Raw genomic sequence first — 140372 nt, 5'->3', positions numbered from 1 at the left:
GGGCTCAGTCCCAGGACCCTGAGATCATGACCTGAGCCAAAATCAAGAGGTAGGCACTAAACCAACTGAACCATCCATGCACTCCATATATATCTCTATTTTTAAAATTTACATATTTATTTGTCTCCCTCTCCCAAAAATGTTAGAATAGTGGCTGACAATTAAGATGTCAAATAAGTATTTGTTAAGTGATAAATGAATGATTTTTAATTGTTTAGATGAGCTTTATCTAAAGAGCTTTCAGAAATCTTAGGGTTTCATAAGTTTTCTCCCATCAACATAGATTTATTTTTCTTCCTCCCAAACTAATATATGCTTAATAGAGATAATGGTGCAGTGCATTATAAACCCTTTTAATATCAGTATATGGTGTTTTGGAGAAACTCTAAAAAGACAAGGTGTTGGGATCCCTGGGTGGCGCAGCGGTTTAGCGCCTGCCTTTGGCCCAGGGCGCGATCCTGGAGACCCGGGATCGAGTCCCACATCGGGCTCCTGGTGCATGGAGCCTGCATGGAGCCTGCTTCTCCTTCTGCCTATGTCTCTGCCTCTCTCTGTGTGTGACTATCATAAATAAATAAAAATTAAAAAAAATAAAATAAAAAAATAAAAAGACAAGGTGTTTTGCAAATATTATATAACAATTAACCAATAGTGAGGCGCCTGAGTGGTGCAGTCGATGAAATGTTTGACCACCTTTTTTTTTTTTTAGATTTATTTCTTTATTTATGATAGACACACAGAGAGAGAGAAAGGTAGAGACACAGGAGGAGGGAGAAGCAGGCTCCATGCCAGGAGCCTGACATGGGACTCGATCCCAGGACTCTAGATCGCGTCCTGGGCCAAAGGCAGGCGCTAAACCACTGAGCCACCCAGAGATCCCTAAATGTTTGTTGATTTCAGCTCAGGTTGTGACCTCAGGGTCGTAGGATTGAATCCCCATGTCAGGCTCTGTGCTCAGCATCAAGTCTGCTTGTTGTTCTCCCGCTGCTCCTCCACCTGTTCACTCTTTCTCTCTCTCAAATAAATAAAATCTTTAAAAAAACAAATAAACCCTAAAAATTACTGATTGCTCTTCCTGGTCCCTATTCCTAATAGGGAAACTCCAAATCCTGTCTGATATACTCCCTTACTATATTAGGAATGTGTCCACTTCTTTCTATGATCAGACCTAAAGATTAGTTCTGACTTTTATCATTGACTGGATTATTTTAAAGGTATTTTTGGTTTCTATTCTTTGTTTTGAGAGAGAACAGGCAGGTGCACACAGAGGGGCGGAGGGAGGAGAGAGAAAATTTTTTTTTTTATTTTAAATTCAATTTAATTAGCATATATTCTGTGATTAGTTTCAGAGGTAGGATTTAGTGATTCATCAGTTGCATACAATACCCAGTGCTTATTAGTTCAGGTGCCCTCCTTTATGGACATCACTCAGTTACCCCATCTTCCCACCCACCTCCCCTCCAGCAGCCCTCAGTTTATTCCCTATAGTTAAAAGAGTCGAGAGAGAATCTTAAGTAAGCAGTTTCCACACTCAGTGCAGAGCCCAAAATGGGGCTGATTTCCTGACCCTGAGATCATGACCTGAGCCAAAATCAAGAGTCAGATGCTTAACTGACTGAGGCACCTAGGTGCCCGAATTATTGAAAACAGCCCCTGTCTGCTCATTCAACCTCCAGTCTTATCTTTCTCATCTCCTAAGTTTGTATTGAGTTCCCTTGGTGTTCTCCTCGTGCCCTATGGATTCCTCTAACATTGTACTACTCACCCTATGTTTAATCATATGTTTCTCCATACTCTCCTCTGAAAGATAAATTATTCTAAGAGTAGGGACCACCTTCGGGTACTGCTGGCTCAGTCAGTTGAGTGTCCAAATCTTGACTTTGGCTCGAGTCTTGGTCTCAGGGTCATGAGATTGAACCCTACATTGGGCTCCATGCTCAGTGGGAAGTCTACTTGGGATTCTCTCTCCTTCTGCCTCTTCCCTGACTTGTGCTTGCTCTCTCAAATAAATCAATCTTTAAAAAAAAAAAAAAAAAAAAGCAATAAGGACCACCTTATTGTCATCTTTATATCCCGTACACCCAGCACAGTGTATGATTGTAATAAACATTCGGCAGTTGTTCATTTAATGAGTGAATTAATTATTTAATTAATATTAAAAGTGCAGGGAATCCCTGGGTGGCTCAGCGGTTTAGCGCCTGCCTTCCGCCCGGGACATGATCCTAGAGTCCCGGGATCGAGTCCCAGGTCAGGCTCTCTGCGTGAAGCCTGCTTCTCCCTCTGCCTGTGTCTCTGCCTCTCTCTCTGTGTGTCTTTCATGAATGAATAAATACATATATATATATATATGTTTGTGTGCGTGCAGTTAAAAAAAACACCCAAGGTGTATTGGGGGGCATAAAGATAAAGCAGTTTGGAAGGGTTTTGTGAAGAGATGTGTTTTAATTTGAATGTTTAATGATGTTTGAATAGAATTTTTAGTGGGAGAAGAGATACCATTTCAGATACAGAGGAACCTAAAAGCTCAGGGCTTCTTTTGAGAACTATTTGGAATATAAGGTTCTGTTGGGTAGGGTGGTGGTTGGAAAAGTAAGTTGAACCAGATTGTTGAAAGTCTTGAATATCATGCTAAGGCTTTCAATCTCTGAATGTTATGAAACTCTGTAAAGTTATTGAATAAAGAAGATGCTCAAAATTTGATTTTGGAAATCATCAACAAAATGGCTTAGATTGAGGAAATGAGAGATGTTAACTAGTAGTCCAGTGTAGTAATTAGGCAGAAGATAATGAGATTTTTTACTAGGACAGTGGGAAAGAAAGAGATTTCAGGCATTGGATGGTAGAATTTGAGCTGTGACAAAAAGAAGTTGTAGATTATTTCAAGACTTTTCTTTTTAAAAATTTTTTTTATTTAAATTCAGTTTGCCAACATATAACACCCAGGGCTCATCCTATCAAGTTATTTCAATTTATTTATTTATTTGTTTGTTTATTTATTTAGATTTTATTTATTTATTCATGAAAGACAGAGGAGAGAGAGAGGCAGAGACACAGGCAGAGGGAGAAGCAGGCTCCATGCAGGGAGCCTGATGTGGGACTCGATCCCGGGACCCCAGGATCACACCTGGGCCAAAGGCAGGCGCTAAACTGCTGAGCCACCCAGGGATTTCCCGTATTTCAATATTTTTTTTGAATTTTTTTTTAATTTTTATTTATTTATGATAGTCACACAGAGAGAGAGGCAGAGACATAGGCAGAGGGAGAAGCAGGCTCCATGCACCAGGAGCCCGACGTGGGATTCGATCCCGGGTCTCCAGGATCACGCCCTGGGCCAAAGGCAGGCGCTAAAACTGCTGCGCCACCCAGGGATCCCTATTTCAATATTTTTAATAAGAGGTGTGGGGTTTTAGGGAATATGTGGGACTCTGAGAGACTGGTTAGATGAAGGGATCATGAATAGGGAACCAAGAAAAGGAAACATTTGTAGATTAGATAATAATGAATAGGTGCAGCCCGGGTGGCTCAGTGGTTTAGCGTCGCCTTCAGCCCAGGGTGTGATCCTGGAGACCCAGGATCGAGTCCCACATTGGGCTCCCTGCATGGAGCCTGCTTCTCTCTCTGCCTCTCTCTCTCTCTCTCTCTCTCTCTGTCTCATGAATAAATAAATAGAATCTTAAAAAAAAAAAAAAAGATTACAATGAATACTGTCTTAGTCTGTTGTGAGTTTAGTAGAATCTTCATATAAAGGATATAATATATAGGCAATTGGAAATAGGATCTGAGGCTCAGGAAAGGGTTTAGGGGCAGTGATCATGATTTGTGAATCACTTACCTAATGGTGAGCATTGAAGCCATGGCAGTAGATTTGGAAATTAGATGGGATGTTCCTTTATGGGAACAACCTGATGCAACAAGTGGTAAAGTCAAGAGTTAGCTGCTTCTCACTTTTGCCTTAGATAACTATTCATGCCATTTAGAGTCATCTTTTGTGTCTCTTATACTATAAGTTGCTGATCCCCAAAACAGGACAAGACACGATATTTGGATGAGTTCAGAGTGAAGAACTTGCAGAATTTATTTTCAAAGCTTTTACAGAATCATATGATGGTGTATTATACTCCAGTAAATTTTACATCTTTAAAAGAACTCCTGGCGGGAGGCACCTGGGTGGCTCAGTGGTTGAGCATCTGCCTTCGTCCCAGGTCGTGATCTGGGGTCCTGGGATCAAGTCTCGCATTGGGCTCCTCACAGGGAGCCTGCTTCTCCCTCTGCCTGTGTCTCTGCCTCTGTGTCTCTCATAAATAGATAAATAAAATCTTTAAAAATAAATAATAAAATTTTAATTGTCTTTATGTAAAACTAGTTATATGATGAGAAGGCTGCTTGCAATGGAATTATCACATATAAAATTTGAGATATCCAGGCATTATTGTAGATCACCTGAATCTGAATCTTTGAGAGTGAAGCCAGCCTCTTCTTTAATGCCCTAAAGTTTGAAGGTCACTGATATACATGATGAAATTGCCACTTTATTAAAGTTTAAAAACCAGGATCCTTTTGAGGTTGCCATTTTGATGTCAGAGAATAAAAGAGGCATTACTTTCCAACTTGTAATCTTTTTTTTTTTTTTTTAATTTTATTTATTTATGATAGTCACACACACACACAGAGAGAGAGAGAGGGGCAGAGACACAGGCAGAGAGAGAAGCAGGCCCCATGCAGGGAGCCCGACGTGGGATTCGATCCCGGGTCTCCAGGATTGCGCCCTGGGCCAAAGGCAGGCGCTAAACCGCTGCGCCACCCAGGGATCCCCAACTTGTAATCTTAAAAAATTGCCAACTTAAGTTTACCTTTCTTTCAGCTGAGTGTGAGAGGAAAAAATAAGAAAGAGAAACTTGAAGATTTCTTTAAGAACATGGTTAAATCAGCAGATGGAGTAATTGTTTCAGGAGTAAAGGTAAGATTTTATTTGATTAACAGAGGTATTGGTTTGAGAATCGATAGATTGAGATTTCAGATGTGCAGATGACTTTATTAGAGTAAAAGAGAAGTTTGGACAGTAGAATGGTTAGGCTTGTGAATCTGGGACCCCTCCCCTGGATTCCACTCTTTAGAGAACCTCCTTCTCCCAGAGGTGAGAGGTCTGTAGGTCCAAGGGGATTTGCCCACCTGAAGCACATACCCCTTCCCTCCAAACTAGACATGCTTTAGGAATCTGGAACCCCATATTTTCTTGCCCAAATCTGAAGCCTACTTCTGAGTCTTTCTCTTCTGTGGGTCTGTTCCCTGAGTTCATCCTCTAGTATGTGCACTCATAGGTGGTCAGGGTGACCATGGATAGCTAAGGAGAGGGAGGGCAAAGGGGAGAAGATCAGTGTGCAAGATAGAATATCTGTTTACATACACATGAGGTTTCTCTGGGTTCCTTATAGAGCTTGCAGGATAGAGCACAAAGAGGGGCTATCTCCAGTTGTACACTTGCCCTTGGCCTTACAAATGTTAGGTGCAGACTTAGTTTCAGATCTGGAGTTAGAAGGGTTTAGTTTGAGGTTTTAGTCTTGTTGTGGGGCACCTGGCTGGCTCAGTTGGTAGAACATGCGACTTGATATCAGTGTCATGAATTCAAGCTCCATATTGGACATAGACCTTACAAATAAATAAAAAGGCATATTTAAAATTAAAAAATAATTAAATAACACCTAAGTTGTTCTTAATGATGTTCTAAAAAATGGTACAAGAACTGATTTATCTGAAGACTCTTACATTGAAAGAGAAAAATGTTTATATTACATTATCAAACATACTAAGAAAGAGATAAATAATGCTGTTTTGTCATCATTGCCTGTTTCTATAGATACATCAACAGTAAAACTTAGGTGGGAAGTAGTATTTATTTGATTTATACTTTGTTTTTTCAGAGACAGGTCAGTTGGTGTGTTGACAATGCATGTGCCATGGCTACTTGCTTTTTTTTTTTTTTTTTCATGGCTACTTTCTAATAAGGACTCCACTTCCGTTTTGGTGCTTCTTATGCATTAATATTGAACATTTTTCTTAGCATTAACTGTAAACTACTGTATGGATTATGATTTTGGTAAAGTAGTAACATTTTTGAACATTTACAATGTGGTGTTCGTTAATCCACATTTTATTTACTCTTCAGTTCTACCAATTGGAGAGTTTTGTCCCCATTTTAACAGTTAAGAAAATAAGTATACATTAATTAAAGATTTTAAAGGACATTTTGCCAGTACTGACTTTTCTTTCTTGTGTTCTGTTGATGTGGATCTTGAATTACATTGTTTCAGCTGGTGCTTTTTCAAAAAATGATTGCCCTTTTAGAGAGGAGGAAAGTATTTTTCATAATTTTTATTTTTAATGTATACCTTTGTTTCAAAAAAGGTTAAAGACAGTGGTTAATATAATAATTGCTCCCAGAAAGCTAGTTTTGCCATGTTTCCCCAAAGCAGTCGGAGAGGGCTGTAATGACAAAGGCCTGGCAACCTTCAGGAATGGCTCACAGAATACCCAGTAGACCAAGAGAAATGGATTTGGACTTGTCTATCGAATTTTTTTCTTCTCAAAAGCAATTGATTAATTACTCCTCTGACAGTAATGTATTTGTTGAAGAGGCAGGACTATAGACACAGAGCACAAATAGAACACGTTTCAGACTACTACAACATGTGAACACAAACTATATGGGGAGCTCTAAGCTTTCAACTGCAGAACCATTGCAGATTTTCCCTGGATAAATAGAATGCATGTCTGTATAAAGTCTGAACTTGTTGGTAAAATCATTAGAACATCTGATTATTAGAGGATAGCTATGCTGTTTTACTGATCTTTTATTTTTTATTATAATGGTAAATTGATTTATGTATTATACTAAAGCAAATAAGTGAAAAACTATATTTTCTTTTGATCCTATAGGATGTAGATGATTTCTTTGAGCATGAACGAACATTCCTTTTAGAATATCATAACCGAGTTAAGGATGCATCTGCTAAATCTGATAGGATGACAAGATCCCACAAAAGTAAGGTTTTTCTTTGTGGTTAAAGCTTACATTTTTTTAATGGAATAATTATAAAGTTATTATGTTATAGTTTATAAAAATCTTGATGTAGAACAGTGGTTTTCAAACTGTGGTCTGTGAAGTCTTGACCCTCAGGTTCTTTTTATTTTTAGCAATTCTGAGAGGTCAAAACTATTTTCATAATAACCCATGATGCTTTTTGTATTTTTCACCATGTTGAGATTTACACTGATAATGCAGAAGCCATGGTGGATAAAATTACTGGTACCTTAGCACAAAATCAAGGGCAGTGGCACCAAATTGTGTTAATAGTCACTGTATTCTTTCCCGCAGTGTGTTTGCAGTTAGGAAAAATTTGCTCAATTAAGAGTATCATTGATAGGGATGCCTGGGTGGCTCAGTGGTTGAGCATCTGCCTTTGGCTCAGGGCATGATCCCGGAGTCCTAGGATCAAGCCCCACTTTGGGCCCCCTGCATGGAGCCTGCTTCTCCCTCTGCCTGTGTCTCTGCCTCTCTCTGTGTGTCGCTCCTGAATGAATAAATAAAATATATTTTTAAAAAAGAATGTCATGGGGGGGATCCCTGGGTGGCTCAGCGGTTTAGCGCCTGCCTTTGGCCCGGGGCGCGATCCTAGAGTCCTGGGATCGAGTCCTGCGTTGGGCTCCCGGCATGGAGCCTGCTTCTCCCTCCTCCTGTGTCTCTGCCTCTCTCTCTCTCTCTCTCTCTCTCTCATAAATAAATAAATAAATCTTTAAAAAAAAAAAAAAGAATGTCATGGGGATCCCTGGGTGGCTCAGCGGTTTAGCACCTACCTGCCTTTGGCCGAGGGCACGATCCTGGAGTCCTGGGATCGAGTCCCACGTCAGACTCCAGCATGGAGCCTGCTTCTCCCTCCTCCTGTGTCTCTGCTTCTCTCTCTCTCTCTCTCTCTCATAAATAAATAAATAAATAAATAAATAAATAAATAAATCTTTTTTAAAAATAAATAAAATAAAAATTAAAAAGAATGTCAGTGATAAAGCAGTAAAAATTATTAATTGTAATAAATTACTTCCCTTGAGTTCACTTTTTTGTATACTGAATGATAAAATAGGAGGTATACAAAAAGCACTTTGCATACTAAAGTATGATTGTTCTCTTTAGAAAAGCATTTTAGTGATTAAGGTGCAGCTGAATTAGCTGCCCTTTTTTTTTTTTTTTTGAGAGAACTTGAGAGAACAACTGACAAACTATGATTCAGATTTGACTATTTGGTAGACATTTTCTTTAAAAATGAAGTGAACCTGTCAGTTTTTAAGGAAAACAGCTGACAGTATTTGTTGGCAATGAGAAAAGTCCAGCTTTCCAGCAGTAATTAGAATTTTGGAAAACTTTTATCTATCCTCATGAACTTGCTTCCCAACAATTAAAGACTTGTCTGAAGAGATTGATGATAATATATGAATGTGGTATTTTGATATTATTTATGTATAATGAAGTGTGTCAACATTTGGAAGATTTGCAAAATCATGTATGTAAAAGATTGATTCAAAGTTTAAAATAGACTAATGGTTTTTTTTAGCAGCCTTATTGAGGTATAAATTGATATTGGTAAGCTGCAGTGTTCAAAGTATACAATTTGATAAGTTTTGGCATATGTGTAAAATCACTATGATCAAGGTAGTGAACATATCCATCACCACCAAAAGTTTCCATATATCCCTTTGCATTCCCTCCATTTTGCCTGTATCCAGGCAACCACTGATGGGCTTTCTATTTCTATAGATTAGTTTGCATTTTCTAGAATTTTATAAAAATGGAATCATATTATACGTACTCTTTATTATTTGGCTTTGAAATTCAACAAAATTAGAGCGCTTAGGTGGCTCCATGGGTTTAAATGTCTGCCTTCAGCTCAGATCATGATCCCAGTGTCCTAGGATCAAGCCCAACATCTGGCTCCCTGCTTAGTAGGGACTCTACTTCCTCTCCCATTCCCCTTGCTTGTGCTCTCGCGCGTTCACTCTCTTTCCCTCTGTCAAACAAATAAATAAAATCTTTAAAAAAAAAGTTCAACAAAGTTATTTTGAGATTCATTCATGTTGTGTGTATCAAAAGGTCATTCATTTTTATTGCTGAGTATTATTCTATTGTATGGATATACCACATTGTTTATCCATTCAGCTGTTGGTGGACATTTGGATCATTGTTAGCTTTAGACTGTTACAAATAAAGCTGACATGAACCGTTTATATGTAAGTCTTTGTATGGACTTGTGCTTTCATTTCTTTGGGTAATACCTAAAAGTAGAGTGGCTGGGTCAAGTGATAAGTGTATAATTAACTTTTGAAAAAATTGCCAAACTTTTTTCCCAGAATGAAATGATTGTACCATTGTATATTCCTACCAGCCATGCATGAGAGTTTCAGTTGCTCCACATCTTCCAGGAAGGATACTCACTGTTTTTCATTTTAGCCATTCTAGGTCAGTAATGGTGTATCATTGTGGTTTTAATTTGCATTTTCCTAGTGACTATCGATGTTGAACATCTTTTCTTATATAAGTCCTCTAGCTTTATTCTTCTTTAGCAAAGTTGTTTTGGCCTCTCTAGGCTCTTTACATTTTCACATTTACATTAAAATGTGAATTTTAGAATCAACGTGTCACTTTCTACAAAAATGATGTCTGGGAATTTTTTTTTTTTAAGATGTCATTTATTTATTCATGAGACACAGAGAGAGGCAGAGACATAGGCAGAGGGAGAAGCAGGCTCCTGCAGGGAGGCTAATGTGTGACTGGATCCCAGGACCCTGGGATCACAACCTGAGCCAAAGGCAGATGTTCAACCACTGAGCCACCCAGGTGCCCAGTGTCTGGGATTTTGATCTGGATTGTGTAGAATCAGTAGTTCGATTTGGGGAGGATTGACATCTTAACAATATTGAGTCTTCTGATACATTAATATAGTTTATTTTTCCACTTAGGTCTTCCTTAAATTCTCTCAGCGATGTTTTATAGCTTTCATTGTACAGATCTTATACACTTTTAGTTAGATTGGGCCCTAGTTATTTTTTGATGCTGTTGTAGATGATATAATTTTTACATTTCGATTTCCAGTTGTTCTTTTCTAATATGTAGAAATGAAATGTATTTTCTATATTGATCTTAAATCTTGCAGTCTTACTAAATTAACTCACTAATTGGTTCCAGTAGATTCCTATTTTGTAGATTCCTTAGGATTTTCTGCATAGATGATTATCTGCTAATAAAAACAATTATAGGGACTCCTGGTTGGTTCAGCAGTTAAGCGCCTGCCTTTGGTTCAGGGCGTGATCCTGGGGTCTTTGGATTGAGTCCCACATCGGGCTTCCTGCATGGAGCCTGCTTCTCCCTCTGCCTGTGTCTCTGCCTCTCTCTCTCTGTCTCTCATGAATAAATAAATAAAATCTTTTTTAAAAATCATACTTCTTTCCCATTTAAATTCCACTTATTTCTTTTCTTTGCCCCATTGTACTAAAGCTGTACCTGTAGCTCCAGTACAGTGTGGACGGAAGTGGTAAGAGCAAGCATCTTTGCCTTGTTTCTTATCTTATAAGGATGGTATTCATTCTTAAACCATTAATTGCAGTGTTTGGTATAGGTTTTTCCTGGATGCTTTTTATCAAATTGAGAAAATTCTCTTAGAAATTACTAGTTTTTTTTTTTTTTTTTTTTTTTTTTATTTATGATAGTCACACATTGAGAGAGAGAGAGAGAGGCGGAGACATAGGCAGAGAGAGAAGCAGGCTCCATGCACCGGGAGCCCGACGTGGGATTCGATCCCGGGTCTCCAGGATCGCGCCCTGGGCCAAAGGCAGGCTCTAAACCGCTGCACCACCCAGGGATCCCAGAAATTACTAGTTTTCTGAGAGGGTTTTTGTTTTGTTTTGCTTTGTTTTGTTTTAAGTTAGGAATAAATGTTGGATTTTTATCATACGCTCTTTTTGCAACTACAGTGTTGAGATAATCATACCATTTTTCCTTTTTAGTCTACAGTATGGTTAATTGTTTTTTTTTTTTTTTTTTAATTTTTTTATTTATTTATGATGGTCACACAGAGAGAGAGAGAGAGGCAGAGACACAGGCAGAGGGAGAAGCAGGCTCCATGCACTGGGAGCCTGATATGGGATTCGATCCCGGGTCTCCAGGATCGCTCCCTGGGCCAAAGGCAGGCGCCAAACCGCTGCGCCACCCAGGGATCCCCAGTATGGTTAATTGTATTGATTGATTTTCAAATGTTAAACCAACCTTATGTTCTTAGGATAAATATTACTTATACCAAAGGAGTTTAAATGTAGTAAAGTTCAGGGGCACCTGGGTGGCTTAAGTGGCCAACTCTTGATTTCAGCTCAGGTCATAATCTCAGGGTCCTGGGATGGAGCCTTATTGGGCTCTCCCTCTGACCTCCTCTCCGCCCTCACCCCCCCCCCCCCCGCCATGTCCTCTGTCAGATAAATAAATGAAATCTTTTAAAAAATAAATAGGGATAGGGGATACCTGGGTGGCTCAGCGGTTTGGCGCCTACCTTTGGCCCAGGGCGTGATCCTGGAGTCCGGGGATCCAGTTCCACATCAGGCTCCTTGCATGGAGCCTGCTTCTCCCTCTGCCTGTGTCCCTGTGTGTGTGTGTCTCTCTCTCTCTCTATGTGTGTGTCTCATGAATAAATGAATAAAATCTTTTAAATAGATACATACATACATACATACATACCCCTGGGTGGCTCAGTCATTTAAGCATCTGCCATCAGCTCTGGTCATGATCCCAGTGTCCTGGGATAGAGCCCTGCATCAATCTCCCTGCTCAGCAGGGAACCTGCTTCTCCCTCTCCTGCCCCTTCCCCCTGCTTGTGCACTCTCTCACACTTTCTCCAATAAATAAAACTTTTAAAAAATAAAAATTAAAAATAAATAAAAATAATAAATGTAATAGAGTTCAAAAGTTCATTGATAATGGTTTTAGATTACCCAATGCAACTATTAAACTATTACTCGTAGGGACACCTGGGTGGCTCAGCGGTTGAGTGTCTGCCTTCAGCTCAGGGCATGATCCCAGTCTGAGGATCAAGTCCCACATTGGGCCCCTTGCATGGAGCCTGCTTCTCCCTCTCCCTAAGAGATTTTATTTATTTATTCATGAGAGACACAGAGAGAGAGAGAGGCAAAAACATAGGCAGAGGAAGAAGCAGGCTCCCTTCAAGGAGCCCGATGTGGGACTCGATCTTGGATCCCGGGATCACACGCTGAGCCGAAGATAGACGCTCAACTGCTGAGCCACCCAGGCGTCCCTATATAAGTTTCAGAACCTCTGATGCAGAGACAATTCAGTTGGTACCTAGAAGTAAGAACCTCCATTTTGGAGTATTGTTACATGCTATCACAGAAAAGAGGAAATAAAGCCTCTGGCTTGGTAACTTTTGTTCTTGTGTCATTTTTTGGGAGGATTAAGATTTATTAGTATTTTAAAGATTTATCTATCTTAGAAGGGGAGGGGCAAGGGGAAGGGAAAAAGATAGTCCTTTTTTTTTTTTTTTTTTTTTTTTTTTTTTTTTTTTTTTTTTAGGGATTTTATTTATTTATTCGTGAAAGACACAGAGAGAGAGGCAGAGACACAGACAGGGAGAAGCAGGCTCCATGCTGGGAGCCCATTGTGGAACTTGATCCCGGGACCCAGAGATCATGCCCCTAGCCAAAGACAGATGCTCAACCGCTGAGCCACCCAGGCATCTCTAGGAAAGAGAGAATCTTAAGCAAGTTCCTTGCCCAGTGCAGAGCCAGTCACAGGGCTTGATCTCACAACCCGGGATCAAGACGCAAGCCAAAATCAAGAGTCAGACACTTAACCAATTGAGCCACCCAGAGTTTTTTTTATATCTTTGCACTTTGCAGATTTCTTTTAATAAATTAGTTATGTATACTTGCATGTTCAGTTATCAAGAACTATAAAGGTGTGGGAAGCTTGAATTCCTTCCTAGATTCATTACTGATTTGCTCTTAGAGCCTTGGACAAGTCATATAATTGGTCTTATGTTGGTTTCCTTGTTTAAGGGGGAGCGCCTGGGTGGCTCACTGCATTAAACCTTCAGCTCAGGTCATGATCCCAGGGTCCTGGGATCAAGCCCTATAGCAGACTCCCTGTTCAGTGGGGAGTCTGCATCTCTCTCTCCCCCTCTACCCCACCTCCCACTCATGCTCTCTCGCTCTCTCTCTCTCTCTTTCTCAAATAAATAAATAAATAAATAATTTAAATAATAATAAAAAAAATAAAATGACATTAAGGATAAAATATCTCATACTTTTACTCCTCTCTTAAGAGCTACTTTGTCCCAGCCCATCATCTCCATGTCCCTCCATCAAGACCTGCACTTTCTCCCCTACACACCCAGTCACACTGAGTACCCTGCAGGGTTCCAGCTGTATCCTCTTTACCTTCCTGGAGAACTCCACACTGTAGCAGCTGGACCAGGCCCAAGCCCACAGGCCTCCTCTGTACCCTCTCAAGAAAGAAAAACTTTCTAAATATGAAATGGTATATACAATGTAAGTTGTAATAATTAGGAATATTCTCAAGTTTAGATTTGATTATTTAAAATTTCTTTAAAGTTATTTAGCTCATAAACTTTGGCATATCTCAAATTTCAAGATGAAGAAAATACAGTCTTTGCCCTTAAGGAGTTAATAATTTTGCATTGAGGTCAGAATGGCTAAAATTAACAAGACAGGAAACAACAGATGTTGGTGAGGATGCTGAGAAAGGGGAACCGTCTTACACTGTTGGTGGGAATGCTAACTGGTGCAGTCAGTAACACACTATGTGGAGGGTCCTCAAAAAATTGAAAATAGAGGTACCAAATGACCCAGCAGTTGCGCTACTAAGTATTTACCCAAAGAATACAAATGTAGTGATCCGGAGGGGCACATGCACCCCAATGTTTATAGCAGCAGTGCCCACAATAGCCAAACTATGGAATGAGCCCAGATGTCCATTGACAGATAAATGGATTAAGAAGGTGTGGTAATTGGGTGCCTAGGTGGCTCAGCGGTTGAGCTTCTGCCTTCAGCTCAGGTTGTAATCCTGGAGTTTCTGGATTGAGTCCCACATCGGGCTCCCCATGGGGAGCCTGCTTCTCCCTCTGCCTGTGTCTCTGCCTCTCTCTCTGTGTCTCTGAATAAATAAGATCTTAAAAAAAGAAAAAAAAAAGTGTGGTAACATATACAATGGAACTGAGCCTTCAAAAAATGAAATCTTGCCATTTGCAATGATGTGGATATAACTAGAGCGTATTCTAAGCAAAATAAGTCAGTCAGAGAAAGGCAATTATATGATCTCACGTGTGGAATTTAAGAAAACAAAAAAAAATAAAAGAAAACAGGATCATGGGGAGAAGGGGAAAAGTAAGACTAAATCAGAGAGGGAGACAAACCATAAGAGACTCTTCAATCATAGGAAACAAGCTGAGGGTTGCTAGAGGGGAGAGGGGTGGAGGATGGGGTTAATTGTGTGATGGACATTAAGGAGGGCATATAATGTAATGAGCACTGGCTATTAAATAAAACTGATGAAGCACTGAACTCTACTCTGAAACTAATAATATACTATTTGTTAAGTAATTGAATTTGAATTAAATAATAATTTTGCAGGTGAAAGGGGCACCTGGGTAGCTCAGTCAGTTAAGCATCTGCTTTCAGCTCAGGTCATAATCCCGGGATCCTGGGATCAAGCCTTGTGTCAGGCTCCCTGCTTGGTGAAGAGTCTGCTCCCTCTGCACCTTCCCCTGCTCATTCTCTTTCGCTCAAATAAATAAAATCTTAAAAATAACCAGTTTTTTAACTGCTCACCAGTTTTGCAGGTGAAATAAACATGATAAGCAAAAAACTACAGTATATAGTAATCAGTCCTGTAATAGAGGTGTGTATTCATGTCATGGAAACATAGAGAACTGTAAAGGTGGAGAATCATCTGTTAAGAAACTGAAGAAAATATTAGTAATTCTTCTTTATTTATTTGGCCAAATGGAACAATGCTTTTAAGAAAGACTATTATGAACCTATTTAGAAAATTATAATTACTACATACAAGTACATTACACACAATTTTACAAAGTTATAAAGTAATTTATTTCTTTATGATGCATGAACTTGCTATCTGAACTATGAAAAATTAAGCCTTCAGCATCACTGTGATGTATAAAATCAGGGCAGTTTGCTTATTTTCTGTAATCACGTGCTGTAACAGCTAAAGAGGGTATATAGTACTAGGGCCAGAGCCAGATAGCATTAGGATCCAGGAATTTCTTGCTTTATTATTTTTTTTTAATTTCTTGCTTTAAAAAATAATTTCAGGGTCAGTTTAAGTATAAAATATGAATGTATTTGATGTGAAACACAAATCATTTTTGATTGCTGCCTCAACCAACCTTTGTGAGATTTTTTTTTTTTTTTTTTAGCAAATATTGTTAGGCTATTTATTAGGTAGTCTGGTTATTAGCATACTTTTTTTGTATAATTTTTATTGGAGTTCAATTTGCCAACATATAGCATAACACCCAGTGCTCATCCCATCAAGTGCCCCCCTGTGCCCGTCACCCAGTCAACCCAACCCTCTGCCCACCTCCCTTTCCACCACCCCTTGTTCCTTTCCCAGAGTTAGGAGTCTCTCATGTTCTTTCACCCTCACTGATATTTCCCACTCATTTTCTCTCGTTTCCCCTTTATTCCCTTTCACTATTTTTTATATTCCCCAAATGAATGAGACCATATAATGTTTGTCTTCCTCCGATTGACTTACTTCACTCAGCATAATACCCTCCAGTTGCATCCACATTGAAGCAAATGGTGGGTATTTGTCGTTTCTAATGGCTGAGTAATATTCCATTGTATACGTACACCACATCTTCTTTATCCATTCATCTTTCAATGGACACTGAGGCTCCTTCCATAGTATGGCTATTGTAGACATTGCTGCTGTAAACATTGGGGTGCAGATGTCCTGCCCTTTCACTGCCTCTGTATCTTTGGGATAAATCCCCAGCAGTGCAATTGCTGGTTGTAGGTCAGTTCTATTTTTAACTCTTTGAGGAACCTCCACACAGTTTTCCAGGGTGGCTGTACCAGTTCACATTCCCACCAACAGTGCAAGAAGATTCCCCTTTCTCCACATCCTCTCCAACATTTGTTGTTTACTGTCTTATTAATTTTCACCCTTTGTGAGATTTTTAAGTATTGTTTTTTTTTTTAACTTAAACTTTTAGGATTATAGTGACAGTCTTGCATATACAGTTTACCAATCAGATCTGAAGTTTGTATTCAGTTTCTTTATTGGGGCACTGGCTGGCTTACTTGGGTAGAGCATGAAACTCTTGATCTCAGGGTTGTGAGTTTGAGCCCTGTTTTGGGTATGGCGCCTACTTTAAATTTTTTTTTCTTTGAAAAATATCAAGATAGATCTGTTTTTGAATAATTAAAAAAAGTAAATAGAGTCACCAAATTTCAGCTTTATTTGTTGAATATAACTTTGTATAGCATAAGATTACTGTTTTGTTAGAGAATAAACACATTAAAATCCTGTATAGATACTACTGGCATAAATGGAAATTTCCATACAAAGTAGGCATGTCTCAGATTTCATTAATAATAGCAAACATTGGGACGCCTGGGTGGCTCAGCAGTTGAGCTTCTGCCTTTGGATCAGGGCGTGATCCCAGAGTCCCGGGATCGAGTCCCACATTGGGCTTCCTGCATGGAGCCTGCTTCTTCCTCTGCCTATGTCTACCTCTCTTTCTCTCTCTGTCTCTCATGAATAAATAAATGAATAAAATCTTAAAAAAAAAAAAAAAGCAAACATTTGTATAACACTATACTTGCTATGTGCCAGGTATATAGTAACATTTATTAACTCATTTAGTCCAAGTAATTACATGGACCTGGTACCATTATCCCCATTTCCAGATGAGGAAAGTGAGGCATATGCAGGTTAAGTGAAAAGCTCAAGGTTGCGTAGATTGGGATTGAACTGCGGTAAATTGGAATTGAACCCTAAACAGTTTTGTTCCAGGTCCATGCTCTTAACCATTGAACTATCCTATCCTTTTTCTGAAAAGAGTGCTGTTTTCTCAACAAGTTGTCCTCTGGGGTGAGCTCTAGGAAAAGTATTGTGCTGAAGTTGAATACTTTGTTTCCTAGTACCCAAGGATAATGGTGCTGCCACCATTCATCTAGCTTTTCAAGCTCCATAATTTTCCTTCCTACCTCAGGTTTCCTGTTTGTAAATCCTACCTATTATATTTGTTGTGTCTCTCTGCTGTCACTGTTTTTGCTATCTTGATCCTGACCATCAGTGTCTGACACAACACATTCCCAGTTGCCTTCTGTGTCCCTCCATTTCTAGACTTTATTCCAGACGGCAGAATTTTTTATCTAAAATCCTTAACAAGTTGATTTTACCACTACCGTTTTTAAATGTTTAATGACACCCATTCCTATAAGATCAAATCCAAACTTTATCATGTCTTACAAAAACCCGTTTTCCTCCCCCTAAGACCATTCGTTTATTTTTCCATCTTCTTTATTTTTTTTTTAAGATTTTATTTATTCATTCATGAGAGGCAGAGATACAGGCACAGGGAGAAGCAGGCTCCATGCAGGGAGCCCGACGTGGGACTTGATACCAGGACCCCAGAAACATGCCCTGAGCCAAAGGCAGACGCTCAACCGCCGAGCCACCCAGGCATCCCTATTTTTCCATCTTCAACTCTATCCTTTCCCCTTTGTACCCTCTAGTGCCTTCTTCTTAGAAGGCTGTCTAAATATACTGTGCTCTTTTATATCTCATTGGCCTTTGTCCATGCTCTCCCCCTCCCTTTTGCCTGCAAAGATTTGCTTCTCCTATAAGTTCTGACTCACTCAATTATGTCTATAAATCTTTCCCTAACTTACTCAGGTGGAATCTGTTTCCCCTGCTCCCAAAGTAGTTTGTTCCTACTTCCAATATAATATTCATCTGGGGCACCTGGGTGGCTTAGTCTGCCTTCAGCTCAGGTCATGATCCCAGGGTCCTGGAATCAAGCACCACATCGGGCTCCCTGCTCAGTAAGGAACCTGCTTCTCCCTCTCCCTCTACCTCCTTCTCCCCTTGCTTGTACTCACTCTCTCTGTCAAATGAATAAATAAAAATCTTTAATAAAAATAAATAATACTCGGGATCCCTGGGTGGCGCAGCGGTTTGGTGCCTGCCTTTGGCCCAGGGCGCGATCCTGGAGACCCGGGATCGAGTCCCACATCGGGCTCCTGGTGCATGGAGCCTGCTTCTCCCTCTGCCTGTGTCTCTGCCTCTCTCTCTCTCTCTCTCTCTCTCTCTCTCTCTCTGTGACTATCATTCATAAATAAATAAATAAATAAATAAATAAATAAATAAATCTCATCAAATTTTATTATAGCTATTGTCATTTCCTTCACCAGACTTGAGGTATCTCATACTACATACACATTTTTTGGCAGGTAGGTGCTCAGTAAGTATTTTTGAATCATCGAATAAATCAGTCTAAAAATTTTTTTCCATAGGTGCTGCAGATGATTACAATAGAATTGGTTCTTCATTATATGCTTTAGGAACTCAGGATTCTACAGATATATGCAAGTAAGGATTTTGATTTAAAAATTAAGTAAAAATTTTGTTGGCAGCCTGGGCACACAACATTTGACCCAAGAGGCATTTAGAATATCTTCTTCAAAATACATCAGTAATAAGGAGCTTCTTATAAACTTGGATCAGTGTCATTTTTTTTCTCTACCATTTCTTTTATTTTAAATCTGAAAAGTAAAAATTGACTGTAATATATGTAATTTTAACATTTACAAAGTTTTATTTGATGAAAATTTGCTGATACATGTGTATAAGGAATAGGAAGAGAATTCATATCAAAATGTTCTTAGGTTTTGAAGTTTATTATAAATAAATGTTTTAGAATTGGAATATACAGGATATATATGTATGTATTTTTTTGGAGGCCAAATTGACTTTTAAAGTAAAATATGCTGTCAGTTTATACTTTTTAAAGAGGCTGGTTATTCTAGTTTATAAGTTTAATGAAAAAATAAATAAATAAGTTTAATGAATCTTAGGGCAGTCCTAGAGTAACCTGATGGGAAGGTATTACACATGTTAGTATAGAAACACTCTTTGGATATTTGCTTACACAGCTGTCCTTTATTTATTTTATACTAGTTTTTCACATTAATCTAACCAGTTAATTTTAGTTCCTATAATATTGTTTAAACCCAACTCTTCACTGAAAAATAATCCAAACCGTTTTTTTTTTTTCAATTTTAAGTAGCAAAACTATTCTCATAGTTTATGCCTTTTTCTAAACCACATCCTTGAACTTTTTTCTGGTATATCCTGTCTTAGCAGATATGTAAGATCCAAGTTTTTCAGCAAAACAAGATTCTATATGTAGCTTACATTGATTAACATGCTACCTTCCCAAAGAGTTAGTTCTTAAGTCTTTGATAAGAGGAAAAAGTTAACCTTGCCATGAGTTATTGGACATAAACCTGTCAGAGCAAGTTCTTTTTAGTAAAACAAAGTTAATAAAATAGTATTTTAACTTTCAGTAGTACTTGCCCTAATCCAGTCACCAGTAAATTATGTATTAATTTACAGAATACCCTCTTAATAGTTCTACATTGGGACATTTTTTAGTTGGTGTCAGCCTTTGAGAGATAGGCTATTTAGTTAAAAGTGAACATCAGCCTCTTTGGATCTGATTGTTCTCTACTTCTGTAGTAATTTTGAAGATACAGGCTTTAGTATTATGTGGCATACTTCTGAAGAATATAAGAAACATTTTTAAAAATTTTAATGCATGGCTTAGGGGTACCTGGCTGGCTCAGTCCGGGGATCCTGTGACTCTTGATCTCGAGGTTGTGAGTTTGAGCCCCATGCTGGGTGTAGAGATTACTTTAAAAATGTATATTAAATAAATAAATAAATGGTTTAGACTGTTGCCTGAAATGAGAAGATTTTCCCATAGGTGGAAGTACAGAGATGGTGAACTAAAATGAAGTCTGCAGTAAACAAGATCATCAAATAATACTATAATGAAATAAGAAAGTTCATTATTAATACGGTTTTAGAGGCATATTGCTCTGAACATTTGAAATGAAAAATCATTTCAAAGGTGACTTCTGATGAAATATTTTTCCCTTCCAGGTTTTTTCTCAAAGTTTCAGAACTGTTTGATAAAACAAGAGTAAGTACTATCAGTTAACCTTTGAGAGTCTAAATCTTTGCATACAGTCATGTGTGTAACCTGTTGTGGTTGCGTTTAACTTTATTGAGAAAGATGAGCGATATACCTCAGAAGGATGAAGAGACAGATTTAGATTTGAAAATTTGACTTTTTTTTTTTTCAGGAAATTTCTTTTTTTGTTATGGCCTTTGGTATTTGTATAAAAATTCATATCCTGGATCAGAGAACATGTTCATTTTATAACTGTGTTTAGTTTTAAGAAGAATGATCTTTTCCTGGGGCTTTGTAAGCTAGAAGAAAGTCTTAGATTCATTTTAATTTTACCCAGATGATACTGCTTTTGATTCCCCATGACACTGGTTTAAAAATGAGTTGTATTGGATGCCTGGATGGCTCAGTCGGTTGAGTGTCTGCCTTCAGCTTAGGTCATGATCCCAGAGTTCCAGTATCAAGTTCTGCATCAGGCTCCCTACTCGGTGGGAGTCTACTTCTTCCTCTGCCCCTCACCCCACTCGTTCTCTCTCTCTCTCTCTCTCTCTCTCTCTCATAAATAAATAAATAAATCTTTTTTGAAAATTGAGTTGTATTGGGGCACCTGGGTGGCTCAGTCAGTTAAGCATCTGCCTTCAACTCAGGTCACAATCCTAGAGTCTCAGGATCCAGCTCCTTGTAGCTTTGGACTCAGCAGGAAGCCTGCTTCCTCTTCTGCCTCTCATGCTCTCGCTCTCTCTCTCAAATAAATAAAATCTTTTTTTTTTTTTAAGATTTTATTTATTCATGACAGAGAGAGAGGGAGGCAGAGACACAGGCAGAGGGAGAAACAGGCTCCATGCAGGGAGCCTGACGTGGGACTCGATCCCAGATCTCCAGGATCACGCCCTGGGCTGAAGGTGGCGCTAAACCACTGAGCCACCCGGGCTGCCCTAAATAAAATCTTTTAAGAAATAAGAATGAGTTGTACCAATACAAGACAAATACACAACTGCAGAAAAGTTTAATTCATAGTAATAATAATTTAATGTTGACATATTTTTTCAGGGATCAGTCTTAGACACAGTAATATTTAAACACTTTTGATAAAGTTGATGGAATAATGAAAATGTTTAAGCATACTAAACTAAGGTGGAGGTGGCCAGTCCATTGTATAAATCAGATTTCAGCATGACTTTGTCAGTTGAGTAATGTGTGGTGAAGACAAGGAAAGGAAAGATCTTTTCTCACAAAGGAAAGAGTCGTTAAATACATAAATGTTGTTATACTGGGGTCCATTATTCTGCTTTTGGTATTTGTACCAGTGAGCATTTTCTGGGAAGATATAGTTGTTTTTCTATGCGTTTACATCAAAAGAACAGGGATTTATCACAAAATAGCTTTGTGTGTCAGTAGATGTGCAAGCAGATACCAAATGGAATTAGATGTGCAAGAGACTTCTTGAGAATAACAAAGAGGAAGGAGCAGGATAGATAGGAAGAGCCTTCAGACCATAGTGCAGGTCTATATTGTGAAAGGAAAGAGCAGAGGAAGAGGGGACTGGGTAGGAAGAGTTTCAAACTGTAGCGTAGTCCCAAGAAAGTTTTGTCCAAGTCAGCCAGAGTTGATCATTACAAGGAGTACTGCATCAGTCAAGAATGGGCTGGCATTACTGCCCCTGTGCTCTGTCATGGTTGCAGCTGAGGTGGGTAGGGGAGGATGCATCATAACCTTGGAATGAATATTGTTCTGAATCTAGAGAGATTGCGGTTGGGACTCTGAACCATCTATGCTCCTTGCAGCAAGCAGTTTCTCTTGAAGGATATCTAGGTGGCACATTGCCATACCCACCACAATCTTCATTTCTTTTTTAGTGTTTTTGTGGTGGTCTTATTTGCTGTGTAACAAACCATCCTAAAATCAGTAGCTTAAAACATTTTATTATGCTAATGAGTTCTTTGGGTCAAGAATTCAGAAAAGACAGAACAAAGATGGCTTGCCTCTGCTGCATGATATTTGGGGCCTCAACAGGGAACATATGAAGGCCAGGGCCTGGGATCCTCTGAAGACTCTTTTACTCCGATGTTGAAGGTGATACTGGCCATCAGCTGAGACTTCAGCCAGGGCTCTTAGCTATAACATTTGCATGTTGCCTTTCCACACTGCTGCTTAGGTTTCCCCACGATATGGTGGGTAGGTTCCAAAAGCAAGCATCCCAAAAGATGGGAAGCAGAAATTGCTAGTTTCATTAAGGCCTAGAAACTGGGACAGCATCACTTCTTTATTGGTCAATCTTAGGGCCCAGATTCAGGGAGATATACCCCATATCTTAATGGAAGGAGAGGAACCATATTTAAAGCACACAACATCCATCTAACATGTTACCTAGATTTATCTAAGTCAGTTTTTTTTTTTAATTTTTATTTATTTATTTCTTTATTTATGATAGTCACAGAGAGAGAGAGAGAGAGGCAGAGACATAGGCAGAGGGAGAAGCAGGCTCCATGCACCGGAAGCCCGACGTGGGATTCGATCCTGGGTCTCCAGGATCGCGCCCTGGGCCAAAGGCAGGCACTAAACCGCTGCGCCACCCAGGGATCCCCTAAGTCAGTTTTGAATATACTTTGTGTCTGTGCATTTATCTGTTAGATTAAGAAGTTTAATAAGTTTATTTCTCTATTATAAAGGAATGTTTCATAAAAAATAAAAATAAAGGAATTTAAACTTAAGCTTCAAGGTTTTTTCTTTTTATTGAAGTATGTTATACACATCAGAAGTATACAACTCGGGACGCCTCAGTGGCTCAGCAGTTGAGATCTGCCTTGGGTTCAGGGCGTGATCCTAGGTTTGGGGATTGAGTACCGCATCGGGCTCCCTGTGAGGAGCCTGCTTCTCCCTCTGTCTATGTCTCTGCCTCTCTCTGTGTGTTTCTCATGAAAAATAAAATCTTAAAAAAAAAAAAAAAGTAGTACTAGTACACAACTCAGTGAAATTTTACAAATTCAGCACACCCATATCATGAATACTCAGATGAAAAAATAGAATATTTACCAGCAACTCAGATGCCTTGCCCCTCTTGAGCTGCTTTCTGAGTCAGCACCTCCTGCAAGGGTAACCACTATCTTATATAAGTATTTTATCTGGTATACATTCTTTTATGTCTGGTTTCATTTACTCAGCATTACCTATATAAGATTCGTCAATGTTGTTGCATGTGTATATAGTTCCTTCATTCTTCCTATGTAGCTTTCCTTTGCAAAAAGATATGTAAATTTATTCTTCTGTTTTACTGTTGGTAGGCATTTTGGATAGTTTCTAGTTTGTGGCTGTTTACAAATAGTACTTCTGGGACGCCTGGGTGGCTCAGCAGTTGAGCCTCTGCCTTTGGCTCAGGGCGTGATCCCTGGGATCTAGGATCAAGTTCCCAATCGGGCTCCACGTGGGGAGCCTGCTTCTCCCTCTCCCTGTGTCTCTGCCTCTGTGTGTGTGTGTGTGTGTGTGTATGTGTGTCTCATGAAAAATAAATAAATCTTTTTTTTTTTTTTAATTTTTATTTATTTATGATAGTCACACAGAGAGAGAGAGGCAGAGACACAGGCAGAGGGAGAAGCAGGCTCCATGCACTGGGAGCCTGATGTGGGATTCAATCCCGGGTCTCCAGGATCACGCCCTGGGCCAAAGGCAGGCGCTAAACCGCTGCACCACCCAGGGATCCCTAAATAAATCTTTTTAAAAAAATAGTACCTCTAAGACCGTTCTTGCATATCTTCAGCTGAAAATAAATATGTATTTCTGTTGGGTGTGTATAATCAGGAGGAGAACTAGGAGCCATAGAGTCTCTATGTGAAAAGCCTTCATAGATAGTGCCAAACCGTTTCCCTGTTTCCCAAAGTGATTCTACTAATTTACATTCCCACCAGAAGAAATGTGAGCATTGGGTTGTTGAACAGGCTTGTAATATTTGTTATCTTTTTTGTTTTTTTTTTTTTAAGTGTTTTTTTAAGATTTTATTTATTCATAGAGACAGAGAGGCAGAGACACAGGCAGTGGGAGAAGCAGGCATCATACAGAGAGCCTGACATGGGACTCGATCCAGGGTCTCCAGGATCACGCCCTGGGCTGCAGGCAGCGCTAAACCGCTGCGCCACCTGGGCTGCACTATCTTTTTTGTTTTAGTTATTCTGCAGGATGCGTAGGGTTTTTAAATTATAACTTTATTGCAACAGTAATTTCAGACTTACAGAAAAGTTGCAAGAATAGTACAAAGACGGGAGCCTGGGTGGCTCAGGTGGTAAAGCATCTGCCTTCAGCTCCTATTATATCTCAGGGTCCTGGAATCAAGCCCCATGTCAGGCTCCCTGCTGCATGGGGAATCTGCTTCTCCCCTCTGCCTGTATTTGCGTGCTCTCTCTCTCTCACACACACACAAATGAATAAAATCTTTAAAATAAAAAATTACAAAGAATTCCTGTATTTGTGTCACCCAGATTTCCTGAATGTTAACATTTTCTACATTGCTTAAAGTCCTTTTTCCCAAAGGGGCAACTGGGTAGCTCAGCCATTTAACATCTGATTCCCGATTTCAGCTCAGGGCATGATCTCAGGGTCCTGAGATGGAGCCCGAGTCTGGGGCCGCACTCAATATGGAGTCTGCCTAAGATTTTCTCTCTCTCTGCCTCTCCCCCTGCTCAAGCTCTCTCTCTCTAAAATAAGTAAATAAAATATCTCTTTTAAAAAGTACTTTTCCCCAAAAGGCCCATATTCATTTCTTCTGCCCTTTGTGCATATCTCCTTTTTAAAAATATAAGAATTTTTAAAAAGAAAAGAATTAATTTTAATATACTCAATGCGATTATCTATGATTCCCTTTAATATCATCAAATATTCAGTATGTAGACGATCCCAGTTGCCTAGGATGGCTTTTTACAGTGGAATTCGTTTGAGTTAGGATTCAAACAAGGTCCCTATATTGTATTTGATTGACACAGTACTTTTTTTTTTTTTTTTTTTTTTTTTTTTGGTCTGTCTCTCCACACTAAATTGACTAGTTTCATCATTTCAGTCTGACTCAAACTAACCACATTTTTTTTATCACTCCTTGATGGCTTCTGGCACATTTTGTTAATGTTTTGACTATGTTTCTGGTTGTTTTCAGTAGGAAGGTTGCTTTGAATGACCTAGTCTTCCATTGTCAGCCTTTATCACTTTATTTTTTTTAGGGCAGGGGGAGTGGTAAAGGGAGGGGTAGAGAGAATCTTAGGCGGGCTACACACGCAGCATGGAGCCCAACTCGGGCTTGATCTCACAACCCTGAGATCATGACCTGAGCTGAAATCAAGAGTTGGACGTTTAACCTACTGAGCCACCCAGGCGTCCCAGCCTTCATCACTTTAAAATCATGTGTCCACATCATTGAAATGGTGTAAAAAGAGAGAAATATAAGTCATACCGAAAGATATTAAAAGTCATAGCCAAGAACTTGAGTCAAATATAGAGTCCTTCCGTAATTTCAGTCATCTTATCTGATCTCATTCTTTTTTCTGATCATTTTTTGTCAGAGTCACAAAGAAAAGGAATAGGCTAGCGGAAAGGGGAAGGCAGGGAACCTTAGGTGGAATAAGAATGGATACTGTGGTTATTTATTACTTTAAATTTTTTATAGTAGTTAAAACATTGGCTGTAGAACATGTGCTAATTAAATGCCTAACTTTTCCCCCTTTGTCAGAAAATAGAAGCACGAGTGTCTGCCGATGAGGACCTCAAGCTTTCCGACCTTTTAAAATATTACTTAAGAGAATCTCAAGCTGCTAAGGTAATTTGATTCTTCATTATTTTTACAAAAATCCATCTCATTAGAGGTTGTTAGACTTAAGATTGTTAATGATTATCTTTTAAATTTGATTTTCAAGTGTGAATTTTTGTTCTCCTTTTATAAATTATTGGTCACTGAACCCCACCTAAGAGTCTCCTCTATAAACTTATCACATAGTATAATCTAGAACTTTTTCTTTTTTGTTAACTTGGTCTATTCATTCAGTTAAAATGCCGACAAAACAAAAAGTAAACCCCCATATAACAGTCTATATAGCTGAAGGATTCCAAAGTCCTCTATTGAAGGTGAGAGAGCTATAAAACCAGGATATGTTTTATTTTAAGGCAAGTCACATTTCCCTTTGGAAGTCTGTGTGCAAGATTAAAACTCTTACTAATCAAAACAATGTTACACAGAAGCATCTTTAAAGCACTGAAAATGTAGTGGCCCAGATATTCTAAGTTCAGGGCACCTGGGTGGCTCAGTCCATTAAGCGTCTGCCTTTGGCTCAGTTCATGATCCCAGGGTCCTTGGACCAAACCGCATGTCAGGCTCCCTCCCTGCTCAGTGGGAAGCCTGCTTCTCCCTCTCCCTCTGCCTCTCCCCCAGCTTGTGCTCTCTCACAAATAAATAAATAAAATCTTTAGGGGAAAAAAAAAGATATTCTAAACTCATTGTTAATTTATGAATCGATATATTGTACAGAAAATTCCCATGTGATCAGTGGTGCTTTATACCGGTTTTTCATTCCTTATCAAATTATAAATAACCCTTGGGGACTTGGCTGGCTTAGTTGGTAGAGCATGCAACTCTTGAGAGATCTCAGGATCCCTCAGTTCAAGCCCCACATTGAACACAGAGCTTACTTTATTTTTTTTTAATTTATTTATTTATTCATGAGAGAAAGAGACCCAGGCAGAGGGAGAAGCCGACTCCCTGCAGGGAGCCTACTACAGGATTCCATCCCAGGGCCCCGGGATCACACCCTGAGCCAAAGGCAGATGCTAAACCAGTGAGCCACCAGGTGCCTCCACAGAGCTTATTAAAAAAAAAAAAAAAAAAAAAATTATTATAGGGGTGCCTGGCTGGCTCAGTCAGAAGAGCATATGATTCTTGATCTCAGGGTCAGGAGTTCAATCCCTATGTTGAGTGTAGAGATTACTTAAATAACCATAAAGTATAAATAACCCTTTTGTTTATTAAGATTGTGTCTATTCATGAGAAACACAGAGAGAGGCAGACACACAGGCAGAGGGAGAAGCAGGCTCCCCGTGGGTAGCCCAATGCCAGACTCGATCCCCAGACTCGTTCCTGGGACTCGAGGCTCACGCCCTGAGCTGAAGGCAGACACTCAACCACTGAGCCACCCAGGTGTCCCTGAATAACTCTTTTAACTTTGAGGACTTAGGTACTTGCAAAAATACTGTCCGTATCAGATTATAAACCATTCACGTGGGTGGGCAGGGATAAAATGAATTACTTACTTTGAGGACTTTAAATTCATTATTTTATTATAGTACGTAGTTGCTAAGGCATACTTTTTAGAACATGGCTTTAAAAATAAATGCAGGGCAGCCCTGGTGGCTCAGCGGTTTAGCGCCTTCAGCCCAGGGCACAATCCCGGAGATCCGGGATCGAGTCCCAGCATGGAGCTTACTTCTCTCTCTGCCTGTGTCTCTGCCTCTGTGTGTGTGTGTGTGTGTGTCTCATGAATAAATAAATAAAATCTTTTAAATAAAGATTAATTAATTAACTAGATGTAAATGCAGGGACGCCAGGGTGGCTCAGCAGTTAAGCATCTGCCTCCCTCTCTCTCGGTTTCTCTCACGAATTAATAAATAAAATCATTAAAAATAAAAATAAAAGTAAATCCAAATTTTTTAGTGACCACAAGAAATAATTGAAATTTAATTGCAATAATTAAAACTACAGGGTCGCCTAGGTGGCTGAGCAGTTGAGCATCTGCCTTCAGCTCAGGGTGTGATCCCGGGCGGGGGATCGAGTCCCGCATCAGGTCGCTGCGAGGAGACTGCTTCTCCCTGTCTATGTCTCTGCCCCTCTCTGTGTGTCTCATGAATAAACAAATAAAATCTTAAAAAAAAATTAAAACTACGTACAGCAGAGAGAGTATAGGAATCGATGGTAGTGTGATAGCATTGTATGGTGTCAGATGGTAGCTGTACTTGTGAGCATAGCGTAACATACAGAGTTGTCAGAGCACTGTTGCACACCTGAAACTAATGTAATACTGTGTGTCAGCTCTACTTGAACATGAGTGAGTGAATAAAATCTCAAGCATATTCCATGCTGAGCAGAGACTCTAAAGACCCATTTTTTTTTTAATTTATGATAGTCACACACACACACACACACACAGACAGAGAGAGAGAGAGAGGCAGAGACATAGGCAGAGGGAGAAGCAGGCTCCATGCACCAGGAGCCCGATGTGGGACTCGATCCCTGGTCTCCAGGATCGTGCCCTGGGCCAAAGGCAGGCGCTAAACCGCTGCGCCACCCAGGGATCCCAAGACCTATATTTAAAAGGCACCTCAGGGGGGCACCTGCGTGGCTCAGTCAGCTGACTGTCTGCCTTCAGCTCAGGTCACGGTTGATAGAGCATGCAACTCTTGATCTCAGGGTCCATGAGTTCAAGCCCCACGCCGCGCTCCCTGCTCGGTGGGGAGTCTGCTTCTCCCTCTCTTTAGGGGCACCTGGGTGACTCGGTTGGTTGGGTGTCTGCCTTTGGCTTGGGATGTGGTGCTGCAGTCCTGGGATCGAGCCCTGCATTGGGCTCTCTGCTCACTGGGGAGCCTGCTCTTCCCTCCCACTTGTGCTTTCTCTCACTCTGTCAAATGAATAAATAAAATCTTTAAAAACTAATAAAAATAAAAATGGGTCTTTAGGGGCGCCTGGGTAGTGCAGTAAGTTAAGCATGTAACTCTTGGTTGCAGCTTAGGTCATGATCTCGGGATAATGAAATCGAGCCCTGCATCGGGCTCCAAGCTCAACGTGGAGTCCGCTTGAGATCCTCTCTCCCTCTCCCTCTGCCATCGCCCCTCATGCACTCTTATTTCTCTCAAAAAAATAAATCTTAAACAAACAAACAAGGGTCTTTAGTGGGGAAAAGAAAGATAAGGGCACCTGGCTGGTTCAGTCAGTGGAGCATGTAACTCTTGATCTCAGAGTTGAGAGTTTGAGAATCTTGAAAAATAAATAGAAATTAAAAATGGCTCGGCTCAGGGGTGCCCGGGTGGCTTAGTTGGTTAAGCATCTGCCTTTGGCTCAGGTCATGGTCCCGGGGTCCTGGGATTGAGCCCCACATCAGGCTCCCTGCTCAGCAAGGACTCTGCTTCACCCTGTCCCTCTCCCTCTCCCCCTCTCCCCTGCTCATGCTCTGTCGCTTGCTCTCTGTCTCTCAAGTCAATAAGTAAAATCTTTAAAAATAAGAATAAAATAAAATAAATAAAATAATGTGTCCCTGGCCCATTTTTAAATTGGGTTGTTTGTTTTCCTACTGTTGAATTTAAGATGGTTTTTTTTTGTTTTGTTTTTGTTTTTGTTTTCTATATTTGGGATAGGGGTCCTTTCTCAGATACATCTCTTGTAAATACTTTCTCTTGGTCTGTCTGTGACTTGTCTTCTCATTCTCTTGATAGTGTCTTTGGTAGAGGAGACGTTTTTTATTTTAACGAAGCTTACTTTATAATTATTTCTTTCATACATCATGCCTTTAGTATTATATCTAAAAAGCCTTCACCAAACCCAACATGTTCTCCTATGTCACCTTTTAGGGTTTTTATAGGTTTACATTTAGAGCTATAATCCGTTTTGAGTTAATTTTGTAAAGGGCGTAAGGTCTGTGTGTAAATTCATTTCTCCGTGTGCAGATGTCCAGCTTGCCCAGCACCATTTGTTGAAGACTGTATTATCTGCATGGTATTGCTCTTGTTCCTTTGCCAAAGAATAAATAGGTAACTGTATCTGGTTCTGGGCTCTCCGTCCTGTCAGTTGACTTACGTGTCTGTTCTGTCACCAGTCCCACACTGCCTAGACGGTAGCTGTATAGTCAGGCTTCAAGTACATAGGTCGGTCCTCTGACTTTGTTGTTCTCCTTCAATATGTTGATGATTATTGTTTGCCTTTTGCCCCCCTACACTTGAGAATCTGTTCGCCAAGATCCTCAAAATAATTTGCTGGGATATTGATTGGGATTAGTTAAACCTATAGATCAAGTTGGAAAGAACTGATGTTGACAGTGTTGAGTCTGCATATTCATGATCATGGAATAGCTCTCTGCTTACTTATTAGCTCTTCCTTGATTTCTTTTATCAGGGTTTTGTCGTTTTGGCAGCAGGCAGCAGAAGATGCAACTCCTTCTGTCCATGGGTCCTGCCCCTACCCTTGAGTTTTGTAGTTTTCCTCAAGTTGACTTTCTATTTATTTTGTTAGATTAATTCCTAGGAGTTTCATTTCTGGGGTGCTAATGTAAACATGTTTTTAATTTCAAATTCCACTTGTTCGTTGGTGGTATATAAGAAAACCATGGATTTTTGTGTATTAATGTTGTATTCTACAACCTTATCATACTCCTTCCTTAGTTCAGGGTTTTTTGTTGCCTCTTACAAAATTCTACATAAACAAGTCATGTTATCTGTGAATAAATACAGTTTTATTTCTTCCTTCCCGATCTACATACTTCCTATTTCCTTATCACATTAGCTAGGGCTTCCAGTATGATGTTGTGAAGGAGTGATGAGGGGGAACATGCATTATTACTGATATTAGTGGGCAAGCCTCCAGTTTCTCACCATTCAGTGTGATGGTAGCTATAGGGTTTTTTTGGTAGATGTTCCTTATCCAGTCGAGGAAGCACTTTATATTCCTAGTGTGCTGAAACAGTTGCTTTTCTTTAAAGGACAGAAACTTTTTTTTTTTTTTTAGGACAGCTGTCAATTGTTTTTTTTATTAAGATTTTTAAAATTTATTTATTTATTTATTTGAGAGAGCTCAGGCACGAGTTCGAGCTGGGGAAGGAACAGAGGAAGGGGGGGAAAAGCAGACCCCCTGCTGAGCAGGGGACACCCCCCCCATGTGGGGCTTAATCGCAGGACCCCAGGTTCATGACCTAAGCCGAAGGCAGACCAACTGAGCCACCAAGGCTCCCTAGTCCATTGATTCTTAACAAAAGTGCTAAGACAATTTAGTGGGGAAAGCATAGACTTTTCAACAAATGGTAGTACTGTGTCAGCTGCATAGTCACATGAAAATAAAGTTAGGCCCCTTCCTCATACTGTGTATAAAAATTTGCTCAAGATTAATCAAAGACCTAACTGTAACGGCTAAAACTTTAACATTTTTAGAAGAAAACATAAATGTAAATCTTTGTGACCTTTGATTAGATGTCGGTTTCTAAAAAAAAAAAAAAAAACAGATGTTGGTTTCTCAGATACACCCGGAACACAGTAACCAAAGAAAAAAAATAATAAATTGGACAAACCTTATTAAAATTAAAAACATCTGTGTGTCACAGTACACTAGGAAGAGAAGTGGAGAGACAACCCGTAGACTGGGAGAAAATATTTACAAGTCATACGAGTCCCTAATAAGCAGCTGAGATCCAGAGAATGTAGAGAACTAGTCTTCTCGATAAAAAGACAAATAGCCCAGTTAACAAATAGGCAAAGGACTTGAATCAACCTCTCTCCAAAGAAAATATACAAATGACTAATGAATACATAAAAAGATGCTTCTTCGTCAGGGAAATGCAAGTCAAAACCACGGCAAGGGTTGCTGGGTCAATGGGTAGAGCATGCGACTCTTGGTCTTGGAATTGTCAGTTCTAGAGATTGCTTAACAAACATAATCTTTAAAAACAAAACCAAACCACAGCAAGATACCACTTCACACCCACTAGGTGGCTTTAATCGAAAAGACAGATAAGGGTTGCCGAGGATGTGGAGAAATTAGAACCCTCATACAGCGTCAGCGGAAATAGAAAATGGGGAGTGCCTGGTTGGCTCAGTGGGTTAAGCGTCTGCCTTAGGCTCAAGGCACATCTCAGGATCCTGGGATCGAGGCCTGTGTTGGGCTCTCTGCTCGGTGGATAGTCTGCTTCTCCCTCTCCCTCTGCCCCCTCCACCCCCGCTCATGCTCACTGGCTCTCTCTCTCCCCGCCCCCCTCAAATGAATAAATAAAATGTTATAAAAAAGCAAGCAAGCAAGCAAGCAAGCAAGTGTGCACCATAAAATGGTACAGCTGCTTTAGAAAACAGTCTGGCAGTTTCTCAAGAGGTTCAACATAGAGTTACCAAATGACCCAGCAATTCCACTGCTAAGTAATGAGATATGAAAGAGAAAGGAAAACATGTTCACACAAAAACTTGCACAAATATTCATAACAGCATTATTCATAATAGGCAAAACTTGGTAACAAACCAAATGTCTATCAACTCATAAGTGGATAAATCAATGTGGTATTTCCATATAATGAAATATTATTTAGCAATAAAAAGGGAGGAAGTACTGGTTCACACAATAACGTGAATGAATTTGAAACTTTATGCTAAGTAAAGAAAGCCAGGCAGACAAGGCCCCATATTATAGGATTCCCCCCCTTTTTTTTTAATGAAATGTCCACAATAGGCAAATCTAAGAAAGCAGATTAGTGGTTGTGGGGGGCGGTGGGGTGGGGGGGGACGGTGGTATGAGAGGAAAATGAAGAATGACTACTGATGGATTGCTTTCCCTTTGGGTTACAGAATCGTTCTAAAACTGATTGCAGTGTTGGTTGTACAATTCTGCGAGCATACTAAAAACTGTTGAGGGGTGCCTGGGTGGCTCATTCGGTTAAGCGTTTGCCTTGGGCTCGGGTCATGATCCCAGAGACCCGGGATCAAGCCCCACTTGTTGCTCCCTGCTCATAGAGTCTGTTTCTCCTCCCTCTGCGCTCCCGGCCCCACCCGCGCTCATGCGGGATTCTCTTCTGCAAATAAATAAAATGTTTAAATTTCAAAAACAACGTAGACGCCTGGGTGGCTGAGCGGTTAAGCGTCTGCCCTCGGCCCAGGGCGTGATCCTGGAGTCCCGGGATCGAGTCCCGCATCGGGCTCCCCGCATGGAGCCCGCTTGTCCCTCTGCCTGTGTGTCTCTCATGAATAAATAAATAAAATATTTTTTAAAAGATTTTCAGGGATCCCTGGGTGGCGCAGTGGTTTGGCGCCTGCCTTTGGCCCAGGGCGCGATCCTGGAGACCCGGGATCGAATCCCACGTCGGGCTCCCGGTGCATGGAGCCTGCTTCTCCCTCTGCCTGTGTCTCTGCCTCTCTCTCTCTCTCTCTTACTCTCTCTCTCTCTTTCTCTCTCTCTCTCTCTGACTATCATAAATAAATAAATTTAAAAAAAAAAGATTTTCAAATTTTATTTATTCATCGGAGACGGGGCAGGGCGCGGGGTGGGGGGTGGCTGCGGGCAAAGACCTAGGCAGAGGGAGAAGCAGGCTCCATGCAGGGAGCCCGATGCGGGACTCGATCCCGGGACCCCAGGATCACCACCTGAGCCTAAGGAAGACGCTCCACCACTGAGCCACCCAGGTGCCTCATAGCTGAATTTCTCTTGGTAAAGCTGTTATAAAAACTATCTAGAAGAGTAACTGGCATGTGTGGTATCCATAGTTGAAGTATTCCCTCTGCTGATGATGGGGTGGCGGGGTAACTATTAGAAACATGCAGCGTGTATTACTGGGAAGCATTCTGTTTTATAGGATCTCCTCTATCGAAGATCCAGGTCACTAGTGGATTATGAAAATGCGAATAAAGCACTGGATAAAGCAAGAGCAAAAAATAAAGATGTCCTGCAGGCTGAAACATCCCAACAGTTATGTTGTCAGAAATTTGAAAAAATATCTGAATCTGCAAAACAAGGTACTGTTAGCTTACCGTTTGATCCTGAAGTATATTTCAAGCTATTCTATAAAATTAATCTCATTTCTTTTGTTCACAGAACTTATAGATTTTAAGACAAGAAGAGTTGCTGCGTTCAGAAAAAACTTAGTGGAACTGGCAGAGTTAGAACTGAAGCATGCAAAGGTTAGTGTCACATTGAAGCTTAATAATTTAAATGACTTCTAATTTAGGAATGAGTCAGTTACAGGGTGCCTGGCCAGCTCATTGGGCTCCTGAGTTGGAGCCCCATCTTGGCGTAAAGGTTACTTTAAGAAGAAAGGAAGAAAGAGAGAGAGAGAGGAAGGAAGGAAGGAAGGAAGGAAGGAAGGAAGGAAGGAAGGAAGGAAGGAATGAATTGTGGAATTGATAATAATTCTTTAATGACCTTTTCCTTCTTCCTACAGGCATACACAAAGTATTTCTGAATTAGAATTCATAATAATTGGAATTATACTTTTTGAAGATTATTTTACTACTTCACAATAATTCTGATTTAGAAAATAAACATCCTTCTTCTGGGGTTTTTCTGTAGCGTTTGTTTCCTTCACATCAAGCCCTTTCTTGTAGTTACTATAAAGATACAGCTTCGGGGACACGTGGGTGGTTCAGTTGGGTGAGCGTCCAACTCTTGCTTTGGGGTCAGGTGGTGATCTTGGAGTTGTGGGCTCCAGGCTCAGCATGGAGTCCACTTGAGATCCTTTCTCCCTCTCCTCCTACCCCTCCCACTCGTTCTTTCTCTCTCTCTCTCTCAAATAACCACTTTTTTAAAAAAAGGATAAAGTTTGGCCCAAACCTTATAGTGATTTTAAAACTAGAGAATCTTAGAATTGAGAGGGATGTGGGCGCCGGAAGGGCTCAGTGTTCGAGCGTCTGCCTTTGGCTCAGGTCACGTCATCCCGGGGTCCTTGGATCGAGTCCTCTATCGGGCTCCCCACGGGGAGCCTGCTTCTCCCTCTGCCTGTGTCCCTGCCTACTCTCTGTGTCTCTCGTGAATAAATAAATAAAATTTTTAAAAGAGCCAGAGAGAGAGAGAATTGAGAGGGATTTTACAGAGCACCTAATTCAAACAATATCTACAGTTTCTCCAAACGGTCAGCTCTGCGAGACTCTAGTACCTAGGATGGAAACCAGTATCGTGTTTTGATTAGCTAAAAAACTAAATCACTTTTTTTTTTTAAAGATTTGATGTATTTATTCATGAGAGACATAGAGAGGCAGAGACATAGGCAGAGGGAGAAGCAGGCTCCTGGTCTGGGACGCTAGCCCAGGACCCCGGGACCACGACCTGAGCCAAAGGCAGGTGCTCAACCACTGTCCACCCAGGGGCCCCAGTCAATAAATCTTAAAAAAAGAAAAGAAAAGAAAAGAAAAGAAAAGAAAAGAAAAGAAAAGAAGAGAAAAGAGAAAGGAGAAAAGAAAAGAAAAGAAAAGAAAAGAAAAGAAAAGAAAAGAAAAGAAAAAAAAATGTTCAGTAGTTTAACTGGGACACAAAGAGCACCTCCTCTCTCTCAGTAGATCATGCCAGGTAATCCAAAACAGTCATATTGGTGTACAGGGACATTTACTGAAGCAGCTGGTTATGTGGAAAATATTGTACGTGAAACAGGTTAAATAGTTTTAGGTCTTTAAACAGTTAGTTCCGTATAAGAAGCAGTTGTTTTCCAAATCCGGTTATCTTCGTGTAGCGTGCTGTGACTTTTCGGTCCGGTTCTTCTGGGCTTCGTAACTTACTCCCCTTTCCTGTTTAGGGTAACCTACAGTTGCTGCAGAACTGCTTGGCAGTGTTAAATGGAGACACATAAGCCGCACTCCACCTTCGGCTAAAAAGGGCTGCCTTCCTTCAGATTTTATTTTTGTTTTCTGAATGATATTAAAGCATTTACTGCTCACCGGGAAGAAAAGAAACAGCTGACAAAGCGCATCTACTCTCCTTTTTTCTGAGAAACAACGGAGCGGAGCCGTCCGTGGGTTCTGCCGATCTGTGGGGGGACACTGCCCTCCTGTACCCGAATGCTCCCTGGGACAGCCGTGGGTCACCTCGCGCTCCTCCTCTTCCAAAGCCCAAAGTTCAGTCTTTTCCTTAAGTAGCCTCCGTAGCTGTGTTTATTTTATGCGTAGTATTCCTTCTGGCTGCCAGCCGCATTTACGTTTAAGTACTTTCTGAAGTTTAACCCTTTTAAAAATACATTGTTCAAACAAGGTAAAGATCGCCGGCCGTCACCTTCTTCTGAATTTTGTTTTCAAAAGACATTGTGTACCTACCACCTTAGTTCATTCATGTATCCTGGTAAAGCGTCGTAATCAGACTTATTTTTAATTAATGAACATTTCTTAGAAGTTTTGGGACAGACTTTATGTAATCTTTATAAGTATGATTTCTGATGAAAAGCAAATGCATTAGTATGTTTGCCTTAAACTTGTAGACTAAACCAACTATTATCAAATAAAAAGTGATAACAGTGATAGTTTTTTTTAACTCTGTGGTCATTGTATCACTCTAAAATTTGGAGTAGCTATAACCCGTCTACTCCTTTGTTATGCTTTACAGTACAGGTCCTACGTTTTCTTTTTCTTTTTCTTTTTCTTAAAATGGCATATTGAACCAAGTTCACCAGTCCCTCTACAAAAGGATGAGCTGCTTTCCTGTGTGCGCTTTTTTGCATTTCATAGAAGATGGGATTGGGCAGAGGCAGGTTAGAAACAGCCACGTCTAAACTACGGGAGCAGACAAAATAAACGGTCTGTTACGGTTTCCTGGATTCCGTCTCCATCTAGCTCAGCTGAGGAACCATGCGACGTGCCATTGAGCCACTTGATAGTCATACTGGTGTGTAAATCGGTACGTAGAGAGGAAGAGTGCTCTAGGGAACAGCACTTGTCGGTGGGGGAACGGTTGGAATAAAAAGGATACTACTTGTCAGTAATTACGAATATTATTGGCCTTTTGGATGTAAATTAACATCCTGTCCTCTCTCCTTTAAAATTAGGTTGTATGGTTTGATTGTTTTTTTCTTTTTCTTTTTAACTGTCTAACTTTTCCTCCAGTTGGAAGCCACAGGTATCGTGGGTGGGTTCCTCGTTTACATTTTCCCAGACCCTGTTTGTAGGTCTTAAGGGTAGTCCCCAGGATTCCAGCCTCGCATGTTCTCTTGCCTCACTGGTGTGCCATTTAATGTTTCTTTCACTGAGGTGGTTCCCTGATGCCGCTTGAGCCTGATTTTTCTGTTGCCTGAGAAATCTCTGTGTTTTGTCCTCCCCCACGTCTCCTTCACTGGTGAAAACATGCCCATGCGATGCTCTCCGGTGGGTGAACATGGGACAGAGCCCCAGCTTCCCGACTCGGGTGCGGCCCTTTCACCGGCGGCCCTTGTGGCCTGAGGCGGGTGGGCTTGACCTGTGTCTGCCTCATTTTCTCTACTACAAAGGACAGACTGACCTACCTCACAGGGGTGTTGTGAGGATGAATAAACATTGGTACAGTGCTTTGGAAATGTGAAGATGCTGTGTAAATGCTAAGAAATAGCAGGTACAGGGCAGAAAGCTACGTACGACGTTCCACGTAGCCCTCAGCTACTCTGTACCAAGGAGGTCTTTTTGGAGGAAACGGGTAGGAGAGTGTTAACATACATCCTTTGGTCCCTGGGTTACATTTTTACCGTGTTTGTTGGGGTGGGTTAGACTGGAAGCAGTACGTACGTATTAGAGCATGGGGCGCGGGGGGGGGGGGCTGCTTGATGAATATAAATGAGTTGACCACTGTCCCAGGGCCTTCTCACAAAACACAAATAAGAACAAAGGTTACTCCCTCAAGGGCCTGCTTTAGGAAAGATTCTACTTGGTACGTCGGGAACGACCGAAGCATTCCATACTTCATTGCTAGTTGCTGATTTCAGAAAACCAAGGTTTCACGGCTCTCGTGCTGTGGCCTTCATTACACGTTTGTTGGCCCCCGTGCCCCTGGGGGACACGAAGGAGAAACAGGAGGATGCGGTGGCCACCCTGCACGGGTGGTACAGTTTCCGGCGGGTGACGGCGGACCCTCTGAGAGGAAAAGAGCGACCTAGGCACTGTCCGGGATGGGAACGGTGGGATGGGAAGCAGGGGAATGCGGTTCGCAGGTGAGAGCGGGAAACGAAAAATAAAGAAATTGCGGAGGGGAGGGGGGGGAGTTTCGAAGCCCGGCCGAGATGCCGGAACAAACAGGAGACCTCGAGCGTTAAAACGTGGGCAGGAAGAAGCCGGTACCGAGCTCACGTTTTCCCGACCGGGCGCACGGCTGAAAATCTCGAGTCGAGAACACGGCGCCGCTGCCGGGCACCAGGTAACAACGCGGAGCGACAAGAAAGCGAAGCCACAGCAACGAGAAAGGCGCTAATAGCACAACCAAAGCTGCCATTCAAACCCAGATGCCAGGGGAAAGCGCGAACGCAGTCCCCCACTACCACAAATTATGCAGTCGAGTTTCCCACATTTGGGGAAATCGCAGGGGTCAGCACATCCGGAGTGCAATGGATAAGCCTCGCCCTAGGAAAACCACCTTCGTGATCATGGTATCTCCCCTGCCAGGTAAGTATGAGTTGCTCCCCGCCCCGACGCACACACCCTCGCGCTCGCCCCACTCCTTACACACGGTCACTTCACGCCCGCCGCCTCCGCACCACGCCTCCCCGCGCCACCCCCGCAGACACCTGTGCCCACCCCACGCACCGCCTCCGGCGCCTTCGTCTCGCCCCACGCGGGCCCCGCGGGCCCCGGCGCTGCCGGACCAGCGGCCTCTGCGCGCCTGCTTATCTGCATACGCCACGCCCCTGTCCCGCCGTTCTCCGGCTTGTGTTTGGCGCCCTGCAGATAAAACTAGACGACCAGGCGAGATCTGCTTTTTCTTTTTTAAGCGAAAATAAGCGTTAGTATATAGTTCCGGTTTTTGATTTTTGATGTTTTGTTTTGTTTTGTTTTATTTTGTTTTGTTTTGTTTTGTTTTGAAGTAACCTCTACACCCAGTGTGGGGGCTTGAGCTCCGCCTCATAGTCGCCTGCTGTACTCTGGGCCAGCCAGGCTCCCCACACGCTAGGTTGTAGTTTAAGACCAGACTGAGGCGTTAGACACTCTCATTATATTTTTCTAACCTTTTGCCACTGAGAAAGTCTTTTGGACAGTCATCCCTCCATGGGTGTCTACTTTTTCTTTGGCTGACCTGCGGCTTCCAGCAGGTGAGGGCAGGTTTCCTTGACCTGTACCTTTCTCTGGGGATGACACACTAACTATGTTAGGTAAAAAAAAAAAAAAAAAAGATAAACTCGGGATCCCTGGGTGGCTCAGCGGTTTGGCGCCTGCCTTCGGCCCAGGACGTGATCCTGGAGTCCTGGGATCAAATCCCTCATCCGGCTTCCTCCTCCTTCTGCCTGTGTCTCTGCCTCTCATGAATAAATAAATAAAATCTTAAATATATATATGTATATATAAACTCCAAAAACATATATAGTATGCTACCGTTTGTCTAGGAAAAATGTGAAAACAAGAAAAGTATACAGTCTTTCAAAAAGACAATAATAAACCAGAACTGACGACAGTTGGGGCGGGGGAATAGAAAGAGTGATGAGTGATGCTTTACTGAGTGTACCTTCTTTGTAATTCTGATTTTGGGAACTCTATCAATGCTTTACCTGCATTTTTAAATTGCAGGGGGGAAATCCCTAAAATTGCATATAAGCAAGCACGCCTGAAACAAACGGTCTCAGATGAGTAGTATAAACCCCACTGAAATAGGAAAAAAATAAAAAATAACCTAGTGAAATGACTTTTGGACACAGTACACTGACTATAAACATCTCATAAACACCTTGTCCAAAGACAAGAACTGCGGACAAACTCTGAACTGTCCCATAGTAGGTTTGTAGTTCGTAGCTATCTCCGTGGAACAATTCTGTAACAACGTTGCATGTATTGTAGGCTTCAGCTAATGAGTAAATGGAGATCGGGGAGTCAAGGTTCTCACTGCCAGAGAAAACAGATACAAATAGGAGGTGGTGGAAGGCAAGGGGAATCCATGTGTGTAAAACTGAAAGTGGAAATTGACGGTATCGGGATGGGCTCATTACCCTTAATAGAATTAATATAACAGGTACAGATATACATACATACATACATACATATATATGGTGGGTTTTTTTTTTTTTTCTTTTTTACCTCTATCCACCAAAGGGGACTAGAAGGAAAGACAGCATTCAGCTTACCTCCTGCCAGGATCTGGCTTTCTAAATGCCATTCTCCACTAAAAAGAACCAAGCCGGGCAGCCTGGGTGGCTCAGCGGTTTAGCGCCTGCCTTCGGCCCAGGGCGTGAATCTGGAGTCCCGGGATCGAGTCCCACATCGGGCTCCCTGCACGGAGCCTGCTTCTCCCTCTGCCTGGGTCTCTCTCTCTCTCTCTCTCTCTCTCTCTCTCTGTGTGTGTGTCTCAAGAATAAATAAATAAAATCTTAAAAAATAAAAATAAAAAAGTATATAAAAAATTAAAAGAACCAGGCCTCTGGAAAAGTAGATTTTTTTCAGGAGTCAAGAAAGGTACAAAGTGACCCAGGAACATCTCGTGCCAGAAGATAAAGAAATGCTCCAATAATCGTATGGATGTGTCAAAGGACACAGCAGCCACCCTGCACTTGATCTTAGCCAAGAGGCCGAGAAGTGATTCACAGTAGCCACCCTGAACCGACTTTCATAGGCCCAATCTGATAACCTCTGAACATCAAAATAAATTTAAAAACAGTTAGTGGTCACAAACAACTGAATAAAATAACCACCATGAGTTCATATGGATGGTACACAGGGAAGGAGGCAAAGTTCCTCCGTACACTACAAGGCCAACTAATAAATGGAGAATGAATGATGGAATTAGAAGATCAACATTTGTCAATTAGAACGCAAGAGTCCTCAAAGGACGCTGAAACTATTGTGTTAGGGGTGCCTGGGTGGCTTGGTCGGTTTACCGTTCCCACTCTGTTTCGGCTCAGGTCATGATTTCGGGGGTCCTGAGATCAAGCCCCCCGCCCCCACTGGCTCAGGCACTCAGAGGGAAGTTGGCTTGAAGATGCTTTTTCTCTGCCCCTCCCTCCACTTGCTTGGGCCCCCCAAGCAGACTGCCGGAGTGCGGAGTCTGATGCGGGGCCAGATCCTAGGACCGGTGAGATCCTGACCTGAGCTGAAACCAAGAGTCAGACAGACACTTAACCCACGGAGCCACCCAGACGCCCCTAAGTGATCAACGTTAATACCACCGATAATTGAACAAACTCGCTTCCTGGGCCTCCGAAGGTGGTGCCCAGAGGAACACACCGTATTAATTTGCTAGATCTGCCATCATAAAGTACCACAAAGCGGGTAGCTTCAAAGAACACAGTTGTGTTCTCCTACGGTTCTGGAAGCCACGGGTCCAAAAGCAAGGTGCCAGTAGGACCATGCTCTCTGAGTCTTTGAGTAGAGTCTTTCCTTGCTACTTCCTAGCTTCTGGCGCTCACGGCCAATCCTCGGCTTGCAGCCACATCACTACAATCCCTGCTTCTGTCATCACATCGTGTTCCGTTTGCAAGTATCTTTACCTGGCATTTTCCTCTCATAAGGAAAACAGTCACACTGGATTAGGGCCTACTCTAGTGACCTCGCCTTAACCTGATGGTACTTGCAAAGATCCTTTTTCCAAATAAGGTCACGTTCATAGGTACCGGGGCCTTAGGACTTCAACATTTTTGGGGGAAGGACGTGAGCCAACCCATAACAGACACAACATCATTTATGCAGTCTGGGTATCAAAAATACATACCCGGATATACTTACGAGGAAACGTAGGACGACTCAAAAATTGAAGGATATTCTACAAAATAACTGGCCTGTAGTCTTCAGAAATGCCTGCAAAATGAAACGTAAAGAATTACCTGGGAGCTATCTCATAGTAAAGTCGGTTAAAGAGACCTGACAACTGGGCTCCCTGCTCAGCAGGGAGTCTACTCCTCCTCCTCCCCCTGCTCCTCCCCCCCTGCTTGTGCATGTGGGCTAGATAGCATTTATTTGACAGAGAGAGAGAGGAGAGGGAGGGAGGGAGAAGCAGACTCCCTGCAGAGCAGCGAGCCCTATGTGGGGCTCCATCCTAGGACTCTGGGATCATGACCTGATCCGAATACAAATAAATGTTAAACTGACTGAGCCACCCCTCAAATAAATAAAATCTTGAGAGAGAGAGAGAGAGAGAGAGAGAGAGGTGACAACTGAATGCAATGCACGATTTTGAATTTTCCTCTGCTGTAAAGGACATTATTGGGACAATTGATGGAAATGGAATCATGCCTGTAGAGGAATAATATTGTATCAATGTGAATTCCTTCATTTTGAAAATGTTCCCTTTTTTCAACCAAACAGGATGCTATGCTACATTTCCTCGGATCTGTATGCTGCTAGAACCTCAGGGAAGCCTTTGCTGACCGTCTCCTGCCTTGCTCTGCTCCGGAGCAGCAATTATCCAGGGACACAAACAACTCCATCATCTTGCTCATATCGGGAGAGGATATTCATATTTACCTCCACTCGATACCCAGGAAGGATCTTCTTGTATACAAGAGGAAAGGACAAGTGTGGACAGTGTGAAAGAGGTAACCTCACCCGGCCGGATGGAAGTGGGACATTTCTGTTCATTTGATTTCGGGAGACCATTCAACACTCCTCCCCAGCCCAGCACCTACTCTGTGAAGGGACTCCTTGCCCGGCTGGGGTCCTGTTCAAAGGTTCCTTTGCTTGTTGCAAGATTAGGTCACTACATAATCTGAAAGGTCATAATCAGGGTTAAAAGAAATTTTTTTTTTTTTAAGATTTTATTTGTTCATTCACGAGAGACGCAGAGGCAGAGGCAGAAGCAGGCTCCCAGGAGGAGTCCGATGCTGGACTAGATTCTGGGACCCCGAGATCACGCCCTGAGCCCAAGGCAGGCGCTAAACTGCTGAGCCAACCGCGCGTCCCGGGTAAACAAAATGTCATGTTAAATTGGTGACAAAACTCTCATCTTGGTATGTAACGTTTAGCCGACTGTCTGTTGCGTATTGCGTGGAATCTTTGCGGAAAGGAAGGCGAGACCGAACCCCGGCCCTGAGCCACCACCACTCCCGCGGGGCTCCAGCGGACCCCGCCTTCTCGGGTCTCCGATCCGGGTGCCGCCTCCCGGCCGCCCGACCGCCACCCCGGCCCCCACCCCGGCCCCCACCCCGGCCGCCTCCCGTCCAGGCGTCCGCCGCCGCCGCGGCCAAAGACTGGGACGTCCGCCCGGCGTCCCAGAGCCGGGGACCGGACTGGGGGGTGGGGACGTCACGACGGGGGCGTGGCGTACGCAGATGAGCGGGCGCGCAGAGGCCGCTGGTCCGGCAGCGCCGGGGCCCGCGGGGCCCGCGTGGGGCGAGACGAAGGCGCCGGAGGCGGTGCGTGGGGTGGGCACAGGTGTCTGCGGGGGTGGCGCGGGGAGGCGTGGTGCGGAGGCGGCGGGCGTGAAGTGACCGTGTGTAAGGAGTGGGGCGAGCGCGAGGGTGTGTGCGTCGGGGCGGGGAGCAACTCATACTTACCTGGCAGGGGAGATACCATGATCACGAAGGTGGTTTTCCCAGGGCGAGGCTTATCCATTGCACTCCGGATGTGCTGACCCCTGCGATTTCCCCAAATGTGGGAAACTCGACTGCATAATTTGTGGTAGTGGGGGACTGCGTTCGCGCTTTCCCCTGGTAACTCTGGTGGCTAAGATCAGACTTCGTTTCTGGCTGCGTGCGCCTCGGAGACCTCGTGAGCTATTCTTTGACCTTCTTGTGGTTATGGCTTGGCCTTCGGCGCTTTTCGCGTGTTACCCGTCCCCGTGACGTCCTTATGACTACTCACGTCGGTGCTCACTTTCGGTTGTATCTGTATGTGGCGAGGAGTTTCTTTACTTGGGACGCCTGGGTGCTTGAGAGGTGACCGGCTCTCTCAGCAATAAAGAAATAATATCCTTTAGGAAAAAGAATTCCTTTCTTTCAGGGTTTTCGGTATCTTTGAAAAGACTCACATAATGAGAGGCAAGTCGCTTTCAGCAAATCTCTTGTGGGTTTGTTTTTGTTTGCTTTTTAAAGATCTTACTTACTTATTCAAGAAAGACAGGGGCACAGACACAGGCAGAGGGAGAAGCAGGCTCCATGCCGGGAGCCCCACGCGGGACTTGATCTCAGGACTCCAGGATCAAGCCCTGAGCTGAAGGCGGCGGCGCTAAACCGCTGAGCCACTTGGGCTGCCCTGCTCCTGTGTTCTAAACCCAAACCAGGGGATCCCTGGGTGGTGCAGTGGTTTAGCGCCTGCCTTTGGCCCAGGGCGTGATCCTGGAGACCCGGGATCAAATCCCACGTCGGGCTCCCGGTGCATGGAGCCTGCTTCTCCCTCTGCCTATGTCTCTGCCTCTCTCTCTGTGTGTGTGACTATCATAAATAAGTAAAAAATTAAAAAAAAAAAATTAAAAAAAAAAAAACCCAAACCAGGAGAACGCGTTTTCTTTCTTTTTAAGATTTTTATTTATTCTTGAGAGAGAGAGACAGAGACACTGGCAATGGGAGGAGCAGGCGCCATGCAGGGAGCCCGATTTGGGACTCGATCCCGGGACTCCAGGATCTCGCCTGGGCCGAAGGCAGGCGCTAAGCCACTGAGCCACCCGAGCTGCTTTTTCTTTTCTCTTTTCTCTTCTTTCTCTTCTCTTCTCTTCTCTTCTCTTCTCTTCTCTTCTCTTCTCTTCTCTTCTCTTCTTTCTCTCTTTTTTTCTTTTCTTTCTTCTCTTTTCTTTTCTTTCTTCTTCTTCTTCTTCTTCTTCTTCTTCTTCTTCTTCTTCTTTTCTTCTTCTTCCTCTTCCTCTTCTTCTTTTCTCCTCCTTCTCCTCCTCCTCCTTCTTTCTTCTTTCTTCTTTTTTTAAGATTTTTATTGAGAACCCCTTTTCAACTCAACACTTCTTCCTGCCCATCTTCTTTCCTGCAGAATTATTATCAAGGCTTTATCAAAACCTTCATTAGTGTGGTCCAGTGACCAGCAGTCTCAGAAGCGTCACCTGCCACCCTGGGGGCATGCTTAAGAATGCAGCATCTTAGGGACTCCTAGCCGACACACTGGGTTAAGCCTCGGACTCTTGATACCAGCTCAGGTCGTGATCTCAGGGTCTCAGTGGAACCTGCGTAACTTTCTCCCTCTCCCTCACCCTCTGCTGCTCCCCCTGCCCCAAAGGATGCGGCATCTTAGGCTTCACCTTTGCACAACTTACCAAATCATAATCGCCGGTTTAACAAGAGTCCCAGTTGATTCTATACACGTTGACGTGTGAGAAGCAGGGATCTAACACAGTGTATATTTGGGTTTTCTGACTCTACCCACTGGGACCTAACTTCCCTGAGGGCAGGCTTTCTTGCTTATTTTGTTGACTCTTCCATTCATACTTGGCTGGAATAGCGCATGGCTATGTAATAGGCTTTTAATATACTTCATGAATTCACTTACTGATCTCAGGCTTAAAAAAGTAGATTCCAACCATGTTCCAGATTCTAGCTCTGAGTCCAGGTAAGATTAATAACACTGTATCCTTCCTACAGAGAAATCACAGAGTTGGAAACACTCACTCCTTGGTCATTTTCAACAGTAGTGTCTTTGAAGGTCATTTGCTTGGGCCCCTCCACGAGAGCTGTGAAAAAACAGTCCCTGAGCTCAGGGGGAGCATCCGCTGGTCTATACCATCAGCCCCCAACCTAGTCTCCTTCAGCCCCTTCTCGCTTTGGGAGAGTGGGAGGGATCATCTTACAGACATCAGAAAAAGGTAAGTCAGGGGTGTGCGCCTTAACTGCTCTCACACGCCTGCCTCCTGCTCGTGCATTGCTTCACCCTGGGTCAAGCTGTAGGGGAGCCAGAGCCTTATTTTGATCCTTCCGGGTCTCCAGCAGGCCCTTAGAATTAAATGGACAAAAAACAGAATAACAGGAGGAAAGCACACGGAGTTTTACGTGTACATAGAGGACCACATAGGAAAATGAAGACCCAAAGAGGTGGCTGGGTGGTTCTCCAAGGAGCCCTGGTCCCTTTTGCTTTTTATTTTGTCTGAAGACCAAGATCTGGTGCTTAATGTTCACTGATACTGGTGTGTCATCGCATCGCCAGTTTAACAAGGCTCCGCACCTATGTTATATCCATTGTTATCATTGTCTTATCTTGCCTTGGCCGGTGGGAAGCCTTTCAAGCTGGCTCTCTGGTGTGCTTGACACGCCCACATCAGTCATTGTACATTTCTTTACTTTTTGACACGGCTACACGTTCCGGGCTTGACGAGGCCCATCGAGACCCAGCCGTGGGGGCCCTTCTGGTGGCTTGGCTCCTTTGCCCCTCCTTTGGCCACCGACCTGGATTCCTTTGACAGAGGTGGCCACCACCTGGAATAGGTCAAGATTCTTTGGATCTCCTGGAGAGGCCCTGGACTCAAAGGAAGAAGAAGAGAACACCAGTGCCCAGATGGGGCTCCTTGCCCCGGCTCCATGTGTTTTAACACACGGTTCAGATCCCGTCTAGTGTGTGCCACCCAAGACCACTCACCCACCCTACGCAGGTCCCACAGAGGCGCAGCAGGCCGCATCCGCATAGCCTTCCCTTGACTGAGTGTGTCGCCAGCCCTGCACCCTCAAGGACGGGGCGGGGGAGGGAGTACCTTGGAAGCCCCCCACTGCTCTCCATGACTCCCAGACAGGAAGGATCGGCCATGCTTGGGGCCCACACCTGCACTGGCTGGTCACCAAAGCCCGCTGCCCCCCCCTCCCCCTAATTCCCCAAAGCACCAAAGCTAGGTCCCCGGGCATTCCACACCTCTGCATCTCATCGGAGATGATGGGGGCGCGCGTCCCATGAAGGTCTTAAGGTTTCCTCTTCGGTCCCTGTCTGCTGGTCTCTGTAGACAGTGACATTAGAGGCTGGGGTCTCTGGGCGACTTCCAAGCCATACCATCTTCCTGAAGGTCACCTGTTGGACTTCCGCGGCAGGGCCTCCTGAACCCGCAGAGGGTCCCCTTCAGTCCTTCTTGGTGAGCAGTGGGACTGGGACTGGGACTGGGTCGGAGAGAGAACCAGGAGGTGCCTTCCGGGAGAGGAAGGCGTGTGGGGAAACGCAGTGTCCCGGCGGAGAGACAGAACCCAAACCAAACAGGAGCCTGTGGGCTCAGAGGCCGGGGATGGCGGCGGCTGGGTCCCCGAGGCCTCAAGAGCCACATTCCCACTGCGGTTCCGGTTCCGCTGCCAGTCCCCCCGGGCATGCACTCCAGCTGCACTGGAGCCTCTGGAGTTTCCTTCCCACAGGCAGGAAGAGAACACCCCCCCCACCCCCCCACCACCACCTGGCCCCGTCGCGATCTCCCCGGGGCTCTCCGGCTGGGCCTCCGTACCCTCCTCCGCAGGCCTTGTCAGTACAGCCTGAAGGGTCTGGCTCCAGGTCAGCCAGCTGGTCAGGGCCCAGCCGCCGGCGGCCCGTGGAAGGGGGTGAATTTGCGTGCGGGTCCAAGAGGGCAGCCGTCCAGCCCGCACCCACCGCACCCCCACCGCCACCGCCACCCCCACTCTCTGCGCCCTGCCTCCAGCCCTCATTGCCCGACTCCCCGGCTCTCCCTCAGCTCTAAGTCTGCGCTTTGGGGGCCAGTCTCCCCTTCCTTCCCCCCTGCCCCTTTCTGCAGGTGGAGACCCCAGCGGTCGGAGGCCGGAGAGCGGACAAGGCGGAAGTGTTGCGTGTGTCTCACCTCCCCGGGCCACACGCACACGTGCAGCAGGAGAATCGGCGCCCCGGCTGACTGCGGAGGTGCGGGTGTGGCGCGGCGTGCGAGCCGTCCCTGCTCCCTCGGCGGGAACGCTGCCCCCCGCGGCTGCAGGGACAGGTGCAACGGCACGGGAAGCCTCGAGGGTCCTCCCGTCGACCAGAGACCCGAAGGCGCCTCCGAGGTTCTTGCTCATCACCACGGCCAGGCCCGTGGGGGCCCCCGCGGCATCTCGCTTCGGCCAACGTCCGCCTCGACGCGAGCGCGCGGTGGGCAATGGCTTGGGAACTAGCACCCTGAGGTGTGCTAGTCCCGTCCCACCGAGTAGATCAGGCGGTCTTCTGTCTCCGTAAGTCCGTATCTTTCGGGACCATACGAGGGGCAGGGAAGAGGGAGACAGAGCCTGCAGCAGCTGGGAGGGACGGAAGCAGGGACCGCCCCGCCCCGGGAGGTGGGGCAGGAGACCGAGGCCGAGACCGAGGTGGAGAGGGACAGTCTTCACGAACGCCCAGACGCCGGGCCGCCTCGGGGGCTGGCCGAGGGCACAAGCCCTTCGCCCACTGCTGTCTGTCTGGGGCGGGAAAGGAAAGGAGTGGAAGGGGCGCGGGGACGCGCGTGTAGGTAGGCTGCGGGAGGAAGGCGCAGGCGTGTGCCCCTGGCGACAGCGCACGCGCGGCTGAGTAGGGGGCTGTGCCCTAAAGGTTTCCCCGACTTGGGCCTGGGGGAAGACGGCGACGCCAGGCTGCCAGGGCCGGCGCGGGGCAGAGGCCGGGCGGGCGCTGCGGGGCCGTGGCTTCCCGGAGGGCGCAAAAGCGTCAGGCACCTCCTTCGAGCCGGAATCGAACCAGCGACCTAAGGATGTCCGCGCCTAGCCAGCCTACAGTCCTCCGCTCTACCCGCTGAGCTACCGAAGGGTGCGCGCTCACACGCCTGGGTCGTTAGCGTTTCTCCGGGTGACGGAGGCCACCGCCCTGGCGTGCCGCCGCCCCCGCCCCCGCCCCCGCCTGCCTCGGCGGCGCGGTGGGAACCGCTGCGAAGGGAGCTGCCCCCGCGCCGCCCGCCGCCCGCCGCCCGCCGCGCCGCTTTCCCCGCGGGGCAGCGAGGGCCTGCGCTCGGCAGCTGCCCGGCCGGGGCCGGCCTCCCGGGTCGACGACTGTCCGCGGCCTGGGCTCGGGCTCTCGCCCGCTGCCTCAGTTCCCCACGCGTGCGGTGGGGGAGGGAGGCCCTGACCAGCAGAGGAGGAGAGCCCCCCCCTCCCGGGACCCCGCAAGGCGCGCACCAGGTAGGCGGCTGCGACCGCCTCACTACCTGCTGGGTGTTTAAATGCCTTTGGTTCAAACTGATCCTTAGGCCAGAATGACATTTTCTGGCTATGCCGCCCGCCCTTCAAAGCCAATAGCATCCTTAAAAAAAAAAAAAAAAAAATTTACATACTTATCTCCATAGAGACACAGAGAGAGGGGGGCAGAGGCACAAGCAGGCTCCATGCAGGGAGCCCGACGTGGGATTCGATCCACGGTCCCCTGGATCAAGCCCTGGGCTGCAGGCGGCGCCAAACCGCTGCGCCACCGGGGCTGCCCGGCCAATGGCGTCCTTGATTGATTTCTTTACTTTCGCCCCTGCGGCGAGATTTCTTATTTTTATTTTATGTATTTACTATTCCTATTGTTTAAAAAATAATAATGGAGAGTGGGAAGTGGAGGATTCAGATCAAGCCACTCCTCTGCTCAAAACCTATCAGTTGGGATCCCTGGGTGGCGCAGCGGTTTGGCGCCTGCCTTTGGCCCAGGGCCCGATCCTGGAGACCCGGGATCGAATCCCACGTCGGGCTCCCGGTGCATGGAGCCTGCTTCTCTCCCCTCCTGTGTCTCTGCCTCTCTCTCTCTCTCTCTCTCTCTCTCTCTCTCTGTGACTATCATGAATAAATAAATAAATCTTAAAAAAAAAAGAGTCCCATATTCAGGTGACTGAGCAAGCCAGGCACCTCCCTCTAGAGCTTACTTAAACAAAATAGACACAACAAACACATAAACAAACCCTTTTGATTCACTCAGAAATAAAGTCTTAACAATGGCCTGCAAAGAGTGGAGCCGGCGCTTGAGATGCCTGGCGGTCCATTCTGGGGAAAGGCCAGCAGCGCCACGGTCCCCTGCGGGGACCCCTTACACGGGGCTGGACTCCCGAGGGGCACTACCAGAGGTGGAAGTCCAAATCAAGAGTGTCTGCCGGCGGTGCCCAAGGGGATCTCCGCAGCAGCGAGTACCTGCGGTGGATTTCCAGGCCGAACTGAGACGCCAAGAGGTGAGGCGGTTAAAGCAGTATTGGAACATCCAAATAGCTGATTTCCAAGTGGAATGAAAACACTATCCACGAAGGGGCGCCTGAGTGGCTCAGTGGGTAAAGCGTCCGACTGGATTTCGGCTCATGTTATGAGCTGAGAGTCAGGAGATCGAGCCCTGTGATGGGCTCTGCGCTGAGCATGGAACTGCTTACGTTTCTCTCTCCTCCCTCTGCCCCTGCCCTTCCCCGTTCTCTTTCTTGCTCACTCGCGCTCTCTCGCGCGCTCTCTCTCTCTCTCAAAGAAGAAGGAAGGAAGGAAGGAAGGAAGGAAGGAAGGAAGGAAGGAAGGAAGGGAAGCCATAAGAAAACAGTCTGACGATGATCTACAAGACCCTCATGATCTCACCCCCACCTAGTCCCCTCTCTGACTTAATTTTGTACAATTCTTCAAGGATGCTCTGGACCCGAGGCCTCCTTGCTAGTCACACACACTCCTACCCGGGCCTTTGCTCTAGGCCGTCTCTGCGCTCTGGGTGCTTCTCCCCAGGGAGCCATGACGGACTGCCTCACCCCCTTCAAGCCTTTGCTCATACAGCACCGTCTCACTGTAACCTCTTCTGACCACCCCGCTTTTCCACAGCAACCTGCCCCCCACTCAACTCCTGATGCCCTCTCCCTCCTCAGCGTTGGCTTTTCACAGCTCCTAACCCCTCACAACCCCACTGAATTACCTAGTGTGTCCACTGGCGGTTTTCTCCCGCTCCCCCTGCCCCTTCTGCAAAATATGAGCACCAAGAGGCCCTTCTGGCACCAATTCCCGAAGCGTCTGGCACAGCCTATATACTCACCAAACAGTTGTCAAGTGGACAAACTCTCAGTGTCATCAAAGAGGAGATGAGAATATAAAAGAGGGGGAAAAGAGAGAGAGAGAGAGAGAATATAAAAGAGGGGGCCGGGGCCAAGAGCCAGGGTTCAGCCAGGGGGAGGTGTGGAGTTATCTTGTTGGATCAGGAAGCAGGATCTCTTAGGTTGAGAACTGCAGAACTCTCTCAGCACAGAACCACCCCTCCAGACCGTGTCCTTCGCTGAGATTTGACCAGACTCCCTGTAGCAGCACAAGGTTCTGTCCCTAAGATGGACCGCCAGCCGGAGAGATTCGTGAAACAGCTGACACGGGCCCCCAACCCCTCTTTCGGAGGGCATCTGAAGGGTGGTGGGGGAAGGACAGGGCCCATCTCCGCGTCCCCGAGGGAGGAGAGCATCCCCACTTCCCTGGCTGCCAGCTCACTAACACGGCCGCCTACCAGCAGTTACACCGACCTCCCCCATCGGGAACTTTTCGCTTCCCCGACTGGCCTGAGCCCCCTTTCCCGCGTTCTTGCTGCCAAACGGCCACATCACCTCTGCACGATTGGGAATGGAGCTCAGCTCTTTGGCCTCCCGTCACTTTCGCTATTGTCTGCTGCGATTATCTTTGACAGGGTCCAAGTCAGAAAGCGCCAGAGGGCACCGGGTGGGGCCGCCCCGAGTGGGTGCTGGGGGGCAGGAGGAGGCCGAAGGGCGCCAGCCCCCGACTGCCCGCTGGGGCTCCCGGGAGACACGCGACCCGCTGCGGTGGAAGGGCACCGTTTAACGCTTGCCTTCCTTTTCTTGCTTGCAAACTTAGCATCGTGGTTTTCCTTCCAGCGTTTACTAGATCAGGCCACTACCGCGCGTCCTGAAGAAGCGCTTTCCCTCAGAGAGACGCCGTCAATGAACATCGCCGGGGATTCTCCTTCGGGCGGCTTAGCACTGCGGGGCAGCCGGCGGAAAGGCCTTTCCTGAGTTTTCGATTGTATTTGCAAATGAGTTTCGAACACGCGAGGACAAAAATGGGCTGAAACGTTCTTGGTGCCGAAAGGAAGGCGAGACCGAACCCCGGCCCTGAGCCACCACCACTCCCGCGGGGCTCCAGCGGACCCCGCCTTCTCGGGTCTCCGATCCGGGTGCCGCCTCCCGGCCGCCCGGCCCCCACCCCGGCCCCCACCCCGGCCGCCTCCCCTCCAGGCGTCCGCCGCCGCCGCGGCCAAAGACTGGGACGTCCGCCCGGCGTCCCAGAGCCGGGGACCGGACTGGGGGGTGGGGACGTCACGACGGGGGCGTGGCGTACGCAGATGAGCGGGCGCGCAGAGGCCGCTGGTCCGGCAGCGCCGGGGCCCGCGGGGCCCGCGTGGGGCGAGACGAAGGCGCCGGAGGCGGTGCGTGGGGTGGGCGCAGGTGTCTGCGGGGGTGGCGCGGGGAGGCGTGGTGCGGAGGCGGCGGGCGTGAAGTGACCGTGTGTAAGGAGTGGGGCGAGCGCGAGGGTGTGTGCGTCGGGGCGGGGAGCAACTCATACTTACCTGGCAGGGGAGATACCATGATCACGAAGGTGGTTTTCCCAGGGCGAGGCTTATCCATTGCACTCCGGATGTGCTGACCCCTGCGATTTCCCCAAATGTGGGAAACTCGACTGCATAATTTGTGGTAGTGGGGGACTGCGTTCGCGCTTTCCCCTGGTAACTCTGGTGGCTAAGATCAGACTTCGTTTCTGGCTGCGTGCGCCTCGGAGACCTCGTGAGCTATTCTTTGACCTTCTTGTGGTTATGGCTTGGCCTTCGGCGCTTTTCGCGTGTTACCCGTCCCCGTGACGTCCTTATGACTACTCACGTCGGTGCTCACTTTCGGTTGTATCTGTATGTGGCGAGGAGTTTCTTTACTTGGGACGCCTGGGTGCTTGAGAGGTGACCGGCTCTCTCAGCAATAAAGAAATAATATCCTTTAGGAAAAAGAATTCCTTTCTTTCAGGGTTTTCGGTATCTTTGAAAAGACTCACATAATGAGAGGCAAGTCGCTTTCAGCAAATCTCTTGTGGGTTTGTTTTTGTTTGCTTTTTAAAGATCTTACTTACTTATTCAAGAAAGACAGGGGCACAGACACAGGCAGAGGGAGAAGCAGGCTCCATGCCGGGAGCCCCACGCGGGACTTGATCTCAGGACTCCAGGATCAAGCCCTGAGCTGAAGGCGGCGGCGCTAAACCGCTGAGCCACTTGGGCTGCCCTGCTCCTGTGTTCTAAACCCAAACCAGGGGATCCCTGGGTGGTGCAGTGGTTTAGCGCCTGCCTTTGGCCCAGGGCGTGATCCTGGAGACCCGGGATCAAATCCCACGTCGGGCTCCCGGTGCATGGAGCCTGCTTCTCCCTCTGCCTATGTCTCTGCCTCTCTCTCTGTGTGTGTGACTATCATAAATAAGTAAAAAATTAAAAAAAAAAAATTAAAAAAAAAAAAACCCAAACCAGGAGAACGCGTTTTCTTTCTTTTTAAGATTTTTATTTATTCTTGAGAGAGAGAGACAGAGACACTGGCAATGGGAGGAGCAGGCGCCATGCAGGGAGCCCGATTTGGGACTCGATCCCGGGACTCCAGGATCTCGCCTGGGCCGAAGGCAGGCGCTAAGCCACTGAGCCACCCGAGCTGCTTTTTCTTTTCTCTTTTCTCTTCTTTCTCTTCTCTTCTCTTCTCTTCTCTTCTCTTCTCTTCTCTTCTCTTCTCTTCTCTTCTTTCTCTCTTTTTTTCTTTTCTTTCTTCTCTTTTCTTTTCTTTCTTCTTCTTCTTCTTCTTCTTCTTCTTCTTCTTCTTCTTCTTTTCTTCTTCTTCCTCTTCCTCTTCTTCTTTTCTCCTCCTTCTCCTCCTCCTCCTTCTTTCTTCTTTCTTCTTTTTTTAAGATTTTTATTGAGAACCCCTTTTCAACTCAACACTTCTTCCTGCCCATCTTCTTTCCTGCAGAATTATTATCAAGGCTTTATCAAAACCTTCATTAGTGTGGTCCAGTGACCAGCAGTCTCAGAAGCGTCACCTGCCACCCTGGGGGCATGCTTAAGAATGCAGCATCTTAGGGACTCCTAGCCGACACACTGGGTTAAGCCTCGGACTCTTGATACCAGCTCAGGTCGTGATCTCAGGGTCTCAGTGGAACCTGCGTAACTTTCTCCCTCTCCCTCACCCTCTGCTGCTCCCCCTGCCCCAAAGGATGCGGCATCTTAGGCTTCACCTTTGCACAACTTACCAAATCATAATCGCCGGTTTAACAAGAGTCCCAGTTGATTCTATACACGTTGACGTGTGAGAAGCAGGGATCTAACACAGTGTATATTTGGGTTTTCTGACTCTACCCACTGGGACCTAACTTCCCTGAGGGCAGGCTTTCTTGCTTATTTTGTTGACTCTTCCATTCATACTTGGCTGGAATAGCGCATGGCTATGTAATAGGCTTTTAATATACTTCATGAATTCACTTACTGATCTCAGGCTTAAAAAAGTAGATTCCAACCATGTTCCAGATTCTAGCTCTGAGTCCAGGTAAGATTAATAACACTGTATCCTTCCTACAGAGAAATCACAGAGTTGGAAACACTCACTCCTTGGTCATTTTCAACAGTAGTGTCTTTGAAGGTCATTTGCTTGGGCCCCTCCACGAGAGCTGTGAAAAAACAGTCCCTGAGCTCAGGGGGAGCATCCGCTGGTCTATACCATCAGCCCCCAACCTAGTCTCCTTCAGCCCCTTCTCGCTTTGGGAGAGTGGGAGGGATCATCTTACAGACATCAGAAAAAGGTAAGTCAGGGGTGTGCGCCTTAACTGCTCTCACACGCCTGCCTCCTGCTCGTGCATTGCTTCACCCTGGGTCAAGCTGTAGGGGAGCCAGAGCCTTATTTTGATCCTTCCGGGTCTCCAGCAGGCCCTTAGAATTAAATGGACAAAAAACAGAATAACAGGAGGAAAGCACACGGAGTTTTACGTGTACATAGAGGACCACATAGGAAAATGAAGACCCAAAGAGGTGGCTGGGTGGTTCTCCAAGGAGCCCTGGTCCCTTTTGCTTTTTATTTTGTCTGAAGACCAAGATCTGGTGCTTAATGTTCACTGATACTGGTGTGTCATCGCATCGCCAGTTTAACAAGGCTCCGCACCTATGTTATATCCATTGTTATCATTGTCTTATCTTGCCTTGGCCGGTGGGAAGCCTTTCAAGCTGGCTCTCTGGTGTGCTTGACACGCCCACATCAGTCATTGTACATTTCTTTACTTTTTGACACGGCTACACGTTCCGGGCTTGACGAGGCCCATCGAGACCCAGCCGTGGGGGCCCTTCTGGTGGCTTGGCTCCTTTGCCCCTCCTTTGGCCACCGACCTGGATTCCTTTGACAGAGGTGGCCACCACCTGGAATAGGTCAAGATTCTTTGGATCTCCTGGAGAGGCCCTGGACTCAAAGGAAGAAGAAGAGAACACCAGTGCCCAGATGGGGCTCCTTGCCCCGGCTCCATGTGTTTTAACACACGGTTCAGATCCCGTCTAGTGTGTGCCACCCAAGACCACTCACCCACCCTACGCAGGTCCCACAGAGGCGCAGCAGGCCGCATCCGCATAGCCTTCCCTTGACTGAGTGTGTCGCCAGCCCTGCACCCTCAAGGACGGGGCGGGGGAGGGAGTACCTTGGAAGCCCCCCACTGCTCTCCATGACTCCCAGACAGGAAGGATCGGCCATGCTTGGGGCCCACACCTGCACTGGCTGGTCACCAAAGCCCGCTGCCCCCCCCTCCCCCTAATTCCCCAAAGCACCAAAGCTAGGTCCCCGGGCATTCCACACCTCTGCATCTCATCGGAGATGATGGGGGCGCGCGTCCCATGAAGGTCTTAAGGTTTCCTCTTCGGTCCCTGTCTGCTGGTCTCTGTAGACAGTGACATTAGAGGCTGGGGTCTCTGGGCGACTTCCAAGCCATACCATCTTCCTGAAGGTCACCTGTTGGACTTCCGCGGCAGGGCCTCCTGAACCCGCAGAGGGTCCCCTTCAGTCCTTCTTGGTGAGCAGTGGGACTGGGACTGGGACTGGGTCGGAGAGAGAACCAGGAGGTGCCTTCCGGGAGAGGAAGGCGTGTGGGGAAACGCAGTGTCCCGGCGGAGAGACAGAACCCAAACCAAACAGGAGCCTGTGGGCTCAGAGGCCGGGGATGGCGGCGGCTGGGTCCCCGAGGCCTCAAGAGCCACATTCCCACTGCGGTTCCGGTTCCGCTGCCAGTCCCCCCGGGCATGCACTCCAGCTGCACTGGAGCCTCTGGAGTTTCCTTCCCACAGGCAGGAAGAGAACACCCCCCCCACCCCCCCACCACCACCTGGCCCCGTCGCGATCTCCCCGGGGCTCTCCGGCTGGGCCTCCGTACCCTCCTCCGCAGGCCTTGTCAGTACAGCCTGAAGGGTCTGGCTCCAGGTCAGCCAGCTGGTCAGGGCCCAGCCGCCGGCGGCCCGTGGAAGGGGGTGAATTTGCGTGCGGGTCCAAGAGGGCAGCCGTCCAGCCCGCACCCACCGCACCCCCACCGCCACCGCCACCCCCACTCTCTGCGCCCTGCCTCCAGCCCTCATTGCCCGACTCCCCGGCTCTCCCTCAGCTCTAAGTCTGCGCTTTGGGGGCCAGTCTCCCCTTCCTTCCCCCCTGCCCCTTTCTGCAGGTGGAGACCCCAGCGGTCGGAGGCCGGAGAGCGGACAAGGCGGAAGTGTTGCGTGTGTCTCACCTCCCCGGGCCACACGCACACGTGCAGCAGGAGAATCGGCGCCCCGGCTGACTGCGGAGGTGCGGGTGTGGCGCGGCGTGCGAGCCGTCCCTGCTCCCTCGGCGGGAACGCTGCCCCCCGCGGCTGCAGGGACAGGTGCAACGGCACGGGAAGCCTCGAGGGTCCTCCCGTCGACCAGAGACCCGAAGGCGCCTCCGAGGTTCTTGCTCATCACCACGGCCAGGCCCGTGGGGGCCCCCGCGGCATCTCGCTTCGGCCAACGTCCGCCTCGACGCGAGCGCGCGGTGGGCAATGGCTTGGGAACTAGCACCCTGAGGTGTGCTAGTCCCGTCCCACCGAGTAGATCAGGCGGTCTTCTGTCTCCGTAAGTCCGTATCTTTCGGGACCATACGAGGGGCAGGGAAGAGGGAGACAGAGCCTGCAGCAGCTGGGAGGGACGGAAGCAGGGACCGCCCCGCCCCGGGAGGTGGGGCAGGAGACCGAGGCCGAGACCGAGGTGGAGAGGGACAGTCTTCACGAACGCCCAGACGCCGGGCCGCCTCGGGGGCTGGCCGAGGGCACAAGCCCTTCGCCCACTGCTGTCTGTCTGGGGCGGGAAAGGAAAGGAGTGGAAGGGGCGCGGGGACGCGCGTGTAGGTAGGCTGCGGGAGGAAGGCGCAGGCGTGTGCCCCTGGCGACAGCGCACGCGCGGCTGAGTAGGGGGCTGTGCCCTAAAGGTTTCCCCGACTTGGGCCTGGGGGAAGACGGCGACGCCAGGCTGCCAGGGCCGGCGCGGGGCAGAGGCCGGGCGGGCGCTGCGGGGCCGTGGCTTCCCGGAGGGCGCAAAAGCGTCAGGCACCTCCTTCGAGCCGGAATCGAACCAGCGACCTAAGGATGTCCGCGCCTAGCCAGCCTACAGTCCTCCGCTCTACCCGCTGAGCTACCGAAGGGTGCGCGCTCACACGCCTGGGTCGTTAGCGTTTCTCCGGGTGACGGAGGCCACCGCCCTGGCGTGCCGCCGCCCCCGCCCCCGCCCCCGCCTGCCTCGGCGGCGCGGTGGGAACCGCTGCGAAGGGAGCTGCCCCCGCGCCGCCCGCCGCCCGCCGCCCGCCGCGCCGCTTTCCCCGCGGGGCAGCGAGGGCCTGCGCTCGGCAGCTGCCCGGCCGGGGCCGGCCTCCCGGGTCGACGACTGTCCGCGGCCTGGGCTCGGGCTCTCGCCCGCTGCCTCAGTTCCCCACGCGTGCGGTGGGGGAGGGAGGCCCTGACCAGCAGAGGAGGAGAGCCCCCCCCTCCCGGGACCCCGCAAGGCGCGCACCAGGTAGGCGGCTGCGACCGCCTCACTACCTGCTGGGTGTTTAAATGCCTTTGGTTCAAACTGATCCTTAGGCCAGAATGACATTTTCTGGCTATGCCGCCCGCCCTTCAAAGCCAATAGCATCCTTAAAAAAAAAAAAAAAAAAATTTACATACTTATCTCCATAGAGACACAGAGAGAGGGGGGCAGAGGCACAAGCAGGCTCCATGCAGGGAGCCCGACGTGGGATTCGATCCACGGTCCCCTGGATCAAGCCCTGGGCTGCAGGCGGCGCCAAACCGCTGCGCCACCGGGGCTGCCCGGCCAATGGCGTCCTTGATTGATTTCTTTACTTTCGCCCCTGCGGCGAGATTTCTTATTTTTATTTTATGTATTTACTATTCCTATTGTTTAAAAAATAATAATGGAGAGTGGGAAGTGGAGGATTCAGATCAAGCCACTCCTCTGCTCAAAACCTATCAGTTGGGATCCCTGGGTGGCGCAGCGGTTTGGCGCCTGCCTTTGGCCCAGGGCCCGATCCTGGAGACCCGGGATCGAATCCCACGTCGGGCTCCCGGTGCATGGAGCCTGCTTCTCTCCCCTCCTGTGTCTCTGCCTCTCTCTCTCTCTCTCTCTCTCTCTCTCTCTCTGTGACTATCATGAATAAATAAATAAATCTTAAAAAAAAAAGAGTCCCATATTCAGGTGACTGAGCAAGCCAGGCACCTCCCTCTAGAGCTTACTTAAACAAAATAGACACAACAAACACATAAACAAACCCTTTTGATTCACTCAGAAATAAAGTCTTAACAATGGCCTGCAAAGAGTGGAGCCGGCGCTTGAGATGCCTGGCGGTCCATTCTGGGGAAAGGCCAGCAGCGCCACGGTCCCCTGCGGGGACCCCTTACACGGGGCTGGACTCCCGAGGGGCACTACCAGAGGTGGAAGTCCAAATCAAGAGTGTCTGCCGGCGGTGCCCAAGGGGATCTCCGCAGCAGCGAGTACCTGCGGTGGATTTCCAGGCCGAACTGAGACGCCAAGAGGTGAGGCGGTTAAAGCAGTATTGGAACATCCAAATAGCTGATTTCCAAGTGGAATGAAAACACTATCCACGAAGGGGCGCCTGAGTGGCTCAGTGGGTAAAGCGTCCGACTGGATTTCGGCTCATGTTATGAGCTGAGAGTCAGGAGATCGAGCCCTGTGATGGGCTCTGCGCTGAGCATGGAACTGCTTACGTTTCTCTCTCCTCCCTCTGCCCCTGCCCTTCCCCGTTCTCTTTCTTGCTCACTCGCGCTCTCTCGCGCGCTCTCTCTCTCTCTCAAAGAAGAAGGAAGGAAGGAAGGAAGGAAGGAAGGAAGGAAGGAAGGAAGGGAAGCCATAAGAAAACAGTCTGACGATGATCTACAAGACCCTCATGATCTCACCCCCACCTAGTCCCCTCTCTGACTTAATTTTGTACAATTCTTCAAGGATGCTCTGGACCCGAGGCCTCCTTGCTAGTCACACACACTCCTACCCGGGCCTTTGCTCTAGGCCGTCTCTGCGCTCTGGGTGCTTCTCCCCAGGGAGCCATGACGGACTGCCTCACCCCCTTCAAGCCTTTGCTCATACAGCACCGTCTCACTGTAACCTCTTCTGACCACCCCGCTTTTCCACAGCAACCTGCCCCCCACTCAACTCCTGATGCCCTCTCCCTCCTCAGCGTTGGCTTTTCACAGCTCCTAACCCCTCACAACCCCACTGAATTACCTAGTGTGTCCACTGGCGGTTTTCTCCCGCTCCCCCTGCCCCTTCTGCAAAATATGAGCACCAAGAGGCCCTTCTGGCACCAATTCCCGAAGCGTCTGGCACAGCCTATATACTCACCAAACAGTTGTCAAGTGGACAAACTCTCAGTGTCATCAAAGAGGAGATGAGAATATAAAAGAGGGGGAAAAGAGAGAGAGAGAGAGAGAATATAAAAGAGGGGGCCGGGGCCAAGAGCCAGGGTTCAGCCAGGGGGAGGTGTGGAGTTATCTTGTTGGATCAGGAAGCAGGATCTCTTAGGTTGAGAACTGCAGAACTCTCTCAGCACAGAACCACCCCTCCAGACCGTGTCCTTCGCTGAGATTTGACCAGACTCCCTGTAGCAGCACAAGGTTCTGTCCCTAAGATGGACCGCCAGCCGGAGAGATTCGTGAAACAGCTGACACGGGCCCCCAACCCCTCTTTCGGAGGGCATCTGAAGGGTGGTGGGGGAAGGACAGGGCCCATCTCCGCGTCCCCGAGGGAGGAGAGCATCCCCACTTCCCTGGCTGCCAGCTCACTAACACGGCCGCCTACCAGCAGTTACACCGACCTCCCCCATCGGGAACTTTTCGCTTCCCCGACTGGCCTGAGCCCCCTTTCCCGCGTTCTTGCTGCCAAACGGCCACATCACCTCTGCACGATTGGGAATGGAGCTCAGCTCTTTGGCCTCCCGTCACTTTCGCTATTGTCTGCTGCGATTATCTTTGACAGGGTCCAAGTCAGAAAGCGCCAGAGGGCACCGGGTGGGGCCGCCCCGAGTGGGTGCTGGGGGGCAGGAGGAGGCCGAAGGGCGCCAGCCCCCGACTGCCCGCTGGGGCTCCCGGGAGACACGCGACCCGCTGCGGTGGAAGGGCACCGTTTAACGCTTGCCTTCCTTTTCTTGCTTGCAAACTTAGCATCGTGGTTTTCCTTCCAGCGTTTACTAGATCAGGCCACTACCGCGCGTCCTGAAGAAGCGCTTTCCCTCAGAGAGACGCCGTCAATGAACATCGCCGGGGATTCTCCTTCGGGCGGCTTAGCACTGCGGGGCAGCCGGCGGAAAGGCCTTTCCTGAGTTTTCGATTGTATTTGCAAATGAGTTTCGAACACGCGAGGACAAAAATGGGCTGAAACGTTCTTGGTGCCGAAAGGAAGGCGAGACCGAACCCCGGCCCTGAGCCACCACCACTCCCGCGGGGCTCCAGCGGACCCCGCCTTCTCGGGTCTCCGATCCGGGTGCCGCCTCCCGGCCGCCCGGCCCCCACCCCGGCCCCCACCCCGGCCGCCTCCCCTCCAGGCGTCCGCCGCCGCCGCGGCCAAAGACTGGGACGTCCGCCCGGCGTCCCAGAGCCGGGGACCGGACTGGGGGGTGGGGACGTCACGACGGGGGCGTGGCGTACGCAGATGAGCGGGCGCGCAGAGGCCGCTGGTCCGGCAGCGCCGGGGCCCGCGGGGCCCGCGTGGGGCGAGACGAAGGCGCCGGAGGCGGTGCGTGGGGTGGGCGCAGGTGTCTGCGGGGGTGGCGCGGGGAGGCGTGGTGCGGAGGCGGCGGGCGTGAAGTGACCGTGTGTAAGGAGTGGGGCGAGCGCGAGGGTGTGTGCGTCGGGGCGGGGAGCAACTCATACTTACCTGGCAGGGGAGATACCATGATCACGAAGGTGGTTTTCCCAGGGCGAGGCTTATCCATTGCACTCCGGATGTGCTGACCCCTGCGATTTCCCCAAATGTGGGAAACTCGACTGCATAATTTGTGGTAGTGGGGGACTGCGTTCGCGCTTTCCCCTGGCTTTTCTCGGTAGAAAGAAAGAAAGAAAGAGATGCTCGCCCTGTTTCACGCTTTCCGTCGCCTGCGCACGGTTCCCCCCTCACCGGGCTATGTTACGTTTTTGTCGTTCAGTAGCCTCAGTCGCGGCAAGGCGTGAGCTTGGCCGCACGGCAGCGCTTCCTCTCGCCGTTCTTCCGAGTAGCTAAGTTGAGGACCGTGCTGTGCTGTGCTGTGCTGTGCCGCCACCGAGGAGTCCTCTGGAGACCTCGGTACGTCGAGCTTGAGGGCTTTCGAGCGAATGCTCGAGAGTTGCGAGAGGTACGCGGGGTGGCCGTCGAAGGCGGGCGCGGGCGGTCACGCCTACTCCAGAGAAGGTAGTTCCTGCGCCGCATCCGACAGCCAAGCCGGCCGGGTAGCGGGTTGCTGGGGAAGAATCGGGAGTCCCTTGGTACGGAGGTCAGTTTGCATTGCACGTGAGTCGCGGGCCTTTCTTTAAAGCGGTGGGAAGAGGGGCCCGGCGCCACACCGGGGGGACATACCCTGGGTTCCCGAATTGCATGCAGAATTAACCAATTTTTCCCAGTGGCTTTAGGAGGACCCGTGGGCCTGAGCCCCTCCACCGGAGGCCGCCGTAGAGTTCATCTCTACCGAGCTTTCCGGGAAGGTCTGGCACTGTCCTCCTCCTCACTCCCAAGTACGTATATATACGTGTGGATACGTGTGGAGGCCGCGTAGGCCCGTCGCATGGACGGGAGACCGGGCGAGACCAGCCGGCCGTCTCAAAAAGACCTTCCAGGGACGCCCGGGTGGCTCAGCGCTTGAGCGCCTGCCTTCGGCCCACGGCGCGATCCTGGAGACCGGGGATCGAGTCCCGCATCGGGCCCCCTGCCTGGAGCCTGCTTCGGTCTCCGCCTGTGTGTCTGCCTCTCGGGGTCTCTCCTGAATGAATAGCACAGCGCGTATACTGTGTCTCATGAATAAGTAAATAAAAATCTTTTTAAAAGAATACGTGGGGGATAGATCCCAGGGTACGAATTGCATGCCTCGCCTGTCAAAAAGCCTAAAGTGTATTGTATCATCACGGGTTGTGCTGTAACTTTGCCATTACTATCTTTGCAGCAATTAGTAGTTATATTGACTCAAACCAGTACCGTTGTGAAGGTGAGAGGAAAAACTCACCAATGCGTTTACTTATTCCTAAGGTGTTTATAGTTAACGGGGATTCCTTTCTTTTATTCAAACCCCTCCAATCAAGTCGGTTTACAACACATTTTTGGATCAAATGTAGGGCTGGAGTATCTCTGATACATACTAGTTTTACTTTAGTATTAAAAAAAAAAAAAAAAGGTTATCAAGGAAGATGGCCCACATGTAATCTACCAGTAATCACTAATAATTGAAGTGTTGAAGTTAAGTCTGACCATACCTATATACTGTGTGGAGGCCGAGAAAATCAAGGCCATTCCACCTCAAGTTTAGCGTTAGCACAAGTACAGCCATCTCAGGCCCCTGTGAATAAGAGTTGAACTCTAGAGGGAAAACCGCAGAACGCCCTTGACCGAGACAGAAAGTCCCATGTTGGAATGAAAACAGAAATTCCTCCAGCCCTTCTGAAAATCCCCTAGACCAGCCCATAAAGACCCAGCTGTAACCCACCTCGGGGTCCGAGTCCCTGCTCCGCTGTGTCGGGCACACTTGGACCCAGGCTCGAGCTTGCTAATAAACCCTCGTGTACTTGCATCGGTGTCGGCTCCTCGGTGGTTTTCTCGGATTCGCAATCTTGGGCACAACAACGGAGAGTGGGGAGTGGGATTAGTTGGAAATCTGTAACTGTAGGGAATCAGTACCTTTTCAGTTGCATTCGGTAGCAATATGTTATTCTAGGGAACTTAGGTGTCAAGTCCTTGTGAAAACCATTGTCCAGTCCTCCTGAAGTCAGTGCTGGCTGTACTTGGAAAAACTTGAATCCAACTGTTGTTTCCTTTACTTTTCTTTCACTTTGACAGCAAATAAGTGACCTCGGTGAACCTTTTCAAAAAGTGTAGCGGCCACTGCCACAGCTTTCGAAGCACTAGCCCAGGAACCGGCGTCCAGAACTGAGAAATAGACTATTACTTTATAGCCGAATTCAATTTTTGAGTTGACTCCACTAGCAGCATCTTTTTATTTATTTATTTGTTATTTTTTAAAAAGATTTTATTTATTCATTCACAAGAGACACACAGAGAGAGGCAGAGACACAGGCAGAGGGAGAAGCAGAGGTTCCCTGCAGGGAACCCGACGCGGGACTCGATCCAGGGACTCCAGGATCACACCCTGGGCCGAGGGCAGGCGCCAAACGGCTGAGCCACCCAGGCGTCCTAGTATCTTTATTTTTAAGACAAAATAAGTGGAAAGGTTTTTCAAATTTTGGAAAAAGTGGAGGGAATGACTATAGCTGATTTCATTCCTTCAAAATATTTTTCTCGGGCAGCCCGGGTGGCTCAGCGGTTTGGCGCCGCCTTCAAGCCCGGGGTGTGATTCTGGAGTCCCGGGATCGAGTCCCACGTCGGGCTCCCTGCATGGAGCCTGCTTCTCTCTCCCTGCCTGTGTCTCTGCCTGACTCTCTCTGTCTCTCTGTGTGTCTCATGAATAAATGAGTAAAAGCTTTAAAAAAAAAATTTTTTTTTTTCTCCTAAGGAACCCAACCACAGGATCTTGGGAATTTTCATGCAGTGTTTTCAGTGGTTTTGCCTGTTCTGTAAAACCTGAAGCCTACTGTCTGTCTACAATACCCTAGTAGTCCACCAATTTTTAATTTTTTTTATTTTTTTGGTAGCATACCAAACTTTGAGTTTGGTGACTTTGAGACTGTAACTTCGTAACGCTTTGCAGGCCTTAGCTGACATGTCCTAAATGTTATACTTCAGTTTCACAATTATTGCAATGTTGAGGCCCTATGTCCCTTTGAAGCAAGGGATTGTAACAAAGCCCAAATGCCCATTTCACATTGGCCTTTAGTTTGGGAGGCTACCAGCACATTATTTACATATTGAATAATTATGAATCCCTCTGGTCGACGATTTTCTCTAACTGTTCCTGTAAAGGACTAGAGAAAATTGGAGTCCTGATTTCCTTGAGAAATTCTTTCCATGGATTCCACAAGTAAAAGCAAAAATGATTTAGACTAGTCCACCAGAGGGAAAGAAAAAGCAGAACATAAATCAACTACAGAAATAAGGTTTGCAGTTGACGATACTTAAAGTCAAAATAATTGCAGTTAGAAACTACAGGAGTGCATGTTAATAGAGTAGTAAGTTTTCTTTTTTTCTCTTTAAAGATTTTACTTATTTATTCATGACAGACATAGAGAGAGGCAGAGAGACACAGGCAGAGGGAGAAACAGGCTCCATGCAGGGAGCCCAATGTGAGACTCAATCCCCGGGGACTCCAGAATCACACCCTGGGTGAAGGCAGGCACTGAACCACTGAGCCACCCAGGGATACCAACTTTTCTAAGATCTTATACAAATCTACATATTAGTCAACTATTGTATCAAATTAAATTACTTCCTTATAGACTACTCTTAAAATTATTAAAATACCTTGTTTTTCTAATTCTTTCATCACTGTTTTTTTTTTTTTGTTGTTGTTGTTGTTGTTTGGTTGGTTGGTTTTCAGTTTTTTTCCCTTCTAATTGAGTTCTTGACAAAGGATATTGTTTTACACCTGAGTTTGGTTTATCCTTTCAGTTATTTTCATTTAGTCTATATCTTTAATTAAACACTTTTTTTTCTAATTTTTTATTTATTTATGATAGGCACACAGTGAGAGAGAGAGAGGCAGAGACACAGGCAGAGGGAGAAGCAGGCTCCATGCACCGGGAGCCCGACGTGGGATTCGATCCCAGGTCTCCAGTATCGTGCCCTGGGCCAAAGGCAGGCGCCAAACCGCTGCGCCACCCAGGGATCCCTATATCTTTAATTAAATCAGTACCATTATTCCCTAAACCCAACTCTGTACACCATTTCTTTCAACTCTGAGTTCCTTTCCAGTGCTCTGTGAGATTATCATTCTCTGCCATACCTCTTTTCTTTCAGAAGGCACATAGCAAATTAGGGACTTTTGTCTCCAGGGAGCTTCACAAATATTTCATCTATAATATAGGGTATGGTAGCCTTTAGTTTGCACAGCAAGTCTTCCCCAGCAGGTTAACAGAAGAATCAGAACAAAGTAAAAACACGTTCCTCAGAAGGTCTATCTATATAGGAACTGCAGAGGAAAGAACAACTAGAAAGGTGACCTGAAAAACCAACAACCTATATTGATCTCTCACCAGCTGGAAAGGAAGACATTTCCAGGAAACTACTGAATAAGCAGTACCAGTATCTAGCAGAAAAGGTAAGGCTCTATTAGGCCAAGGAAAAGTTGTTTCTTTTTTTATTTTTTACTTTTTTATTTATTTATTTATTTATTTATTTATTTATTTATTTATTTATTTATGTAGAGAGCAAGAGAGAAGAAGTTGGGGGGAGCAGAGAGAGGGGGAAAGTACCTTCAGCAGGCTCCATGCTCAGCATGGAACCTGTCTTGGGACTCGATTCTACCAGTTCTGAGATCATGAACTGAGCCAAAATCAAAAGTCCGAGGCTCAACCGACTGAGCCACCCAGGCACCCCCAAGAAAAGTTTTTGGTGCATGTAGTTGGCTAACCAGTTCCTACCTCAGAGATTTTCTCAGTCAACTTTGAACCATTTACTATTTTTTTTTTCTTTTTTTAAAAGATTTTATTCATGAGAGACACACACACTGAGAGGCAGAGACACAGGCAGAGGGAAAAACAGGTTCAATGCAGGGAACCTGATGCAAGACTCGATCCCAGGTCTGGGATCACACCCTGAGCTGAAGGCAGATGCTCAACCGCTGAGCCACCCAGGCGTCCCTCTGGAGTTTCTGTCTACAATCCTTCTTCCTATGTCCATCCTGTCCCACTAATAACATACATACAGCTTTTCCTTCTTTTGCTCTCTTCATAGGTTTTCCAGAGTAGGGATTAATCTCTTATTTTTCTGAGCAGGTAACAACAGCAATTTTTTTAAATTCATTCATTCATTCATTTAAATGATTTTATTTATTTATTCATGAGAGACATAGGCAGGGGAAAAAGCAGGCTCCCCACAGGAAGCCTGATGTGGGACTCTATCCCTGGACCCCAGGATCATGCCCTGAGCTGAAGGCAGATGCTCAACTGCTGAGCCACCCAGGCGTCCCACAACAGTTTTAAATTCCTTCATTTTTTTTTTAAGATTTATTTGTTTATTTTAAAGATAGAGGAGCAGAGAGAGAAGGAGAGAATCTTAACTAGGCTCCATTCTCATCATGGAGCCTGACACAGGGCTCAATTCCCACAACCCTGAGATCATGACCTGAGCTGAAATCAAGTCACTGAGCCAACCAGGTGCCCTTCCTTCATTCTTCCTTTATTTTTTTTTTTTAAGATTTTATTTATTTATTCATGAGAGGCACAGAGAGAGAGAGAGAGGCAGAGGAAGAAGCAGGCTCCACGCGGGGAGCTGGATGTGGGCCTCCATCTTGGGTCTCCAGGATCACGCCTTGGGCTGAAGGCAGCGCTAACCACTGAGCCACCTGGGCTGCCCTTCATTCTTCCTTTAGATGTTCCCAAAATGGGCACCTGAGTGGCTCAGTGTTTGAGCATCTGCCTTAGGCTCAAGTTGGGATCTCGGGGTCCTAGGATCTAGTCCCACATCAGGCTTCCCGCTTCTCCCTCTGCCTATGTCTCTGCCTCTCTATTTGTATCTCTCATGAATAAATAATAAAATCTTTAAAAAAAAATTGTCCCCAAACTGTACAGCTGCTGAGGAGATCTGAACAACAGTGTGCCCTTGCCATCCTGCCACCACCCTGACTTGAGTTTGGATAGTATGAGAGCTGAGAGAAAGGTGATTAGATTGATAGCACTTCTGATTTGCACCTGGATCCTTGCCCCTGTACATTCTGAGAAATTTTTTTTTTTAAGATTTTTATTCATTCACGAGAGACACACACACAGAGAGGCACAGACACAGGCAGAGGGAGAAGCAGGCTCCATGCAGGGAGCCCGATGTGGGACTCGATCCCAGGTCTCCAGGATCACACCCTGGGCCCAAGGCAGCGCTAAACTGCTGAGCCACCGGGGGTGCCCCATTCTGAAAAATTTCAATCAGCAAATTGCTGATGGAAATTAGTATGGAACTTGAGGTCTTGTGGCACAACACTGTAATTTCTGCTAGCTTACCTGTAGCAGTAAAGGCTTCAGTTTGCCTCTGGATAGTTCTCTAAAGCTCTCAGTTCTTCCACATTGGGGGGTGGGAGGGGATGTGGCAGAGAGTTGGCTTCCCTTGGTCATGAATACTCCTTGGTGTGGTAAGTCACATAGTCCCCAGTGTGCTTGCTCCATCCAAGGAGCCAAGTCTTCTGGTTGCAGAATTCCACAGAGAGCAGCCGTGCACATCCCCACCAGTGGAGCTGTTAAGTGGAAACACACTGTAAACTTTGGCAGCCTTCCTGGGATACAGAAAAAGCAGCTTTTGAATGATAACAGCTGGTCAGAAGGGCATGTGAAGGATGAGATGGTGGAGGCTGAGTTGTTTCTCAATGGTTTTTAGCTTTGCTCTTTTTTTTTTTTAATGATTCTATTTATTTATTCATGAGAGACACGGAGAGAGAGACAGAAACACAGGCGAGGGAGAAGCAGGCTCCGTGCAGGGAACCTGATGTGGGACTTGATTCTAGGACTCTGGGATCACACCCTGGGCCGAAGGCAGATGCTGAACTGCTGAGCCACCCATGCATCCCTAGCTTTGCTCTTAATCTGGATTTGAGGGATCCCTGGGTGGCGCAGCGGTTTGGCGCCTGCCTTTGGCCCAGGGCGCGATCCTGGAGACCCGGGATCGAATCCCACATCGGGCCCCCGGTGCATGGAGCCTGCTTCTCCCTCTGCCTGTGTCTCTGCCTCTCTCTCTCTCTCTCTCTCTGTGACTATCATGAATAAATAAATAAAAATCTTTAAAAAAAAATTAATCTGGATTTGAAGGGCTGGTTTACTTCACATCAGAAAAAGAAAAATACAGAATGTTGGTTTCTTTTCCCATATTGAATTTACAGCCTAAGCTTCTGGTTTGCCTTTCTCTAAGTACAGCTATTCTCCATCCTTTGGCCTTCATGGGAGACACAGTCTTTCTTCCAAGTCTCAATTATGCTCTAATCATCTCCAGTCAACTCTACTCCTAACTATATGGTATGTATGGCAAGGATCTCTTGGAGCTGGAACCTGAACTGACATGACATGGGTAGGACTGGAAGCACACGAATCTGTGCCCTCAAACAGAGCAGGTGACTTAATACCAGTAAAGAAGTTGTGCCTTCATCTTTTTCTCTCTCCCCAGGAGTTGATTTGAAGCTGGAAGGGATAAAGGGATGCTGGAGGACCAGAGGGAGCAGGGGCAACAGAGAAAAGAGGAAGATGGTTTTGTGAGAGAGAAACTGCCATCCTCACATCACAGTTCCTCTTTCATCGTTCTCAATTTTTCTTTGTTTATTCAAATAATTTTTAAGAGATTTTATTTATTTATTTATGGGAGATACACAGAGAGAGGCAGAGACATAGGTAGAGGGAGAAGTAGGCTCCCTGCAAGAAGCCCAATATGGGACTCGATCCTGGATCCTGGGATCACGCCCTGAGCCACCCAGACATCCCTATTCAAATAATTTTTAACTTTCCTCTTAGAATGATACTAATCCTACACATGCAATAATGCATTCACTTGGGATGAGGCTCTTCTAAGGACTTCTACAAATGTATTAACTTATTCAAGTCAAAGGAACCCTCTTCAGTCTACACATCTGAATTCTCATAGGCTTACCCATTCCAAATGAGAGGGAGGTTATTGAAGAGAAAGACCTGTCGCCTGCAATGTTTCTGACTTCCTACATTTCTCCACCCTCATAACTCACAGCATCCCTTGTGGTGTCTGTCCAGATCCGATGGGGGCCCACAAATATGGGGCGGCATTTTGGTGGAAACAGGTGGCTCAGGCAGTGATAGAATCCACCTGAGACAGAACAAAGGAGACAGAAGTTTATGGGATATAGCACAAGGGAGCAGCGGCAGGTTAGCAGAGGAGAGGCTGTCTGCAAGGGGGCAGTGGGTGGGAGCTGTTTATAAAGAGGGAGAGTGAGGAGGTATTGGCAATGTATGGATTTCCTTTTTTTTTTTTTTTTTTTTTTTTTTTTTTGTAACTGTGCCTAGTTGTAAGTAGCCCATTCTTTTTTTAAAGATTTTATTTATTTAGGGGATCCCTGGGTGAGCCAATGTGAAATGGGCATTTGGGCTTTGTTACAATCCCTTGCTTCAAAGGGACATAGGGCCTCAACATTGCAATAATTGTGAAACTGAAGTATAACATTTAGGACATGTCAGCTAAGGCCTGCAAAGCGTTACGAAGTTACAGTCTCAAAGTCACCAAACTCAAAGTTTGGTATGCTACCAAAAAAATAAAAAAAATTAAAAATTGGTGGACTACTAGGGTATTGTAGACAGACAGTAGGCTTCAGGTTTTACAGAACAGGCAAAACCACTGAAAACACTGCATGAAAATTCCCAAGATCCTGTGGTTGGGTTCCTTAGGAGAAAAAAAAAAATTTTTTTTTTAAAGCTTTTACTCATTTATTCATGAGACACACAGAGAGACAGAGAGAGTCAGGCAGAGACACAGGCAGGGAGAGAGAAGCAGGCTCCATGCAGGGAGCCCGACGTGGGACTCGATCCCGGGACTCCAGAATCACACCCCGGGCTTGAAGGCGGCGCCAAACCGCTGAGCCACCCGGGCTGCCCGAGAAAAATATTTTGAAGGAATGAAATCAGCTATAGTCATTCCCTCCACTTTTTCCAAAATTTGAAAAACCTTTCCACTTATTTTGTCTTAAAAATAAAGATACTAGGACGCCTGGGTGGCTCAGCCGTTTGGCGCCTGCCCTCGGCCCAGGGTGTGATCCTGGAGTCCCTGGATCGAGTCCCGCGTCGGGTTCCCTGCAGGGAACCTCTGCTTCTCCCTCTGCCTGTGTCTCTGCCTCTCTCTGTGTGTCTCTTGTGAATGAATAAATAAAATCTTTTTAAAAAATAACAAATAAATAAATAAAAAGATGCTGCTAGTGGAGTCAACTCAAAAATTGAATTCGGCTATAAAGTAATAGTCTATTTCTCAGTTCTGGACGCCGGTTCCTGGGCTAGTGCTTCGAAAGCTGTGGCAGTGGCCGCTACACTTTTTGAAAAGGTTCACCGAGGTCACTTATTTGCTGTCAAAGTGAAAGAAAAGTAAAGGAAACAACAGTTGGATTCAAGTTTTTCCAAGTACAGCCAGCACTGACTTCAGGAGGACTGGACAATGGTTTTCACAAGGACTTGACACCTAAGTTCCCTAGAATAACATATTGCTACCGAATGCAACTGAAAAGGTACTGATTCCCTACAGTTACAGATTTCCAACTAATCCCACTCCCCACTCTCCGTTGTTGTGCCCAAGATTGCGAATCCGAGAAAACCACCGAGGAGCCGACACCGATGCAAGTACACGAGGGTTTATTAGCAAGCTCGAGCCTGGGTCCAAGTGTGCCCGACACAGCGGAGCAGGGACTCGGACCCCGAGGTGGGTTACAGCTGGGTCTTTATGGGCTGGTCTAGGGGATTTTCAGAAGGGCTGGAGGAATTTCTGTTTTCATTCCAACATGGGACTTTCTGTCTCGGTCAAGGGCGTTCTGCGGTTTTCCCTCTAGAGTTCAGCTCTTATTCACAGGGGCCTGAGATGGCTGTACTTGTGCTAACGCTAAACTTGAGGTGGAATGGCCTTGATTTTCTCGGCCTCCACACAGTATATAGGTATGGTCAGATTTAACTTCAACACTTCAATTATTAGTGATTACTGGTAGATTACATGTGGGCCATCTTCCTTGATAACCTTTTTTTTTTTTTTTTTTAATACTAAAGTAAAACTAGTATGTATCAGAGATACTCCAGCCCTACATTTGATCCAAAAATGTTTTGTAAACCGACTTGATTGGAGGGGTTTGAATAAAAGAAAGGAATCCCCGTTAACTATAAACACCTTAGGAATAAGTAAACGCATTGGTGAGTTTTTCCTCTCACCTTCACAACGGTACTGGTTTGAGTCAATATAACTACTAATTGCTGCAAAGATAGTAATGGCAAAGTTACAGCACAACCCGTGATGATACAATACACTTTAGGCTTTTTGACAGGCGAGGCATGCAATTCGTACCCTGGGATCTATCCCCCACGTATTCTTTTAAAAGGATTTTTATTTACTTATTCATGAGACACAGTATACGCGCTGTGCTATTCATTCAGGAGAGACCCCGAGAGGCAGACACACAGGCGGAGACCGAAGCAGGCTCCAGGCAGGGGGCCCGATGCGGGACTCGATCCCCGGTCTCCAGGATCGCGCCGTGGGCCGAAGGCAGGCGCTCAAGCGCTGAGCCACCCGGGCGTCCCTGGAAGGTCTTTTTGAGACGGCCGGCTGGTCTCGCCCGGTCTCCCGTCCATGCGACGGGCCTACGCGGCCTCCACACGTATCCACACGTATATATACGTACTTGGGAGTGAGGAGGAGGACAGTGCCAGACCTTCCCGGAAAGCTCGGTAGAGATGAACTCTACGGCGGCCTCCGGTGGAGGGGCTCAGGCCCACGGGTCCTCCTAAAGCCACTGGGAAAAATTGGTTAATTCTGCATGCAATTCCGGAACCCAGGGTATGTCCCCCCGGTGTGGCGCCGGGCCCCTCTTCCCACCGCTTTAAAGAAAGGCCCGCGACTCACGTGCAATGCAAACTGACCTCCGTACCAAGGGACTCCCGATTCTTCCCCAGCAACCCGCTACCCGGCCGGCTTGGCTGTCGGATGCGGCGCAGGAACTACCTTCTCTGGAGTAGGCGTGACCGCCCGCGCCCGCCTTCGACGGCCACCCCGCGTACCTCTCGCAACTCTCGAGCATTCGCTCGAAAGCCCTCAAGCTCGACGTACCGAGGTCTCCAGAGGACTCCTACGTTGGCAGCACAGCACAGCACAGCACAGCACAGCACAGCACAGCACGGTCCTCAACTTAGCTACTCGGAAGAACTGCGAGAGGAAGCGCTGTCGTGCGACCAAGCTCACGCCTTGCCGCGACTGAGGCTACTGAACGACAAGAACGTAACAGAGCCCGGTGAGAAAGAACCGTTGGCAGGCGATGGAAGGCGCGAAACAAGCCGAGCATCTCTTTCTTTCTACCGAGAAAAGCCAGGGGAAAGCGCGAACGCAGTCCCCCACTACCACAAATTATGCAGTCGAGTTTCCCACATTTGGGGAAATCGCAGGGGTCAGCACATCCGGAGTGCAATGGATAAGCCTCGCCCTGGGAAAACCACCTTCGTGATCATGGTATCTCCCCTGCCAGGTAAGTATGAGTTGCTCCCCGCCCCGACGCACACACCCTCGCGCTCGCCCCACTCCTTACACACGGTCACTTCACGCCCGCCGCCTCCGCACCCCGTCCCCCCGCGCCACCCCCGCGGACACCTGCGTCCACCCCACGCACCGCCTCCGGCGCCTTCGTCTCTCCCCACGCGGGCCCCGCGGGCCCCGGCGCTGCCGGACCAGCGGCCTCTGCGCGCCCGCTCATCTGCGTACGCCACGCCCCCGTCGTGACGTCCCCACCCCCCAGTCCGGTCCCCGGCTCTGGGACGCCGGGCGGACGTCCCAGTCTTTGGCCGCGGCGGCGGCGGACGCCTGGAGGGGAGGCGGCCGGGGTGGGGGCCGGGCGGCCGGGAGGCGGCACCCGGATCGGAGACCCGAGAAGGCGGGGTCCGCTGGAGCCCCGCGGGAGTGGTGGTGGCTCAGGGCCGGGGTTCGGTGTCGCCTTCCTTTCGGCACCAAGAACGTTTCAGCCCATTTGTGTCCTCGCGTGTTCGAAACTCATTTGCAAATACAATCGAAAACTCAGGAAAGGCCTTTCCGCCGGCTGACCCGCAGTGCTAAGCCGCCCGAAGGAGAATCCCCGGCGATGTTCATTGACGGCGTCTCTCTGAGGGAAAGCGCTTCTTCAGGACGCGCGGTAGTGGCCTGATCTAGTAAACGCTGGAAGGAAAACCACGATGCTAAGTTTGCAAGCAAGAAAAGGAAGGCAAGCGTTAAACGGTGCCCTTCCACCGCAGCGGGTCGCGTGTCTCCCGGGAGCCCCAGCGGGCAGTCGGGGGCTGGCGCCCTTCGGCCTCCTCCTGCCCCCCAGCACCCACTCGGGGCGGCCCCACCCGGTGCCCTCTGGCGCTTTCTGACTTGGACCCTGTCAAAGATAATCGCAGCAGACAATAGCGAAAGTGACGGGAGGGCAAAGAGCTGAGCTCCATTCCCAATCGTGCAGAGGTGATGTGGCCGTTTGGCAGCAAGAACGCGGGAAAGGGGGCTCAGGCCAGTCGGGGAAGCGAAAAGTTCCCGATGGGGGAGGTCGGTGTAACTGCTGGTAGGCGGCCGTGTTAGTGAGCTGGCAGCCAGGGAAGTGGGGATGCTCTCCTCCCTCGGGGACGCGGAGATGGGCCCTGTCCTTCCCCCACCACCCTTCAGATGCCCTCCGAAAGAGGGGTTGGGGGCCCGTGTCAGCTGTTTCACGAATCTCTCCGGCTGGCGGTCCATCTTAGGGACAGAACCTTGTGCTGCTGCAAGGAGTCTGGTCAAATCTCAGCGAAGGACACGGTCTGGAGGGGTGGTTCTGTGCTGAGAGAGTTCTGCAGTTCTCAACCTAAGAGATCCTGCTTCCTGATCCAACAAGATAACTCCACACCTCCCCCTGGCTGAACCCTGGCTCTTGGCCCCGGCCCCCTCTTTTATATTCTCTCTCTCTCTCTCTCTTTTCCCCCTCTTTTATATTCTCATCTCCTCTTTGATGACACTGAGAGTTTGTCCACTTGACAACTGTTTGGTGAGTATATAGGCTGTGCCAGACGCTTCGGGAATTGGTGCCAGAAGGGCCTCTTGGTGCTCATATTTTGCAGAAGGGGCAGGGGGAGCGGGAGAAAACCGCCAGTGGACACACTAGGTAATTCAGTGGGGTTGTGAGGGGTTAGGAGCTGTGAAAAGCCAACGCTGAGGAGGGAGAGGGCATCAGGAGTTGAGTGGGGGGCAGGTTGCTGTGGAAAAGCGGGGTGGTCAGAAGAGGTTACAGTGAGACGGTGCTGTATGAGCAAAGGCTTGAAGGGGGTGAGGCAGTCCGTCATGGCTCCCTGGGGAGAAGCACCCAGAGCGCAGAGACGGCCTAGAGCAAAGGCCCGGGTAGGAGTGTGTGTGACTAGCAAGGAGGCCTCGGGTCCAGAGCATCCTTGAAGAATTGTACAAAATTAAGTCAGAGAGGGGACTAGGTGGGGGTGAGATCATGAGGGTCTTGTAGATCATCGTCAGACTGTTTTCTTATGGCCTTCCTTCCTTCCTTCCTTCCTTCCTTCCTTCCTTCCTTCCTTCCTTCTTCTTTGAGAGAGAGAGAGAGCGCACGAGAAGAGCGCAAGTGAGCAAGAAAGAGAACGGGGAAGGGCAGGGGCAGAGGGAGGAGAGAGAAACGTAAGCAGTTCCATGCTCAGCGCAGAGCCCATCACAGGGCTCGATCTCCTGACTCTCAGCTCATAACATGAGCCGAAATCCAGTCGGACGCTTTACCCACTGAGCCATTCAGGCGCCCCTTCGTGGATAGTGTTTTCATTCCACTTGGAAATCAGCTATTTGGATGTTCCAATACTGCTTTAACCGCCTCACCTCTTGGCGTCTCAGTTCGGCCTGGAAATCCACCGCAGGTACTCGCTGCTGCGGAGATCCCCTTGGGCACCGCCGGCAGACACTCTTGATTTGGACTTCCACCTCTGGTAGTGCCCTTCGGGAGTCCAGCTCCGTGTAAGGGGTCCCCGCAGGGGACCGTGGCGCTGCTGGCCTTTCCCCAGAATGGACCGCCAGGCATCTCAAGCGCCGGCTCCACTCTTTGCAGGCCATTGTTAAGACTTTATTTCTGAGTGAATCAAAAGGGTTTGTTTATGTGTTTGTTGTGTCTATTTTGTTTAAGTAAGCTCTAGATGGGGGTGCCTGGCTTGCTCAGTCACCTGAATATGGGACTCTTTTTTTTTTAAGATTTATTTATTTATTCATGATAGTCACAGAGAGAGAGAGAGAGAGAGAGAGAGAGAGAGAGAGAGAGAGAGGCAGAGACACAGGAGGGGAGAGAAGCAGGCTCCATGCACCGGGAGCCCGACGTGGGATTCGATCCCGGGTCTCCAGGATCGGGCCCTGGGCCAAAGGCAGGCGCCAAACCGCTGCGCCACCCAGGGATCCCAACTGATAGGTTTTGAGCAGAGGAGTGGCTTGATCTGAATCCTCCACTTCCCACTCTCCATTATTATTTTTTAAACAATAGGAATAGTAAATACATAAAATAAAAATAAGAAATCTCGCCGCAGGGGCGAAAGTAAAGAAATCAATCAAGGACGCCATTGGCCGGGCAGCCCCGGTGGCGCAGCGGTTTGGCGCCGCCTGCAGCCCAGGGCTTGATCCAGGGGACCGTGGATCGAATCCCACGTCGGGCTCCCTGCATGGAGCCTGCTTGTGCCTCTGCCCCCCTCTCTCTGTGTCTCTATGGAGATAAGTATGTAATTTTTTTTTTTTTTTTTAAGGATGCTATTGGCTTTGAAGGGCGGGCGGCATAGCCAGAAAATGTCATTCAGGCCTAAGGATCAGTTTGAACCAAAGGCATTTAAACACCCAGCAGGTAGTGAGGCGGTCGCAGCCGCCTACCTGGTGCGCGCCTTGCGGGGTCCCGGGAGGGGGGGGGCTCTCCTCCTCTGCTGGTCAGGGCCTCCCTCCCCCACCGCACGCGTGGGGAACTGAGGCAGCGGGCGAGAGCCCGAGCCCAGGCCGCGGACAGTCGTCGACCCGGGAGGCCGGCCCCGGCCGGGCAGCTGCCGAGCGCAGGCACTCGCTGCCCCGCGGGGAAAGCGGCGCGGCGGGCGGCGGGCGGCGGGCGGCGCGGGGGCAGCTCCCTTCGCAGCGGTTCCCACCGCGCCGCCGAGGCAGGCGGGGGCGGGGGCGGGGGCGGGGGCGGCGGCACGCCAGGGCGGTGGCCTCCGTCACCCGGAGAAACGCTAACGACCCAGGCGTGTGAGCGCGCACCCTTCGGTAGCTCAGCGGGTAGAGCGGAGGACTGTAGGCTGACTAGGCGCGGACATCCTTAGGTCGCTGGTTCGATTCCGGCTCGAAGGAGGTGCCTGACGCTTTTGCGCCCTCCGGGAAGCCACGGCCCCGCAGCGCCCGCCCGGCCTCTGCCCCGCGCCGGCCCTGGCAGCCTGGCGTCGCCGTCTTCCCCCAGGCCCAAGTCGGGGAAACCTTTAGGGCACAGCCCCCTACTCAGCCGCGCGTGCGCTGTCGCCAGGGGCACACGCCTGCGCCTTCCTCCCGCAGCCTACCTACACGCGCGTCCCCGCGCCCCTTCCACTCCTTTCCTTTCCCGCCCCAGACAGACAGCAGTGGGCGAAGGGCTTGTGCCCTCGGCCAGCCCCCGAGGCGGCCCGGCGTCTGGGCGTTCGTGAAGACTGTCCCTCTCCACCTCGGTCTCGGCCTCGGTCTCCTGCCCCACCTCCCGGGGCGGGGCGGTCCCTGCTTCCGTCCCTCCCAGCTGCTGCAGGCTCTGTCTCCCTCTTCCCTGCCCCTCGTATGGTCCCGAAAGATACGGACTTACGGAGACAGAAGACCGCCTGATCTACTCGGTGGGACGGGACTAGCACACCTCAGGGTGCTAGTTCCCAAGCCATTGCCCACCGCGCGCTCGCGTCGAGGCGGACGTTGGCCGAAGCGAGATGCCGCGGGGGCCCCCACGGGCCTGGCCGTGGTGATGAGCAAGAACCTCGGAGGCGCCTTCGGGTCTCTGGTCGACGGGAGGACCCTCGAGGCTTCCCGTGCCGTTGCACCTGTCCCTGCAGCCGCGGGGGGCAGCGTTCCCGCCGAGGGAGCAGGGACGGCTCGCACGCCGCGCCACACCCGCACCTCCGCAGTCAGCCGGGGCGCCGATTCTCCTGCTGCACGTGTGCGTGTGGCCCGGGGAGGTGAGACACACGCAACACTTCCGCCTTGTCCGCTCTCCGGCCTCCGACCGCTGGGGTCTCCACCTGCAGAAAGGGGCAGGGGGGAAGGAAGGGGAGACTGGCCCCCAAAGCGCAGACTTAGAGCTGAGGGAGAGCCGGGGAGTCGGGCAATGAGGGCTGGAGGCAGGGCGCAGAGAGTGGGGGTGGCGGTGGCGGTGGGGGTGCGGTGGGTGCGGGCTGGACGGCTGCCCTCTTGGACCCGCACGCAAATTCACCCCCTTCCACGGGCCGCCGGCGGCTGGGCCCTGACCAGCTGGCTGACCTGGAGCCAGACCCTTCAGGCTGTACTGACAAGGCCTGCGGAGGAGGGTACGGAGGCCCAGCCGGAGAGCCCCGGGGAGATCGCGACGGGGCCAGGTGGTGGGGGGGGGTGGGGGGGGTGTTCTCTTCCTGCCTGTGGGAAGGAAACTCCAGAGGCTCCAGTGCAGCTGGAGTGCATGCCCGGGGGGACTGGCAGCGGAACCGGAACCGCAGTGGGAATGTGGCTCTTGAGGCCTCGGGGACCCAGCCGCCGCCATCCCCGGCCTCTGAGCCCACAGGCTCCTGTTTGGTTTGGGTTCTGTCTCTCCGCCGGGACACTGCGTTTCCCCACACGCCTTCCTCTCCCGGAAGGCACCTCCTGGTTCTCTCCCCGACCCAGTCCCAGTCCCAGTCCCACTGCTCACCAAGAAGGACTGAAGGGGACCCTCTGCGGGTTCAGGAGGCCCTGCCGCGGAAGTCCAACAGGTGACCTTCAGGAAGATGGTATGGCTTGGAAGTCGCCCAGAGACCCCAGCCTCTAATGTCACCGTCTACAGAGACCAGCAGACAGGGACCGAAGAGGAAACCTTAAGACCTTCATGGGACGCGCGCCCCCATCATCTCCGATGAGATGCAGAGGTGTGGAATGCCCGGGGACCTAGCTTTGGTGCTTTGGGGAAGTAGGGGGAGGGGGGGGCAGCGGGCTTTGGTGACCAGCCAGTGCAGGTGTGGGCCCCAAGCATGGCCGATCCTTCCTGTCTGGGAGTCATGGAGAGCAGTGGGGGGCTTCCAAGGTACTCCCTCCCCCGCCCCGTCCTTGAGGGTGCAGGGCTGGCGACACACTCAGTCAAGGGAAGGCTATGCGGATGCGGCCTGCTGCGCCTCTGTGGGACCTGCGTAGGGTGGGTGAGTGGTCTTGGGTGGCACACACTAGACGGGATCTGAACCGTGTGTTAAAACACATGGAGCCGGGGCAAGGAGTCCCATCTGGGCACTGGTGTTCTCTTCTTCTTCCTTTGAGTCCAGGGCCTCTCCAGGAGATCCAAAGAATCTTGACCTATTCCAGGTGGTGGCCACCTCTGTCAAAGGAATCCAGGTCGGTGGCCAAAGGAGGGGCAAAGGAGCCAAGCCACCAGAAGGGCCCCCACGGCTGGGTCTCGATGGGCCTCGTCAAGCCCGGAACGTGTAGCCGTGTCAAAAAGTAAAGAAATGTACAATGACTGATGTGGGCGTGTCAAGCACACCAGAGAGCCAGCTTGAAAGGCTTCCCACCGGCCAAGGCAAGATAAGACAATGATAACAATGGATATAACATAGGTGCGGAGCCTTGTTAAACTGGCGATGCGATGACACACCAGTATCAGTGAACATTAAGCACCAGATCTTGGTCTTCAGACAAAATAAAAAGCAAAAGGGACCAGGGCTCCTTGGAGAACCACCCAGCCACCTCTTTGGGTCTTCATTTTCCTATGTGGTCCTCTATGTACACGTAAAACTCCGTGTGCTTTCCTCCTGTTATTCTGTTTTTTGTCCATTTAATTCTAAGGGCCTGCTGGAGACCCGGAAGGATCAAAATAAGGCTCTGGCTCCCCTACAGCTTGACCCAGGGTGAAGCAATGCACGAGCAGGAGGCAGGCGTGTGAGAGCAGTTAAGGCGCACACCCCTGACTTACCTTTTTCTGATGTCTGTAAGATGATCCCTCCCACTCTCCCAAAGCGAGAAGGGGCTGAAGGAGACTAGGTTGGGGGCTGATGGTGTAGACCAGCGGATGCTCCCCCTGAGCTCAGGGACTGTTTTTTCACAGCTCTCGTGGAGGGGCCCAAGCAAATGACCTTCAAAGACACTACTGTTGAAAATGACCAAGGAGTGAGTGTTTCCAACTCTGTGATTTCTCTGTAGGAAGGATACAGTGTTATTAATCTTACCTGGACTCAGAGCTAGAATCTGGAACATGGTTGGAATCTACTTTTTTAAGCCTGAGATCAGTAAGTGAATTCATGAAGTATATTAAAAGCCTATTACATAGCCATGCGCTATTCCAGCCAAGTATGAATGGAAGAGTCAACAAAATAAGCAAGAAAGCCTGCCCTCAGGGAAGTTAGGTCCCAGTGGGTAGAGTCAGAAAACCCAAATATACACTGTGTTAGATCCCTGCTTCTCACACGTCAACGTGTATAGAATCAACTGGGACTCTTGTTAAACCGGCGATTATGATTTGGTAAGTTGTGCAAAGGTGAAGCCTAAGATGCCGCATCCTTTGGGGCAGGGGGAGCAGCAGAGGGTGAGGGAGAGGGAGAAAGTTACGCAGGTTCCACTGAGACCCTGAGATCACGACCCGAGCTGGTATCAAGAGTCCGAGGCTTAACCCAGTGTGCCGGCTAGGAGTCCCTAAGATGCTGCATTCTTAAGCATGCCCCCAGGGTGGCAGGTGACGCTTCTGAGACTGCTGGTCACTGGACCACACTAATGAAGGTTTTGATAAAGCCTTGATAATAATTCTGCAGGAAAGAAGATGGGCAGGAAGAAGTGTTGAGTTGAAAAGGGGTTCTCAATAAAAATCTTAAAAAAAGAAGAAAGAAGAAAGAAGGAGGAGGAGGAGAAGGAGGAGAAAAGAAGAAGAGGAAGAAGAAGAGGAAGAAGAAGAAGAAGAAGAAGAAGAAGAAGAAGAAGAAGAAAAAGAAAAGAGAAGAAAGAAAGAAAAGAAAGAAAAGAGAAGAGAAGAGAAGAGAAGAGAAGAGAAAAGAAGAGAAAAGAAGAGAAAAGAAGAGAAAAGAAGAGAAAAGAGAAAAGAAAAGGCAGCTCGGGTGGCTCAGTGGCTTAGCGCCTGCCTTCGGCCCAGGCGAGATCCTGGAGTCCCGGGATCGAGTCCCAAATCGGGCTCCCTGCATGGCGCCTGCTCCTCCCATTGCCTGTGTCTCTGTCTCTCTCTCTGAAGAATAAATAAAAATCTTAAAAAGAAAGAAAACGCGTTCTCCTGGTTTGGGTTTAGAACACAGGAGCAGGGCAGCCCAGGTGGCTCAGCGGTTTAGCGCCGCCGCCTTCAGCCCAGGGCTTGATCCTGGAGTCCTGAGATCGAGTCCCGCGTGGGGCTCCGGGCATGGAGCCTGCTTCTCCCTCTGCCTGTGTCTGTGCCCCTCTCTCTGTCTTTCTTGAATAAGTAAGATCTTTAAAAAGCAAACAAAAACAACCCACAGGGGATTTGCTGAAAGCGACTTGCCTCTCGTTATGTGAGTCTTTTCAAAGATACCGAAAACCCTGAAAGAAAGGAATTCTTTTTCCTAAAGAATATTATTTCTTTATTGCTGAGAGAGCCGGTCACCGCTCAAGCACCGAGGCGTCCCAAGTAAGGAAACTCCTCGCCACATACAGATACAACCGAAAGTGAGCACCGACGTGAGCGGTCATAAGGACGACACGGGGACGGACGACACGCGAAAAGCCCCGAAGGCCAAGCCGTAACCACAAGAAAGTCAAAGAATAGCTCACGAGACCTCCGAGGCGCACGCAGCCAGAAACGAGGTCTGATCTTAGCCACCAGAATCACCAGGGGAAAGCGCGAACGCAGTCCCCCACTACCACAAATTATGCAGTCGAGTTTCCCACATTTGGGGAAATCGCAGGGGTCAGCACATCCGGAGTGCAATGGATAAGCCTCGCCCTGGGAAAACCACCTTCGTGATCATGGTATCTCCCCTGCCAGGTAAGTATGAGTTGCTCCCCGCCCCGACGCACGCACCCTCGCGCTCGCCCCACTCCTTACACACGGTCACTTCACGCCCGCCGCCTCCGCACCACGCCTCCCCGCGCCACCCCCGCGGACACCTGTGCCCACCCCACGCACCGCCTCCGGCGCCTTCGTCTCGCCCCACGCGGGCCCCGCGGGCCCCGGCGCTGCCGGACCAGCGGCCTCTGCGCGCCTGCTTATCTGCATACGCCACGCCCCCGTCGTGACGTCCCCACCCCCCAGTCCGGTCCCCGGCTCTGGGACGCCGGGCGGACGTCCCAGTCTTTGGCCGCGGCGGCGGCGGACGCCTGGACGGGAGGCGGCCGGGGTGGGGGCCGGGGTGGCGGTCGGGCGGCCGGGAGGCGGCACCCGGATCGGAGACCCGAGAAGGCGGGGTCCGCTGGAGCCCCGCGGGAGTGGTGGTGGCTCAGGGCCGGGGTTCGGTCTCGCCTTCCTTTCCGCAAAGATTCCACGCAATATGCAACAGACAGTCGGCTAAACGTTACATACCAAGATGAGAGTTTTGTCACCAATTTAACATGACATTTTGTTTACCCGGGACGCGCGGTTGGCTCAGCAGTTTAGCGCCTGCCTTGGGCTCAGGGCGTGATCTCGGGGTCCCAGAATCTAGTCCAGCATCGGACTCCTCCTGGGAGCCTGCTTCTGCCTCTGCCTCTGCGTCTCTCGTGAATGAACAAATAAAATCTTAAAAAAAAAAAAAAAATTTCTTTTAACCCTGATTATGACCTTTCAGATTATGTAGTGACCTAATCTTGCAACAAGCAAAGGAACCTTTGAACAGGACCCCAGGCAGGGCAAGGAGTCCCTTCACAGAGTAGGTGTTGGGCTGGGGAGGAGTGTTGAATGGTCTCCCGAAATCAAATGAACAGAAATGTCCCACTTCCATCCGGCCGGGTGAGGTTACCTCTTTCACACTGTCCACACTTGTCCTTTCCTCTTGTATACAAGAAGATCCTTCCTGGGTATCGAGTGGAGGTAAATATGAATATCCTCTCCCGATATGAGCAAGATGATTGAATTGTTTGTGTCCCTGGTTAATTGCTGCTCCGGAGCAGAGCAAGGCAAGAGACGGTCAGCAAAGGCTTCCCTGAGGTTCTAGCAGCATACAGATCCGAGGAAATGTAGCATAGCATCCTGTTTGGTTGAAAAAAGGGAACATTTTCAAAATGAGGAATTCACATTGATACAATATTATTCCTCTACAGGCATGATTCCATTTCCATCAATTGTCCCAATAATGTCCTTTACAGCAGAGGAAAATTCAAAATCGTGCATTGCATTCAGTTGTCACCTCTCTCTCTCTCTCTCTCTCTCTCTCTCTCAAGATTTTATTTATTTGAGGGGTGGCTCAGTCAGTTTAACATTTATTTGTATTCGGATCAGGTCATGATCCCAGAGTCCTAGGATGGAGCCCCACATAGGGCTCGCTGCTCTGCAGGGAGTCTGCTTCTCCCTCCCTCCCTCTCCTCTCTCTCTCTGTCAAATAAATGCTATCTAGCCCACATGCACAAGCAGGGGGGGGAGGAGCAGGGGGAGGAGGAGGAGTAGACTCCCTGCTGAGCAGGGAGCCCAGTTGTCAGGTCTCTTTAACCGACTTTACTATGAGATAGCTCCCAGGTAATTCTTTACGTTTCATTTTGCAGGCATTTCTGAAGACTACAGGCCAGTTATTTTGTAGAATATCCTTCAATTTTTGAGTCGTCCTACGTTTCCTCGTAAGTATATCCGGGTATGTATTTTTGATACCCAGACTGCATAAATGATGTTGTGTCTGTTATGGGTTGGCTCACGTCCTTCCCCCAAAAATGTTGAAGTCCTAAGGCCCCGGTACCTATGAACGTGACCTTATTTGGAAAAAGGATCTTTGCAAGTACCATCAGGTTAAGGCGAGGTCACTAGAGTAGGCCCTAATCCAGTGTGACTGTTTTCCTTATGAGAGGAAAATGCCAGGTAAAGATACTTGCAAACGGAACACGATGTGATGACAGAAGCAGGGATTGTAGTGATGTGGCTGCAAGCCGAGGATTGGCCGTGAGCGCCAGAAGCTAGGAAGTAGCAAGGAAAGACTCTACTCAAAGACTCAGAGAGCATGGTCCTACTGGCACCTTGCTTTTGGACCCGTGGCTTCCAGAACCGTAGGAGAACACAACTGTGTTCTTTGAAGCTACCCGCTTTGTGGTACTTTATGATGGCAGATCTAGCAAATTAATACGGTGTGTTCCTCTGGGCACCACCTTCGGAGGCCCAGGAAGCGAGTTTGTTCAATTATCGGTGGTATTAACGTTGATCACTTAGGGGCGTCTGGGTGGCTCCGTGGGTTAAGTGTCTGTCTGACTCTTGGTTTCAGCTCAGGTCAGGATCTCACCGGTCCTAGGATCTGGCCCCGCATCAGACTCCGCACTCCGGCAGTCTGCTTGGGGGGCCCAAGCAAGTGGAGGGAGGGGCAGAGAAAAAGCATCTTCAAGCCAACTTCCCTCTGAGTGCCTGAGCCAGTGGGGGCGGGGGGCTTGATCTCAGGACCCCCGAAATCATGACCTGAGCCGAAACAGAGTGGGAACGGTAAACCGACCAAGCCACCCAGGCACCCCTAACACAATAGTTTCAGCGTCCTTTGAGGACTCTTGCGTTCTAATTGACAAATGTTGATCTTCTAATTCCATCATTCATTCTCCATTTATTAGTTGGCCTTGTAGTGTACGGAGGAACTTTGCCTCCTTCCCTGTGTACCATCCATATGAACTCATGGTGGTTATTTTATTCAGTTGTTTGTGACCACTAACTGTTTTTAAATTTATTTTGATGTTCAGAGGTTATCAGATTGGGCCTATGAAAGTCGGTTCAGGGTGGCTACTGTGAATCACTTCTCGGCCTCTTGGCTAAGATCAAGTGCAGGGTGGCTGCTGTGTCCTTTGACACATCCATACGATTATTGGAGCATTTCTTTATCTTCTGGCACGAGATGTTCCTGGGTCACTTTGTACCTTTCTTGACTCCTGAAAAAAATCTACTTTTCCAGAGGCCTGGTTCTTTTAATTTTTTATATACTTTTTTATTTTTATTTTTTAAGATTTTATTTATTTATTCTTGAGACACACACAGAGAGAGAGAGAGAGAGAGAGAGAGAGACCCAGGCAGAGGGAGAAGCAGGCTCCGTGCAGGGAGCCCGATGTGGGACTCGATCCCGGGACTCCAGATTCACGCCCTGGGCCGAAGGCAGGCGCTAAACCGCTGAGCCACCCAGGCTGCCCGGCTTGGTTCTTTTTAGTGGAGAATGGCATTTAGAAAGCCAGATCCTGGCAGGAGGTAAGCTGAATGCTGTCTTTCCTTCTAGTCCCCTTTGGTGGATAGAGGTAAAAAAGAAGAAAAAAAAAACCCCACCATATATATGTATGTATGTATGTATATATATCTGTACCTGTTATATTAATTCTATTAAGGGTAATGAGCCCATCCCGATACCGTCAATTACCACTTTCAGTTTTACACACATGGATTCCCCTTGCCTTCCACCACCTCCTATTTGTATTTGTTTTCTCTGGCAGTGAGAACCTTGACTCCCCGATCTCCATTTACTCATTAGCTGAAGCCTACAATACATGCAACGTTGTTACAGAATTGTTCCACGGAGATAGCTACGAACTACAAACCTACTATGGGACAGTTCAGAGTTTGTCCGCAGTTCTTGTCTTTGGACAAGGTGTTTATGAGATGTTTATAGTCAGTGTACTGTGTCCAAAAGTCATTTCACTAGGTTATTTTTTATTTTTTTCCTATTTCAGTGGGGTTTATACTACTCATCTGAGACCGTTTGTTTCAGGCGTGCTTGCTTATATGCAATTTTAGGGATTTCCCCCCTGCAATTTAAAAATGCAGGTAAAGCATTGATAGAGTTCCCAAAATCAGAATTACAAAGAAGGTACACTCAGTAAAGCATCACTCATCACTCTTTCTATTCCCCCCGCCCCAACTGTCGTCAGTTCTGGTTTATTATTGTCTTTTTGAAAGACTGTATACTTTTCTTGTTTTCACATTTTTCCTAGACAAACGGTAGCATACTATATATGTTTTTGGAGTTTATATATACATATATATATTTAAGATTTTATTTATTTATTCATGAGAGGCAGAGACACAGGCAGAAGGAGAAGGAGGAAGCCGGATGAGGGATTTGATCCCAGGACTCCAGGATCACGTCCTGGGCCGAAGGCAGGCGCCAAACCGCTGAGCCACCCAGGGATCCCGAGTTTATCTTTTTTTTTTTTTTTTTTTTTTTTTACCTAACATAGTTAGTGTGTCATCCCCAGAGAAAGGTACAGGTCAAGGAAACCTGCCCTCACCTGCTGGAAGCCGCAGGTCAGCCAAAGAAAAAGTAGACACCCATGGAGGGATGACTGTCCAAAAGACTTTCTCAGTGGCAAAAGGTTAGAAAAAGATAATGAGAGTGTCTAACGGCTCAGTCTGGTCTTAAACTACAACCTAGCGTGTGGGGAGCCTGGCTGGCCCAGAGTACAGCAGGCGACTATGAGGCGGAGCTCAAGCCCCCACACTGGGTGTAGAGGTTACTTCAAAACAAAACAAAACAAAACAAAACAAAACATCAAAAATCAAAAACCGGAACTATATACTAACGCTTATTTTCGCTTAAAAAAGAAAAAGAGCAGATCTCGCCTGGTCGTCTAGTTTTATCTGCAGGGCGCCAAACACAAGCCGGAGAACGGCGGGACAGGGGCGTGGCGTATGCAGATGAGCAGGCGCGCAGAGGCCGCTGGTCCGGCAGCGCCGGGGCCCGCGGGGCCCGCGTGGGGCGAGACGAAGGCGCCGGAGGCGGTGCCTGTGGTGGGCACAGGTGTCTGCGGGGGTGGCGCGGGGAGGCGTGGTGCGGAGGCGGCGGGCGTGAAGTGACCGTGTGTAAGGAGTGGGGCGAGCGCGAGGGTGTGTGCGTCGGGGCGGGGAGCAACTCATACTTACCTGGCAGGGGAGATACCATGATCACGAAGGTGGTTTTCCCAGGGCGAGGCTTATCCATTGCACTCCGGATGTGCTGACCCCTGCGATTTCCCCAAATGTGGGAAACTCGACTGCATAATTTGTGGTAGTGGGGGACTGCGTTCGCGCTTTCCCCTGGCATCTGGGTTTGAATGGCAGCTTTGGTTGTGCTATTAGCGCCTTTCTCGTTGCTGTGGCTTCGCTTTCTTGTCGCTCCGCGTTGTTACCTGGTGCCCGGCAGCGGCGCCGTGTTCTCGACTCGAGATTTTCAGCCGTGCGCCCGGTCGGGAAAACGTGAGCTCGGTACCGGCTTCTTCCTGCCCACGTTTTAACGCTCGAGGTCTCCTGTTTGTTCCGGCATCTCGGCCGGGCTTCGAAACTCCCCCCCCTCCCCTCCGCAATTTCTTTATTTTTCGTTTCCCGCTCTCACCTGCGAACCGCATTCCCCTGCTTCCCATCCCACCGTTCCCATCCCGGACAGTGCCTAGGTCGCTCTTTTCCTCTCAGAGGGTCCGCCGTCACCCGCCGGAAACTGTACCACCCGTGCAGGGTGGCCACCGCATCCTCCTGTTTCTCCTTCGTGTCCCCCAGGGGCACGGGGGCCAACAAACGTGTAATGAAGGCCACAGCACGAGAGCCGTGAAACCTTGGTTTTCTGAAATCAGCAACTAGCAATGAAGTATGGAATGCTTCGGTCGTTCCCGACGTACCAAGTAGAATCTTTCCTAAAGCAGGCCCTTGAGGGAGTAACCTTTGTTCTTATTTGTGTTTTGTGAGAAGGCCCTGGGACAGTGGTCAACTCATTTATATTCATCAAGCAGCCCCCCCCCCCCGCGCCCCATGCTCTAATACGTACGTACTGCTTCCAGTCTAACCCACCCCAACAAACACGGTAAAAATGTAACCCAGGGACCAAAGGATGTATGTTAACACTCTCCTACCCGTTTCCTCCAAAAAGACCTCCTTGGTACAGAGTAGCTGAGGGCTACGTGGAACGTCGTACGTAGCTTTCTGCCCTGTACCTGCTATTTCTTAGCATTTACACAGCATCTTCACATTTCCAAAGCACTGTACCAATGTTTATTCATCCTCACAACACCCCTGTGAGGTAGGTCAGTCTGTCCTTTGTAGTAGAGAAAATGAGGCAGACACAGGTCAAGCCCACCCGCCTCAGGCCACAAGGGCCGCCGGTGAAAGGGCCGCACCCGAGTCGGGAAGCTGGGGCTCTGTCCCATGTTCACCCACCGGAGAGCATCGCATGGGCATGTTTTCACCAGTGAAGGAGACGTGGGGGAGGACAAAACACAGAGATTTCTCAGGCAACAGAAAAATCAGGCTCAAGCGGCATCAGGGAACCACCTCAGTGAAAGAAACATTAAATGGCACACCAGTGAGGCAAGAGAACATGCGAGGCTGGAATCCTGGGGACTACCCTTAAGACCTACAAACAGGGTCTGGGAAAATGTAAACGAGGAACCCACCCACGATACCTGTGGCTTCCAACTGGAGGAAAAGTTAGACAGTTAAAAAGAAAAAGAAAAAAACAATCAAACCATACAACCTAATTTTAAAGGAGAGAGGACAGGATGTTAATTTACATCCAAAAGGCCAATAATATTCGTAATTACTGACAAGTAGTATCCTTTTTATTCCAACCGTTCCCCCACCGACAAGTGCTGTTCCCTAGAGCACTCTTCCTCTCTACGTACCGATTTACACACCAGTATGACTATCAAGTGGCTCAATGGCACGTCGCATGGTTCCTCAGCTGAGCTAGATGGAGACGGAATCCAGGAAACCGTAACAGACCGTTTATTTTGTCTGCTCCCGTAGTTTAGACGTGGCTGTTTCTAACCTGCCTCTGCCCAATCCCATCTTCTATGAAATGCAAAAAAGCGCACACAGGAAAGCAGCTCATCCTTTTGTAGAGGGACTGGTGAACTTGGTTCAATATGCCATTTTAAGAAAAAGAAAAAGAAAAAGAAAACGTAGGACCTGTACTGTAAAGCATAACAAAGGAGTAGACGGGTTATAGCTACTCCAAATTTTAGAGTGATACAATGACCACAGAGTTAAAAAAAACTATCACTGTTATCACTTTTTATTTGATAATAGTTGGTTTAGTCTACAAGTTTAAGGCAAACATACTAATGCATTTGCTTTTCATCAGAAATCATACTTATAAAGATTACATAAAGTCTGTCCCAAAACTTCTAAGAAATGTTCATTAATTAAAAATAAGTCTGATTACGACGCTTTACCAGGATACATGAATGAACTAAGGTGGTAGGTACACAATGTCTTTTGAAAACAAAATTCAGAAGAAGGTGACGGCCGGCGATCTTTACCTTGTTTGAACAATGTATTTTTAAAAGGGTTAAACTTCAGAAAGTACTTAAACGTAAATGCGGCTGGCAGCCAGAAGGAATACTACGCATAAAATAAACACAGCTACGGAGGCTACTTAAGGAAAAGACTGAACTTTGGGCTTTGGAAGAGGAGGAGCGCGAGGTGACCCACGGCTGTCCCAGGGAGCATTCGGGTACAGGAGGGCAGTGTCCCCCCACAGATCGGCAGAACCCACGGACGGCTCCGCTCCGTTGTTTCTCAGAAAAAAGGAGAGTAGATGCGCTTTGTCAGCTGTTTCTTTTCTTCCCGGTGAGCAGTAAATGCTTTAATATCATTCAGAAAACAAAAATAAAATCTGAAGGAAGGCAGCCCTTTTTAGCCGAAGGTGGAGTGCGGCTTATGTGTCTCCATTTAACACTGCCAAGCAGTTCTGCAGCAACTGTAGGTTACCCTAAACAGGAAAGGGGAGTAAGTTACGAAGCCCAGAAGAACCGGACCGAAAAGTCACAGCACGCTACACGAAGATAACCGGATTTGGAAAACAACTGCTTCTTATACGGAACTAACTGTTTAAAGACCTAAAACTATTTAACCTGTTTCACGTACAATATTTTCCACATAACCAGCTGCTTCAGTAAATGTCCCTGTACACCAATATGACTGTTTTGGATTACCTGGCATGATCTACTGAGAGAGAGGAGGTGCTCTTTGTGTCCCAGTTAAACTACTGAACATTTTTTTTTCTTTTCTTTTCTTTTCTTTTCTTTTCTTTTCTTTTCTTTTCTTTTCTCCTTTCTCTTTTCTCTTCTTTTCTTTTCTTTTCTTTTCTTTTCTTTTCTTTTCTTTTCTTTTCTTTTCTTTTTTTAAGATTTATTGACTGGGGCCCCTGGGTGGACAGTGGTTGAGCACCTGCCTTTGGCTCAGGTCGTGGTCCCGGGGTCCTGGGCTAGCGTCCCAGACCAGGAGCCTGCTTCTCCCTCTGCCTATGTCTCTGCCTCTCTATGTCTCTCATGAATAAATACATCAAATCTTTAAAAAAAAAAGTGATTTAGTTTTTTAGCTAATCAAAACACGATACTGGTTTCCATCCTAGGTACTAGAGTCTCGCAGAGCTGACCGTTTGGAGAAACTGTAGATATTGTTTAAATTAGGTGCTCTGTAAAATCCCTCTCAATTCTCTCTCTCTCTGGCTCTTTTAAAAATTTTATTTATTTATTCACGAGAGACACAGAGAGTAGGCAGGGACACAGGCAGAGGGAGAAGCAGGCTCCCCGTGGGGAGCCCGATAGAGGACTCGATCCAAGGACCCCGGGATGACGTGACCTGAGCCAAAGGCAGACGCTCGAACACTGAGCCCTTCCGGCGCCCACATCCCTCTCAATTCTAAGATTCTCTAGTTTTAAAATCACTATAAGGTTTGGGCCAAACTTTATCCTTTTTTTAAAAAAGTGGTTATTTGAGAGAGAGAGAGAGAAAGAACGAGTGGGAGCGGTAGGAGGAGAGGGAGAAAGGATCTCAAGTGGACTCCATGCTGAGCCTGGAGCCCACAACTCCAAGATCACCACCTGACCCCAAAGCAAGAGTTGGACGCTCACCCAACTGAACCACCCACGTGTCCCCGAAGCTGTATCTTTATAGTAACTACAAGAAAGGGCTTGATGTGAAGGAAACAAACGCTACAGAAAAACCCCAGAAGAAGGATGTTTATTTTCTAAATCAGAATTATTGTGAAGTAGTAAAATAATCTTCAAAAAGTATAATTCCAATTATTATGAATTCTAATTCAGAAATACTTTGTGTATGCCTGTAGGAAGAAGGAAAAGGTCATTAAAGAATTATTATCAATTCCACAATTAATTCCTTCCTTCCTTCCTTCCTTCCTTCCTTCCTTCCTTCCTTCCTTCCTTCCTCTCTCTCTCTCTTTCTTCCTTTCTTCTTAAAGTAACCTTTACGCCAAGATGGGGCTCCAACTCAGGAGCCCAATGAGCTGGCCAGGCACCCTGTAACTGACTCATTCCTAAATTAGAAGTCATTTAAATTATTAAGCTTCAATGTGACACTAACCTTTGCATGCTTCAGTTCTAACTCTGCCAGTTCCACTAAGTTTTTTCTGAACGCAGCAACTCTTCTTGTCTTAAAATCTATAAGTTCTGTGAACAAAAGAAATGAGATTAATTTTATAGAATAGCTTGAAGTATACTTCAGGATCAAACGGTAAGCTAACAGTACCTTGTTTTGCAGATTCAGATATTTTTTCAAATTTCTGACAACATAACTGTTGGGATGTTTCAGCCTGCAGGACATCTTTATTTTTTGCTCTTGCTTTATCCAGTGCTTTATTCGCATTTTCATAATCCACTAGTGACCTGGATCTTCGATAGAGGAGATCCTATAAAACAGAATGCTTCCCAGTAATACACGCTGCATGTTTCTAATAGTTACCCCGCCACCCCATCATCAGCAGAGGGAATACTTCAACTATGGATACCACACATGCCAGTTACTCTTCTAGATGGTTTTTATAACAGCTTTACCGAGAGAAATTCAGCTATGAGGCACCTGGGTGGCTCAGTGGTGGAGCGTCTTCCTTAGGCTCAGGTGGTGATGCTGGGGTCCCGGGATCGAGTCCCGCATCGGGCTCCCTGCATGGAGCCTGCTTCTCCCTCTGCCTATGTCTTTGCCCGCAGCCACCCCCCGACCCCGTGCCCAGTGGAGCCCCGTCTCTCATGAATAAATAAAATTTGAAAATCTTTTTTTTTTAATTTATTTATTTATGATAGAGAGAGAGAGAGAGAGAGAGAGAGACACAGGCAGAGGGAGAAGCAGGCTCCATGCACCGGGAGCCCGACGTGGGATTCGATCCCGGGTCTCCAGGATCGCGCCCTGGGCCAAAGGCAGGCGCCAAACCACTGCGCCACCCAGGGATCCCTGAAAATCTTTTTAAAAATATTTTATTTATTTATTCATGAGAGACACACAGGCAGAGGGACAAGCGGGCTCCATGCGGGGAGCCCGATGCGGGACTCGATCCCGGGACTCCAGGATCACGCCCTGGGCCGAGGGCAGACGCTTAACCGCTCAGCCACCCAGGCGTCTACGTTGTTTTTGAAATTTAAACATTTTATTTATTTGCGGAAGAGAATCCCGCATGAGCGCGGGTGGGGCCGGGAGCGCAGAGGGAGAAGGAGAAACAGACTCTATGAGCAGGGAGCAACAAGTGGGGCTTGATCCCGGGTCTCTGGGATCATGACCCGAGCCCAAGGCAAACGCTTAACCGAATGAGCCACCCAGGCACCCCTCAACAGTTTTTAGTATGCTCGCAGAATTGTACAACCAACACTGCAATCAGTTTTAGAACGATTCTGTAACCCAAAGGGAAAGCAATCCATCAGTAGTCATTCTTCATTTTCCTCTCATACCACCGTCCCCCCCCACCCCACCGCCCCCCACAACCACTAATCTGCTTTCTTAGATTTGCCTATTGTGGACATTTCATTAAAAAAAAGGGGGGGAATCCTATAATATGGGGCCTTGTCTGCCTGGCTTTCTTTACTTAGCATAAAGTTTCAAATTCATTCACGTTATTGTGTGAACCAGTACTTCCTCCCTTTTTATTGCTAAATAATATTTCATTATATGGAAATACCACATTGATTTATCCACTTATGAGTTGATAGACATTTGGTTTGTTACCAAGTTTTGCCTATTATGAATAATGCTGTTATGAATATTTGTGCAAGTTTTTGTGTGAACATGTTTTCCTTTCTCTTTCATATCTCATTACTTAGCAGTGGAATTGCTGGGTCATTTGGTAACTCTATGTTGAACCTCTTGAGAAACTGCCAGACTGTTTTCTAAAGCAGCTGTACCATTTTATGGTGCACACTTGCTTGCTTGCTTGCTTGCTTGCTTTTTTATAACATTTTATTTATTCATTTGAGGGGGGCGGGGAGAGAGAGAGCCAGTGAGCATGAGCGGGGGTGGAGGGGGCAGAGGGAGAGGGAGAAGCAGACTATCCACCGAGCAGAGAGCCCAACACAGGCCTCGATCCCAGGATCCTGAGATGTGCCTTGAGCCTAAGGCAGACGCTTAACCCACTGAGCCAACCAGGCACTCCCCATTTTCTATTTCCGCTGACGCTGTATGAGGGTTCTAATTTCTCCACATCCTTGGCAACCCTTATCTGTCTTTTCGATTAAAGCCACCTAGTGGGTGTGAAGTGGTATCTTGCTGTGGTTTGGTTTTGTTTTTAAAGATTATGTTTGTTAAGCAATCTCTAGAACTGACAATTCCAAGACCAAGAGTCGCATGCTCTACCCATTGACCCAGCAACCCTTGCCGTGGTTTTGACTTGCATTTCCCTGACGAAGAAGCATCTTTTTATGTATTCATTAGTCATTTGTATATTTTCTTTGGAGAGAGGTTGATTCAAGTCCTTTGCCTATTTGTTAACTGGGCTATTTGTCTTTTTATCGAGAAGACTAGTTCTCTACATTCTCTGGATCTCAGCTGCTTATTAGGGACTCGTATGACTTGTAAATATTTTCTCCCAGTCTACGGGTTGTCTCTCCACTTCTCTTCCTAGTGTACTGTGACACACAGATGTTTTTAATTTTAATAAGGTTTGTCCAATTTATTATTTTTTTTCTTTGGTTACTGTGTTCCGGGTGTATCTGAGAAACCAACATCTGTTTTTTTTTTTTTTTTTAGAAACCGACATCTAATCAAAGGTCACAAAGATTTACATTTATGTTTTCTTCTAAAAATGTTAAAGTTTTAGCCGTTACAGTTAGGTCTTTGATTAATCTTGAGCAAATTTTTATACACAGTATGAGGAAGGGGCCTAACTTTATTTTCATGTGACTATGCAGCTGACACAGTACTACCATTTGTTGAAAAGTCTATGCTTTCCCCACTAAATTGTCTTAGCACTTTTGTTAAGAATCAATGGACTAGGGAGCCTTGGTGGCTCAGTTGGTCTGCCTTCGGCTTAGGTCATGAACCTGGGGTCCTGCGATTAAGCCCCACATGGGGGGGGTGTCCCCTGCTCAGCAGGGGGTCTGCTTTCCCCCCCTTCCTCTGTTCCTTCCCCAGCTCGAACTCGTGCCTGAGCTCTCTCAAATAAATAAATAAATAAATTTTAAAAATCTTAATAAAAAAAACAATTGACAGCTGTCCTAAAAAAAAAAAAAAAGTTTCTGTCCTTTAAAGAAAAGCAACTGTTTCAGCACACTAGGAATATAAAGTGCTTCCTCGACTGGATAAGGAACATCTACCAAAAAAACCCTATAGCTACCATCACACTGAATGGCGAGAAACTGGAGGCTTGCCCACTAATATCAGTAATAATGCATGTTCCCCCTCATCACTCCTTCACAACATCATACTGGAAGCCCTAGCTAATGTGATAAGGAAATAGGAAGTATGTAGATCGGGAAGGAAGAAATAAAACTGTATTTATTCACAGATAACATGACTTGTTTATGTAGAATTTTGTAAGAGGCAACAAAAAACCCTGAACTAAGGAAGGAGTATGATAAGGTTGTAGATTACAACATTAATACACAAAAATCCATGGTTTTCTTATATACCACCAACGAACAAGTGGAATTTGAAATTAAAAACATGTTTACATTAGCACCCCAGAAATGAAACTCCTAGGAATTAATCTAACAAAATAAATAGAAAGTCAACTTGAGGAAAACTACAAAACTCAAGTGTAGGGGCAGGACCCATGGACAGAAGGAGTTGCATCTTCTGCTGCCTGCTGCCAAAACGACAAAACCCTGATAAAAGAAATCAAGGAAGAGCTAATAAGTAAGCAGAGAGCTATTCCATGATCATGAATATGCAGACTCAACACTGTCAACATCAGTTCTTTCCAACTTGATCTATAGGTTTAACTAATCCCAATCAATATCCCAGCAAATTATTTTGAGGATCTTGGCGAACAGATTCTCAAGTGTAGGGAGGCAAAAGGCAAACAATAATCATCAACATATTGAAGGAGAACAACAAAGTCAGAGGACCGACCTATGTACTTGAAGCCTGACTATACAGCTACCGTCTAGGCAGTGTGGGACTGGTGACAGAACAGACACGTAAGTCAACTGACAGGACGGAGAGCCCAGAACCAGATACAGTTACCTATTTATTCTTTGGCAAAGGAACAAGAGCAATACCATGCAGATAATACAGTCTTCAACAAATGGTGCTGGGCAAGCTGGACATCTGCACACGGAGAAATGAATTTACACACAGACCTTACGCCCTTTACAAAAATTAACTCAAAACGGATTATAGCTCTAAATGTAAACCTATAAAACCCCTAAAAGGTGACATAGGAGAACATGTTGGGTTTGGTGAAGGCTTTTTAGATATAATACTAAAGGCATGATGTATGAAAGAAATAATTATAAAGTAAGCTTCGTTAAAATAAAAAACGTCTCCTCTACCAAAGACACTATCAAGAGAATGAGAAGACAAGTCACAGACCAAGAGAAAGTATTTACAAGAGATGTATCTGAGAAAGGACCCCTATTCCAAATATAGAAAACAAAAACAAAAACAAAACAAAACAAAAAAACCGTCTTAAATTCAACAGTAGGAAAACAAAAAACCCAATTTAAAAATGGGCCAGGGACACATTATTTTATTTATTTTATTTTATTCTTATTTTTAAAGATTTTACTTATTGACTTGAGAGACAGAGAGCAAGCGACAGAGCATGAGTAGGGGAGAGGGGGAGAGGGAGAGGGACAGGGTGAAGCAGAGTCCTTGCTGAGCAGGGAGCCTGATGTGGGGCTCAATCCCAGGACCCCGGGACCATGACCTGAGCCAAAGGCAGATGCTTAACCAACTAAGCCACCCGGGCACCCCTGAGCCGAGCCATTTTTAATTTTTATTTATTTTTCAAGATTCTCAAACTCTCAACTCTGAGATCAAGAGTTGCATGCTCCACTGACTGAACCAGCCCGGTGCCCTTATCTTTCTTTTCCCCACTAAAGACCCTTGTTTGTTTGTTTAAGATTTATTTATTTGAGAGAAATAAGAGTGCATGAGGGGCGATGGCAGAGGGAGAGGGAGAGAGGATCTCAAGCGGACTCCACGTTGAGCTTGGAGCCCGATGCAGGGCTCGATTTCATTATCCCGAGTCATGACCTAAGCTGAAACCAAGAGTTACATGCTTAACTTACTGCACCACCCAGGCGCCCCTAAAGACCCATTTTTATTTTTATTAGTTTTTAAAGATTTTATTTATTCATTTGACAGAGTGAGAGAAAGCACAAGTGGGAGGGAAGAGCAGGCTCCCCAGTGAGCAGAGAGCCCAATGCAGGGCTCGATCCCAGGACTGCAGCACCACATCCCAAGCCAAAGGCAGACACCCAACTAACCGAGTCACCCAGGTGCCCCTAAAGAGAGGGAGAAGCAGACTCCCCACCGAGCAGGGAGCGCGGCATGGGGCTTGAACTCATGGACCCTGAGATCAAGAGTTGCATGCTCTATCAACCGTGACCTGAGCTGAAGGCAGACAGTCAGCTGACTGAGCCACGCAGGTGCCCCCCAGAGGTGCCTTTTAAAAATGTGTCTTGGGATCCCTGGGTGGCGCAGCGGTTTAGCGCCTGCCTTTGGCCCAGGGCACGATCCTGGAGACCCGGGATCGAGTCCCACATCGGGCTCCCGGTGCATGGAGCCTGCTTCTCCCTCTGCCTGTGTCTCTGTCTCTCTCTCTCTCTCTCTCTCTCTGTGTGTGTGTGTGTGTGTGACTATCATAAATTAAAAAAAAAAAATGGGTCTTTAGAGTCTCTGCTCAGCATGGAATATGCTTGAGATTTTATTCACTCACTCATGTTCAAGTAGAGCTGACACACAGTATTACATTAGTTTCAGGTGTGCAACAGTGCTCTGACAACTCTGTATGTTACGCTATGCTCACAAGTACAGCTACCATCTGACACCATACAATGCTATCACACTACCATCGATTCCTATACTCTCTCTGCTGTACGTAGTTTTAATTTTTTTTTAAGATTTTATTTGTTTATTCATGAGACACACAGAGAGGGGCAGAGACATAGACCGGGAGAAGCAGTCTCCTCGCAGCGACCTGATGCGGGACTCGATCCCCCGACCGGGATCACACCCTGAGCTGAAGGCAGATGCTCAACTGCTGAGCCACCTAGGCGACCCTGTAGTTTTAATTATTGCAATTAAATTTCAATTATTTCTTGTGGTCACTAAAAAATTTGGATTTACTTTTATTTTTATTTTTAATGATTTTATTTATTAATTCGTGAGAGAAACCGAGAGAGAGGGAGGCAGATGCTTAACTGCTGAGCCACCCTGGCGTCCCTGCATTTACATCTAGTTAATTAATTAATCTTTATTTAAAAGATTTTATTTATTTATTCATGAGACACACACACACACACACACAGAAGCAGAGACACAGGCAGAGAGAGAAGTAAGCTCCATGCTGGGACTCGATCCCGGATCTCCGGGATTGTGCCCTGGGCTGAAGGCGCTAAACCGCTGAGCCACCAGGGCTGCCCTGCATTTATTTTTAAAGCCATGTTCTAAAGAGTATGCCTTAGCAACTACGTACTATAATAAAATAATGAATTTAAAGTCCTCAAAGTAAGTAATTCATTTTATGCCTGCCCACCCACGTGAATGGTTTATAATCTGATACGGACAGTATTTTTGCAAGTACCTAAGTCCTCAAAGTTAAAAGAGTTATTCAGGGACACCTGGGTGGCTCAGTGGTTGAGTGTCTGCCTTCAGCTCAGGGCGTGAGCCTCGAGTCCCAGGAACGAGTCTGGGGATCGAGTCCGGCATTGGGCTCCCCACGGGGAGCCTGCTTCTCCCTCTGCCTGTGTGTCTGCCTCTCTCTGTGTTTCTCATGAATAGACACAATCTTAATAAACAAAAGGGTTATTTATACTTTATGGTTATTTAAGTAATCTCTACACTCAACATAGGGATTGAACTCCTGACCCTGAGATCAAGAATCATATGCTCTTCTGACTGAGCCAGCCAGGCACCCCTATAATAATTTTTTTTTTTTTTTTTTTAATAAGCTCTGTGGAGGCCCCTGGTGGCTCACTGGTTTAGCATCTGCCTTTGGCTCAGGGTGTGATCCCGGGGCCCTGGGATGGAATCCTGTAGTAGGCTCCCTGCAGGGAGTCGGCTTCTCCCTCTGCCTGTGTCTCTTTCTCTCATGAATAAATAAATAAATTAAAAAAAAAATAAAGTAAGCTCTGTGTTCAATGTGGGGCTTGAACTGAGGGATCCTGAGATCTCTCAAGAGTTGCATGCTCTACCAACTAAGCCAGCCAAGTCCCCAAGGGTTATTTATAATTTGATAAGGAATGAAAAACCGGTATAAAGCACCACTGATCACATGGGAATTTTCTGTACAATATATCGATTCATAAATTTTTTTTTTTAATTTTTTTTTTTATTTATTTATGATAGTCACACAGAGAGAGAGAGAGGCAGAGACATAGGCAGAGGGAGAAGCAGGCTCCATGCACCGGGAGCCTGATGTGGGATTCGATTCTGGGTCTCCAGGATCGCGCCCTGGGCCAAAGGCAGGCGCTAAACCGCTGCGCCACCCAGGGATCCCTCGATTCATAAATTAACAATGAGTTTAGAATATCTTTTTTTTTCCCCTAAAGATTTTATTTATTTATTTGTGAGAGAGCACAAGCTGGGGGAGAGGCAGAGGGAGAGGGAGAAGCAGGCTTCCCACTGAGCAGGGAGGGAGCCTGACATGCGGTTTGGTCCAAGGACCCTGGGATCATGAACTGAGCCAAAGGCAGACGCTTAATGGACTGAGCCACCCAGGTGCCCTGAACTTAGAATATCTGGGCCACTACATTTTCAGTGCTTTAAAGATGCTTCTGTGTAACATTGTTTTGATTAGTAAGAGTTTTAATCTTTTTTTTTTTAATTTTATTTATTTTTTTTTTAAAGATTTTATTTATTTATTCATGATAGTTACACAGAGAGAGACAGAGAGGCAGATACACAGGCAGAGGGAGAAGCAGGCTCCATGCAGGGAGCCCGACGTGGGATTCGATCCCAGGCCTCCAGGATCGTGCCCCGAGCCAAAGGCAGGCGCCAAACCGCTGCGCCACCCAGGGATCCCAAGAGTTTTAATCTTGCACACAGACTTCCAAAGGGAAATGTGACTTGCCTTAAAATAAAACATATCCTGGTTTTATAGCTCTCTCACCTTCAATAGAGGACTTTGGAATCCTTCAGCTATATAGACTGTTATATGGGGGTTTACTTTTTGTTTTGTCGGCATTTTAACTGAATGAATAGACCAAGTTAACAAAAAAGAAAAAGTTCTAGATTATACTATGTGATAAGTTTATAGAGGAGACTCTTAGGTGGGGTTCAGTGACCAACAATTTATAAAAGGAGAACAAAAATTCACACTTGAAAATCAAATTTAAAAGATAATCATTAACAATCTTAAGTCTAACAACCTCTAATGAGATGGATTTTTGTAAAAATAATGAAGAATCAAATTACCTTAGCAGCTTGAGATTCTCTTAAGTAATATTTTAAAAGGTCGGAAAGCTTGAGGTCCTCATCGGCAGACACTCGTGCTTCTATTTTCTGACAAAGGGGGAAAAGTTAGGCATTTAATTAGCACATGTTCTACAGCCAATGTTTTAACTACTATAAAAAATTTAAAGTAATAAATAACCACAGTATCCATTCTTATTCCCCCTAAGGTTCCCTGCCTTCCCCTTTCCGCTAGCCTATTCCTTTTCTTTGTGACTCTGACAAAAAATGATCAGAAAAAAGAATGAGATCAGATAAGATGACTGAAATTACGGAAGGACTCTATATTTGACTCAAGTTCTTGGCTATGACTTTTAATATCTTTCGGTATGACTTATATTTCTCTCTTGTTACACCATTTCAATGATGTGGACACATGATTTTAAAGTGATGAAGGCTGGGACGCCTGGGTGGCTCAGTAGGTTAAACGTCCAACTCTTGATTTCAGCTCAGGTCATGATCTCAGGGTTGTGAGATCAAGCCCGAGTTGGGCTCCATGCTGCGTGTGTAGCCCGCCTAAGATTCTCTCTACCCCTCCCTTTACCACTCCCCCTGCCCTAAAAAAAATAAAGTGATAAAGGCTGACAATGGAAGACTAGGTCATTCAAAGCAACCTTCCTACTGAAAACAACCAGAAACATAGTCAAAACATTAACAAAATGTGCCAGAAGCCATCAAGGAGTGATAAAAAAAATGTGGTTAGTTTGAGTCAGACTGAAATGATGAAACTAGTCAATTTAGTGTGGAGACACAGACCAAAAAAAAAAAAAAAAAAAAGTACTGTGTCAATCAAATACAATATAGGGACCTTGTTTGAATCCTAACTCAAACGAATTCCACTGTAAAAAGCCATCCTAGGGATCCCTGGGTGGTGCAGCGGTTTAGCGCCTGCCTTTGGCCCGGGGCATGATCCTGGAGACCCGGGATCGAATCCCACGTCGGGCTCCCTGCATGGAGCCTGCTTCTCCCTCTGCCTATGTCTCTCTCTCTCTCTCTCTCTCTCTCTGTGACTATCATAAATAAATAAAAATTAAAAAAAAATCCATCCTAGGCAACTGGGATCGTCTACATACTGAATATTTGATGATATTAAAGGGAATCATAGATAATTGTATTGAGTATATTAAAATTAATTCTTATCTTTTTAAAAATTCTTATCTTTTTAAAAAAGAGATATGCACAAAGGGCAGAAGAAATGAACATGGGCCTTTTTGGGAAAAGTACTTTTTAAAAGAGATATTTTATTTACTTATTTTAGAGAGAGAGAGCTTGAGCAGGGGGAGAGGCAGAGAGAGAGAAAATCTTAGGCAGACTCCATATTGAGTGCGGCCCCAGACTCGGGCTCCATCTCAGGACCCTGAGATCATGCCCTGAGCTGAAATCGGGAATCAGATGTTAAATGGCTGAGCTACCCAGTTGCCCCTTTGGGAAAAAGGACTTTAAGCAAATGTAGAAAATGTTAACATTCAGGAAATCTGGGTGACACAAATACAGGAGTTCTTTTTACTTTTTTTTTTTTTTTAAGATTTTATTCATTTGTGTGTGTGTGAGAGAGAGAGAGCAAAGGAGTACAGGCAGAGGGGAGAAGCAGATTCCCCATGCAGCAGGGAGCCTGACATGGGGCTTGATCCCAGGACCCTGAGATATAATAGGAGCTGAAGGCAGATGCTTTACCACCTGAGCCACCCAGGCTCCGGTCTTTGTACTATTCTTGCAACTTTTCTGTAAGTCTGAAATTACTGTTGCAATAAAGTTATAATTTAAAAACCCTACGCATCCTGCAGAATAACTAAAACAAAAAAGATAACAAATATTACAAGCCTGTTCAACAACCCAATGCTCACATTTCTTCTGGTGGGAATGTAAATTAGTAGAATCATTTTGGGAAACAGGGAAACGGTTTGGCACTATCTATGAAGGCTTTTCACAAAGAGACTCTATGGCTCCTAGTTCTCCTGATTATACACCCAACAGAAATACATATTTATTTTCAGCTGAAGATATGCAAGATCGGTCTTAGAGGTACTATTTTTTTTTTAAAGATTTATTTATTTTTCATGAAACGCACACACACAGAGGCAGAGACACAGGGAGAGGGAGAAGCAGGCTCCCCACGTGGAGCCCGATTGGGAACTTGATCCTAGATCAGGATCATGCGGTGAGCCATAGGCAGAGGCTCAACTGCTGAGCCACCAGGCGTCCCAGAAGTACTGTTTGTAAACAACGGTGCCGGCCCAGCAGCCTGTGCGCGCTGCTCATTTGCGTATGCCCGCCCATGTCATGACGTCATCCCACGCAGTCCCTTCCCGGACTCCCGGCCAGCGGACGTACTGTTCCCGGGCGGTGGCAGCCGGCGACTGGAGGGCCAAATGGAGGAGTGGGGGTTGGGAGGTGGGGGTTTGGGGGTGGGGTGGAGGGATGGGCGATGAGGAGTCTGCGGCCAGGAGTTGCATGTTGAAGGGGAGATTCCCCCAAGTAGTGGAGCCGTTGCCGCCCCACTAGAGGGTGGATGGGGGCCGGAGTCTGATCCCGTTCCCCTCAGCGAAAAGGAAGTTTCAGTCGGTTTTGCTTAGCCGCCTTGTCAACTCATCCTAATTGGACAGATTAGTAGGTCATTTCCCCTTCTGAAAGTGAGTCCCGTAGGATTAATGAGGTTGAAGCTTGCAGAAAATTTAGTTGGTTGGTCAGAGAACATTTTCCCCGAATCAGCTATTGTGTCTTTTTTTTTTCCTTGAAAGATTTTATTTATTTGACATAGAGGAAGCACAGGCAAGGAGAGTGAGGGAGAGGGAGAAGCAGGCTCCCCACTAAGCAGGAGGCTATGTGGGGCTATGTGGGGCTGTGTCCAGGAGTCTGGCATCATGACCTGAGCCCAAGGCAGACGTTTAACCCACTGAGTCACCCTGGTGCCCGTATTGTGTCTTTTCTGACCCCACTAATGAATTTTCTAGCTGTCCCTACAGAAACCTGGATTCAAGGCCAACTAATATGGTTCTCTAGCCTCTGACCTATATAATCTATATAGCCCAAGGTAACCAACCCAAGATCTCATCCAGTTTATACCAGCTCTTGGAGCATGCCCATAGCCCCTTCTCATTGTCCTAGGATAACCCGATGTGAGGGACTGAATTTGTTTTTTTCTGATGTTAAGTCTCCACTTAAAGCGAACATGGGAAGTATGTTACATATACACTTGAGCAATGCACACGCTCCATCTTTACTCATGAATAGTCATATGTTTCTTTGCTCTTTTCATCAATATTTATGTATGCAGCCCCCATGATTATAAAAAACTTGTTCTCTCCCCCTTCAAGGAAGCAGATTTGTGGTTTGCTCTCCAATCTCCTCCTTTGGCTGCCTCTCAAATAAGCCCTTTATTTACTGCATCCTGCTGTCACACTGGTCGGTTTTGTGTGCATCAGGCAGACAGACATAGGTTCAGTTACACTCCCCCCTCAAGCACTTAAGTATTAAAACTTCCCCAACCAACTTAACAAGGATCATTTTTTTGTGGCATCTTCCTGAGTAAGCCTGTCATAAACTCCTTCAATATATGAACTTCTTCAAAGTACACAAGTAAAGGGGTATCTAGGTGGCTTAGTCAAGTGTCTGCCTTCTGCACAGGTCATGATTTCAGGATCCTGGGAGTCTGCTTGTCTCTCTCCCTCCCCCCCATTTTTGTGTTCTCTCTCTCTCAAAACGACAAAAACAAAACAAAACAAAAAACCCCCACATATATGACCAAGCCTAGTAAAACCTAAAGGAGGGGTGCCTGTATGGCTCAGTCGGTTAAGCTGAGTATCGATTTTGGCTCAGGTCGCGCTCTCAGGGTGGTAGGATCTAGCCCCAACTTTGGCTTCCCCTGGGCAGGGAGCTTACTTGAGAGTCTCTCTCTCTACATTTCCCTCTGTCCCTTGCTGCTACTCTAAAAAAAAAAAAAAAAAAAACAACTCTAAAACACCCTAAAAGAAAAAAAGTCAAGACTCTAAGCTCGAAGACAGAAAACCACGGCAAAGTGCAAACTTCATCCACTGAACAAATTATGCAGGGGCCAAGTACATATTACTGTTAAAATATTTTTATCTTTATTTTTTTAAAGATTTTATTTATTTATTCATGACAGACAGAGAGAGAGAGAGAGGCAGAGACACAGGCAGAGGGAGAAGCAGGCTCCATGCAGGGAGCCTGATGTGGGACTTGATCCCGGGTCTCCAGGATCAGGCCCTGGGCTGAAGGCGGTGCTAAACCGCTGAGTCCCCCGGGCTGCCCCTGTTCAGGGAATTCTGAGTCTAGGTCAGAAGACCCAGCTTCCATCTTGGTCTCTGGGAACACTGTCTGGGAGATTTGGGATACCATGTAAGAAGGCTAATTGCTTCGAGGCTGCCATGTTGTGAGGAAGCCGAAGGCTTTGTGTAGAAAGAGTGCTGCTAATCCCCAGCTGTTTCAATCTCAAACTGAGACCCCAAATATCAGGAAGCAGAGTAAGGCCTGCCAAAATTGCCTATTTGTGATCAAAATAGAGGACTGTTTTTGTTTCAAATCTCTCAAGTTTTGGGGTGGTGTTTATTTGTGCAGCAGTAAAGAATGGAACAGGGAGATGGAAACAAACAAGTAATATGAAGTAGAAGAAGAAAAAAGTGGGCTAAGGGATAGAGAAGATGGGATAGAGAGAAGGCACTGGGGAGGAGGGCTTAAAGTTTTTGACAAGGGAGTTAAGGGAAGCCTCTCTGCTACATAGTCCTGCTTTTCTTTGCTTGTTCATCATCAGCACACAAGACTCCCCAACAGCCACCCCAAAATGGCAGTCTCATTTGGCAAACTCCCTGAGCTTCTTTGTCCTATTATAAGTCCTAGGACCACAGCCAACTCCTTAGAACCTCTAATTCTTGGTTTTAACTTTATGAGAATCAGTAAATAACGACCCAACTTTTGTGGAGCAGAATGGACATGCTGTTAAGGGCATATGCCAGAGGAGGGCAATGAGTCCCAGAAAAGAGAAAATAGGTTCCCCAAAAGATATCTCCTTGACATCACTGTGACTCAGGGAGAGTATAATATTTCTCAAAAAGTGGGTGGAACAATTGAAAACCAGAGAAATCCATGGTATGTGATTGGTACATTATCCCATAAGAGTTCAAAGCAGAGAAATATCCCATGTAGAGGGAGAATCTGAAAAGGCACTGTAGAAAAGGTACAGGTTAACTTCTTATTACTGCAGCATCTCATGGCTGAGAGATATCCTAAAAAGGTCATTCTGTCTAGTTACTGACCCATCCATTGCTTGCAAATGCATCCTGAAGGATAGATAGGGTTTGGATAATGGAATTAAAAGTAGGAGGAGGAGCTCCAACGAACAGCATAAACAAAAGCCTAGTCATGGAAGGCATGATACGTATTCTTTTTTTTCCTTCTGGGACGTATTCTTTTTTTTTTTTTTTTAAATATTTTTTTATTTATTTATGATAGTCACAGAGAGAGAGAGAGAGGCAGAGACACAGGCAGAGGGAGAAGCAGGCTCCATGCACCGGGAGCCCGACGTGGGACTTGATCCCTGGTCTCCAGGATCGCGCCCTGGGCCAAAGGCAGGCGCCAAACCGCTGCGCCACCCAGGGATCCCTGGGACGTATTCTTGAATCAGCAAATTGTGTTGGATATGTGTAGGGATATCAGTTTGGCATGATGTATTGAAGCATTGTGGAGGGCCAAGAATACTGCATGATAAGGTGAAAAGATCAGCAGGTAAAGGCAAACTATTAGAACTTTTTAGGTAGGAAATTGTCCAGATTGGAAAGGGTTACTCTGCTATATAGAGTGGCATAGAGGGAACAAAGCAAACAAGGCTGTCAATTAGGAGCCTATATCAGTAGTCAAGGTGAGAGGTGGGGGTGATAGGATGTGCATGAAAGAGGCATTACTAACTGATCATAGGAATTGGGAATTAAGGGCTCATGGAGGGACAGAGGAAGGAGTCAACCAAGATTCAAGCCTATAGCAGTAGTAAGGATGGAGGAAGTGAGCAGAAAATCAAGAGTCAAAATAGCTATTGGTTGAGGTATAGAAATGGGGTGGAAGATGCTGAGTTGGGTTTGGACTACACTGATTTGAATTACCAGTGGTGCAGCCGTGGAGATTATCTGCCCAGGCAACTGGAAATCCATTATAGTACCCAAGGAGAGGGCAAGGACCAAATAAAATGGGTAGTTATCTGAATAGGATCACGAAGAGGAACAGGAGCTTGAGAACAGGCCAGTATAGAAACAAGGCGGCGAACAGTTTCACAATCAAGAGGACTCATTTCAAATTATCATCTGCCTCATCTCAAGTACTGAGCGGAAATGGACAAGGACCAAAGGCTGGGACTGAGAAGAGGCCAAGAAAAGGTAATTAGGAATTAACTGGTGACAGCTAGCAACTTTCAGTAGACAGTCGGGCCGAAGTCAGACAGAGGAGCGAATAGCGGTGAAGGGGAAGGTGAGGCAGCCGTGCGGTAGAAAGAAGTCAGAAGGCCTTGAGGCTTGAAGGTTGGAGGGACATCAATCAGGTGCTGGTGTCTGGGACCTACTGGCTCAGATTTGTCTGCATGTCCCCTCAGCATCTAGTTTCTCTCTCTTTTTTAAAATTTATTTATTTATAGAGACACACAGAGAGAGGCAGAAGCAGAGGCAGAGGCAGAAGCAGGCTCTATGCAGGGAGCCCGACGTGGGACTCGATCCTCCGTCTCCAGGATCACACCCTGGGCTGAAGGCGGCGCTAAACCGCTGAGCCACCCGGGCTGCCCAGCATCCAGTTTTCTGCTTCTTCACGTCACGACGTGAGACGCTGCACATAGAGGGCTCATCTCAGAGACTGCTACTTAGGAGGCTGCCGATTAGTATTTTCGGTAATTAGGCAGCTGCTTCCAGGTAAGCAGAAACCGCGCACGGCGGCGGAGAGGCACTAGGACTCCGCCCCCGCCCCTCCCCCGCCCCCGCCCCTGCCCTCGCCCTGGGACGATCTGCGCAGGCGCGCGGGGAGGGCGCGGAAACGTCGGCGGAAGTGGACGTGCGGACGCTCTAGCCCGGGTACCTGTGGCGTAAACAGATGCTGTGTGGACGCTTGTAGTCGGCGTCCGAGGGTGTAGGTCACCATGAGCCGGCTCCAGGAGGAGTACGACCCCTACGCAGTGGAAGAGCCTAGCGACGAGGAACCCGCTTTGAGCAGGTGGGCCCCGGCCCGGTTCCGGCCCCCGAGGCTTCGGCCCGAGGCCTGGCCTTATTAGCCTCTTCCAGTCGCTGCGCCTGCCAGGCCCTTGCGGACCCTTGGCCCAGCCGTTCGGGCGCCTTTTGCGCCCCCCTCTCGCCTGTGGGACGCCGAGTGGGGTTCTGGTGAGGTGGCGCAGCCCCGGGGAGGCGGGGCCGACACTTGCGCGGGGAACCGGGATATTCGGGAATTACGCGTAAGTCTTCAGAAGCCTTGGGATCAAATTCTGCCTCTGCAACTTACTAGCACTGTGGGTGAAAGCAAGTCACTTACCTGCGATTTTCCTCGCCTATAAAAAGGAAATATAATAGCGATATCTTAAGTGTGTTGTGAGACTAGTGGGGCTTAATGTGAAATGACCGTCTTGAAGACTAAAGTGCCATCAACAGAAATAAGGGAATGCTCAGGCATTTTTTGAGCACCTATTATATGCTTGCTCGGGGCTGCAGTTTTCTACGGGCTCTCAGTGTAGTAGGGGAAATAAGATGCGTATCTCGGAACATATATATATATACCTTGGAAATAAGTATGTTTCTCAGAAGAGTATTTAGAAAACAAGGACCTGAGATAGACACAGATGAAGTTCCATGGGAAATTCCAGGAAGAGGGATTAACCCTACTTGGGGGGAACATGCAGGTATGTCGGCAAGAGATTTTTTGGCAGATTTATCCGTTTTTTATTTTTTTAAGATTTTATTTATTCACGAGGCACACACAGAGAGGGGCAAAGATACAGGCAGAGGGGGAAGCAGGCTCCCCACGGGGAGCCCTATGAGGGACTTGACCCAGTCACGCCCTGAGCTGAAAGCAGACCCTCTACTGCTGAGCCACCCAGGCGTCCCTTACCCCGTTTTAAAAGCTGACAGCAGATCCTGTTCATAAACTCTAAAGCATTCTGCTCAGCTAAGCTTTCTGTGAAACTGTCTTTCCTCCAATCGTAATGTTTCCTCATATTATCCTGGGGAGGAGTTGTGGGCTTGGGAGATCGGACTGCTGTGAAGATTTCTCTTGTGGGGAGTGAGGATGGATTCCAAGATTTCTTGCGAAAGTTTCAGGTAATGGGTCTGGTCTGTTAAAGGAAGTATATGAATTAGTAGGTCTCACTTAGTAATTCAGTTTATTTTTTTATTTTTTTCAGTTTATTTTTTAAAATATTTTATTCACTTATTCATGAGAGACACAGAGAGAGAGAGGCAGAGACACAGGCAGAGGGAGAAGCAGGCTCCATGCAGGGAGCCTAATGTGGGACCTGATCCCATCCCAGAGCTCCAGGATCACACCCTGGGCCAACGGCAGGCGCTAAACCACCGAGCCACCCAGGGATCCCCCAGTAATTCAGTTTAATTGGAATATAGCAATGTTTCCTGGACCTGAGTTAGTCAGCCATTACAATTTCCACATTCACATGTTACAACTTATTTAAGATTTTTAAGATTTTTATAGTATTGTCTTTCTTTTCTTTTCTTTTCTTTTCTTTTCTTTTCTTTTCTTTTCTTTTCTTTTCTTTTTTTCTTTTCTTCTTTTTCTTAAGCTCTGTAATCCTGTGACAGTTGCCACTGGTAAGGTTAACTAAAAAATGCTGTGAAAATGAAACTGTAATTACAGTTGTGTGTTTTTTTTTTTTTTTTTTTTTTTGCCTGCTCGAGGCTCTGAATCTAGTGCTTGTCCTTTTTTTTTTTTTTTTAAAGATTTTATTTATTTACTTGGAGAGAGTGGGCCTGCCAGAGCGAGAGCAGGAGCTGGGGGAGCAGCAGAAGAGGGAAAAGCACACTCTCCATTGAGCAGCGAGCCTGATGTGGGGCTGGATCCCAGGACCTTGGGATTATGACCTGAGCTGAAGGCAGACGCCTAACCAACAGCCACCTAGGTGCCCCAAGTGCTTGTTGTCTTAAAAAGGGAGATTGGAGAGATTTGAGAGGTGTTTAAGAGGTGTCTCTCAGGATTTGATTTTACCATATTTATAAGCTAATATTTTATAGCGTGTTACTGTTTCATAGAACCTGGCAGAAGATATGAGACTCCTAGGTCAGAGACTACTCACGGTGCAAGCAGCATGAGCTTCATGTTCGTGTTGGTTGCTGTTACTTCCCAACTCTTACAGGGGTTGCACAGAGAGACTCAGGTGGATGCTTCACACTCAATGGGTTGGCATCATGGCTAAGGACCATTTGAGCTTGGAGCATCCACTTCTTTTACAGCAGTCAGTAAATAAGCAAGTCCTTTCTTCTGGAAAGAGACATCACCTCATCCCTCAAGGTTACATACTGCAAACATAACCCTGAGAAATGGCCTGAGTGGTGAGAACCTTGCATTCTTGACACACTCATTAAGAATGTACATGGCCCATAATGTATCACCTCACCTAGCAGTGCTAAACACTTCTCTTGGAATAATCACAAGGATTAGATAAAGTTTGTAATAAAACTAACTCTCTTGCCTTGTGATTTAAGTTTTTAAATTAAACTTTATTTTGAAGTAGGTTCACATGTAGTTGTAAGAAATAGTATGCTAAAAAAAAAAAAAAAAATCAATGAATTGGGGGCACCTGGGTGGCTCAGTGGTTGAGTGTCTGCCTTTGGCTTAGGTTGTGGTCCCAGGATTCTGGGATTGAGTCCTGCATTGGGCTCCCCTGAGAGAGCTTGCTTCTCCCTCTGCCTATGTCTCTGCCTCTCTCTGTGTGTCTCTCATGAATAAATAAAAATAAAATCTTAAAAAAAAAATCAGTGAAGTGTATATTTAAAAATGCATGAACTTATGACAGTAAATTATGCCACAAGAAAAGTTAGAAAATAATACAGAGGGATTCTGTGTCCCCTCTACCCAGTTTCCCTCAGTGTATTTTACAAAATTTTAGTGTAATATCACAACTGGGGTATTGACATTAGTGTAGTTGAGATAGAGAACATTTCCATCACCATAAGAATCCCTCATTTGCCCACTTCTGCCCCATCGTGCCCTACGTAAATGCTGGTAACCATTAATCTATTCTCCACTTCTATAAATTTGTCCTTTTCAAGGGTATTAAATAAATGGAATCATGCAGTATGTGACTTTTGGGGATTGGCTTTTTTCATTCAGTGTAATTCTCTGGAGATTCATCCACATTGTTGCAAGTATCAGTGAGTCATTCCTTTTTTATTGCTAAGGACTATTTCACATTTGTTTTAGCCATTCCCTTATTGAAAGATGTCTAGTTATTTTTAATTTTGATTCGTGAATAAAGCATCTATAAACATTCATGTATAGGTTTTTGTGTGAATGTATTTTCATTTCTCTGGGATAAATGCCAAGGAGTGTGATTGCTGGGTTGTATGGTAGTTGCATTTAGTTTTATAAGAAACTAAGCAAGCTGTTTTCCATAGTAATTGTATTATTTTAGATTCCCACCAGCAATGGCTTCGGAGTTATTAGTGGCTTGTCTATCCTGAGACTCCTTAAAATAATCTACATTCCACTGTGGAAAAACTGGAATATAGGATAGATGAGAGTTTCTCAGCCTCAGTAGCATTGACATCTATTGTGGGGGGCTGTCCTGTGCATTGCAGGATGTTTAACAGCATCCCTGACCTCTGCCCACGAAGTGCTACTAGCCCCTCCTTGTTGTAACAGTAAAAAATGTCTCTAGCTATGCTATATGTACCCTAGAGGGCAAAATACCCCCCAGTTGGAGACCAGTGGTGTAGTTCAAGGGTGAGATGTAAGGTTGAAAAGAGAAGTTGAGGGCAGCCCGGGTGGCTCAGCGGTTTAGCGCCACCTTCAGTCCAGGTCCTGATCTGGAGACCCAGGATCGAGTCCCATGTCAGGCTCCTGGCATGGAGCCTGCTTCTCCCTCTGCCTGTGTCTCTGCCTCTCTCTCTCTGTCTCTCATGAATAAATAAAAATCTTAAAAAAAAAAAAAAAAAGAAAAGTTGAAACCAAATAGGGAAGGCTGTTTTGAATGCTGTGCTCAGAGGTTTGGCCTGGATGGTTTTTTTCAGAATTGGGTAGTGATGTGATGAGAGTTCTTAGGACTAACATTCTGGCAGCAGGATTTAAGGTGGAACATAATATAAAGATTTTGAAGGCCTGGAGATCCTTAGTATATGGTGGGACAGGCAGAGTTAAAGAGGACCCAAATGAATATAGTGGTAATGGAGAAAGGGAGCCTCATCCTGGGCAGGATGAGGAATGTTAGATGGGAAATTCTCTTGGGAGTAAAATCCGGCTAAGGCCTCCATTATTAGCAAAATTGATTGGTGTGAATTGCATTTTTTGGATATATCTTCTGCTGGAGGCTCAAAAGCATTGTTCTAGAAGAAGAAAACAGAGGAATAAAAACCAGGGGCATTCTGTTGCTATTCATCAGACCACAAATAATTGGATATTATTTATGTCCTATTGATTATATTAGAAATACCTTACGTGTTTCCTTCATTTTGATAACATTTCGTTCTTTCTGATATCTCCTTTAATCCTGTCATACTGTTACTGATGGGAAACCCAGGTGCAAAGGGCCAAGTAAATTAGCAGTAATTGCTCAGGAGAATTTGTAATATAATCTTACTTTCTCTTTATAGTTCTCTATAGCGTTGTGCCTTTATAACTAATATGTAATTACTATCTTAACATTTTGTTTGGGTATATTATCTGCATGTTAGTTACATATATTAAGTTTTATTTAAGTACTCAGAGTTTTAAAAAAATCCCAGTTCTGTGAAGTAAACTTTTCACTGCTGATGGAGTTAGGAATTGATGCAGTGCTTTAGGAAAGCAGTGTGAAAATTCAAGAAGTCAGAGAGATGTTTATATGTCTCCTTCTAGACATTTATCCTAAGGAAATCAATGGAGACAAAATTATATATACTTTACAAAGATATTCATTATATTAGCAAAGAGTTATAAGTGTACAGCATCTATAAAAGGAAATGTAATGCAGACATTAGAATTGTATTTGGAAATATGTAGAAATGGTTGATCTTTATTTTTTTTTAAAGATTTTTATTTGTGAGAGTGCAATTACATGTGCATGATGAGGGGGCAAGGGGCAGAGGGAGAGGGAGAAGCTGACTCCCTGACTTCCCACTGATTGATGTGGGGCTCTATCCAGGACTCCATGATCATGACCTGAGCCAAAGATAGATATTTAACTGACTGAGCCACCCAGACATCCCAAGAAATGAGAATAGCTAGCTATATGTAGTATGATAGATAAATGCAACCTTGTAAAACTTAAAATTGTTGGACAGTGAGATGATGGGTGTTTTAAATTATTTTAATTCTTTAGTATTTATATGCTTTATGATTTAAATGCATACTAGTTCTGAAGATGAAGTGGATGTGCTTTTACATGGAACTCCTGACCAAAAAAGAAAACTCATCAGAGAATGTCTTACTGGAGAAAGTGAATCATCTAGTGAAGATGAATTTGAAAAAGAAATGGAAGCTGAATTAAATTCCACCATAAAAACAATGGAGGACAAGTTATCCTCTCTGGAAACAGGTAAACTTTTAGTTAGATTTTCATATAAATAACTTTCTAAGCTCCACGAGAATAGGAGCCTGACATGGGGCTTAATCCCAGGGCCCCAGGATCATGACCTGAGCTGAAGGCAGACACTTAACCAACTGAGCCACTCAGGTGCCCTGTAATTTTTTTTTTAAGATTTTATTTATTTGAGGGGATCCCTGGATGGCTCAGCGGTTTAGCTCCTGCCTTTGGCCCAGGGCACGATCCTGGAGTCCCGGGATCGAGTTCCGCGTTGGGCTCCCGGCATGGAGCCTGCTTCTCCCTCTGCCTGTGTCTCTGCCTCTCTCTCTATCTCTCTATGTCTGTCATGAATAAATAAATAAATAAATATTTAAAAGATATTTTATTTATTTGAGAGATTTTATTTTTTTATTCATGAGTGCACATGAATGGGGGTGGAAGGGAGCAGAGGGAGAGGGAGAAGCAGACTCCTTGCTGAGCAGGGAGCTTAATGTAGGGCTTGATCCCAGAACCCTGAGATTATGACCTGAGCTGAAGACAGATGTTCAACCCACTGAGGCACCCAGGCTCCCCTCCTTTTGTAATTTTTACCCCAGGATAAAAAAGACCCAAGCTTTTAAAGGTATGTTTAGGATTATATAGCACTGATATGGCAGATTGAATGATTGGTCATCACAAATTCCTATCTCATTTTAGAAAGTAATGAAACATACTTCATTTTGATACTTCATTTTTATGTAAAGTGTACCTTACCCAAAAACTGATTTGTGCCTCAGCTTTGGTTTCCATGTATTAATTGTTAGGAACAGAAAGCATATATAATAGTAATAATAAAAGCAAAAGCAGATGTGAATTAAGAGGAAGAATTAGGGAGACAGGGATATGAGAACATGAATATAGTCTGAGTCATGGCATGAGGGAAAACTGAAGAAAGGAAGAGTGTGTGTCCCTGAATCATGCCCCTTGCCTCTCTTAGGGCTCTTATCCTCTCTCCTTTAAAGTCCCCTACAATGAGATGTTTATTCCTTGTTTGTCACAGTGTACTGCATGGCTGAAAGGTAGAGCTGTGTATGGTGGCAACTTAGAAATAGGCGATTTTATTGAATTAGATTTGTGGGAAAGGTGAGAGATTTTCTCATGATCTGGAACACTTAATTACTGTAATTAACAATTATAGTCCTCTGTAATTGCACAGGGCACAGAAATTCAGTAAGTCATTGATGTGAAAGTCTTTTTCCACCCACATGAGATTGGGAATGAATTGATACTACTTTGAGGTGATAGAAGAGTATATTGAGTTTTTTTCCTTTTTAGTTCCATATGATTTAGTCTGTAAACTGTCCTTATGTAAATAGGGTCTTCCTCAGGAACTGGAAAAGTTGGAACAGCTCTGACAAAGTACTATGATGATATATATTTTGATTCTGATTCTGAAGATGAAGACAAAACAGGTTAGTAGCACGTTTACCAGGTTTAGTGGTTACATTTTATAGAAAAAAGATTTACCTAACAATTTTTGGACATTAGGGTTTCCCTCTGAGTTTTATCTTTTAGAAATTGTAGGCCATTGATGTGAAAACAAAAGCAGGAATGATGAATAAGAACAGATAGGAATGCACATATGAGGACGTGGGACCAGCCATGGTGCTGCATGGGCATACGACAAGGAGAGTGTGTCCTGACTCAGTCCTGACTTCCTTAGGGCTCTTGGCCCCCCCTTCCTTAAGGTTCCTTAGTGCAATAATATTTGCTTTCACACCTGTGAATAGTTCCTATAGTTTTACAGAAAATATACACATATATATTTTATATTTTTCTAACTCATTGCTTTTTTATTGGCTTCTCTATTCTCTGGAATTGATTTTGTATAAAATCTGAGCAAAAGTGAACATAAGAGTTAAAATTAACTTAATATCATAATTACACTGGAATGCACAAATGACACATTTATATGGTAAAGAAAAAATTTTATATATACATATTTTAAAGATTTATTTGTTTATTTTAGAGAAAGTTCACATGTATGGGGTGGGGAGGAGCAGAGGAGGGGGAGAGAGAAAGAGAGATATGGAGAGTTTCAAGCGGACTCTCTACAGAGTGGGGCTCAGTCCCACAACCTTGAGATCATGACCTGAGCCAAAACCCGAGTGCTCAACTGACTGTGCCACCCAGGTACCCCAAGAAACAATTTTATATTTTTATATATTATTACTTAAATATTAACCTATATAAGTACATTTTAAAGTCTAGTGCATGTGGATAACCAGTGTTTTTTCACTTTTTAAAAAAGATTTTATTTATTTATTTTGAGAGCGATCACGTGTGCATGTGCCTGCTTACGTGAGTCGGGGGAGTGGCAGAAGGAGAGGGAGACAGAACCTCAAGCACTCACCCTGAGTTCAGAGCCTGACGTGGGGCTCGATCTCATGACCCTGAGATCATGACCCAAGCTAAAATCATGAGTTGAATACTCAAGTGACTGAGCCACCCTGGTGCCTTTGTTTTTTCATTTTTGAAATATTTTTGTTCTGATTTCAGTAGCATTTTATATATAGGAACTTGTTGACAATTATAACATCAAAACGTTTCTGATCTTGGTTCACTTTGAGTGGCTTTTCTGAGACCAAATTCTCATTATGTGAGTTCAGTTCTTGAGATAGCACTATGTTTTTATTTTTTATTTTATTTTTTATTTTTTTTAAGATTTTATTTATTTATCCATGAGAGACACAGAGAGATGCAGAGAGAGGCAGAGACACAGGCAGAGGGAGAAGCAGGCTCCATGCAGGGAGCCCGACGTGGGACTCAATCCCGGGTCTCCAGGATCACGCCCTGGGCTGAAGGCAGCGCTAAACCGCTGAGCCACCCAGGATGCCCAGCACTATGTTTTTAGTGAAGAAACAATTTTTTCATCTTCTGTTATCTTTGATTTTTTTTTTTTAAGATTTTAATTATTTATTTGACAGAGCACAAGCAAGGAGAGCAGCAGAGGGGGAGGGAGAAGCAGGCCCCCTGCTAAGCAGGGAGCCCAATGTGGGGCTCGATCTCAGGACCCTGGGATCATGACCTGAGCTGAAGGCAGATGCTTAACTGACTGAGCCACTCAGGTGCCCTGTCATCTTCATTTTAATGCCTTGTTAATTGGCCAAGAGGTTTATTTGGAGGAAGAGTTAAGAATTTTTTTAAGGAAAATATAAATAGGAAAAAAAATGTAGCTGAAGATTCTGTGTTCTGTATTAAAGAGGTATGTACTTGAGACATGATACCTAGCCATATCCTTAACGTTTTCAAAATTAGCACAGGTAACCAAGAAGAAAAAGAAAAAACGACACAGGATTCCAACAAATGATGAGTTATTATATGATCCTGAAAAAGATAACAGAGATCAGGCCTGGGTTGATGCACAAAGAAGAGGGTAAGAACTTAACTTAAATATTTAGAATCTTTAGAGAAAAATAATTAAAAGAGGATTTTCACTACATTCACATTTTAATGTATGTATATGTTCACATAGACATAAAGAATTTTGAAAAAAAAACCCTGCTGAATTGTTTGTTTTGAAATTTACCAACACATTTCAGTCATGATTATTTTATTTTACTTTTAATTTAAAAAAAAGAGATTTAATTAGAGTGAGAATGAGCATGGTGAGGAGGAGGAGAGAGTCCTATGTGGACTCTGTTCTGTGCATGGAGCCCGACATGGGGCTTGATCCCACAACCCTGAGACCACAACCTGAGCTGAAACCAAGAGACAGATGCTTAACTGACTGCCATTGAGGTGCCTGTCAGATGATTTATTTACTTATTTTAAAGATTTTATTTACTCATGAGAGAGAGGCAGAGACACAGGCAGAGGGAGAAGCAGGCTCCATGCAGGGAGCCCCATGTGGGAGTTGATCTTGGGCCTCCAGGATCACGCCCTGCACCGAAGGCAGCACTAAACTGCTGAGCCACCCAGGCTGCCCCAGATGGTTTATTTTTAAAACACTTGTTGAATTCAAAATGCTGTAGTCAGTCTCTCCAAGAAACAAAGTTGACTTTTCTCAAATAGACATAATTTTAAATAATTTGATTTTTTTAAAGGTTTTGTTTATTTGAGAGAGTATGTGCACACAGGAGAGTGGAGGGCAGGGGTAGGGGATAAGGGCAGAGGGAAAGGGAGAAGCAGACTTCCTGCTGGGTGGGGAACCCCATGTGAGGCTCCATCCCAGGGCCCTGGAATCACGACCTGAGCTAAAGGCAGACGCTTAACTGCCTAAAGCACCCAGGTGCCCCACAAATTTGATTTTTTAAAACTGAGATAAAAGTCAATTAATTGATTTAAAATTAATCATTTTAAAGCGAACAATGCAGTAGCATATAGTGTATTCACAGTGTTATGCAACTACCACCTCTGTTTAATTTCAAACCATTTTCATCATCCCAAGAGGAAATGCCATCCTTGTTTTCCAGTTTGATTTTATGAAGGCTGATTTGTTATCAAACTAAAAGCTAGGGCACCCCTGGTGGTGCAGCGGTTTACCGCCGCCTGCAGCCCGGGGTGTGATCCTGGAGACCCAGGGTCGAGTCCCATGTCGGGCTCCTTGCATGGAGCCTGCTTCTCCCTCTGCCTGTGTCTCTCTCTGTGTGTCTTTCATGAATAAAGAAATAAAATCTTAAAAAAAAAAAAAAAAAACCCCAAAAAACAAAACTAAAAGCTAGTCAGTGTACCACTGTTACCCAGTGCTTCCCTAACCTGGCTGTCCTTCAGAATCACTTGGGAAGGATGAAATGCATACCCTGGAGTCCTACTCTAGGAAGCTTTGATTTAGCTAAGGTAGGGGCTAGGATGATAAACCCTTGAAAACTGAACAACAAAAGATAAATCCAGTATTTTTAAGCCCAGAGAGATTTTGGTGTTGTTGGGTGTTTGTACCTTACCTTTTAGCCTCCATTCTCCCACTTTGTTCTTTTTTCCTCTCCCAGTTTCACCCATGCACCACTTCCTCCAACTGCCCCTCTCATTTATTTAAGGAATATTTTTTGATTATCCCCAATGTAAAATGAACATTTTAAGTCTCTGAATGATACTGAGATAGTTAAGGAAATTACAGTGTAGCTTTTGATTCTGGTAATAGAATTTGTCAGTGAGGTAAGATGGAATGTATTTTCATTGTTGTTATCTTCAAAAAAAATTTTTTTAAGTAAACTCTACCCATAATGTAGGGCTTGAACTCACGACCACAAGATCAAGAGTCAAATATTCCACCAGCTGAGCCAGCCAGGAGCCCCATTCCTTATATAATCTTGAGAAGAAATAACATTTTATTGATTTATTCATATTCCTGCATCAAGCAGTAGTTGTCTTTTTTTTTTTTTTTTTTTTTTTACAATTTTTAGAAAGATGCAGGTGCACAGGCAGAGTGAGAGGGAGAAGCAGACTCCCTGCTGAGCGGGGAGCCCAATGATGCAGGGCTCAATCCCAGGACCCTGACTGAGATCATGATCTGAGGCAGATGCTTAACCAGCTGAGCCACCAAGGCACCCCCAGGAGTTGCCTATTAGGACCACAGAAATCAACTTAAAATAATGAATTTGCTACCTTTTAAGTGCCACCAGGGCAGTGATCATGGCTGTCTTGTTCACTGCTGTATCCCAGAAGTCATGCACTTTGTTAAATGGGCGCACATTAAGTATCTATTGAATGAATATATTACTCTCTTGGGTTTGGGATTTGAGTCTTTTTTTTTTTTTTTTTTTTAATTTATTTATGATAGTCACACACAGAGAGAGAGAGGGGCAGAGACACAGGCAGAGGGAGAAGCAGGCTCCATGCACCCGGAGCCCGATGTGGGATTCGATCCCGGGTCTCCAGGATCGTGCCCTGGGCCAAAGGCAGGCGCCAAACCGCTGCGCCACCCAGGGATCCCGGGTTTGGGATTTGAAATCTGATAAGCATTAGAGGGATTTAACAATGGTTATAAAATATGTACACATATTTTCAGTATTTTTCCCCAGAGACACTTAAAGAGTTTGGGAAGTAACGTTAAATGATTTATCTTTTGTTGTTCAGTTTTTGGGAGTTTACCATAAGTCCCTTTTAAGAATATATACTTTCATATTTTAGTACTTTTATAAGTAGATTCATGCTATATATATATATATATATATATTTTTAAACGATTTTATTTATTTATTCATGAGACACAGAGAGAGAGGCAGAGACACAGGCAGAGGGAGAAGCAGGCTCCATGCAAGGAGCCCCATGTGGAACTTGATCTGGGTCTCCAGGATCATGCCCTGGGCCGAAGGCAGGCGCTAAACCGCTGAGCCACCCATGCTATATTTTTGCAAATGTTTATTGAACATTTACTATGTACCAGACACTGTTCTAGATTCTTGAAATGCAGCAAGGAACAACACAGACAAAAGTCTTTACACGCCTAAAGCTTACATGCTTGCCTTTTTTTAAAGATTCTATTTATTCATGAGAGAGAGGCAGAGACATAGGCACAGGGAGAAGCAGGCTCTCTGCAGGGAGCCTGATGTGGGACTCAATCCCAGCATCATGACCTGAGCCAAAGGCAGATGCTCAACCATTGAGCCACCTAGGCATCCCACATGCTTGCTTTTTTTTTTTTTTTTTTTTTTTTTAATTTATGATAGTCACAGAGAGAGAAAGAGAGAGAGGCAGAGACACAGGCAGAGGGAGAAGCAGGCTCCATGCACCGGGAGCCCGACGTGGGACTTGATCCCGGGTCTCCAGGATTGCGCCCTGGGCCAAAGGCAGGCGCCAAACCGCTGCGCCACCCAGGGATCCCCCCATGCTTGCTTTTTAAATGTAGCTTTACTGGGTTTTTCAAATTAAGAGGCTTTATTTTTATTTATTTATTTATTTGAGAGAGAAAACACATGGGGGAGGAGCAGAGGGAGAGAATCTCAGGTGACTGTCTCCTAAGTGTGGAGCCCGATTCCAGGCTTGGTCCCACAACCCATGAAATCATGACATGAGTTCGAACCAAAAGTTGGAATGTCAACTGAATGAGGCGCCCGGACACCCCAAGAGACTTTAGTTTTTGGAATAGTTTTCGATTTCCAGAGAAATCGAGCCAATAACAACAGAGTTCCCGTATACTCTCCTACAACAACACACACATGGTTTCATCTATTATTACATGTTACATTAATATGGTACATTTGTCACAATTAATGAACCAGTATTTATTCATTATTATAAACTAAGGCCCATACTTTATTTGGATTTTCTTAGTTTTTACCTATTGCGCATTTTCTGTTCCAGGAGCTCATCCAGCATACTGTGTTACTTGTAGTTGTAATGTCTCTTTCAGGCTCTTCTTGACTATGACAGTTTCTGAGACTTTACTTGGTTTTGATGACCTTAACAGTTTTCGGGAGTACTGGTCAGGTATATTGTAGGAGGCCACACTATTGGAATTTGTGTGATGCTTTTCTCGTGATTAGACACTGGGATTATGGGTTTTGGTGAGGAGGAACACAGAGATAAAGTGCCATTTTCATCACATTGTAATTATGGCACATACTGTCAACATGATTTATGATAGTTAATGTTGACCTTGATCATCTTAGCAAGGAATTGTCAGGTTTCTCTACTGTAAAGTTACTCTCCGCCCCTCCTGTCTATACTGTACTCTTTGGAAGGAAGTCATTATGTGCATTATGCTCCACTTCCTTGAGAGGAGAGTATCTTCATAAGTTATTCTTCCATCTGGGACATTTGTCTGTTCTCCCTCCCTCCGTTCTTCCCTCATTCATTTATTCAGTCATTAGTCATTTGTATCAGTATGGACTTGTGAGTATTTATTTATATTTTGTATCCAATACTGCTTTATTTTATTGTTCTAATTGTTTCAGCTTTGGCCAACTCTAATTCTTTGAGTTGGCTTCTGTGCCCCTTGATATATCTACCTCCTTGTTTTTGAGCACTTCCTTACTTCCTGGCACTACAAGATGCTCCAGGTTCATTTCATATGCCTCATTCCTAGAATCAGTCATTTCTCTTAGGAGTACTAGGTTCTTTTACTGGAGGGTGGCATTAGAAATCAAGGTCTCGGGGATGCTTGGCTAGCTCAGTTGGTAGAGCCTCCCTCCCTCCTTCCCTCCCTCTGAGAGGGTGGGGAGGGGTAGAGGGGGAGAGAGAATCTTAAGCAGGTTCCATGCCGAGTGGAGCCTGACTTGGGGCTTGATCTCACAACACTGAGATCATGACCTGAGCTAGAATCAAGAGTTCAATGCTTAACTGACTGAGCCACTCAGGTGCCCCAGAGCATGTGACTCTTAATCTTGGGGTCTTGAGTTCAAGCCCCATTTTAGGTGTGAAGCCTACTTAAAAAAAGAAAATCAAGATCTGGCTTTAAAGTGTGTGTCTACTCCCCCCCCCCCCCCCCCCACATTTTCTTTTTTTATTCCAGCTACCATGGTTTTGGAATACAGAGACCATATCAACAACAGCAGCCTGTTCCAAATAGTGATGCTGTCTTGAATTGCCCTGCCTGCATGACCACACTATGTCTTGATTGCCAAAGGTAATGGATAAAGGGTGTCATAGCACACCACAAACACACATACACACACATGCACACACAAAATGATGAAAAACAACTTGGTTTTTTGTTTAAATCAGAAATAGACTTTTGAGGTATATACTTAGGAATTCTTTTTTTTTTTTTTTTTTTTTTAAATTTTTTTTTTTTTTTTTTTTTATGATAGTCACAGAGAGAGAGAGAGGCAGAGACACAGGCAGAGGGAGAAGCAGGCTCCATGCACCGGGAGCCCGATGTGGGAATCGATCCCGGGTCTCCAGGATCGCGCCCTGGGCCAAAGGCAGGCGCCAAACCGCTGCGCCACCCAGGGATCCCTATACTTAGGAATTCTGATAAAGTTCTGTCCTCCTGTGTCCTTGCTGCTACATAACTAATCTTTATACAAATAATTTTAGTTATACATAGTTCTAAGTAGTTTTTCTTTTTCTTTTTCTTTTTCTTTTTCTTTTTCTTTTCTTTTTTTTTTTTTTTTTTTTTAAAGATTTTATTTATTTGCTCATGAGAGTCACAGAGAGGCAGAGACACAGGCAGAGGGAGAAGCAGGCTCCATGCAGAGAGCCCGATGTGGGACCAGATCCTGGAACTCCGGGATCAGGACCTGAGCCGAAGGCAGACGCTCAACTACTGAGCCACCCAGGCATCTCATAAGTAGTTTTTCTTTTTTTTTTTTTTTAATTTTTATTTATTTATGATAGTCACAGAGAGAGAGAGAGAGAGAGGCAGAGACACAGGCAGAGGGAGAAGCAGGCTCCATGCACCGTGAGCCTGATGTGGGATTCGATCCCGGGTCTCCAGGATCACACCCTGGGCCAAAGGCAGGCGCCAAACCGCTGCACCACCCAGGGATCCCATAAGTAGTTTTTCTAATAAAGCACATACTTAAAAGGATTCAGTGAAACTGCATATATATTGTGGAATGATGTAATCTGTCAAATACATTCTTTTTTAAAAAATTGTGATAAAACATGAAATTTACTGTTTTAACCATTGAAAACTTTTTATTAAAGAGTACATCATTTGGGTATTAAATTTATTGTCAACTAGACCATTTAAAAATTTAAAATCATTTCCTAGCTTTATCGAGATATAATTGACACATAACATTATGTAAGTTTGAAGTGTACAACATGATGATTTGATATACAAATATATTGCTAAATGATTACATAAGGTTAATGCATCCATCACCTCATGTATTTTCCTTTTTTTGTTTGTTGAGAACTCTTAAAATTAGTTTTTTTTAGCAACTTCAAGTATATAGTACAAGATTGTTAACTGTAGACATTGTGTTTATTACATCCTCAGACCTTCATCTTATAATTGGAAGTTTGTACCACTTGACAGTCTTCACTTGTCCACCCTTCCCCCACTAACCACCAGTCTACTTTGTTTCTTACTGTTCATTTTTTTTTGGATTTATATACAAGTGAGATCATTCAGTAATTTTTTGTCTATGACTTCATTTAGCTTAGTGCCCTCGAGGTTCATTCATGTTTTCACAAATGACAGGATTTTCTTTCTTTTTTTTTGTATTCCATTGTATCTATACACCATGTTTTCTTTATCCATTCACGTAGCATGTACACTTAGTTTCCATGTTTGGCTATTATGAATAAAGCTGCAGTAGATTTTTGGGGAGAAGACCACAGAGGTAAAGTGTTGTTTTCATTACATTATATCAAGGGCATGGACTATCAACAACAACAAAAATCAACAGATTTATTAACTGTTAATGTTGACCTTGATCACCTGGCTGATGTCGTGGTGCAGATATTTCTTCGAGAGAGTGATTTCATTTCCTTCAGTTATATACCCAGAAGTGGGATTGCTGAATCATATGGTAGTTCTATTTTTAATATTTTGAGGCGCCTCCATACTGTTTTCCATAGTCACTATACCAATTTACATTCCCACCAGTAATGTGCAAGTGTTCACTTTTGTTTTGTCTTTTTGGTAGCCATTCTAACAGGTGTGAGGTAATACCTCACTACAGTTTTTATTTACGTTTCCCTGATGATTAAGGATGATGAACACCTTTTCATGTACCTGCTGGTCATTTGCATATCTGTTTTGGAAAAATGTCTGTTCAGGTTCTTTGCCTTTGCCTTTTTTTTTTCTTTGCTATTGAGTTGTATGAGTTTCTTGGATATTAGCCCCTTGTTAAATACATGATTTGCAAATATTTTCTTCCATTCCGTAGGTTTCTATTTCCTTTTGTTGATGGTTTCTTTGCTATGCTGAAGCTTTTTAGCTTGTTGGTTTTTTTTCTATTTCTGTGAAAAATGCCATTGGAATTTTGATAAAATTGCATTGACAATAGATGACTTTGGATAGTATGGACTTTTTTTCTTTTTTAAGATTTTATTTATTCATGGGAGAGAGAGGCAGAGACATAGAGGGAGAAGCAGGTTCCCTGTAGGGAGCCTGTTGCAGGACTCGATCCCAGGACCCTGGGATCACTTGTGAGCCCTTAGCCGAAGGCAGACACTCAACTGCTGAGCCATCCAGGTGTCTCACTATGGACTAATTGACTATTTATTTTTTAAAAGATTTTATTTATTTATTCTTGAGAGACACAGAGAGAAGCAGAGACATAGACAGAGGGAGAATCAGGTTCCTCACAGGGAGCCCAGTGTGGGGCTCGATCCCCACACCAGGATCATGCCCTGAGCCAAAGTCAGATGCTCAACCACTCAGCCACCCAGGTGTCCCTCATTCATTCATTCATTCATTCATTCATTCATTCGTGTGAGACAGAGAGAGGTAGAGACATAGGCAGAGGGAGAAGCAGGTTCCTCACAGGGAGCCCAATGTGGAACTCGATCCCAGACCCTGGGATCATGCCTTGAGCTGAAGGCAGATGCTCAACTGGTGTTTCTCTTGTTCCCTATTTTAACCATTTTAAGTGTACAATTCAGTGGCATTAACTACTTTACAATATTGTGCATCTGTCACCACAATCCATTTCCAGAACATTTTTGTCATTCCAAACAGAAACTGTACCCACTAGACAAAATTCCCCATCCCTTCCCGTCCCAGCCTGTGGTAACCTCTATTCTGTTTTCCTTTCTGGATCATTCATGGCTTGCTCATTTATAAAAATGAACAGGCTTTTGTGTGTTGATTTTGTACTCTGCCGCTTTGCTAAGTTAGTTTATCAGCTCTGATAGTTTTCGTGCAATTTTCAGAGTTTCCTACATAAAAGATCATGTCATTGGCATGCCTGGGTGGCTCAGTTAGTTAAGCATCTGACTCTTGATTTTGGCTCAGGTCATGATCTCACGGTGTGTGATTGAGCCCCACATTGGGCTACACTGGACGTGGAGACTGCTTGGGTTATCTCTCCCACTCCCCTTCTTCCTTGTAAAGATCATATCATCTGTGAACAAATTTTACTTCTTCCTTTCCAGTGTGGATGCCTTTTATTTCTTTTTCTTAAGCTAATCGCTGATTAGAACTTCTAGTACTATGCTGAATAGAAGTGGTAAAAGCAGGACTTTTTTAGTCTTGTTTCTTTTTTTTTTTAAAGATTTTATTTACTTATTTATAGAGACAGAGAGAGAGAGAGAGAGACAGGCAGAGGGAGAAGCAGGCACTATACAGAGAGCCTGATGTGGGACTCGATCCTGGGTCTCCACGATCACGCCCTGAGCTGCAGGCGGCGCCAAACCGCTGCGCCACCAGGGCTGCCCTTAGTCTTGTTTCTGATCTTAGAGGAAAAATTTTCCGTCTTTCATCATTGAATATGATGTTAGCTGTGGATTTTTCATATATGGTCTTAATTGTATTGAAGAAATTTCCTTCTGTTTTCAGTATATGGTGTGTTTTTACCATGAATGGGTGTTGAATTTCATTAAATATTTTTTCTGGGGCAGCCCCAGTGGCCTAGTAGTTTAGTGCCGCCTTCAACCCGAGGTGTGATCCTGGGGACCTGGGATCGAGTCCCGCGTCGAGTTCCCTGAATGGAGCCTGCTTCTCCCTCTGCCTGTGTCTCTGCCTCTCTGTGTCATGAATAAATACATACAATCTTTTAAAAAAAATGCTTTTTCTGAATCAATTGAGATGATCATGTGGTTTCTTTTTTCCTTTTCTTTTTTTTAATTTTTAATTTTAAGTAGGCTCCACTTTAATTTTTAGTGGAGCCCAGTATAGGTCTTGAGCTCATGACCCTGAAATCAGACCGGACCTGAGATCAAGAGTTGATTGAGCTGATTGAGCCACCTAGACACCCCCTTCATTCTTTTAATTAAATAGACTCTTAACCTTTTTTCCTTTTCTCCCCCCTCTTTTTAGTGGCTTCATAAATTCCTAGCTTAGTCCATGTTTTGAATCAAGTTAACTTGAAACTAGGTGATGATGTAGGTGATGGATTTCTTCTAGGAACCAATGAATAGCCAACTATAGTTTATCTTATTAGCTTGAGTTTTTTTTTTTTTTTTTTTTTAAGATTTTATTTATTTATTCTTGAGAGACACAGAGAGAGACAGAGACATAGGCAGAGGGAGAGGCAGAGACATAGGCTCCTGCAGGGAGCCTGCTGTAGGACTTGATCCCATGACCCTGGAATCACACCCTGAACTGAAGGCAGATGCTCAACCAGTGAGCCATCCGGGCATCCCTAGCTTGAGGCTTTTGGTCATTTACAACAATTAAATGTTGTGCTTTCTGGGCAGCCCCAGTGGCACAGCAGTTTGGCGCCACCTGCAGCCTGGGGTGTGATCCTGGAGACCCGGGATCAAGTCCCACATCGGGCTTCCTGCATGGAGCCTGCTTCTCCCTCTGTCTGTGTCTCTGCCTCTCTCTCTCTCTCTCTATGAATAAATAAATAAAATATTTTAAAAAAATAAAAAAGGGATCCCTGGGTGGCGCAGCAGTTTGGCGCCTGCCTTTGGCCCAGGGCTCGATCCTGGAGACCCGGGATCGAGTCCCACGTCGGGCTCCCGGTGCATGGAGCCTGCTTCTCCCTCTGCCTGTGTCTCTGCCTCTCTCTCTCTCTCTCTGTGTGACTATCATAAATAAATAAAAATTTAAAAAAAATGTGCTTTCCATATAAACTCTTAAGCTTTTTGTATATAAATTGACACTCAGAGCATGTTTATGGAATGCAGAAAAAATAAAATGTCTCTGTACTTGTTTCTCTTCCAAATTAACTGTTACTACGTAGTTTCTGTATCCAGAATAAGTTTTTAATGATATAGCAGTAGAATTTACATCTACAATAGTAGATGTAGAAATTACCTTTGGTAAAAATTGTATTCCATGTTAATACAGGATTCCAATCTAGTGCTATATAAATTAAGTTTTTATAATCTTATCTGGAGAAGTACCAGGTTGCATAGTTTAAATTCCTGGTGGTGGTGGGTGGTGGTGGTGATGGAGATCAACATTTGGAACTAATAAAAGTATAACTTGAGTTCACTATGTTTAGCCAGATATTTCTGTTGCATGAGGTTTAAGGGGGAAAAAAACATTAAGTGGGGAAAGAAGTAGGAAAATACTGAGTATATGAGGAGAACAAATGAAGCATTATCTATTCTTTAAACTGTTGGAATAAAACCAAAAGTGGGCATTATAAAAGTCAGAAGCTCTTTAAGCTTTTAAAACTGTAGCTTACCACCACTAAAATGGTGGTAAGAATGGCACCATTTTAAAAATTTATTTTTTAAAAAATATTTGAGAGAGAGTGCATGCTTTTGTGTGTGTGTGTGTCCGTGTGTATGTCTATGCACAACTGGCAGGGAGTGGGGGGTTGGTGCTGAGGGAGGGGCAGGGGGAGAAGCGGGCTCCCCACTGAGCAGGGAACCTGATGCACGGCTTGATCCAGTACTCCAGGATCATGACCTGAGCCAAAGGCAGACTGTTTTTTTCCTTTGTGTTTATATAAGTTCGATTTGCCAACATACAGTATAGTATAACACCCAGTGCTCATCCCATCAAGTGCAAAGGCAGACTCTTAACCAACTGAGCCACCCAGGTGCCCCAAGAATGGCATCACTTGTAATGAGAGGAGGGCAGAATTGTAGGCCTCAGTGTGAAAGACACAGTCGAAGATCGTTTAAACATTAACTCTCAAGTTTCCAGTAACTTTTCTAAGTTTGAAGAGCAAACAATTTTTTTTTTCAGAGATAAAAGTTACTTCTAAAGTAGTGGAAAAGAGGATATATTCATTCTTTAAACTATTCTCTATTAACAAGTTTTTCCTATTCTTAACATTTCTTTAAATTTCCCATTTTGTTCTTATGTTTTTCATGAGAATGCAATGTTGTATTTTAGTAAGTTTTTTGTGTTCTCAATTTTAACTATCTGGAGAGGCAGGGCGCCTGGGTGGCTCAGCATTTGAGCATCTGCCTTTGGCTCGGGTTGTGATCCCAGGGTCCTAAGATCGAGTTCTGCATCGGGCTCCCCATAGGGAACCTGCTTCTCCCTCTGCCCGTGTCTCTGCCTCGCTCTCTGTGTCTCTCATGAATAAATAAATAAAATATTAAAAAAAAAAAACTATGTGGAGAGGCAAGAATATACAATGGGGGAAAAAAGAGTCTCTTCGATAAATGATTCTGGGAAAACTGGACTACTTTCTAGCACCATACACAAAAATAAACTCAAAATTGATTAGGACCTAAATGTGAGACTTGAAACCATAAAGCTCCTAGAAGAAAACAGGCAATAGTTTCTTTGACATTGACCATAGCAACATTTTTCTAGATATGTTTCCTAAGGCAAGGGGAAATAAAAACTATTGAGACTACACCAAAATAAAAATCTTTTGCATGGTGAAGGAAACCATCAACAAAATGAAAAGAGAGGGCAGCCCCGGTGACACAGTGGTTTAGCACCGCCTGCAGCCCAGGGCGTGATCCTGGACACCCTGGATCGAGTCCCATGTCAGGCTCTCTGCATGGAGCCTGCTTCTCCCTCTGCCTGTGTCTCTGCCTCTCTCTCTCTCTGTGTCTCTATGAATAAATAAATAAAATCTTTAAAAAGAATAAAAAAAAACAAAATGAAAAGAGAACTCACTGAATGGGAGAACATATTTGCAAATGACCTATCTATAAGGAATTAAAACCAAAATATAAAAAGAACTGATACAATGCAACACCAAAAAAACCAAATAATCTGATTAAAATGGGCAGAGTACTGAATAGACATTTTTCCTTTTTTTTTTAGATTTTCTTTTTTTTTTTTAATTTTTTAATTTTTATTTATGAGAGAGAGAGAGAGAGAGAGAGGCAGAGACACAGTCTGAGGGAGAAGCAGGTTCCATGCACCGGGAGCCCGACGTGGGATTCGATCCCGGGTCTCCAGGATCACGCCCTGGGCCAAAGGCAGGTGCCAAACCGCTGTGCCACCCAGGGATCCCTCTTTTTTTAAATAGACATTTTTCCAAAGTAGACATATAGATAGATGTCCAACAGATAAATGAAAAGATGCTCAACATCATTGATTATCAGGGAAATGCACTCAAAACCACAGTGAAGTGTCATCTTACACTTGCCATAATGGCTAAAAAAAAAGATGTGAAATAAAAAGTGTTGGTGAAGATGTGGAGAAAAGGGAACTTTTGTGCACTGTTGGTCCGGATGTAAATTGGTGCAGCCACTGTGGGAAACAGTATGGAGAGTCCTCAAAAAATTAAAAATGGAAATAACCTATGTTGTAATTCCACTACTATTTATCCAAAGAAAACAAAAACCATAATTAAAAAAGATATATGCACACTTGTGTGTATTGTATTATTTACAATAGCCAAGATAGGGAAACAAGTGTGTTTTGATGAATAAAGAGAGAATAGTTATATATATGCAGTAGAGTATTACTTCGCCATAAAAAGGATGAGATCTTGCCATTTGTGACAACATGGATAGACCTAAAGGGTGTTACACTAAGTGAAATAAGAGAAAGACAAATACTGTATGATTTCACTTATATATAGAATCTAAAAAACAAAACAATTGAATAAACAGACAAAAAAGCAGAAACAAACCCTTAATTACAGAGAATAAACTGATGATTGCCAGAGGGGAGCAAGGTAGGGGATGGCCAAAATGAGTGAAGGGGAGTGGGAGACACAGGCTCCTGGGTAAGGAGTGAATAAGTCCTGGGGGTAAAATACAATGATACTGTAACAGCATTGTATGTTGACAGAAGGTAGCTCTCCTCCAGTGAGTATAGCATAATTAGTGTAAACTTCTTGAATCACTGAATTGTACAGCTGAAACTAATGTAACACTGTGTCAGCTAATTTCTTCAATAAAATCTTAAAATCTGGATGGATAACCTATTAAAATTGAACATAAATCCAAATTCTCCATCTCATTTTCTTCTTAGGCATGAATCATACAAAACTCAGTATAGAGCAATGTTTGTGATGAATTGTTCTGTCAACAAAGAGGAGGTTCTAAGATACAAAATCCCAGAGAACAGGAAGAAAAGGCGAGGCCATAAGAAGATGAGGTCTAACCACGAAGACGCTGCAGAGCAGACAGAGGCACAAGCAGAAGAGATCTATCACCCCGTTATGTGCACCGAATGTTCCACGGAAGTGGCCGTCTATGACAAGGACGAAGTCTTTCATTTTTTCAACGTTTTAGCAAGTCATTCTTGAATAGTTCAGTTGGCATTTAATTGCCCAATACAGTATAAGGCAAACACGGACAGTTATTACCCTCTTGCCTATTCATATCAAGTAACATTCTGAGCGGTTATCTGAGGATACAGTGTTTATCTTTTTGAAAGAGAATGGTTGTCAGCCTTCATCCCTCCACCCCCTTTAAAAATTTTTCCCCCAGCTCTGATGGGACTGATAATTCATTCCCTCTTTGATGGGCATTTGGAAACTATGGGGCTTTTCATGTATTAAAGCTCTTTAGAATTAAAATGTTCTGCAGTTATAAGTAATCTTTGATTCAGTGTTATTTTTATTTTTTATTTTGGATATAGTTGTGGTATTATTAAACTAGAAACTATTTCCTGGCTTCTGTCCATATTGTTTTTGCTAAGAAGTATCTTTATTTACTTTCTACCCCATAGAATGGAGTGACAGTATTTAGTAACTGTTACAATTATGTGGAGTTAATATTGCCAGGTGCTCTGAGTAATTGATACAGGTCTTTCCCTAAAAGGATTGTGTAGTAACAGTATTCTAAACTTAGTGAATTAACACAGTAAATACAAATTTATGGCGAAGGAAAAGAACCTCACCCTCTGCACTTAGACTTCAAACTCCTGTTGCTGCCTCTTTTGCCCTCATTTGTTCTGGAATTTCTACTGCCAGCAACCAAGGTATTGTTTTTCCTTTTCCTTTTTTTTTTTTCTCTTCTATTTTGCTATTAATAATATAAAAATCTGGGATCCCTGGGTGGCGCAGCGGTTTAGCGCCTGCCTTTGGCCCAGGGCGCGATCCTGGAGACCCAGGATCAAATCCCACGTTGGGCTCCCGGTGCATGGAGCCTGCTTCTCCCTCTGCCTGTGTCTCTGCCTCTCTCTCTCTCTCTGTCATGAATAAATAAATAAAATCTTTTAAAAAATAAATAAAAATAAAAAAACACTTGTGGCCTTAATCTGCTACCATTACCTTTTTAAATGAAGCATAAATTATTTAATATTTAAGTGAATTTAAATAAACATGTAGGCCTGGAGCTATGGTTTGGTGATCCCACTGAAATTAACTGTTCTTTTTCCTGTTCACCTTGGCTCACTGTATTAGTTTTTATTGCTATGTAACAAATGACCACAAACTTAGTGGCATAACAATGACACATTTATCACCCCATCATTTTTATGAGTTGGGAGTGTGGGTACAGCTTAGTGTCCTCTACTCAGGGTCTCAGAAGGTTATAATTGAGTTGTCAGCCAGGTTACATTTTTGTCTAGAGACTTGACTGGGGAAGATTCCACCTCTGAGCTCCCTTAAATTATTGGCAGGATCCACTTCATGCCTGTTTCCTTGCCTGCAGTGCCAAATGGATAAATTGGTTTTGTTTGACTCTTCCTGTGGATCAGTAGGGTTGGCAGCAGTTTACCACTATCCCGTACTAAGAAAATTAAGCAATTTCAATAATTCTTAATAGAATGATAGATTTTACTTTCACTTAATAGGTGTTAGTTTATGGGACTTAGGGGAGCACCGGAAAAATTTTCTTCATACTAAAGCAATTCTAGGCAGAATACTTTTCGTTTAAATCAGTGCTTTAGTTTGCTAGGGCTGCCATGATACCACAGGTTGAGTGGCTTAATACAAGTTTATTTCCTGATAGGTCTGGAGGCTAGAAGTTCAAAATCAAGGTGTCAGCAAATTTTGTTTCTTCTGAGGTCCCTGGCTTTGCCTTGCAGAAGGGTGCCTGCTTGCTGTGTCTTCACATGATGGTTCCTCTGTTCACAAGTGTGTGTTCTAATTTCCTCTTGATAGGAACCAGTCACAGTGAATTAGGGCCTGGGGTGAATTCTTTCCCTGCCCAAGCCACCTGTTTCCACCAAAACATCACCCCACATTTGTGGGCCCCCATCTGATTGGACTAACCCCTCGTTTAGACACCACAGTTAGGACTTAAGCATATGAATTTTGGGAGGATGCAATTAAGCCCATAAGAATCGTCATCCTTCATTTTATGAGATGAGCAAAGTTGACGATAAAGCACATTTCAATGAAGGTGAGTCTTATTATTTCCCAACGTCTTCCAGTTAGGACAGCCTCCCATCCTGCCACCACTGATAAAGCATATCAATAGGGGGAGTAAGAGTGTAAACTACAAAGCAGGAACAAATTTTTAAAGATTTTTTTTTTTTAAGTTTTATTTTTAGGTAATCTCTATACCCTATACTCTAGGGCTCGAACTCACAATCCTGAGATCAAGAGTCACATGCTAGGATGCCTGGGTGGCTCTGATTGAGCGCCTGCCTTTGGCTCAGGTTGTGATCCTGAGGTCCTGGGATTAAGTCCTGCATCAGGCTCCCTGCAGGGAGCCTGCTTCTCCTTCTGCTTATGTCTCTGCCTCTCTCTGTGTGTCTTTCATGAATAAATAAATAAAATCTTTAAAAATAAAATAAAAGCAATTGCATCTTGGTGTGTTTGGGTGACTTAGTCGATTAAGCATCAGACTCTTATTTTCAGCTCAGGTCCTAATCTTGGGGTTGTGGGATTGAGCCCCCAGTTGGATTCTGTGCTCAGCATGGAGTGTGACTGGGATTCTCTCTCCCTCTCCCTTTGGGCCTCACACATCCTCATGCATACGCACTCTCTCAAATAATCTTTATTTTTTTATTTTTTATTATTTTTAAAAGATTTTATTTATTTATTCACGATAGACACACGCACACACAGAGGCAGAGACACAGGCGGAGGGAGAAGCAGGATCCATGCAGGGAGCCCGATGCAGGATTTGATCCCTGGACTCCAGGATCACGCCCTGGGCCAAAGGCAGGCACCAAACCGCTGAGCCACCCAGGGATCCCTCAAATAATCTTAAAAAAAAAAAAAAAAAAAAAAAAGGAAAAGAAACAGTGAAAGGTAAAATGATAAGCCACAAATAAGAAAATGTATTTGCAATGCCTATTACTAACAAAAGATTGCTACTCAAAATGTACTTATGTTTTAAATGTTTTAAAAGAAGTAAAATGGAGGGGTACCTGGGTGGCTTAGTTGGTTAAGTGACCAACTCTTGATTTCGGCCCAGGTCATGATCTCAGGGTCATCACATCAAGTCCCGCAGTAATCTCTGCACTTGTCAAGGAATCAATTTGAGATTCTCCTTGCCTCTGCTCTCCCCTTGCTCATGCACGAGTGTACAGTCTCTCTCTAAAATAAAAAAATAATAAATGTTTAAAAAATTGTTTCGTATTTTTTAGAGTGGTAAAAAATAAATCTGGTAAGTACTGGCAAGAATAAAGATTCTTTATTCTAGAATAAAGGCTGGGAGATCTTTAACTGGGATTACTTCTATTTCCTCATAGGTGTATAAATTGGCACATCTATTGTGGAAAACAATTCGGCATTATCTTGGAAACGGAACATGCAAATACACTACAACCTATGATTACCACTCCTAAATTTATACCTTAAGAAATTCTGACAAACATGCATCAAGAAATATGGATAAGAATGTTGATAATACCGATGTTTATAATAGCAAGATAAACGGGCTGTCTGGGGGGCTCAGTCAGTTAAGCTCCAACTCTTGATCTCAGGGTCAGTCCTGAGTTCAAGCCCCATGTTGGCTCCACTAAATCTACAATAATAAGCAACCCAAAAATCAACCAGCAGGAAAATAACCCTTCTCAATAGGCAAGTTTCAGCTCAAATGCCACTTCAGTAGGCCTTCTCTGAGCTTTCTTTAAATTCAGAACACACACCTACACTCGGTCACTGTCTTCTAGCAGCTACATTTACAACCAGACACAACTATCAGTTACTATCTGAAATCAGTGCATTTATTTGAGGTCTGTCTTCTCTCTAAGATACAGGAAACTCTATGAAAAGAAGTATATTGCCTCTTCTTACTTTGTTTCTCTAGGCCTTAGCACATGGTAACATTGAAAACTAAAGGAAGGAGGGAGAGAATCACAAGAGTGGGAAGGGCAAGGCAGATGAAGGAGAGTTCACTGAGATCTCATACAAAAGAAATGGGAGCCAACTTATAGAAGCCCCGTGAAATGGAGCCACTCTGTACCTGGAAGCTATGCTCTTGGTTTAAGGAAGGACTAGAGAAAGACAATTAAAAAAAAAAAAGTATTTAGGGAGAGGATCTGAAATATATTGAGAAATTCTTCAAAATTGTTCCTGCTTTCAGGGTGCCTGGCTGTCTCAGTCCAAAGAGCCGGCTGCTGCTTTTCCCACTACTTCCTAATGCTGCTTGTGGAATCTATTTAGACCTGTCACTTTTAGCTGCAGGACTTAATATTTGTTTTTTTGTTTTTTAAAGATTTTATTTATTCATGAGAGAAACAGAGAGAGAGAGAGAGAGAGAGAGAGAGAGAGAGAGGCAGAGACACAGGCAGAGGGAGAAGTAGGCTCCATGCAGGGAACCCCATGTGGGACTCGATTCTGGGACTCCAGGATCACGCCCTGGGCTGAAGGCGGCGCTAAACCACTGAGCCACTCAGGCTGCCCTTAATATTTGTTTATGGGCTTTGAAGTGAGAGAAACCCTTTTTGGTATGAGCTGATTAATTTATTGGCTGCTATAGCAGCAGCATCTCTGGGGTCCCCAAAGTACTATATTTTTATTTAGGTGGATTCTTCTCCCATTTTTACTGGGGCTTTTTCCTTTCACAAAAACCAAAAAACTTCCATTTTTACTCATAGTAAGTTCATTATTTTCTTCACTTTCACTGAAGTCCGATCACTAATACAGGGTCTAATGTGTCCACATGAAAGACTCATCCTCTGTCCTATCCAAGCATTAAGTATCATGAAAATCATGTCCTCTGTTATTTTACTCAAATTTAAATAATCACTAATTGTGCTGCAATTAGACAAATGGGAAGGCTCATTCATTCATTCCTTTTTTTTTTTTAGTACTGTGGTATGTTTCAATTCCTTTAACCTGGAGTCCCTGCACACTAGTGGAAAATGATGGTTCCTTCTGATAATGCCGATTAACTTCTTTTTGTTTTTAATTTAAGTCTTTATTTTAATTCCACTTAGTTAACATGCAATGTTATATTAGTTTTCTGATTAACTTAGATTTCTCTTGTAGAGCTTGTCATTTAAGGATGCAGTTTTCTCTTGAAGTGGAGCATCCTCAAATTTTTCAATTTTGAACTTGTGTTTGTTTCTAATTCCAGATTACTTTTGGATTCTTAAAAGAAGATTTTATTTATTATTTTTTTGAGAAAGAGACAGAGATAATGAGAGAGAGCACAAATGGGGAGGAGAAGGAGAAGTAGAGTTCCTGCTGAGCAGAGAGCCCAACCAGGGGCTTGATCCCAGGACTCTGGGATCATGACCTAAGCCCAAGGCAGATGCTTAACTGACTGAGCCAACCACGTGCCCCTACTTTTGGGTATTCATTCATTCATTCATTCATTCATTCATTCATTCATTCATAAAGACACAGTGAAAGAGAGGCAGAGAAATAGGCAGAGGGAGAAGCAGGCTCCCTGCAAGGAGCCTGATGTGTGACTCGCTACCCGCCCCTGGGATCACGCCCTGAGCCGAAGGCAGATACTCAACTGGTAAGCCACCCAGGCATCCCTAGTTTTGGATTTTTTTTTTTTTAATTTTTATTTATTTTATTTTATTTTATTTTTTTTTTGTTTTGGATTTTTAAAGTATAGTTAAACAATATTACTATCAGGGGATCCCTGGGTGGCTCAGTGGTTTGGCGCCTGCCTTCAGCCCGGGATGTGATCCTAGAGTCCCGGGATCAAGTCCCACATCAGGCTCCCTGCATGGAGCCTGCTTCTCCTTTTGCCTGTGTCTCTGCCTCTCTCTCTCTGTGTGTCTCTCATGCATAAATGGGTAAAATCTTTAAAAAAACAAAACAACAATATCACTATCATGGTCTCTGTTAGAGTGCCTTAACTTTAGTAAACGTCTGGCCTAGATTATTTTAAAATTTTTTTCTATTTTTACTTGAAGTATAATTACCATATGTTATTATATTAGTTTCAAGTGTACAACATAGTGATTTGGCATGCCAAGTTTTCAGGAATATGGGAGTTTACCAAAATGACTGAATATGATATATATTTATACATACATATGCATATATATATCTCATATATGTATATATATGCATATGTATATCTCATTTGGCTTTAAATGGGTGAGTTGTATGGTATATGAATTATACCTTAGTAGAGCTGCTATATTTTATTTTATTTTATTTTTTATTTTTTAAAAGATTTTATTTATTCATGAGAGACACAGAGAGAGAGAGAGAGAGAGGCAGAGACACAGGCAGAGGGAGAAGCAGGCTCCATGCAGGGAGCCTGATGTGGGACTCAATCCCAGGACTCCGGGATCACACCCTGGCCCAAAGGCAGGCGCTAAACTGCTGAGCCACCCAGGGATCCCAGCTGCTATATTTTAAAAAATCTGGTATTTGCTTTTGGATGAGACTCGAAGTCATTCCTTTTGTTTGCACAAACTATAAACGCTCAGTCACTCAGTCTCCATTCACCAAAGCTCTACACTCACTGGCCCTCGTTGATTTAAAAAAACATAATGGCTGTATTGAGATACAATTCGTATACTGTATAATTTGTCCATTTAAAGCCAGTTGATTTTTTTTAATTTTAATTTTTATTTTTATTATTTTTTAAAAAATTTTTATTTATTTACTCATGAGAGACACAGAGAGAGAGAGATCAGCAGAGACATAGGCAGAGAGAGAGGCAGGCTCCATGCAGGGAGCCCGACGTGGGACTCGATCCTGGGACTCCAGGATCACGCCCTGGGCCAAAAGCAGATGCCCAACCGCTGAGCCACCCAGGTGTCCCTCTTTTTTTTTTTTTTTTTAAAGATTTATTTATTTATTCATGATAGACATAGAGAGAGAGAGAGGGAGGGGCAGAGACACAGGAAGAGGGAGAAGCAGGCTCCATGCCAGGAGCCTGACGCGGGACTCGATTCGGGGACTTCAGGATTGCGCCCTGGGCCAAAGGCAGGTGCCAAACCACTGAGCCACCCAGGGATCCCCAAAGCCAGTTGATTTCATAAATCAATCTTATATTCAGTCATCTTGCTAGATTTTTGTGTTCCTAAACTTTTGTCTTGGCTTTTTTTTTTTTGAGTAGACAACTCTATCATCTATGAATGATGGAATTTCTTTTTTCCTTTCCAATCATTATACATAAAAGGTATAATAAAATAAAAGTTCTTTATTTTACTGGACTGGTGAGGATCTCCAGTAAAATGTTGAATAGAAGCATTGATTGCAGGCATTCTTCTTTGTTCCTGACTTAAAGAGTATGCTTCTAATGTTTTTTATTTTATTTTACTTTACTTTATTTTATTTTATTTATTAGAGAGAGAGAGAAAGAGTGAGTTTGAGAGAGAGGGAGAGAGAATCTGAAGTAGGCTCTGTGTGGAGCACAGAGCCAGTCATGGGGCCCAATCTTATGACCTCAAGATCATGATCTAAGCAGAAACCAAGAGTTGGCCACTCAATGGACTGAGCCACCCAGGCACCCCTGCTTCTAATGTTTTAAGAAATAATGTTTGATGTAGATTTTTTTGGTGGATATATTTTATCAGATTAATTTATGATTGGCTAAAAGTTTTTATAATTAATGCATATTGAATTTTATCAAGTATGTTCTCTGTTTATTGAAATGATTAATTTCTTTTAATTAGGGAACAGCCAGCCTGCTTCTCCCTCTGCCTATGTCTCTGCCTCTCTCTCAGTTTCTCTCATGAATAAATAAATAAAATCTTAAAAAAAAAATTAAAAATGGAACTACCCTATGATCCAGCAAGCACACCCTGGCGTGTTTACCCCCAAAATGCAAAAATACTAATTCAAAAGGATACATTGCACCCCTGTGTTTTTTTTTTCTTTTTTTGCACCCCTGTGTTTATGGCCACATTATTTATAGAGTAACCAAACTATGGAGGCAGGTCAAGTGTCCATTGATAGATGAATGGGTAAAGAAGAGGTGGTGTGTATATATATATATATATATATATATATATATATATATATATAGTGTGTGTGTGTGTGTGTATCTATATATCTATATATACGGATACACACACACAATGGAATATTATTCAGCCATAAAAAGAATGAAATCTTGCCAATTGCAGTAACATGGATAGAGCTAGAGAGTAAAATGCTAAGTGAAATAAGCCAGAGAAAGACAAATACCATATAATCTACTCATATGTGGAATTTAAGAAGCAAAACATATGAGCAAAGGAAAAAAAAGAGAGATGAACTGAGAAACTGATGGTTACCAGAGAGGAGGTAGGTGGGGGGATGATAGAAATAGGGGATGGATGTGAGTTAAAGAGTACACTTACGTTGATGAAAAAAAGAAAAACATGTCAAGGAAAAAGCAAGCCCAATAACATTCAAACATTCATCCAAATGCAGACACCTACTACTATTTTCCCTCTGCTTCTGGTCAGGTGGAAGTGTGTTGCTTCTACTTTTAGGGCTAGAAAAACTCTAGCCCCAAACATACTCCTGGTGTGGAATTTTGGTGTTTGGCTTATCAGTGCCAAACATGGCCTGGTTGTTTTTTTCTCTTGATCTCACTTCTTAGCCAGGGCTAAGTGTTTGCTATATTACAAGGCTTTGAGAGAGGTTGTGGAATGTGAGAATGTGCAGTATGGATTTGCTCACAGCAAGACTGTGGAGCTCATTGATAAATACAGATGATTCATCTGCACAAGGGATGGAAATTTTTTTTTGGGTGGATGGAAATATTTTGAGCAAAGGGGGAGAAAAATTGCAATGGCCTTATCACAGATCCAAGGACTGAGAAGGACATTTTAAAGGCTGAGATGCTTGGGCTCTAGGAATCATGGTTTGTTCAAAATCCTATCTGGCAAGCAGAAACCCTGATATTCTTTAGTCTTGTTTTGGGATTATGACTAGAAAAATGCCCTCCCCCTTTTTTCTCTTTTATACTTGTTTTATCTGTTTTTTTTTTAATTTTTATTTATTTATGATAGAGAGAGAGAGAGAGAGAGAGGCAGAGACATAGGCAGAGGGAGAAGCAGGCTCCATGCACCGGGAGCCCGATGTGGGATTCGATCCCAGGTCTCCAGCATCGTGCCCTGGGCCAAAGGCAGGTGCCAAACCACTGCGCCACCCAGGGATCCCTGTTTTATCTGTTTTTGTTTTTCAAATATTTCACTGTTCCACCTGGAATTTATTTTGGCTTGAAATTGTATTAAATGTATACATATAAAATAATAAATGTATACATTAAATATATTAAGTATATACATTAAGTGTATACAGTGTCAGGACACTGACATTTCATGTTTTCAATTTACCAGGACTTCTTGTTGTTAAAACTTTCTTTCAGTTTTTGTAAATTCATAGAAGATCCACACATTTCCAACGTTTATCCCTATTTTTGTTTTTTGTTTTTGCTATTGCAAATGGGATCTTTTGTCCATTATATTTTCTAACAGATTGTATTTGGAGGAAAGCCATTGATTGTTGTAAGCAATTGCCTGCTGTATTCTGTAACTACCACCTTGCTGAACTTCGAGTTCTAATAGTTTTTCAGGTTATCCTCTTGGGTTTTCTGCCTGTCGTCCTCAGGCAGTACTTCTCCATTGGTGTCTGGGATATTGCACAGCCCCACTCCTTCACAACATACTCTCCTACCCTTTTTCTTCTTCCTTTCCTCGAGGACTTTGCATTCTTGAGATTGCAGTCCTTCTACTACTCTTCCTTAGAGAATTCATCTGCATTTATTTATTTTTAAAAGATTTTATTTATTTATTCATGAGACACAGAGAGAGAGAGAGAGAGAGAGAGAGAGAGAGAGAGAGAGAGGCAGAGACCCAGGCAGAGGTCGAAGCAGACTCCATGTAGGGAGTCTGATGTGGGACTCAGTCCCGTGTCTCCAGGATCATACCCTGGGCTGAGGGTGGCGCTAAACCGCTGAGCCACCTGGGCTGCCCTCATTTGCATTTAAAAAAAGTTTCAGCCTCAATGCCAGTGGCTCCCAAGTCTGTTTTGGGCCTTGATTTTCATTCTGAATGTGCAAAAGCATATTGTATTTTTTGAGGACCTCACAAAATCTGCTTCAATAAAGCTGAACAACTCTAGGATTCCTTTATGCCAGTTGTAGTGTTCACCTCCTACTTGTGTAGGTTTAAAATTTAAAAATTCTCATGGTGATTCCTTTCTCTTTGCTTCACACTTGCCCTTAGTTAATCAGTTTTTTTTTTTTTTTTTAAGATTTTATTTCTTTATTTGAAAGAGAGAAATTACAAGCAGAGGAGTGGCAGAAGGAGAAGGAGAAGCAGAGAGCAGGACCTGAGGCTCCATCCCAGGACCCCTGAGCCAAAAGCAGTACCTTAACCAACTGAGCCATCCAGGTACCCCAAAGAGTCTTTTTTTTCCTTCTCATCCTCAAATGGCCCATTTTCATCTATCTTTGCTTTCTAGTCACACTGAGTCCAGATCATTTTCATCCCCTGTGGAACATTACAACTGCCTGCCAACTGGTTTTCTTTCTTCCTATTTCTCTTTCCTTCATTGGTTTGTCTATTCAACAGTAATTGAGCTCCTCCGATGTGCCAGGGATTATGCCATGTGTTAGGTATTTGCCAGTCAGTGACAGGGGCCTGCCATCAATGAGTTGAGATGAGTCAGGGAAACAGGTAGCCCAACAATCACAGTATTGTGTGATAGGTGCCATGGCACCAGTGTAACGCCAGATGCCACCAGAGTATAAAAGAAGAAGGACTAGGGACAGCTCCACGAAAGGAGATCAAGTTTGAGCTGAATCTTAGGGGATTAGTATGAATTGGTCAGGAATGCAGCCCCTCTGAGGTTGTTAACTCTTTGTTTGACCAGACTCTTCTTTGGGAAATATT

At 45.6% G+C, this 140372-nt stretch overlaps 3 protein-coding genes, 5 long non-coding RNA genes and 10 other non-coding genes across 23 annotated transcripts in view; 9 read left to right on the top strand and 9 right to left on the bottom strand.

Annotated features, from left to right (window-relative positions):
- The window catches only part of SNX6 (sorting nexin 6), a 58984-nt gene extending 22496 nt beyond the window's left edge, over positions 1 to 36488 (top strand). The window contains exons 7-14 of one of the 2 annotated variants that reach the window (XM_077909005.1): positions 4862 to 4957; positions 6934 to 7039; positions 18613 to 18688; positions 20264 to 20303; positions 25999 to 26085; positions 33845 to 34004; positions 34084 to 34169; positions 35774 to 36488. In XM_077909005.1, the coding sequence (XP_077765131.1) occupies positions 4862 to 4957; positions 6934 to 7039; positions 18613 to 18688; positions 20264 to 20303; positions 25999 to 26085; positions 33845 to 34004; positions 34084 to 34169; positions 35774 to 35827 (705 nt within the window). In that variant the 3' untranslated portion in view covers positions 35828 to 36488. The remainder of the gene's footprint in view (positions 1 to 4861; positions 4958 to 6933; positions 7040 to 18612; positions 18689 to 20263; positions 20304 to 25998; positions 26086 to 33844; positions 34005 to 34083; positions 34170 to 35773) is intronic. The other variant, XM_077909006.1, reaches the window with a different exon arrangement.
- A 1947-nt stretch (positions 36489 to 38435) lies between these two features.
- LOC144321456 (U1 spliceosomal RNA) lies at positions 38436 to 38599 on the bottom strand. The gene has a single exon (XR_013387113.1). It is a non-coding gene; the product is annotated as a U1 spliceosomal RNA (small nuclear RNA).
- Positions 38600 to 43610: 5011 nt separating this feature from the next.
- LOC144321444 (U1 spliceosomal RNA) lies at positions 43611 to 43774 on the top strand. Its single transcript, XR_013387103.1, has one exon. It is a non-coding gene; the product is annotated as a U1 spliceosomal RNA (small nuclear RNA).
- Positions 43775 to 46102: 2328 nt separating this feature from the next.
- On the bottom strand, positions 46103 to 47141 carry LOC144320441 (uncharacterized). The gene is made up of 2 exons (XR_013386020.1): positions 46902 to 47141; positions 46103 to 46514 (listed from the first exon to the last, which is right to left on the bottom strand). It is a non-coding gene; the product is annotated as an uncharacterized LOC144320441 (long non-coding RNA).
- Positions 47142 to 48659: 1518 nt separating this feature from the next.
- On the bottom strand, positions 48660 to 48749 carry TRNAY-GUA (transfer RNA tyrosine (anticodon GUA)). Its single transcript is given in 2 exon segments — positions 48660 to 48695; positions 48713 to 48749. It is a non-coding gene; the product is annotated as a tRNA-Tyr (tRNA).
- A 3736-nt stretch (positions 48750 to 52485) lies between these two features.
- Positions 52486 to 52649, top strand: LOC144321433 (U1 spliceosomal RNA). The gene has a single exon (XR_013387093.1). It is a non-coding gene; the product is annotated as a U1 spliceosomal RNA (small nuclear RNA).
- A 2328-nt stretch (positions 52650 to 54977) lies between these two features.
- LOC144320440 (uncharacterized) lies at positions 54978 to 56016 on the bottom strand. Its single transcript, XR_013386019.1, has 2 exons — positions 55777 to 56016; positions 54978 to 55389 (listed from the first exon to the last, which is right to left on the bottom strand). It is a non-coding gene; the product is annotated as an uncharacterized LOC144320440 (long non-coding RNA).
- A 1518-nt stretch (positions 56017 to 57534) lies between these two features.
- On the bottom strand, positions 57535 to 57624 carry TRNAY-GUA (transfer RNA tyrosine (anticodon GUA)). The gene is given in 2 exon segments: positions 57535 to 57570; positions 57588 to 57624. It is a non-coding gene; the product is annotated as a tRNA-Tyr (tRNA).
- Positions 57625 to 61356: 3732 nt separating this feature from the next.
- On the top strand, positions 61357 to 61520 carry LOC144321422 (U1 spliceosomal RNA). Its single transcript, XR_013387082.1, has one exon. It is a non-coding gene; the product is annotated as a U1 spliceosomal RNA (small nuclear RNA).
- A 27-nt stretch (positions 61521 to 61547) lies between these two features.
- On the top strand, positions 61548 to 63240 carry LOC144320439 (uncharacterized). 2 transcript variants are annotated; one of them, XR_013386018.1, is made up of 2 exons: positions 61548 to 61956; positions 62084 to 63240. It is a non-coding gene; the product is annotated as an uncharacterized LOC144320439 (long non-coding RNA). The 2 variants fall into 2 exon arrangements; XR_013386017.1 differs by having other exon boundaries at positions 61548 to 61973.
- Positions 63241 to 71099: 7859 nt separating this feature from the next.
- On the bottom strand, positions 71100 to 73029 carry LOC144320438 (uncharacterized). Of its 2 annotated transcripts, none has more exons than XR_013386015.1 (2): positions 72369 to 73029; positions 71100 to 72258 (listed from the first exon to the last, which is right to left on the bottom strand). It is a non-coding gene; the product is annotated as an uncharacterized LOC144320438 (long non-coding RNA). The 2 variants fall into 2 exon arrangements; XR_013386016.1 differs by having other exon boundaries at positions 72386 to 73029.
- LOC144321411 (U1 spliceosomal RNA) lies at positions 72829 to 72992 on the bottom strand. The gene has a single exon (XR_013387072.1). It is a non-coding gene; the product is annotated as a U1 spliceosomal RNA (small nuclear RNA).
- A 3242-nt stretch (positions 73030 to 76271) lies between the features above and the next one.
- On the top strand, positions 76272 to 80478 carry LOC144321352 (uncharacterized). The gene is made up of 4 exons (XM_077910900.1): positions 76272 to 76371; positions 76790 to 77656; positions 78308 to 78574; positions 78962 to 80478. The coding sequence occupies exons 1-3, from the start codon at positions 76272 to 76274 to the stop codon at positions 78475 to 78477; spliced, it is 1137 nt and encodes a 378-aa protein (XP_077767026.1). The 3' UTR covers positions 78478 to 78574; positions 78962 to 80478.
- On the top strand, positions 76728 to 76817 carry TRNAY-GUA (transfer RNA tyrosine (anticodon GUA)). Its single transcript is given in 2 exon segments — positions 76728 to 76764; positions 76782 to 76817. It is a non-coding gene; the product is annotated as a tRNA-Tyr (tRNA).
- A 1002-nt stretch (positions 80479 to 81480) lies between the features above and the next one.
- LOC144321400 (U1 spliceosomal RNA) lies at positions 81481 to 81644 on the bottom strand. Its single transcript, XR_013387062.1, has one exon. It is a non-coding gene; the product is annotated as a U1 spliceosomal RNA (small nuclear RNA).
- A 4997-nt stretch (positions 81645 to 86641) lies between these two features.
- LOC144321389 (U1 spliceosomal RNA) lies at positions 86642 to 86805 on the top strand. The gene has a single exon (XR_013387053.1). It is a non-coding gene; the product is annotated as a U1 spliceosomal RNA (small nuclear RNA).
- Positions 86806 to 88752: 1947 nt separating this feature from the next.
- LOC144320437 (uncharacterized) lies at positions 88753 to 99720 on the bottom strand. Its single transcript, XR_013386014.1, has 4 exons — positions 99562 to 99720; positions 91246 to 91405; positions 91081 to 91166; positions 88753 to 89467 (listed from the first exon to the last, which is right to left on the bottom strand). It is a non-coding gene; the product is annotated as an uncharacterized LOC144320437 (long non-coding RNA).
- Positions 99721 to 106608: 6888 nt separating this feature from the next.
- On the top strand, positions 106609 to 129761 carry EAPP (E2F associated phosphoprotein). Of its 3 annotated transcripts, XM_077909001.1 has the most exons (6): positions 106611 to 106797; positions 112134 to 112315; positions 113659 to 113754; positions 115601 to 115718; positions 120735 to 120848; positions 129192 to 129761. In XM_077909001.1, exons 1-6 carry the CDS (start codon positions 106724 to 106726, stop codon positions 129466 to 129468), a joined length of 861 nt encoding a protein of 286 aa, XP_077765127.1. In that variant the 5' UTR covers positions 106611 to 106723; the 3' UTR covers positions 129469 to 129761. The 3 variants fall into 3 exon arrangements, with proteins under 3 accessions (XP_077765128.1, XP_077765129.1, XP_077765127.1); XM_077909002.1 differs by lacking the exon at positions 120735 to 120848 and having other exon boundaries at positions 106609 to 106797; XM_077909003.1 differs by lacking the exon at positions 115601 to 115718 and having other exon boundaries at positions 106609 to 106797; positions 129192 to 129331.
- Positions 129762 to 140372: the final 10611 nt, after the last annotated feature.

Source organism: Canis aureus, chromosome 9 (assembly GCF_053574225.1).
Source record: "Canis aureus isolate CA01 chromosome 9, VMU_Caureus_v.1.0, whole genome shotgun sequence".
In the NCBI taxonomy this organism is placed as follows: domain Eukaryota; kingdom Metazoa; phylum Chordata; class Mammalia; order Carnivora; family Canidae; genus Canis; species Canis aureus.
This window is presented reverse-complemented; position numbering and strand designations above follow the sequence as displayed.

What these genes read in the sequence shown, in the direction of transcription:
- LOC144321352 (XM_077910900.1), top strand. Translation starts at nt 76,272, where the DNA reads ATGTCATTCAGGCCTAAGGATCAGTTTGAACCAAAGGCATTTAAACAC. An exon ending in CCTGGTGCGCGCCTTGCGGG is followed by an intron (nt 76,372 to 76,789) that starts GTCCCGGGAGGG and finishes GGACATCCTTAG; the next exon opens with GTCGCTGGTTCGATTCCGGC. An exon ending in TGTGCGTGTGGCCCGGGGAG is followed by an intron (nt 77,657 to 78,307) that starts GTGAGACACACG and finishes CTCTCCCGGAAG; the next exon opens with GCACCTCCTGGTTCTCTCCC.
- EAPP (XM_077909001.1), top strand. Translation starts at nt 106,724, where the DNA reads ATGAGCCGGCTCCAGGAGGAGTACGACCCCTACGCAGTGGAAGAGCCT. An exon ending in GTTATCCTCTCTGGAAACAG is followed by an intron (nt 112,316 to 113,658) that starts GTAAACTTTTAG and finishes TTATGTAAATAG; the next exon opens with GGTCTTCCTCAGGAACTGGA. An exon ending in CTATGTCTTGATTGCCAAAG is followed by an intron (nt 120,849 to 129,191) that starts GTAATGGATAAA and finishes TTTTCTTCTTAG; the next exon opens with GCATGAATCATACAAAACTC.